Source organism: Leiobunum rupestre, chromosome 6 (genome assembly GCF_980474605.1).
Source record: "Leiobunum rupestre chromosome 6, qqLeiRupe1.1.hap1, whole genome shotgun sequence".
Classification (NCBI taxonomy): domain Eukaryota; kingdom Metazoa; phylum Arthropoda; class Arachnida; order Opiliones; family Sclerosomatidae; genus Leiobunum; species Leiobunum rupestre.
Window position 1 is genome coordinate 61,840,671 of NC_143389.1, and position 144,179 is coordinate 61,984,849.

Consider the following 144,179-nt stretch of genomic DNA (forward strand, 5'->3'; position numbering starts at 1 on the left):
AAAACAAGAAAACAATTACAATCACTAAACACATACTGAGCGCTACAGGTTACCAAGGTAACCAAACTAAATAATACACTTTTAACAATATGACACTTGTGAAGAATTCAATTTACATAACACCTGATGGTCACAGCCACCCTCCTTATTTCAAAATACTTATTTTTACGGTCCGGATCGGTGGTCAGTGTTGGTCGGAGTCCTTAACCGCACCTCTTGTTGTTCATGATCACGCACACATATACGCGGCAGCTTCCCCGTAATTTGGAACCGAGAACTTCTCTAGTTCCGCGAGACCGTAACGGTACCCGCGCTTCGCGGTTGAGAATCTCGCGGCTTCACTGATTCCTGCCACCGCAACCTCGCATTTTCAAAGGCCGTTCCCGGGACAACTAAGAGAGTCTTCGACCTTATCGAATAAAGGTGAGAACCAAGCCAGATCTGACCGAAAGGGCGCGAACACCCTGGTTTTGTTCGTGGCCAAAAACACGTGGCTCACGAGGCGCGCACATTCACTCCAATCAGAAGAGCCGAACCTTAAGTCGTGGCCGGACCCAACCAATCGCCAGAAAAGCGTTATCACGCTACTTTTAATTTTAAAGGTCAGCCGTAGCGTCCCCAATAAATCAAGGTTTGCAATTATGTCAAGCCTGGCGCCACCGAGACGCCAGGCATATATCACACATCACTTAAACCTATTTTTAAAAATATAACACAAAAAGGAGAAATACTCCGAATAAGATAATTGGCAACCCTCAATTCGGACTTGTTGTAAAAGAAACTACAGGGAAGAAGAGAAATGGTTTTAGGGTGTTCGCGGTGAATTGTTCATATAATAGGGGGACTCGCTAATCCCGAAGATGGATGTACGGAGAGAGATAAAATAACAAAGAGGGAATTTAGGCTACCTCTGGCCACAAGGTCACCTTTTACAACCCCCCTCACATAGTGACTGTCCGAAGAGCGGCGCGGTCACTTCAATGAGAACAGTCAAGGCTAAGAATAACTTCTCACGGGTCCCCCTGGTGGTGACGACCAGCATCCCCATCAGGTGGCCCAAAATTACCCAGCCCGTAAACTTTCTTGGAAACGACAAGGTTCTGAGTAACGTGGGAAAGAAAACATTATTACAGAATAAAAATTAAATCGGGCTTCTAAATTAACTAACATTAATACATTACTAAAATTGGTCGCTACACGCTATTGCTCATTTTCCCCCCACTAGGTGGCGATACGCTAGTGTCCGCGTTTTGGAAGAAAAAGTCATGCCTTTGATTTATCATTTATTATTATTATTATTTAACAAATAATTCCGTGTTAACAGACTAGATTACATTTCATTTCAAATTGGGCAGCGTAGAAAACTGAGCACGAATGTCGAAACTCCCTCTATAGTTATCTTGGTAGATCGTCAGCTTACTGGCCAAAAAAACCTTTAGATTAAACATTTTGACCACCTTGCCAGATTATCAGTGTCAAAATTTAATTGAAAAACATAGGAGATGTTCGTTCTAACTTTAGGCACCGTTGCCTTAGAAACCACCTCTGGAATACGAAACCAAAGTGCAGTTTGTAGGTAGAAAGTAATTGAAGAACGATGGGTATTAAAACTTTTCCAAAGAGACCTCGTAAAGTAACGCCCCTATCGTAGAAGATAATATTTTAATTTAATCTCCGAATATATGTCAATGTAACCGGCGAAGAAAATTTATCGTAATTCTTTTAAAAATCAATTAAATCTACCGCAATATTCTTTGATAAATTTAGTGAACTTATTTTTGTTCAATGTCTATTACATTTTTCGAAATGAAGTTGGACGCTAAGCTTCGGTCATCAGACGGCGAACGTGTAAAATTCGATAGACTACATCATTAAAGTGACTCCGCATGCCAAATATTTGGTTCACGTACGTAAGATTTGGAAATCCCAAGCAATCTGATACTTAATACACTAGGTTGAACGCGCTCGCGGAAACGACATCTATCGTACGATCTATGTTCTTCACTAGAGCCACCTTTCGCTTTACGGTCACTTCAATAACAGACGATTTGGAAATTTTTTTTCGTAGAAAAATCAGACAAGGATAATAGAAAATATAGGAAAAAAGGTGGAAGACGTGTTACCGCGAGTTTCTTCATTTCCAATTCCGAATCGCTGGCGGTGGGGTAATCAGCTTTCAAAGCTGACCAGTAGATATTATCTAGCCCGCCAGATACGGACTGACTAGGGCTTCCAATAGAGTAGGATATATATAAGGGACTTAACCGCGGTACTGGTCTTAACGTGGAAATGGGGCGTCCCATCGTCTTATATAGAAATGGAAGCGAGCGAGAGACAGAAGGCAGCGCGGCTATGACGGAAAATCGATGTCGCGCGAGAGAGCCGACTCCCCGGGGTGCTATAATTGTACCCGTTACATAAGGTCCCCTAAAAAGTCAAGGAAGGGAGCCGAAGACGCCTTAAAAAACGGGGGAAGACCCCGTCGTACTAGATAGAATAGAAAGAAGACGGTGTTGGATAGAATGAAGGGTAGTAAAGAGGAAATAGACCTTCAGTCTTCCGAGGATAGAGAAAAGTTGGCGATCGCGAACACCCCCGACACGTTCGGCCAACCGGAGTTATCTTCAGCCGTCATGTTGCCCTCGATTGAAAGGTGCCTTAGACAATGGCTCGAGACAAAACACTACTTACATATAGTCGAAGGAATACCCCGTCGGCTCTCCCTTACGTGTCGTACGCGCCAGGGTCCTCTTTTTAGCGTGGCGCTGGCGGGGGGTCCCTCCTTCCACGAGGCAACCAGCCATGAGTGGAAAAGAGAATCGCCGGAGAAAGACTATTATTATCCGCTGCTTCGGCGCGCGACTTGGGACCATTTTCTAGACGTAACGGGAGGAGAAAAGGAGCCTATAGTGAAAAAAACTATTCCTCCCCGTAGTAAAATTGTTTACCTTTTTCTTTACGGAAAACGTCGCGTAGAAAAATGAAGAGGAAGAATAGAAAAAGAAACGATTCACGTTTTCTTTATCTAAAGTGCCATTATGATATTTCGCTAAGAGAGGAAAAATCTCTCGTCGGTATATAAAAGAGGCCGTAATACATAAGGCCGCCATGGTAATACAATACTATTTGCCTGGCGCGAACGGAGGCATTTATTTTTTTATCAGCCGGAAATGTCGCCGTTGTCGCAAAGTGAGACGTATATACTTCAGCGTTTAACCTACGCGACACCCGCCAAAAGCGTACATTTCAATGCCGTTTCTCTTTTGACATTTACAATACTATAGACTGAATGGGCGATTAAAGATCCTTTATGGAATTGCGAAATCAATATAATTTCAAAACGTAAAACCAGATTACTGATAGTGTATCGCGAGTCGTAAACCCTGAGACAACGCGAATACTTTCTCAAAACCACTTAAGCCAAGCGCTCACTGCTCTGCGTAACGTCTCCGTATCCACAAGCCTTTGCTTCGTAACGGAGACAATGCCTTGTGGAGGGCAGGACGGATACGAAAGGGAGACCCAGTGGGCGCCTAGCCTTACTCGTGGCCCTTAACGTCTACGACGCGAGCGTAATCGAAGTCCCGCCGAGATTGAGTAAAACTGGAAATTATTTCAACAGAGCGCTACACGATGGCGCTACGAGGAAGGGAAATTTCCGAGGGCCGTATAGAACTACGGAAGGGCATCATTCGAAACGCGCACCGTCCCAATTTTATCACGAGACTCGGAGGCGCCACTGACGCGCGTTTCCGCAAAGCTCTCGAAACCAATAACTCGGAAACAATTAACTTAGGGCGACTCGACAATTACAGCGATATTTCATTGGGAACGCGCGAATTGTTTAATAAATAGACGGTGGCAACTCGGACACTGAATACGCGGCTTCGAGGGTACGGCGCCGATAGCAGGCTCGACAACGAGGGGCTGTAGGGTACACCGCTGACTAGAAGCTAGCTATAGTCGACTTGATTCATGACCGTTATCGCTAGTCGTTGGTATAGTCGGCCCGTCTTTCTCTCTCTCCTCGAATCGGGCTTATCCGCGACCGCCGAGGTCATCAAGCAAAATTTGTCATTAAAGCGAGTTTTGATGCCGCAGTGACGGGGGCGCTTCACTCTTCCCTCGCGGTAATAAATAGCCACGAGTGAATATTATAGCGGTCCATCGTCTCCCTCCCATCGGGAAAGGAGGGAACGCGCGCTCCCGCCGGACGAACTGGCTCGACGACCATTAAAACAGAACGAAGCCGGAGCTTTTATCTTTACGACGACATTAAAGCCGACTGGGATTATTGTAAACAGCCTTTTATTACGTCCGAGTATACGTCGAAGAGAGCGATTCTTACGCGCCAGTGCCGCGCTGAAAAATATCGGGCCGAGGGGAGAGGAAACCCCGCTTAGTCATTAAAGGCGTTGCCACCCTCCTTCACCCCTTTCGGATCTACGGGGACTTGGCCCGGAAAAATACTACGGATTAATTACGGCTTTTCTACGGAAAAAAAGTATGACGGAAACACCTATCGCCTAATTTGATTAGAATTTTGAACCTTGCCTCCCGCGGTGTCCTCTCGGGGGAACGAATATGACGATTCCCGGATCGCTTCAAAGCGTCTGCGAATTGAACGGGGGTGGGGGGGACCCTTAATTAATGAGACGGCGTTCTCTCTCTAGCTCGCGTCTTCGATATTCTAACGGACTTCCCAAAAAAAATACGTCTGCCCGAGGGTTAAAAAATGCTTTTAAGCGAGGAAGCGATTAATTGGAGATTTTAATAATGTTTTTACGGAAGAACAAAATGCTATTTTTGACAGTTTTACATCATACAAGCGGATGTATGTATTAAAATGACGCGATACGCTTGTTTGTAAATATCATTATCAGTTGCGAGCTTTGAAAGGAAAAAAGTATAATAACGAAATCGACTTTATTTAGATGAAATGAGATAACAGGAAGTGGAAATTTTAAACAGACAAATAATAAAATTCCGTAAATAAGTATTGATGATATAATACAATGTTGCATTCGAACGCGCCTAGTTTGTGACTCAACTGCTTTGCGAAACTTACGTCGTTAGTGTCAAAATAAACGAAATTTTAATTGCCATAATAAAATAAAATAAAGTTTCATTGTGGTCACTAATTTCAAGTTAACATTCATCGTTAAAAAACTTAAAACGAAAATGAATTTATGTTTAAATTTTAATCTTTAAAGGCCTAGTTTCAGATAATTTCATCCCCAAGTGTCGAAAAAGGGTTCAAACATCTTTTTGCTTTTCTCTTCGCTATCCCCGTATTGATAGCGACGGTCACATCGTCATTCGGACTTCGCGGTTCTCAAGGGCATTGTAACTGCTGACAATTTTGACAGCGCTAACAATGCCGGACGACTTAATCCTTCCACATGGGTTTCGAGGGGCAAGTAAAAAGAATGTTTGAACCCTTTTTTGGCAAAGAGGGGTGAACCTAGGCCTTTAACAGTAGGAAAAGAGCGAGGGGCAGGTCACTTCCTTGATTAACGACGCACCCCTCAAAAGATTAAATCCGATTTAATCGTAATTATTTTGATTAAATTCAATTTAATCACGATTAAGTTGATTAAATCACGTTTAATCATGATTAGAATAATGAAATCTGATTTAATCATGATTAAATGATTAAATCTGTTTAAAATGATGAAATCCTGATTAAAAAAATTATATCGTGATTAGTATGATTAAATCGTACTTTAGTTTTGATTTTAATGATAAATTCTCGATTCAACCGATTATATTGATTAAATCTAATTAAAATGATTAAATCTAATTAAAATGATTAAATCTAATTAAAATGATTAAATCTAATTAAAATGATTAAATCTAATTAAAATGATTAAATATAATTAAAATGATTAAATCTAATTAAAATGATTAAATCTAATTAAAATGATTAAATCTAATTAAAATGATTAAATCTAATTAAAATGATTAAATCTAATTAAAATGATTAAATATAATTAAAATGATTAAATATAATTAAAAAGATTAGATCATGATTAGAATGATTAAATCTCGTTTAAATGATTAAATCCTGATTAAAAAGATTAGATCATGATTAGAATGATTAAATCTCGTTTAAATCGTGATTAGATTTTCTAATCTTGATTAGATATTTTAATCTTGATTACCCTGATTTAATCACGAGTACCCTGATTTAATCATTTTACTATGATTAAGACGCACCCAAAATGGAAGTGACCTGCCCTTCGGAAAAGAGTTATACGCTTGAGTATTATGTGTATGGCCTTATGGCTAGATATAACATTGCACAGTGTTTCAAAGAGACCAAATTTTGGCCATAATTAAAAAAAATTGTAAAAAGGAAATAATGAAAATTCAAACTTTCTTTAACAAACAAGAATTATTTTTTTATTCGAAAAATTGGCAATATTCTCATTTGACGAAACTACAAAAATATTGGTTTGAGCCACGTCGTAAGAGTGTTTCACGCCGAAGTTGGTTTAATTTTCTCTTTTCAAAACACTTTTTCGGATTTTCCGTTGCCCTTTAGGCTCGGCCTCTTTGTCCGTGATAGATCCATCTCGATGAACCCAATTCCCCTTTTCCCGATAAGGCGCGTAGGTTGTGCCAGTAATAGTATTAGGTGGTGGTTGGTGGAGGAGTGAGGGGGTGTTAGTGACCAAACTGGACGCCCGACCCAGTTGTTATCTCGCTCCTACAAGCCACGAAAGATTGATAACTAAAGGTCAAAGTAGTCAAGAGTAACACCTACCCGCGACAGAAGGCGAACGAGCGAGAGGAAAGTATGGCCTCGGGCGGTGAGCTAGAATCTCAAACAACCTTTTTCCGGTTGAGCCCCGAGGCCGCTCTTTTCAATATTTCTCCGCGACCCACCAAACAGCCGAAGACGAGCCTCGAACGGGTGAAAGAACCGAAGGACAGTGTCTTCGATGGTAAAAGGCTAAACGCGAGTGGATAAAACGCGTGGGTGAAAGGAAAACAAGAGAATGTCCGGATACGCTTTGACATATATCGTTCACCCTTCTCGGAATTGAGTTCAGAGAAGAGACACACCGAAATAGAAATAAGTATAAGTATAATCCTGACCATTTTGTTGGTATATCCCATTTGGAATACTCCGCGCGGTGGATTTAATACCGAAAGTTTTGTTTTGGCTCGAGAGATCACGTGATTAAACGATTCACGGTTGGGTTGAAGTGGACCACACCTTGAGCCCACGACGATTTACAAACTCCAGCGTTTTAATGGTCAGAGGGCGTGGTCAAAGGGTGACGGTAACTATAACCAGAGGCGATTTCGGTCCGCGGAAATATACAATTTTCGTTTTTGGTAGTACGACTATGATGGAAACGGAAATGGGTTGTCGCTTAAGTACCAAAAAAATACCAATAATCCTCGACCGAATTAGACCGCGTAATTGTCAAACGCATTTGTCCGAAGAATAAAATTTACCGCGGTTTGTTGTCAAGACCTCGATTTAGGAGAAATAGGGTCGTTGCCTTCCGGAGGTCTAGGAAAATATTTCGACGTCAAAAGACGAGGGTTTCGAGAAAAACAACGCGAAAAAAGACAACGCGAGCAGGCGCCGCCAAAAGAAAGAAGCAAAACAGAAAGACATTAAAGAAGGGACCCCGAAGACCCTGCTGGTAAACAAGGTCCTCTTTGCACGACGCGACGCGCATTTGCCCAGCAGCGGAGCGAGGAAACTAGGCCTTGTCTCGCTTAGAAAAAGCGAAGAGAAAGAGCGGACAAACCCGAGCGAGCGATCAATACCGGGCAGGGGCATCCGTCGCGGATTGCGCCGCCAAAAGAAATTAAAACGATTTAAAAATTAAACTTTAAATAGTTCTTGTAAAAAAAGGTAAGAGAAGCTCTCTCGCTCGCGTAATAAATGAGTGTCTCTCATAAACAGTGCTTAGACAAAACCGAGAAGTAAAAGCGGCTCTCTTTCTCTCCGGCGGCGGCGGCGGCGGCGGCGGGCGAAGGTGACGTAGAAGGAGAAAAATCGGCCGTAGAGAGTCGCGGCTAGTTTCAGTTTCTCGCGAGCAGATGGCGTCGTCTAATGGAGAGCCTACCGCCATCGAGCAATCATACGTCACGTGACGATCCCACGTGAAGGGCCGGGAAAGGGGGGTCGCCAGGGATCGAAGGGGGAGAAAGGGGTCCGACGCGGGAAGTTTTCGGGAAGAGTGACTAGAGCGACGCTCTCCGTTCTAGCATCTCCCGCTCCCGTCTCCTCTTTTAAAACCAGCGCCGTCGCTCCGAAAACGCCGAATTGAGGACCTCTCCAGGAAAGCTCGCTTTCTTCCCGACCCATCCTCTCTTAGCGAGGATGAAATAATGATCCCGAAACGCGTAGGAAACGAACGGCTGATTTTGGAACGACAAAAACGATCGTCGTTGTAAAAGTGTCGCGCCGCGAAAACGAATGAAACTATCGTCGGTGAGTCGCGATAGGGTGAACGCCGATTTCCCGAACGTCGCTCCAGTTTTCGACTTTGAAACGGAAGATTTCGTCATTTCAATAATTCAAGAAGGATACGTATTCGTAACGGAAAACATTACTATCGAGCGCGCGTTTGACATTAACATCTTCGATAAAATGGGGTAGATACTCTTAAACGAGTATATTAGAACGTTAAATAAAAAGTGACCCTTTTCAATCACGCGTAATTATGACTTGACGAGTGAACGTAAACGCTAAAAGTTCGCGCGAAAGTGGATGGATAATCTCGCTAGAAGATACACCAGCATTTACGACATTCGGTGGAAAATCCGCGGAGAAGTGTTCGTCTCAATCTATCGAAGACGCCCCGATTCGAACGGTTTTAATTACTTCGAACGGTGATTTAGTGAAAGAAGTCGGATGACATTCCTCGCTAGTGGGCGCTAACCCTCTCCGGCGGGGAGAAAAATACAAGCCGAAAGAAATCAGAAAAACCAGAAGGGATAAAAAAATCAGCCGCACGATGCGTGAGATAGAACAAGTCGCCGTAGATAGATTGCTCGATAGCCGGAGATCGAGAAGAGATGGAGTACCGTCGTCGAGGTCGCCAGCCCCCGGGCAATCTTTCGCACCGTTACTTTACTGGATAACTTTGGGCATTATCGTGGATTGGATGACGCACGCGGGAATCTGGGCCTTAGGTGAGTTGCCCAATCAGGCGCGCATCATCTGATTTATATTACCGAGGTTCACTCTCTAGTCTACATACACACCGAGCGAACCAAGCGTAGCTCTACGCGGTTTGGCCGACATATCTCCCTCCGCGCGAGAAATCGAGAGATATATTCCTTTCCCTTCTTTTATACATACCGACCAATCTCCAAGAAAAATGAGGCGAAGGCGCTTTTTTGAAAGATTTTTCTCGGGGCCATTTCCATCGAAATGGGTTTTGAGATTTACCCCGCCCCCCTCCGACCAAAGAGAAAAAACCCCCGCACCTTATCGTCATAAATGATTGCGAGTGGAGACATATTTATCGCGTAGAAGCGTTTCGTATAATCTATATATTTGGAGGAAGTTTTTGGAAAAGGTATTTCCAAATAATTTGAAAGCGTATACGATTGCTTTAAATATATTGTTGGCCTTGGAAAATAGTAGCTAATCATACTTATTTTGTCTTGAGTTACTTGACAAAATATTAATCGGGAGAAAGGATTTAATCTATAAATAGCGTCTGTGGTAGAATATTTTGAAAAGTTTCTATTCCTTTCGCCTAACAAGGAGACATCCCGAGGTGTTCCTCCCTGATTTTTTTCAACCTCGGGGGTTAAGTAGACCTTCATGTACCTTGAAAGCTTTTAAAGGGAAAGGTTTCAATGGCCATTCGCTCTGGCATGGCAACCAAAAATGTTTTTTCACAAGTCAAGTCTAAACTTGAGTTGGGAAAAATTGGATTGAATTTTTTTGAAAAAAATCGGGGATAAACACCTCGGGATGTCTCCTTGTAAGTTCAGATCCCTCTTGAGCAATAAAATCTCATTATTACGAGCCATTCTAATATTCTTCTATCGCGAGTACTAGCGGGTCATTTCACGATGTAATATTTATCACGGCAACCGTTAGATTATTTGGTACAACGGAAGTAGTTAGCCCCTCGATTTACATTAAGAACATTTCTATACGAGATGATGTTGACTTTTGACAAATTGCGCTTTCCGACTACGTCGGTAATACCCTAACTAGCGGGCTCTCATGGTTATAGGTACTTAATAAACATCATTATACGGATTATGGTTTCCCGTCAGTCAGCCCACCTTGACGAAGTCGGGAAAGTCAAAACCAATAAATAATAAATATGGAGGGAAGCGTACATCGTGGAATTCGAAATTAGGTCGCTAGACGATTTGAGCCCTAAATATTATCCACGAATTAACTATGGAGAACGCGTAAAGCAATTTAAACTATTCCCATAATGAGCGAATAGCGGAAGGGACAGGATCCTAATATCGCTTTAATTACATTAGGCTCGCTAGTAAAACAACCAGTCTTGACCTTAGATAAGCCGGGAGAGAGGAAGAGAGAGAGAGAGCGACCAGTGGGGCCATATTTAAAGCCCAACTATTAAGATAGACCGTCTCAACAAAATTATGTCCGACGCACGAGCCAGACTCGAGACGCGCGGCTTATCTCCTGTCCTGAACGATAAGTTTCCGTCGCGTCGACGAAATCGGTCCATTATATAATATTGCCAAAGACACCATTACTCACAAACCGGAGCACACATCCTATTGAAAGTCATCTCCTCAACCCCACCAGATAAAAATATTTTAAGAATTTTTTTCGTTTTAAGGTAACATATCGCATATTTCCGTATAAACAAAAAGTATGTTAAAAACAAACATTCATTAGAGAGATAAAAAACCAAGGTTTAAGAGCTTTTCCGGCTCTTTTGAATGGTATCTGCCATATTTTGTAATTTTTTTTCCGAAAATTTTTCTTGCTTTGAAGTAGGCTGCGGCGTTTACTACAAATCTTCGAAAATGTTTTTTGGGATTAAAATGTTGGATCAATCATTGTATTGCATAATTAAATATAGGGCCTTAGTTCAGTACTAGGAATCGAGAAATTAGCTGCCCCTTACGAGAAAAATATTTTATTATATTTGCTTAACAAGAAAAGGAATGCAAAAATCACGATTGTTAAGAGAAAACCTATAGGGCACTATGAATTAAGAATAAGTGCTTTAATCTTGAAATTTGTTTTTTTAAAGACATTTCCAAATTTTTAGAAAATATTAAGTCACCTTAAACATATTTGCTTAAGAAAACAAACGTTTTTGAAAAGAACGCGTGGCTAGACATTTAAAACATGCTTTTAAAAAACTAACATACAAGTACGTATCATGAAAACCATTTATATCAACTTTAGGGCACAAGTACACAAAACGTTTTGCGGCAACAGATCAAACCAAATATCGAACGATGTTTTTTTTTACAAAAATATTAGCAACGCAATTTCACCCAGATGTTTAATAGCAGCTTAAAGTTAAGTTACAATTATTCCTCAAATCTACGCCGATCTTAACCAATTTTGCTAACGAATTTTCGAACTTCATATTGCGAAGAGCGAAAGATAATTTTTTATAAAGATATGATAAAAAATAACTTCGTTTTATCAAAACGAGTTTTATGATCCTCGTCTGTGACGAATTTAGGATGCTGCTAAATTATCGTTTCTCTATGCTGCCCTCTGATAATGTAACTTAATAGCTCTCGCGTAATCATATAGATTTTATACGGTCAGCTGAACAAACAAGTTATATTCTATATAAAACACTGCTCAATATAATAATCCGCTTGGCTAATACCCAAGGCCCCACCTTAGGCCTAAGTCATCAAGCGACTTTTGAAGCCTTTTAATTCAGGTGGCCGGGTGACAATGCGTAGGAGGGTGGTGGCAAGCCCTGCATGCCACGCGAGCCAACAGCTCCCTACACTAACTATTACCGTTAACCTCAACAAGTTCATCGGCTGGCCCGTTACTTTATGCCAATGAAACAATACTGAAAATCTGTATTTTTCCTCCTACATAAATTACCCACACTGACCATTAACTTTATCAAATTGATCAAATGAGGCACAGAACGACACTTTCATGATGAGGTCACGTAAGATATATCGTAAATTGATAAGAATTAGCTTGGCTAATAACCACCCAAGACAGCGAGCAACTAACTTCTATTATTTATTATATTATATTGCGTAGGAGGGCGTTTGAAAGCCTTGTAACCCAAGGCACCACCTTATGCCTAAGTCATCAAGCAACTTTTAAAGCATTAAATTCAGGTGGCCGGGTTGTGGCAAGCCCTTAATGCCATACGAACCAACAGCTCCCTACACTAACTATTACCTTTAACCTCAACATGTTTTTATGGAAGGCGAAACCGAAGCGCTCGGGGGAAAACCCCTTAAACCAGCGGGGAGAGAAATTTCAAACTCCAAGCAAAAGGAGTTGTTCCGAGTTTTCACCCAGTGCCATAAGCTGGAAACGAAACCGGCTCCTCTTTCTGCGAGGTGAAAGTGCTAACCACTCCGCCACCCTACCGTACTAATAGGACAAATCGAAAAACTGGGAGGTAAACCCCTTAAACCACTTTGATGATAACTTGCGAAAGGAATTGTTTCGAGTTTTCACTCACAAGGAGACGACCCGAGGTGTAACGCACCGATTTAGTTCGAACTCGGGGGTTTGGTAGACCTTCATATAACTTGAGAAACCCTAAAGGGAATTTATTCAATGGGCAACCGTTTTGCCATGGCAACTAAAAATGTTTTTAACAACACAAAATGGAAATTTTCCCTTGAAAATAACATCGGAATCTGACCAGTTTTAAGGGTACCCCCTTTAAAAATTTTAATTAATTTCGAACTATTTCATTATTTTCATATTTATATTTTCTATTTTAAGCATTTTCAAAAATTTAAATTTTAAAATTGGTCAGATTCCCATGCTATTTTCAATGGCAAAATTTCCATTTTGTGTTGTCAAAAACATTTATGGTTGCCATGGCAAAACGGTTGTCTATGGAGACATTTCCCTTTAGGATTTTTCAATATACATGAAGGTCTACTAAACCCCCGAGTTTGAACAAAATCCGTGCGTTACACCTCGGGTCGTCTCCTTGTCAGTGTCACAAGAAAGGATGGTACCCGTCTCCTCTCGCTGCGATGCAAAAATGCTAACCACTCCGCCAACCACTGAGCTGATAAACTTACTTTTCATAGAAAGCGAATTTTATCGCTACATTTCTAGATATTTCATCTCAATCGTTTGTCCCTTTAACCGTTGAAATAAGAAAAAAATTGAAGCCACGGTTTTCTTATACCCATAAGGTGTAAAGTAACGCGAAACATCATCGGGCCGGAACAACCAAGAAGAAGCGTAAAGGAAATTAAACTTCCGAGATTTTTCTTCAGGTAATAGAATTAAGGCGAGACCTTCAACCTGGTTCCGAAAAAACGTTCATTTCCTAACACAAACAAAGACAGGCCGCGTAAGAAACACCGAAATATAGGCATAGGCCAAAGACATTGGATGCGGAAAACTTTTGGCCCAAAATAAGGAAAGCCGGTTTCCGCGAGCGTTCGAGTGAGAGAGAGAGAGAACTCCGACGAAAAAATAAGGTTAAATCGGGGTAAGAGCTTGGACGTTAACGAAATCAATAGCAGCAGTTTCCAACGCGATTTTGGGTCTATCAGCTCTAATAAAAAGAAGTCCCATCGCGAAATAAGGGTTTTTCGAAGGCGGAACGGAAAACTGGGGGCTCCTAAAACTAAGCCGCGAGAAGGGAAAGGATAAGACAAAGAGAGAGAGAAAACAGCCTCAGCAGAAAGAATAGAAAAACAGTGAGATTCGATTTCCAGATTAAAAAGGACGCGAAAAATACAAAGACGGAAGAGTAAAACGAGAGCACCCGCTCCACTAAAAATATCGGTTTTCAGGCTTTGCGAAAAATATTAATATAAATTCTCTATTTTTTTTTGCTCCTCGTCTAACATCTTTCGAATCGGGTAAAAGAGAGAGAAAGGAACCGTTCTTGACATAACCAGGAGATGAAGGCCGCTCCTCCCACGATTTCAACTTCTTTGTTTTTAAAGATTTCCGAATGATTATATGATATATCTACAGCGGAATTGTTTGTTTTCCGACATTTTCTATTGTAAATTTTTATTACGGGGGTAGCCCCCTAGTTTAGCTTACGATACATGGGGTGCTCAAAATTCTAAGAAGGAATTCTTCTCTTGAGAAGAGTTCTTCGTGATTATTTTCCTCCCCGTGAGACAGGGTTGGCACAATTTAGCCAAGGGTGGAAAAAACTAGATTTTTCCGCGGTTTTTTCCACCTATTCTTTTCCTGTTAAAAACCATGTGGAAAATCGTACTTCCATGATTTTTTACACCTATTCTTTTCCTGTTAAAAACCGTGTGGAAAATCGTACTTCCATGTATTGTTCCACCTATTCTTTTCCTGTTAAAAACCGTGTGGAAAATCGTACTTCCATGGTTTTTTCCACCTATTCTTTTCCCGTTAAAAACCGTGTGGAAAATCGTACTTCCATGGTTTTTTCCACCTATTCTTTTCCCGTTAAAAACCGTGTGGAAAATCGTACTTCCAAGGTTTTTTCCACCTATTCTTTTCCCGTTAAAAACCGTGTGGAAAATCGTACTTCCATGTATTGTTCCACCTATTCTTTTCCTGTTAAAAACCGTGTGGAAAATCGTACTTCCATGGTTTTTTCCACCTATTCTTTTCCTGTTAAAAACCGTGTGGAAAATCGTACTTCCATGTATTGTTCCACCTATTCTTTTCCTGTTAAAAACCGTGTGGAAAATCGTACTTCCATGGTTTTTTCCACCTATTCTTTTCCCGTTAAAAACCGTGTGGAAAATCGTACTTCCATGTATTGTTCCACCTATTCTTTTCCTGTTAAAAACCGTGTGGAAAATCGTACTTCCATGGTTTTTTCCACCTATTCTTTTCCTGTTAAAAACCGTGTGGAAAATCGTACTTCCATGTATTGTTCCACCTATTCTTTTCCTGTTAAAAACCGTGTGGAAAATCGTACTTCCATGGTTTTTTCCACCTATTCTTTTCCCGTTAAAAACCGTGTGGAAAATCGTACTTCCATGGTTTTTTCCACCTATTCTTTTCCCGTTAAAAACCGTGTGGAAAATCGTACTTCCAAGGTTTTTTCCACCTATTCTTTTCCCGTTAAAAACCGTGTGGAAAATCGTACTTCCATGTATTGTTCCACCTATTCTTTTCCTGTTAAAAACCGTGTGGAAAATCGTACTTCCATGGTTTTTTCCACCTATTCTTTTCCTGTTAAAAACCGTGTGGAAAATCGTACTTCCATGTATTGTTCCACCTATTCTTTTCCTGTTAAAAACCGTGTGGAAAATCGTACTTCCATGGTTTTTTCCACCTATTCTTTTCCCGTTAAAAACCGTGTGGAAAATCGTACTTCCATGTATTGTTCCACCTATTCTTTTCCTGTTAAAAACCGTGTGGAAAATCGTACTTCCATGGTTTTTTCCACCTATTCTTTTCCTGTTAAAAACCGTGTGGAAAATCGTACTTCCATGTATTGTTCCACCTATTCTTTTCCTGTTAAAAACCGTGTGGAAAATCGTACTTCCATGGTTTTTTCCACCTATTCTTTTCCCGTTAAAAACCGTGTGGAAAATCGTACTTCCATGGTTTTTTCCACCTATTCTTTTCCTGTTAAAAACCGTGTGGAAAATCGTACTTCCGTGGTTTTATCCACCTATTCTTTTCCTATTAAAAACCGTGTGGAAAATCGTACTTCCATGGTTTTTTTCCACCTGTAGTGGCAAAATTCAATATAAAATAAAAAATAAAAGCAGTATATTCTTCTATTCTATTCACTCTTCTTCTGGCTTTTTTTCATCTCTCCTATTTGCAATAACTAAATTAGTCACTTAATAGATATATCAATGATTAATTAATTAATTCCGGTTTTTTCCATTTTTCCGGTTTTTACCAGTTTTTCCCACATGTCAGGTTTTTGCCGGGTTTTTGCCAACCCTGCCGTGAGAACTCGCTAAAAAGATTCTTCTAAAGGAGGCGGCTTACGAGAATGCTACGAACGTTGTAATCTAAGCCTTTGAAAATAAATATTATTTTAACACGATTTCTCGACAATATATGGAGGAAGAAAACATTATAATTTAAAAGGAAATATGTCGTTGGAAATTAACTTACCATTTGGTTTTCTCTTAAATTTATTTTCGTCCACAAAAATATCGTACTGTTTATTTTCTTCAGCCTCAAGTAAACTGAATAGTAGCTGCCATTTTTATTTATAATTTATAATGCTCGGAGGCATTCTCAATTTTCTCAAGAGAAATCGCGAGAAGAGATTACGTCACTTCCTGCGAGAAGGACCACGTCAAAATTTTGATAAGTGAGAATTATCATTATCAAGGGAAGAATTCTCAGAATTTTTACGCGCCCATAGCCTGTGTTTTTGACAACACTTTGAAATTAGGGGATTGTGGGAGTAAAAGGTTGGGATTTTGTTTTACTTTTATTGTAGTAAAACTGTTGAATTTTCATTTACAAGATTTTAAAGACTGCATCACGGTCTTCTGGCCAATTTGAAATGCGGAAATGAGGAAGATTTTTACTCCGACTAAACTGAAGATGGCGCAATATTAGGAGGCTCTCCCGCTTCTAATTAATAGCGCCGGTAATAGTGAGTGTAGGGAGCTGTTGGCTCGCGTGACAGGAAGAGTTTGCCACCACCCTTTAAAGGTCGCTTGATGACTTAGGCCTAAGGTGGTGCCTTGGGTATTAGCCTAGCTGATTATTATTTATTCTTATATAAAAATGGCGAAGTTGACTGCGGACGAGTTAGTAGAAGTTAGACCGAGGCTTAGTGTTCGTTATTAACATTGTGGCAATAATTGTGCCCTATTTAATTTTCTGTGATAAATTTCAACCACGACTAACTATTTCAAAACTATTTTCTTCAACAATTTCACTGTTAGCAATTTAATTTACTATTAAATATAAATGTTTTCGCTTTTTTCGGTTTTCTGCACCAGAAAGAAAATTTACCGCCATTTTCAAAAACACCAATGATTAAAAGCGTACGGTTTAACAAAATACCACCATTACTACGTCAGAATGAAGGCTCAGCGATTACAAATTTTGGTCGATTTGGTTCTCAGAAACGTTATAAAGGAATTAAAAGGATCAACATTGAATTTTTTATTAAATTGGATAGTTATATTGTTCCTGAGGGTGAATTTGTTTATACTTTTATGAATAATTTGGTTTCATAAACATAATTTGTTTATATTTAATTACCTTTTCTAATTTGAATTATATATAAAAAGAATTACAAAAAATGAAGACAAATTATTTAAATAATTTTTAGATTTCACAAAACTTGTTGGTTTTATAATAGCGTTTGTACTAAAACAAACGAAACATCATAACGATAATTACAAACGGTAACTTTTTGGTGTTTCAAAAATTTACAATTCTAAAAAAAGGACCTTTAAAACAATGTAATCCACCAAATTGTTCTTCAGCCTTCATAAAATATAACCGTTATCAGAATAGAGAAAGTTGATTTTGTAGTAAAAATGCAACGAAACAATCACTTCAAATCATTTTTCCAGTTTCCTACGCTTCCTATAAATTCGAAATAGACAACAAAAATATTGAAATGAAAAAATCTAGAAGAAATCCGAAATCTGCCATATCTAGGAATAATTTCCACTAGCCTATAGGGTCTATGGGCATTCACTTTATACATCAATTCTTGGGGACCCTTCTCCGTTATCTTGATTTAACGTATATTTTCTTCGTTTTGTTTATTTTTATCGCCAAGTTCCTCCCGGAGTTTCTAGTTTATCCCCGAATCGATGTCTGGTATTCTGGTAACTTAGCCTAGAGCCACCGTTGGGAGAGAGAGAGAGGAACCGTACGAGTCTCTCACGCCTGTCACTTTGATTTCAGTGGCCGATTTATCCCAGGCCCGAAAACTATGCCACGCGGCAGTTGCAGCCATTCTCCTCAATCATATTCTTCTCCGCTTAACACCAGAAAAGGCAGCCCCGTTCTCGCGCAAATAAGAAAAATTAAGAAATGGCGGAGAAGCGCGCGTATACAGCCATTCTTTTCGCTACCAAAGTCAGAATAAAGCGGTTATTTTCGGAAAACACCTCGTCTCCGACCCACTAAAAGGACTCTCTCAGAAGCGTCCCAAATTGAATTTCCCGCCGTCCAACGCGATTACGCATTATCCATAATTGGACGCGAGCGAGAGATAAATTAAACTAGGTCGTTTAAAAGAGAAAGGGACGCGATTCATTGTTTATTACCTCGCTTATACGGTACCTTTCCTCACCAAGAGACAAAATATATACGAAATGTTAGTTTCTACGGCTTTGGTGGGTAATTTCTATTTGGGTCAGAAGTGCCGCCTCCTACTGGCTAAATTTTAAATTAAATATCTGCTTCGTAAAACTTTTATTTGTGAAACAGTCGAAAACATTAAATTAGTTGAAAATTATTAAAGCGGATGACGCCAATTTTTCTACTAACGAACACTATAGAGACAAAACGTCTTTGTTAATTAGTAGTCTGTTGGTAAAGATTAAATTTGTCAAGGCTTAGATTTGAATTATTCAAAACAAAAGTTTTTAATGGGAGCTACATATGAAAATATTAAAATTTTAACAAAAATACATTTAGGAATCGATTGAAACAAAAGAATGAATGACACTTTCTTATTTGTATTGAAAAAGTACCAATTATTAAATTCGGGTCAATCAATGTGAAATCTTTGGTGGTAGGATTGGTGGTTTGACAACACTTCATACAGCGTTGCATGGATGTTTTTACTTCCAATTATAATGAAAATAATGATGATTCCTCAAACCTCTGTATTATCTCTGAAAAATTTGTCGATTTATGAAAATTTAGGCTCCTTGAGTGAAAAATTAATATTTTTTTTACCATAATCTATACTATTAAACATTGATAATTTTTTTTCTAAATTAGTACTCTTGATCTAAATAATTCGTTGTTCAAAGTCACTCCAAAAATTATAATTTCTGGAAATGACCAATTCTTCGAAACGGCCGTGGTATAATTTTGAAAGTGCCTTTTCCGAAAATACAGCAGCTACTTACTAATATAAATATCTTCTAAGTCTGATACATCATTACGTATTAACATGAATTTATTTAACCCGTGAATATTTATAATAATAATAATAATCAGCTAGGCTAATACCCAAGGCATCACCTTAGGCCTAAGTCGTCAAGCGACTTTTGAAGCCTTTAATTCAGGTGGCCGGGTTACAATGCGTAGGAGGATGGTGGCAAGCCCTGCATGCCACGCGATCGAGCCAACAGCTCCCTACACTAACTATTACCGTTAACCTCAACTCTGTCATTAGCCATAGTATATTGCGAGATAACTTGGGGTGGAGCGTGTTTTTAGAATAAAGGCCAAATGACTTGTCACGGACGGTTCACGTTATTTTGTTCAAAATAAGGTTTAAAGTTATAAATATTTCTAGAATAAATATAAAATATTGAGGAACGTAACTCCGATCTTTTGAATATATATAATTAAATAGATTAATGATAAATACTGCAAAAAGGAAACATAACCATAACGTGCCATTTTAGGAACTAACGCGTCGACTGCTTATAAATCGCTACCTGAGAGCAAACGTCAAAATAAGAATCCTTGAGTGTTTTTAAATTAAGGTGACTCAGTACAAAATTTTCAATATATATTTTCACTCTATTTTTATCAATTTTTATTATTAGATTATCGTTGTTATTATGCCAGAATTCGAACTTAAAACTGGTTTTTCTCAAATAGGGGTTTTCCGACTTGCTTGACTCTTGCTCTAAGGTAGCGAAGTAATAACCGAGTTCTACTTCAACTACGTCACTATATAAATTGACTCCGCCCCACGCACCGCCGGAGGTTACCTAGGGTATTCCAGTTGAATTTTCATGGGTTAAATAGATTCATGGTATTAAAGACGAATCGAAACTGAACTTTGAGTTACAGATCCTATTTATGTGGAAAGAAGAGGGGGTCGTCTGGAATCAAAATAAATCTTGAAGCTTCGTTATTTCAATGCTATTTCCAATTTATTATAGATAGTCTGGGTTTCAACAGGAAATTATAAACTTGGAATGTCTATGAAAGACTACGATGGCTTTGATGATTTTCATTGAAGGGCTTTACAGCCAGGGTTTTAACTGCTGGTGCCGTGCTCAAATCTAAGCCGGTTCGATATTCAGCGTTGTCTCAAATGGGAGTCAAAAATCTAAATAATTCATTTAACGCAGCACTAGTTTCGAGTAGAAAATTACAAATTATCCTACAATTTCTATGTAAGTGGTTCCTTATGTCTAATTCTTAAGTCCATTTTCCGAGTGAATACACTACAAAGGCCCGGTCAGACTATGAATTCGAAAATACACTCTACGTCTTAAATTTGACGTAGTTTAAGGGGGAATAATACAGTAAAAGCCTCTTTTTCGTTCAATCTGAACGTTTCTGCTTTAACAATTACATAATTGAATTATATTCTTCTTATTAAGCTGAACCTTCGTCTAGTGCTTAAAATAATTATGATAATTATTATATTAATCGTTAACTAGATATGAGGTCCTAACTAAAGGGTAGTTTGGGCGCTTTACCAACTTGTTTGGCTCTGGGGGTCCAAATTAAAACGTAATAACTTAATTATTTTAAAATTTAAAATTGTCAAAAATATTTTAATCACTAACCAAGAGGCTGCCTAACCACATAAATATTAATTATATAAGTTAGAATACAAAATTAAAAGCGTTCAGCTTGAAATAGCGCAAAAGTAGACAATGGCCACTGTAGTCTTCCCCCTTAAGCTCCATCCATTTATCCCGGTGCATTCGCAACACAGTGGCAATATTGATGCTTTGACATTACAATTGTATATATATAATATAAAATATATATATATAATATATATATAATGTATTTTAGCTAGGATTTTGAAACTTTCAGGACACACAGAACGTGCAGAGGGTCACTTGACAACGGAAATTACCATGACCTAGAACCTTGTCTTCAAGGTTATTTGAAATATATCTCGAGAACCATTAGAGATACAAAGTTGGTTTTCATTAGAAAAGTGTTCCCCTTCACATTTTAGGTGTAAATAATTTGTATCCTTCCTTATTTGACCAATAACCAGTCTAAATAATTTAGACAAAAACATGAAGGTCGTGATGAAAATAATGTACCAAGTTAAGGGGCTAATAACTCGAATAATTCTCATGCTAGAGTATTAAAATTTGCTAGAAATACACATCTGGAAGAGTGTCTTTTGAAATTGACAACTCGGATGACCTTTAACTAATGGTTCAAGGTCAGTCAAAGCTTATCTCGAGAACCATGAGTTGAATATCATCCGAGATTGCAAATTCTAAAGACTCCCTAGTAAATAAGTATGTCTAGGAAATTTTGATATCCTAGCATGAGTACTTTTTGAGTGAATAGCCCTTCAACCTGGTCTCTGATACATTATTTTCATAACGACCTTCCTTTTTTTGTTTAAATTCCCTAGACTTGTTATTGGTCAAATTCGGTGTTTCAAAGTTATTTACACCTAAAATGTGACGGGGAACAATATTCTAATTGAAACCAACTTTGTATCTCTAATGCTTCTCGAGATAACGTTTAAAGGACCTTAAAGACATGGTTCAAGGTCATGGAAATTTCCATTGTCAAGTGAACGTCTGCACGTTCTATGTGTCGTGAAAGTTTCAAATTCCTAGCTAAAGCACATTTTGATTTATTGGCCCTGTATCGTTATTTAGCTAACACCCTGTATAATTGCCTGGTTGTAGCGCTTTGCTCCGAGCTATTCTAATAGATAATTTTGGTGCGTTTGCCTGGGGCTCACATTGCCTAAACAAATGGGATTTTTTTTCGTTGTTTCGTTCGAAGTTATAATTAGTTTCAAAGTTAGGAAACTAATGCGGAAAATTATTAAACGTAACATAGAAGTAAAATGTAGTTAAAACAAACGTTAATCCCCAACATTTCTTCGTGAAGTTTCTCAGAACATTCTTTTTCGTTTTATATTTTAATTTCTGTTTTAAATATGCTTTAGCTAGGAATAGACCAAGGCTCCGAAAAACGAGTTATGTATTTTGATTTTATGAAATATTTTTAGTGCACTCCGCAACAAGCCAACGGTGAATTTATCTTTATATTCACGATTTATCAATACATTTTATATATTAAAAACTTTACTATCCCGCGCTGTATTAATTTCTACATTTCCCAAAATTATGTTAACAGTACTGTAAATAATAAATATTTCCTTTTATGGTTGTAAACCAATCAGTAGAAAATATATACATCAAGCCGAACAAAATGCAAAATAAACAACCGATCTCCAAAACGACTATGGAACCTTGGACAAATACACTAATCGACCCCGATCCTAAACCAAAATCCCAATCTTCAAATTGCATCGCTCGCGCTTCTACCGAGAGAATCGCGAAACTTTTCCACCCAAATAAACGAGCGAAGAAACGTTAGATGGCCAGCTAAAGATATGTGGTATAACGTTGTTGGCTAGTTATATTACGCGCGTGTATAATATGTCTGGAAAGTTTTGTAATACAATGACGATAAAAGTGGCCTTGCTGTGATAGAACCAGTTCCATAGTTTACTTGTGCAAAATGAAACCGAATAAAAGTTGAATAAAAATTTCATGAATTTACTACATGTAAATGAAATAAATTCGATGGTTCCAGTTTCGCGTATTAAGTAAATGATACGGGTAGTATATAATATATACAGTCTAGGCTGGCTTGTTTATTTTCGTTTGGAACTTTATATCGATGTTGGTTTTCTTTTCCCGAAACGCGCATATTTGGCCGGGGCGAACTGCGGGGCGCCCATTAAGAAAGAAGGGCTGCGGTAGAATTCTTCCATTTCGATTCGACGCAATAAAGAAGCCGAATGTAACTGGCCGAGGGCCAACTCTTTAAAATAAAGCAGCGAAATATCTTCTCTCTCGTTCGTCCTTTAGGCTATAAGTGACGGAATAAAATATTCCTACAAGAAGCTCTGGCCAACGGGGCAGCTGACTGTTTTCGGCGTACAACGGAAAAGAGGAAAAGAGGAAGCTTTAATATTTTATAATAAACAGAAGTTTATTTAATATTAAGGCGAAAGCTAGTAGCGAGGTACGAATATTATTAGAAAAGCCCGGGGGAGTCGTCGCGAAAACGACCTTAAATTTAGAGAGAAGGAGCGCGAAATGAAAATCCGTAATTTTGCGTAGCAGTCGGGGAATAAATCTTGTCGGTGATCATTTTCAACGAAACGAGAAGCGAAATAGAGAAGATAAACTTAAAAATAAAAGCCAAAAATAGCATCTAGAATAATTACCCGTTATAGGAATAAATGATGAGAAAAATATTACTTTTTTTGAATTCATCGTAAGTTCAAATAAGCGAAATAAGGTCAGCGAAGGCGGTGGAAAGAAGAGCTTGAAAAGCGTTAAAAAATGAGAGAAACTAGCGTTGGCTGCCGGGTTCGGTCAGGTATGGAAATAAATTTGGTCCTTTTAAAATGTACAGTCGTTAATTTCAGGTGCGCTTTTCGGAGGGGAGCGATATAAAACTGCTCCATTAAACAAGATCTCAATTTAGCACCGCCGCTTCCGCACTTTCGCCGGAACTTTAACCGAACCGCTCGTTCCCTATACGTACGAGGGTCTTTCGCCTAAACAGGGTAAAACGGAGTAAAAGGCGGTAAATGCCTCCACACCCTGCAATTTTGTTATCTTCAAAGTTGCTTGTTATCCCGGGTATTATTCCAGGCTAGCCCCCCCCCGCGTTAAATTGGCTTATTATTGTTGCCGAAATAACTTACGGCTTCTGTTTCGTTAAGAACGCCGTAGAACAGAACCGCGCGCTCGGAAAGGCACGAGCTAATCGTCCACGGCAAATCCACCGCGTCTTTTCCCTTAAGTGTCCTTTCGTACAACGAAACAACGAAGGTAAAGCGAGGCGGACGGTTACAATGTGGCGTTCCGGAGTTGCTTCGGCGGGACGCGACGCCTACTCGAACGTTAACGGAGCGTTACGCGTCAGGATAGCGGCTTAGACGTAGCTAGCCAGTGCGGGGATGTAACTGACTTATAACGCTAGATTGGTTGATAGAGATAGCCTCCCGCGCTTCCACGTGGCCGCCCTTTCACGCCCCTAAATCATGTTTTTACGGTCTCCTTTTTTCGGGTAATTGGTTAATTTCTGTTAATTTATATCGGTAGTTCTTTACGACGCCGGCCGCCCTGCCCCTTTTAATTTGGCCCACGTACGCTGCAGTAGACTAATTTTACGTCGGTAATTAAAGTTTACCTACGCCACCCACGGTTCACTCTCCCGTCTCTTCTCTATATTATACCGAGGGTTCCTCACTACACCACGAACTCTCTCTCTCTTTAGGGCTAATTTCCTTTCGTCCTCGTTCGTTTCTACGTCGTTGGTGCGGAAGAAAATTGGGGAGAGAAAGCAATTAAATGTAGGTCTTTTTCGTAATAGAGCCCCATAGTAGACTCGCCGTACCAAAAAATCCCGACGTAAAGCATTGCGTACAGTAATTAGAGACAAGAAAAAAGACAGAAGCAGTTTTAGTTTTCCGCAATCACCGTGTTCCACCGCTATAATATACATTTATATAGTATAGATATATATATAAATATATATGAGTGTGTGTACGGAGAAATTACGGAGATATCTTTTTGTTCACGGATATGAATTTTTTTCAACACGAGACGTTACTAAAAGTTGTCGTGCCGTTGGGCTCACGAATTTCCTGTCGAGTATGATCTACAAAAAAATCTATATACCTTTTTCCGGGTCGGATATGGCTTCGTTGAAAGGTAGGCAACCGTAATCGTTTTCGTTTCTGACGTTTTTAGTCACCGAGTCGTTTAACGTACAGTTCGCTCTAAATTATCGTTTGGGTAAAGTTTATATTTTGAAACCCCAAATTAAACGTATGCAAATACGAAAACATTTATTTTACTTGAGACGCTAGACGTGATATTTTAGTCAAAACCTATGGTAGCTTTGTAATTTCAAATTCCCACGGATAACTTGAGCAAAATAAAGTTTTTCAATGAGTTGTGAGCCCTTTTAAAATTGATAGTATTATCATGTTAATTAAAGAATTGAACATTTAAAAAAATAAAAATTTGACGTTTTGAGTCGAAATGTTTCTTTTCGAAGGCATTTATTATCTCAAAGTCCCACTAAAAGTTGAAATAATATTTTCGGTTCTATTCCATAAGATTCTCATGATCTCATCGACACCTTTTCTTTAGATCGCGCAGAGTTGGAAAATAGTAAATTTTTTTTAAATATTTGAAAACTGCCGCGATTGACAAATAAATAGCGATATTTTAGGAAAACGTTTGATAACGAAGATTCGCAACGTGGCTAGTTGACAATTCTTAGGAGTACAATTGATGACAGATTTGTCTACAAACTTTTTGCCGCAACCTGTCGAAAGAAGTGGTTAAAGAAAAATGGGCACTTAATATCGTCTGTTTACAAAAAGCGCCGAACGAATAGAAGCATCACGACGCGAAAAGGATCTCTCCGCGCTGTCATGACACCCTCGAGCGGCGACAAGAACGAAAGAAGTTGAACGGAGCCTGTATGGAAGTAATAAGGGTCTAAGCCTTATTACGAGTGCCTCGTATCTCGTATAAACCGCTTATTACGAGCGAGGTAGATCACTCTGATTGGCAAGTTGATAGCTATAGCGAAGAGCGGATAAGAGCGACCAATCGAGCGACTCTCCGGCTACGAATGAAATTGCCAGCTTATCTAGCGTCCGCTATAGCTACCGAACGGAAAGGGTTTTCGCTATTAAACAACCTGGAATAATAATAAGAAACGGCGCGCTTTTTTGCGCCACAAAAATCGAGCGTAGATTCTGGAAGAACCGGCGGAAGAAGCTAACGATCAGGCCGGGCCAAATGAGCGAGTGGGTCATTCGGCGGCGCTCTCATTCCCTGGTGGCTCTCAGCGAGGCCGGAGAGAAATCACCCCCGAGAAACGAAGCCGGTTGCCGAAAAGGAAGGCCACGGTGGGAGTTGGAACGAAGATTGGCAAACCGTCTTGACCACGTAGTTAAGCTTATTCAAGGGGAAGTAAACGATCCCCGCCTTCGGGTCACCTTCAGCGGCCATCTTTAGAGAGAGAGCGAGCGAAAGATGAGAGAGACGGAAGAGATGAGAGAGAAAGGCCAAAGTGGAAGAATCTTCCCCGCGAAGGGGGGCTGCCCGAGCTACATCATTGATTGTCAGTGATAGGATTTCTGCAGCTGTCAGTGCGTTTCCTTTTCCATATACGAGAGAAGGGAAAATTCCGTATCTTTACAGGTATTGATTGCCAAGCTGGGCATAAACGTCAAGGCCTTGGCCGGAAGATTGCTTTTAGGATGATTTCTACCCCATCTCTCCGCCTTCTCATCTTCTTCATGCCCGCGGAAAAAGGATGCCGAACCAGAGAGAGACGCCCACGACCAGATCTTCATCTCTGAAGCAAAAATAGATAAAGAGGAGATTCGAGAATGAGAGAGAGCGTTGACGCTTTAGTGGCTCAACACGAAAAGCGTTTTTTTAGATTCGACTTCTCGGGTCGGTATTTGACCTACAAGTCGAGAAAACATCCCCGCCGTTCGTCGATGGAATCAACCCTATTTATAAAGAAATATCCCGCGTAACACGCATTTTCTTTTCCGGTGCGAGAAGGCGGTGGGAATATAAGGGAGAAATCTTATTTAGACAGTGTTTTTAAGACGTTTGGACGTGTCTAGCTACTAAATTTTTTACTCTCTGCCAGCCTTTCTCCGTTTGTTCGGTGGGGTGATGGAATTTTACTTTCGACGAGATAGCTGACGTAAGCTAGATCGGGCCGGGATTCGAAAGCGGCTACAGCGAGAAACGTCCCCCATGGGCATGAAAAGTTTATTTCTAAGGGGAAAAAAGAGAAAAGAACGAGTGGGGAGCTTGAGATGGTCGTCGCGGCGCGGGTTGTTTTTTTCATGCTCGCGTTCGCCTTCCCTCCCTCCGCCTCCGTTTTTTAAGCGAGGTTTTGTAAAGAAAAAACGCCGAAAAGAAAGAAGAGACAAGAGATTGATTGCGCGCTATAGCTGATGGGACTGCGAAATAAGAAGATGCTGAAGAGCGGCTAAAGGTCCCTACTCTCTTCTCCGTCCTCCCCAGCCTCCACGCGTCTTCCGAACGTCGACGCTATCGCTGCCTCTACAAAATACGTACGTCGCTTCCTCCCCTTTTTAACAGAGCTTGTTTGCCGAAATTGCGAAAAACTAAAAAATATATATACAGAAGAGAAGGGGGAGGATGAGATGGAAAAAAATATTGTTTTTACGCGAAAATAGTTTTTCTTAGCAGGGGACGAGCGAAGCAGACATATGCTCGCCGTTTTTCCGGAGAGACGAATTTGACCGGGAATTATGATAGATGACGCTGAGAACCTTTTACCATAAAGCCAAATTATTTCAAAGCCATCAACAATGAAAAATATTGGAAAGCGTTACGGTAATATTAGCGATGAATTTCGAGAAAGGGTGGTGTAATATATTGGAAAGTCTTCGAAGACAATGGCTGAAAGGAAATCTCCAATTTCACTTACTTTTCACATTTTTTGTTATATTGATAATACGGTCTAAAATATAGTCGACCTAATTTTTGCTTTGGTTCCTAAATACCAAATATGTCGTATAATTCCTAATGTCTATTTTTTACGCGGGGTGAATTCGAGCTATTCGACTGCTTGAAAATGTACGCCTTCGGAAAGCCTCGATGGAGGAAAACGGGGGTTAAACCTGGTCGTATTCTTTATCTCCTTTACTTTATTTCGTATAGCAAAGCAAGAAAACAGATATTTTCGTAGATAAAACAACGTCTATAAATATCTATTGAAGATACGTAACAGGATTTCCGTAAAGACATCACGTCGAAAGAAAAGGTTTTCGCCGTGGTTGGTCGTATTTATGATAATATAACTTTTTTTGGCCGAAAAAGGGACACCAAACAACAAAAGCCAATAAATTTCAAAAACGCATCAAAAGTACTTTGTCGTTGTAGCGGCGTTCCCTTCACCCGGAGAAGGACACGGATATAGAATCGAGAAAAGAAATGATCAGAAATCATTCGGCAAAATGCGAAGGAATATACAGTAAGCGAAAGCTGGATCCTTTACTTTTTGCGCGCAAAAAGTTGCCATTAAGCGCCCTACATCGAGAGAGAAAGAGGGGGAGGCTAGTGACAAATGATGACATGACGCCGTTATCGCGATCGCTTTTCCCGCCGCCGCCGCCGCCTGCGAGACCAGAGAGCGAGAGATCAAGGAGGCCGACGACAATCTTGTAGAATTCATTCAAATTGAAAGAATTTCGGGGAACATTGAGCGAAGGATTGCCACCGACCAATTGAACCCATATCTTCGCAGTGACATTTAAGCTTCCCTCGTCGTCCCGCTAATGTTACCGAGGAGACACGCGGCGAGAGAGAGAGAGAGAGAGTGGCCGAGATAAGCAGTCGATCGAATCGATCCAAACTCGAACGATCAGCGATGGAAAGCGTTAACGATGTTGCAGCCAGATATCCACAATTTAACTTTTATCGGTATTTGACGGTAACTAATTCGGGTATGGGCCAAATGATAGACTTGGAGAGGGATAGACTCAATAAGAAACCCGCCAGATATTCCGTGGTACCACGAATGATTTTCGGCGCGCGCGAAGAAAATTAAGAATATAATAGCTTAATCTGGTCGGTCAGAAAGGAAAAGAGGGTAAAGTCGAGCCGGGAAAGATATCTAACACATCCTAGCTATTTCCCCTTTATTATTAAACGAGGCCCGATGCTTTTTTATATAAATTCCCGCCTCTTTTCTTTCGCGTTCTTAGCTTTAATCGGATAAGCGCCGGTTTGGGGCAAGTAGGGGCTGGGGGGAGAGAGTCGGTTTTGAAGCCCTTTGGAATTTTCCTATCTAATCAAGCCGTAAAAGACAATTCGAATTTTCGCGTTAGCGGGCGCTCTTTTGTTCTTAACGTCGAGAAAAGGCGAAGAGCTCCGGCCGGCCCGTTCCCTCCGTGGAATGCTCGCGTTCCAGACCTTTCTCCGTCCAACTACCAAACATTCCACCAACAGAGTAAGGAGACGACAGCGTCACCCTGATATTCGGCGCAAAGTCGCCGGCTAACTTTAGCCCATAACGGTTTTTCTAAGCGGCAAAACCACTATATCCCTTTTTTGTTCTTTCGCTTCTAGGCTTCGACTCCTCCCACTTCACTTTCCAACTTATATATAAGCGGCAAAGGGGGGACCACCACTGGCGAGATCCGCGGTATTTCGGATCCAGTCGGCCCTCCTCTCACTATATACCTTTTATATCTTGTCCGTGCTACCGAAATTCCTGGGCTTCTTTCCTTCGGCTCGACTGGCTTCAACCGACGGAAAATTCACTCTCTTTTAAAAGTCCGTCGGTGGTCGGCGGCGTCGCTCTAACTATCGAATGACCTCTTGATCAATACGTATAGCGATTGCTTTATAACAATGTCTACGCGCTTATAGCGGAGGGTGGTTGACTGGCTGTCGTCGGCGAGGCTTCTTAAACACGACCGCGTTAGTCAGCCTTCCGCCATCGGACGATCGAATATATATATACGAGCGATATACGGCGCAAGCAACGTCGTTGGTGGAATGGTCGAGCGGACAAGTGGGGCGCTGGGTCGGACTAAAGACTAGGCGAGACTACACCTCCCACTTTAGTATTTCCCAAAATAACCCTGTAGAAGGTTTTTCCTACACTTAACCGACTTCCACGTAAATTGACCGTGAAGGGAAATGGTCTCGACGACATTTCAGCTTTACCGCCACCAGCGAACCTCCTCCCTCCCGGCCGTACGTACTCGTATAGCGGCCACTGGCGGCCCAATGTTTTTCTTATAATACACCAACCGAGAGAGAAGCTTGGCGAAACCACTCCCGATATTCCTAGGATAGTCGTTAACGGCGATTCCCTAACCGATCACTCGTGGCTTCCGCCAGAATTTGTTCTCGTCCACGCCTGAAAGAACTTTTGGAAAGCTACACGGAATGGTTAAGGAATGGAGTTTACTGTTGGCTCTAGCAACTCCGGATAAAGGCGTTTGCAAGGGGACGCCCCCACGTGTGTTCTTCATATACCCCCGCAACCTCTCTCTCTCTCTCTCTCTCTCTCTCTCTCTCTCTCTCTCTCTCTCTCTCTCTCTCTCTCTCTCTCTCTCTCTCTCTCTCTCTCTCTCTCTCTCTCTCTCTCTCTCTCTCTCTCTCTCTCTCTCTCTCTCTCTCTCTTTACTTCTTAATAGGAGGACAAACTGAAACGAGGGAGATCATAACAAATACCTTTCTCAGTCGAAATCACGAAAGTCGCTAATGCAATAGTGTTTAGTATATTTGTGATCTTTTAAAATGATCATTACCATTTCGAGAAATTAACAACTAATGGCGAGATACATCATTGCTTCATTCATCTTCGAAATTTAATACCAAAGATTTTGTGCACTGACAGTTTTAAAAATAAATTAAACGTTACAAATTTATTGATTCAAAAGTTGTTTGAGAAGATTATTTCTACCTAGGATTCTCGCTAGCTCCTGATTGATTTCTTTTAATATTTAAAATTGCCGAATTTTATCTGATTCGTATCTTTTTGTCGAATAGTTTTGATAAATGTTTTAATTAATATTCCAATAAAAATTTATTTTAAATTAGTGCCAAAAAATTTTAGTACGATGGTTTCTTTATTTAACATAATGTATTTAAATCTAAACTTAAAAAGGGGAAAGGCCCAAATAGCCTATTTTCGTATATTCTGACTCCAAGCTATCGATTAAGCTAAAAGTGTAATATTTACAGCCTAATAAATCAGAGCTCTACGCACGTCGGCTATGTATTTCCGTATGCTATATTTACGCCCAATTTATAAAAAGCTAATACATAATATCGATAAAGCGAAAAATTCTTAAAAGTGAACCTCAACAAGTTTTAATCGCGGATGTTGCAAAATAATTTCTGGAAACCATTATAGCAATAGATTCCCGAATATCATTCATTACCCCCCAAAGAAAAAGGATTTAGGGCTTATTATTGATATTTATAATAGAAGAGGGAGCCACCGTAAGGGTTGTATACCGGGACCTATTCAGTTGCTAACGTGAACAATAAACGAGTACCAAAAAGAGACGTGGAAAGGAGAAGAAAGGAGGTGTACAACACAGAAAGAGTGGGATGCCGAAAGAGGCGGTGGCAGGGGAGGCCGCGGCGGGTATAAAGAGCTATTTTCCCGGTTACCGTAAATCATGAGGAGCACCTTCTAGAAAGAGAGAGAGATGGGGGAAAGGGCTCTAGCTTATATTGCACCCAATAGAGCCACCACTCTTCCATTTAATAAAGATTTACCGGAGCGAAAGCCTCCTAAATATTATCGGTCAGAATATCAGGGGCCTTAAGACGTACGCGCCACCTACCGATCGATCGATGCCGGATTACACACGCGTTTGACTATTCACCGCGATGAATGAGGCCGGACAGTAGAGAGCGACGAAACACGGATACTCTATAAACATTTCCAAAGATCACCACCAATACAGTTCTCAAAGTCCAAAAGCAAACTGCGAATTTGTCCTATTTGCCTTCTATTGCAAACAAAGAAATATAAATTATTCCTACCTTCCGTGCCCCTTGCTGGTGTCAGGCGGATTTATTTGATCGTCTGATATATCTATCCAAACTGACAAACCAAATCAGTAAATATAGTCGCGATTCTATGCAATTTACATTTCTTTTTTATTTTGTACAAAATTGAGAATACAAAATCCAAGCGAGCGCGGTTTGCGTAAACAACTTCCTTCTACCGTTGTCAAATTATTTTATAATTACAACGTTTATCGAATTTTTAGCTACAGTTTAGTATATTTTTTAATTTAAAATTTAAGTTACAATAATAAATTGGCAGTGGGCGGCTCTTCTGAATTAATATCTCAATGTTCTTTAACTTTATTTTATATAACTTAAGATTTAAAAATTTAAGGACACGCGTGCATTATCTTTTGAAAATGTGAAACTCGCTAGAAGATTTAGCATTTTTTAAAAAGCAGTCTAAAATAATATAGATCAAAGTAAAGAAAGCGAAGCGCGGTACAAGATCAATAAATATCCGCAATATACGAACATTAAATTAATCCGAAGAGAGAAAGCCCAAATAAATTTCGCGTAATAGTGAACGTACGAAAAATTGGGTTTCGTAAAGTTTCGAAATCGATCCTAAGACGATTTGTAAATTCCGACCGCGGTTGAAAATCGGCGCGTGAAATATATATATTAAATTAGGAAAGTCGAATTAATTATAAAATAACTCTCTCTCGTCGGAAGAGGGGGTTAATTGCGTAAATTCTTGACGAGCCTCCCGCGGATAAAATGAATTTTAGAGTATGTAAGCGAAATCTTCCAATTCCATTCGGGGTCAAAGGGCGGTGACGTAGAGGGCAAAGCAAAGGGAAAAGGATAAACAGAGCTTCGCAGCCTTGACTGAGCGAGATGAGTAGGAATGGGAGAAAGATTTCTCGGGAAAATATGAGAGAAAGGAAGATGTGGCGCGTACGCGGTCGTTAACCGACTTCCAACGAGAACGACAAAGGGAGAAGGCTCAAAATTTCAAAAGAGAATGTACTTTAAAACTATTCGTCACTTGTTCGGTCTCTCGGAAGCGGCGATCGTTAAATATAAAAAGCCCCGAAAATATATTCTCTCATTAGGCGTCGCAATGTCGATAAATGAAACGACATCATTGCTGGAGAAATCGCCTGATGCGTAGTTCTCATTTCAAATTTAAGATCGATACCAAACTTGCCGATATTAACTAAGCGTAATTACAGGTTTGATTAAAATGGTCCTCGTTAAAAGTTTCATCTCTTATTAGCTGGCGCCAGCATTTTCCTTTCAAGGCTTTTATTCTAACTTAATGGGACGATTTACACTCCCCTTTATGAGCTCATAGGTGATGATGTTAACAAACATTAAAACGCTAAAATCAAGTTTATTTCAAATTAATTTTGAAAACGGCGATCGATTAAGGATAATGCCAAGAGAGTCTTTCTGTTTCTCGTGAACGATAAATTTGATTAATATTTAATTGGAGTATTCCTTGATGATTTTCAAGGCTCTTTCTAACGAATTCAACTTTATTTCATCTTTCCTAGTTCCTTTAAACTTAGATAACTTTAGCTTAATTTAATTTTCCAACAAAAGAGGTTTTGTTGAGAAAATTTTGAATAATACGAATTTATACAAAAAGCTGATATCGAAATTTCCTGACGGAAAACTATAATAATTCTATTTTTAAATCGAACCTGGTGTGGGGGGTGTCTCTTTTTTAGGAACCAAAGTTTTTTCCAAAAGAAATTCGAATAAACATTTCGGCAAGTGACTCGTTAAAATTAGGATAAAATTGTCAAAATCAAGGTTTATCTCCCCCCCCCCCGAATTCGACGCCTTAGGTATATCCCCGCCTAATGTGAAATATCAAACTCTATTGTAAATCTCTATCTAGCACGAGCATCTTGACGTAATATAAAAGAATAAAAACAGCGAAATAAATGAAATCATACCCAAATACACACCTGGAATACCACCAACCAACACCGTTATTCCATTTTGAAGATTTTAGCCACGTTCACACTATCGCTTGAAACATGTTAACATAGCGATTCTCTCTTAATTTCATTAGTCAAAACTGGAATACAAACCTACTTAAACTGAGGATTAAGCTCTATTATGACCGTGGTTTTTAAAGTGTCTGGGGCCCACGAAACACGGTCTTATCATGAGGAACATTATTTTACGGAAATATATAGGAGGAATTATCTTTCAATGGGCCACCATGCAACACGACTATTTTATATATTTTAAACTATCTCATTACTTTGTAAACCATAATCGACTATTTTTTGTTGATTTACCATTTTCAGTAACAACAAAAACCACAATCGACGAAGGGTCTGAGTGGGCGGTGAAGAAAGGAGCGACTCTTAACCTGACTTGCGTCATTGCTCAAATGTCGGAACCACCGGACTTCGTCTTCTGGTATCACGAAACCCAGATGATGAACTACGATTACCCCCGGGGTGAAATCGCCACTCAAAAGTCGCTCGCCGACAACACAATCGTCAGTAGACTTTCCATCAAATTGGCGCAGAAGCAGGACGCGGGGAATTACACCTGCAGTCCGTCCAACGCCGAAAGCGCCAGTGTCTTCGTTCACGTTCTAGGTAAGACGCGTCCATTTTTGTGCCAAAAGCCAATAGAACGTAACTACTTAAAAGTCTCTCGATGACCTAGGGTTAAGGTGGTGCCTTGGGTATTAGCCTAGCTGATTATTGTTTTTATTTTAACTTCACTAGTACGCACCGCACTACGCGTAAACAACACCGAACTACCTCCCTGAATAAAGTAAGATTAAAATTAATAGGAAGATCGAAGCGCCATCCTTTGAAATTCAAATATCCGATTTTCCAAAAAGCCCTAGAAATCTAAGCCCAGGCATCTTCAAAGAATACCGAAAAGGGACTTAAAGCGAGAAAATGAAGAAGGGCACGCTCGCAAGTTTTTAAATTTTAATATTCATAAAGCTTTTATTAGGCTTCAAACTGGAGCTATAAAGCGCCATAAATGCAACGAGAAAGCAAAATATGAGCTCGGAGAGAAAAAAGCGTCGCTGGTTGAAGCTACTCGTAGCTCGGGTTCAGTTATGGCTCTAGCGTGTATAAAACGCGTATGACGATATTAGGAAAGCTTACGAAGCGAGCGAGTCAGTGAAGTCACAATGAAAAGTGGATAAGGCAAAGGATGAGTAGGAGAGGCTCTAGCGCGGGAGAAATTACTGGATATTCCTAAAACAACGGTGAATCAGGCTTCCCCGCTCGGCCTTCTTCGGGAACCCCTTGAAAAAGCATTGGCCCGTGAAATTAGATCTGGCACGCTTCACTGACGAAGAGTCCCTCCAAAAGAGATTCGTTTCTTTTCTCGCTTTAATGATCGGCTTAGGAAATGGGCGCAGTCCAAATACGCGATTTTGAGTTAGGGCTCTCCCGGAACTGCCCAACAACGCGCCAAACGTCGCAGTCAATGGAAAGTATAGGGTAAAACCTTCGCGCGCGAAGGTACCTCCCGACTATCGGGTAATGTCGCTATAAACGCTAGCCACGAGCGAGCCCATCCAACGCCTCTCCATCGCTGTCTCTCTCTCTCTCTCCTTAAAACATCTTACAGCCTTTTTCCCTTTTCGCAGCATCCCATCCGAGTGCTTCCTAAATTCTCTCCCTTCCTTTTGCTCGGATTTAGGAAAAATTTAAAATTTCGTTGGAAAGCTCTCTTATATATTATTTGCATTTCATTTGAAGCGTTTAATTTTTTCCATACGTCGTCTAGCGCGTTCGGAACATGGGGAGTTACTGAAAGAGGAGGGTAAGGCTGAAATAAGTTTAATTTCGTTAGAGCTGTCGATTTTTTTTTTGCTTGGGAGAAGAGGAGTCGACGATATCCTCTTCCTCGCCCCGTATTTGCCACCATCTAGGAATAAAGTTCGCGTCATTTAAGATTTGAAAAATTCTGGGGAGTTTAGGGAGGAGAATTAAAAGGGGAAATTTTTCTCTTAATAAAATGAAAATGGAATATTTAGTTTTCTTGTCCGCACTTTTTTTTGCAAAGCCGGCCCATCCTTTAAAGAGCTAAAGATGGAGCGGAATATGTTCTTACGAATTAAATAGTTCTTTATCGATCTAAAAAGGACTAAATTTATCCTTACGTTTGAGACTCTTTTGCTATTTATGTTTTATTGATGGCGTGCTAGAAAGAGAGAAGCACTTAGTTTAATTTCTGATAATTGAATCACTTTAAAAATTTGTCTCGTTCGTCTTATGGTTATTCTTTTATAGATCGAGTTAGTATTTAATCCCCCCTAATCCCCCAGGGGAGTTGTTGACTATCCAATACGACGGTGTGTTCCAAGTTTGACTACGTAAGACGTATAGCGAGAGAAATAGGTCAAATATAGACCCACGCCTGTAGAAGTGTTCAACCTGTAGTACACTGATGTTCAGGGAGAAGATAATATTACATTTTCTTCGCGTTGCGGAAAGGGCAAGAATTTGAAACGGAAACGATCGAGAAATGTGCTGGTAAAATATTAATTCAATATTTCCCAGAATTATATTTTACTTTTGTATTCTGTTTTTCCGCGCACAGGTCAGCTTCTTGGCTTTGCAGATATTTTTTCAAATAAATAAATAAATACAATTTATATCTTTCAATAAAATGTTAATTTTTACCAATTTATTTTTAGATAGTCAAACTTTTTATGGAGATTTTTATTGAATAAAGTTTAAATTTTACAAGTTTAGTTCTGAGAGGGGCCCGACCAGCTTGTAAGTGATAAAGCATTGCTGGCCATTTGAAGGGGACACGACCTAAAATCGAACCCAAGTTCCACGCGACCTTTTTTCCTTGTCGCTGGAAAACGTAAAAAGTGTCTTTTGGGGACGTTGCTCGCGAATACATTTTTCACAAGCGCTGAAATATTCGCGTGAAGCCTTTGCCAGGCATTTCCTAAGACATTTCCTGTTAGAAACCGGAAAACCTATATTTCAAAAGCTTTTAAGGAGATTTCCTGAAACTTGGTGGGCAGTGCCTTAACTCTTTTCTCTCTTTTTACTCCTTTGCCCCTTTACCATCTCTCTTTCCATCCGTCTCTAACTGCATTCGGGCCTCGGCCGGGTTGTACCCTTTCAATTCGGATGATGGCGACCGTTTCTGTGGCGCATTTTGGACCTCGCCGACAGATTTGGATACGGGCAACGAGAAGAAGTCGGAAGAGGAAAAGGGTAAAATGAGGACGGATACGACGTCCCCCAATCCGATGGCAGCCGTCCCGTGGAGCGCCGGACCCTACATCGTACCCTCTTTTGACAACGCCACGTCCAGAAACGTCACCTCTCAGCTAGGGCTCACCGCTTACCTTCACTGCATCGTCAGGAACTTGGGCGACAAAACGGTACGTTCCCTTTTTGACATTCCTCCGTATAACACGGATGATTTGAAACTGAAGTCTAATGTCCGCTTGACATTCCAAAGAGCGGAATTTGTAGCTATAGTTGCGTTTGAAATCACCATTGGCCCTCAGTCAATAGCGATTTCCAACACAGTTTGCGTATATACTTACATATTGTTATGATAAAAAATTTAAATCGGGACGATTTATGTTAAAAGGGGGGAAATGTTATGATTAAAAAGTTGTTTATATTTATTATCATAACATTTCCTCAATTTTATATATTTCATCATAACCCGTCTATTTATTAACTTAAATGATAGCTCCTGAATAAAATGTCATGTATTACAGTATACAGTTATTATCAGTTTCGCAGTTTGAATTTGGTTGGTTTGATTCGAACCACTGAGGTTGAAAAAATATTTAAAACCTATCTTGGTCAATAACGTAGTTCCTTCACTGTCTACAAAAACCAGAGACGCGCTGCCGGGTATTGTTTGTATTTTCTTTTTTGGTAGCACAGTCTCCAAAATGGGCTTTGATTTGTCAGTCATTGACGCGCCCATTAAGCTGTAAAAAATTAAATTTCTCAAAATATTAGGGTTTTGATCAAGTTAATTAGTGAATTATCAATTAATATGCAGCCATTTAATTAAGAAAACTTTTCGTGTGATGTAAAGATAGTTTTACACAAAAAATAATTAAATATTGATTTATCTGACCAATATCTTAATTCTAAAGCAGATCATATTGAATTATGTCAAGCGCAAAAAGGACCAAAATTAAAAAATTATCGAAACTTATCTGAAACTATGGAAACTGATTTAGCTCTATTTCGAGTCAATTTGTACAGTAATCCTGAAACTAACGAAATTTAATTCACAAATTTTTATCACAATAAACAACTATAAAATGATGGTACCATTAATAAAAATTCCATCTTTTAGGTTATAAAAAAATACTAAATCAATATAAATAACATTAACCTTCTTAGTAACAAAGTCGTTCCAATGGCGTAAACTGAGTAAACAGCGCTGTTATTAAAATGCCCCCGTCTAAGCTACAGCGTACGTGCCCTACTTACGCGCTTTAGTCCGCGTGGTAAGTTTATTACAAAAATAAAACCTTTATAGGAAACCCGGCGGTAGGTATAACTTTTAAAACAAGCATTTCTGTTTTCCTTTGAAGCGCGAATAAAATAGAGGCTCGCTCCAGTTCTTACGTTCCGTAAAGATAGCCCGCGCGCGAATGGTGGAAAAGTTGATTATCTAGCGGCATCCGCCCGGGAGAAGAAAGAGCGGGAAAAAAAGCAGTATAGCTCTCAACAAAAAATCAACAAAATTTACGCCTACAAACGAGGTCTCCGCGCAGCGAATCAAAGCGTCTATTGAGATGAAAAATAGACCTGGCCATAATACTAAGAAAATATCTAAAAATACATATATTCTCCGATAGCCATCAGGTAAGAAAGTTTCGTATCGGGCATCGACAAAGGCCGTAAAAATGGTGGAAAGGTGCGGGGAGGGGGAACAAAAATGGATATCACTTATTTTTATTACCCTTTTTCCTTGAATAATGCTCCGCGCCCCGGTAGCGGAGATACACTTCACACGGCCATAAAGGTGTCTTTCAATAAGGCCCCGTGAAGAGCGGCCGCTCAACAATGCACCCGAAGCGTCTTCTTCTGACGTAGCAACAACAACAAAAAAAAACGCCGATTGAATCAATTTATCGATTTTTTTCTACGTACAATAGATATTAAAATTCGTAGCGGGGGAAATGTGAGCTTATTGAAGGGCCACCGAAGAATATCCCCGGCTTAATAAATTTGTCGGGGATTTACTTCTTTAACGCCATCTCCCGCGCGTTGATTGTAATAATGTATTCAAAAATCGAGCCCTCTATATTCTTCTTACCTCCAGCGCATCACCATCCCCCATTTTGTCGCTAAGTACCGGTCATTAACAACGCGCCCGAGATAGAAGTGGTACGGGTACGAAGCTAAAAACTGTTTATTATAAATAACTCACACTCTCCGTCGCCGCTTTTCTTCTCTTCGCTAGGCGGCCTTCCTGATAAATTCCCACGAAAGAGGTTTTATATTAGACTGTCGCTCCCTATGTTCCAACCTCCCCGAAGTCATTAGCGAGTAAAACAAAGACACCCCCCCCCCCGCCCTCGTCTCTTAATGACGAGAGTTTATAGGTCTCGAGCTTCGTTATGACGCCTACTAAAATCTGAAAATCATTATTTATTTAGTCGTTAGTCGGAGGTGACCCGTCAGTTGAGACAACTGTGAAACGTCACGGTATGGCTTTCTTTTATGTGGGCTTAAGAGCGGAATTAATTAGAATTTAATTCAGAGGTAATCAACTTTTTAACGTGAACATTACTTCAATCCGATTTAAACTAATGTTTCGATGTCAAAATGCAATTCTTGACCAAACAGTTGCTGCTCCTGTACAGTGCCGTATTTCCGCCTAGGCCAACTATACGCCAACTATAGGCCATGGCCTAGGGGCCCATCCTTGGAAGGGGCCCTCCAGTGACCGTAAGAACTGTATTCAAAGACATAAATCTATAATATCAATCGTAATTTATATTGTAGAAATTCCTAGGTAGAAGACTTTGATTTAAAATTACCAAAATTTATGCCTGGCAGTTTACGGACGCAGCCTTAAATCGCAATGTTGCATAATTATCGCGTATTTAGTCGTAGATTGTTGGAAATTCAGGCACAGCCTAGCTGCCTAGTTCCAGGGATAAGAGTAAATGCAGCGCGTGAAAAGGGGACCCAAACTCCTTATCTGCCTATGGGCCCAGGATCCGGCCCTGCTCCTGTATAACGGAAAAACATTTTTTTAATTCTGGTAAATTAATCCTGGCGTTCAAAATGGTATCATCATATCGAAGGTTCAAATGTGGGTTTTATAATTAGTCACGACGAATCTGGAAAACCTACGGTACCTAATGATTTAAAAGTGTAATCTCAGCCAAAATTGAGCCCCCTAAAACGTAAACTTTTGTTGGTACTCATAAAGGGGTATGGTGCAATGAGAAATCTCTGCGGTGCACGGTAGTGCATCGTTCGTGCAATCGATTAGGCAGGTTTAAATTATCGAAATCAAAAGTGGGGGGGGGGCTGTCGTTAACTTAGCCCCCCACATGAATTATTTAAGATTTTTTTTAAATTTCCCGCATTTTTTGACGGTGCAATAAAAAAATTGCTGGTGCATGCTGGTGTATCATTGGTGCATTCGATTGGACTTGTTGTTTTTATCAATACCGAATATTAGATATTACGGTCATTTTATGTTTTTTTTAAATTTCACCCCTTTCTTGACGGTGCAATAAAATATGTTGGTGGTGCACGATAGTGCACTCTTGGTGCAATAGATTAGGTACTTTATTATTATCAAAATCGAATATGGGGGGCTGTCGTTAACTTAGCCCCCACTTTGATTTTTGAATTTCCCGCCTTTCCCCGATGGTGCATAAAATATTTTTGGTGGTGCACTACGGTGCATGATGGGTGCAATAAGGTGCACTAGCTAATTTTAAAATTGCTTACTTGGGGGGGCTAACTTAATGGAGCCGACCATGGGCCAAATAATGATAAATCCAGGACATGACTCTATGCGAAAAACCCGTCCAATAGCGCTAACACCCGACCACTATTACCCCCTATTGGGAAAAGCGCGCGATCGCGGACCTACGTCATTTTGGGGGCATATTTTTTAGGGGCAGTTTTCAAAAATAATACACGTGGTCGTCGTAGTAAATATCCCGGAATATTTATTTACAGTTATCATATATAGTGTGGTTATAAATGTAAGTAACTATTTTTATACGTACTAAGTTCATAATTAGTATAATATATATAAATATATAATACTTTCCTAGAATGGTTAAAATTAATCTAAAACTGAGAGGCCAATATGGCAGGATTTTTGAATAACAACCGCCACTTATTTCCGAGTTCCGACTTAAGCAACACTAGATGGCGTTCGGGAAACCGGAAATTTCTGCTTGATTTTGCTCCCAATTTTTTTTTATTTGCTCCTTTTCTCCACCTACTAAAATGGCCGCCTGTTACTTTTGGTGGACGACCGATTTAGTACGTGAGAAGGTACCAGAGTCATGTCCTGGATTTATCATTATTTGGCCCATGAGCCGACCTTATACAACCTGCCGAGTTTCTGATAAAATTACATCGGTACAGAAATTTAACTAACCTTAGTCAAAACAAGATTTTTACGCAATAAAAGTTGGCAGAGCTCTCAAACCACTCTGCATTTCCCTTTAAATATAATACAGGCGCTGCTTAACCTAATAAACATGATCCTACGGTTCTGTGAGATTTTCAGGAAAAAATTCTTATTTTAAAGCGAATACAATTCAATTGCCTTAATATGGAAAGTGTACAGACATTAAAATATCACAATTAAGTTTCCTAATGGATTCGTAAATTTGAGTACAACAGCAAACAAACAAGATCCCACTCCGTGAACAATGAATTCGAAATGTATAGCAAAATTAAAGCTGTCAAGCCTAGTCTATACAATAGTATGGACAAAGTTCAAGTCCCTAATAAGAGAATGTAAATTAGCTGTAGAAATTACCGTGACACTAATTTTGCCATCTTAAGACTGAAAGGTAAAACCCCCTTGTCATTTTCGATGGGAATATTTCCTTTATGCGAGACTTATTATAGACTGAAGACGTTAATATTTACAACTTAAATGTATAATGGATTTAATTTAGAGAACTCAACAAACGTATTTTGGTTGTCCTTTGCTATGACCAATGAATTTGTATTATGGAGTAAATAGTTAAGGGGCGTTCAGACTATAAAACTTTTAAAGGCCCACTTGTTTGGCCACCAAACATGACTATCTATCTAATTGGCAATGAATTAAGAAGTGTGAACAGCAAATGTTGGTTCACTTTTTGGTGTCTCAACACGCAACTTTTTTCGGTTAGGTGACAGATTTTTGCGTGCACAATTTGTTTGAGATATAAAACTACTTGTCATTCAAACAATGAAATACGTCAATGTCCCCGGAACATCGAAGTCTGCTTACCATATAATATTGCTTTTATGGTAGGGATGCACCGATATATCGGCCGATATATCGGCTAATTTTTCAAATATCGGTATCGGCCAATATCGGCTTAAGCGAGGCCGATATTAGCCGATACTTCTGGTATTAGAAAAATATTTTCAGGAAAAACTTTAAAAAAAGGCGATACTCAACTAACTAATTAATGGAAAACATTTATTGCCACAACCTTACATTTCCTTTTAAAAAGGCCAGTTGATCGCTGTTGTAGGAAATAATTATTCGCGTCCAAAACGGTCAGGAATCAAAAGTGGTTTTTAGACTCCAAAAGCCATAGATCATATCATTTTTTAACAGGTGGTTACGAGAGTAAACAAAAAAGCATAATATTGTGATAGGTAACTTTGTTAATATCGGCCGATATATCGGCTATCCTAGGCCGATAATATCGGCCGATATTATCGGCCACGATTAGCCGATATATCGGCCGGCCCATATATCGGCTGTACCCATATCGGTGCATCCCTATTTTATGGAAATAGTGGACATAAATAATTTTTATAGGTTATACCTTATTTCTAAATTTCATATAAGAAACATTACAGCAGATGACATTAAAAAATACGAATAATCCCATTGGAGAAAGCCAAATCGTTAGCCCTCATGTGAAAAATTATCGCGCTTTTGCGACCTACAAAAAGTGTGAGATGCGTAGGTTGACCAATTAATTAGTAAGGTCAATGGAAGAAAGTGTGATCAAAATATTTTTTGGGAGTTTACTTGAAATTAATCCTAAACTAAAAATTGCACCCTCTTAAGAATTGGTACCATAAATATGGCCACTTTATCCTACATAACTACGCAATTAAATATAATATCAAATAAATAGTTATTTAAATAATAATTATTTAATTTAACTCTGTTACTGATAACCCTTACCCCCCAAAAGCGGGGCAAGTATGATAGGGGGGTGGGGTAATTGTGATCACGTGGAATCCTTGACCAATCGGAATGAAATAGGCCTTTCTCTAAAGTAACATTGGCCTTCTTGTTTAGATGTATCGGGCGCATCACTCGTGACGTAGAAGTGACGTTTCACTAGGATAGCCAATTAAAATTCGACGAGTCGCCCTTTTTAGTTTCACATCGAGATATATATATCGAAGTGGGACTATTGCTATGGACGGAATGTCGTTAAGTGTTGTTTGTTGTTTGTTTGGCGTGGAAAGCAACAACACGGCAGATGGAGCTGCGAAAAATAATTTATTAATATAATTTGTATTAGTGGCCTAACCGAGACTCGAACACAGATAGCTGCGGGCCGCGTAATCTCCAAAAACCGATGCCTCTACCAACCGAGCCACACCGCTCTGTACAAACTTTTCTCGGAACTTGTAGTATTTCTTTGCAACGCGGGGGGGATTTGTCAAGTTAAGTTGTCGCAATTCCCGTTCCTTTTTCCGGGTTATTTTACGTATATTTACGGCGTTTTAGGGTCAAGTTAACCTCCACCTTCGCCTCCCCCCGCCCCAATTTCGACCCCCTTATCGATAACGTGTATGGTCAGAAGTAATAAATAAGTGTGGCACTTTCTTATCGAAACCGTGTATGGTCAGAAGTAACAAATAAGTGTGGCACTTTCTTATCGAAACCGTGTATGGTCAGAAGTAATAAATAAGTGTGGCACTTTCTTATCGAAACCGTGTATGGTCAGAGGCAATAAATAAGTGTGGCACTTTCTTATCGAACTCGTTTATACGTGGCACAAAATAATATTATCGCCTTCTTGGAGAACTTGTATAGTTTGTATAGTTGGTCCAGAGATTTGGTCTCTTTGACGCGCACGCAGTGCCGTTAATTTCCGCCCCTTCCGAACAACCCCCTTAAAGAGAAAGTGACCGAAAAAAACAAGTTGGTCTCATTCGATAGAGCTCTTTGACGCGCACGCAGTGCCGTTAAATTCCGCCCCCTCCGAACAGCCCCCTTAAAGGGAAAGTGACCGAAAAAAACAAGTTGGTCTCATTCGATAGAGCTCTTTGACGCGCACGCAGTACCGTTAATTTCCGCCCCCTCCGAACAACCCCCTTAAAGGGAAAGTGACCGAAAAAAACAAGTTGGTCTCATTCGATAGAGCTCTTTGACGCGCACGCAGTGCCGTTAATTTCCGCCCCCTCCGAACAACCCCCTTAAAGGGAAAGTGACCGAAAAAAACAAGTTGGTCTCATTCGATAGAGCTCTTTGACGCGCACGCAGTGCCGTTAATTTCCGCCCCCTCCGACCAACCCCCTTAAAGGGAGAGTGATCGAAAAAAACAATTTGGTCTCATAGAACAATAAAAGTAAAAGATTGGATCGTCTACGCTATCGTCTACTTGAAAGAGTGAGACCAAAAAATCCAAAGCAGTCGAACTTAGGGCGTGTTGCAAAAGTCTGCTTTGCTAGAATCAAACATGTTAAGTTCAATGGGCTAGCACTTTGGCTAGGGCTTTGGCAACAGGCCCTTAAGCTGAAAAGTATGCGACCATGGGGACAGAATCTCCGTCTTGCCATATTCTTAGTACATAAATACATTCTTGCAATAATATGATTTATGCAGTTGTTAATAATCCATATTAAATATCTGCTCTAAGAAAATACTAATTTAATCACCGAGATAATATAAAATCACATGGCCTGAACAGCTTTTGTATCAGTTTGCCCACCCACGTATCTTGAGGTTGGGCGGTGGCCACTCTTAAACATAGGATAGTAAATTATATATCAAAAGATAGGAAATCACATTGCCTCAACAGCTTTTGTATTGGTTTGCCCAGCCGCGTATCCTGAGGGTGGGCGGTGGCCACTCTTTAACATAGGATGGTAAATTATGTATCAAACGATAGGAAATCACATGGCCTCAACAGCTTTTGTATTGGTTTGCCCACCCGCGTATCTTGAGGGTTAGCGGTGGCCACTCTTAATCATAGGATGGTAAATTATATATCAAAAGATAGGAAATCACATTGCCTCAACAGCCTTTGTATTGGTTTGCCCAGCCGCGTATCCTGAGGGTGGGCGGTGGCCACTCTTTAACATAGGATGGTAAATTATGTATCAAACGATAGGAAATCACATGGCCTCAACAGCTTTTGTATTGGTTTGCCCACCCGCGTATCTTGAGGGTGGGCGGTGGCCACTCTTAAACATAGGATGGTAAATTATATATCAAAAGATAGGAAATCACATTGCCTCAACAGCCTTTGTATTGGTTTGCCCAGCCGCGTATCCTGAGGGTGGGCGGTGGCCACTCTTTAACATAGGATGGTAAATTATATATCAAACGATAGGAAATCACATGGCCTCAACAGCTTTTAAATTGGTTTGCCCACCCAGGTATCCTGAGGGTGGGCGGCACCCACTCTTTAACTTAGGATGGCAATTTATATATCAAACGATAAGAAATCACGTAGCCTCAACAGTTTTTGTATTAGTTTGCCTACCTGTGTCTACTAAGGGTGTATGGGTTTGCCCACTCGAATACACTGATGTGGAACTGATATTACGGCTGGGCCGACTTGTTATAAAGATCTAACCACCTAAACTGAACTGAACTCCTACGTATCTCGTGACGAAAGCGATACATTAAAACAAGTTCGGCAAGCGTAATGGCTTTATAGACAGGCCTATTACATACAGAGAATAAATATGGTGTCCTAATAAAGCTTAATTTTTTTCGTAGCTCTAAAATAATATACTTTTAAACTAAAGTACCCAAATGCTTAACCTTTCCTTTTTAGTAAGTTTATAACAAGAAAATTATAAAAAGTTGTCTTATAAACCATAAATTATTTTACCAAAATTTAACATTGATTAACTGATCACACTTACCCCCAATTTTGAAAACCTCAAATTATTCCCAGCAAGTAAAAAGATAAACAGACTACAAAATACCAAAATATGAAACCGGTTTGCCAGTTAGGAAAGACGTTACAGAACTTTCCTTTTGGTAGAAGAGTAACACGTTTTTCAACTAAAAGTTTTAAAAACTTAATTTAATTTAAATTAACACAAAATTTGTATAATTAAGTATATTTCATTATATATTCATCAAATATTTTATTATAATAATATTTGGGGAAATAATGGGGGCTGATCACACTTAACCCCTTTTCACACTTACCTCCATTGACCGTATATTGTAACCCGGCCACCTGTTTAAAGGCATTATAAGTCGCTAGATGCCTTGAGTATTAGCTTAGCTGATTAAATATAAATAAAGGCTGGTTTTACGCCACAATATTGAGAGTTCAGGAAGAAATCGTATTTAACCTGGTTTGAAATATCTCTGCTCCGGTGAGTGCCAACGTTTATTATTTTTATTAGAACTAAATAATTTTTCGTGTCGCCGCTTGCCGGTGCTGCAAATTGCCTTAGTGAAAACCAACATTTCGGTCTAACGGAATTTTATTGCGTTTTAGGCTATTTAGTAAAAACATAAGTAACATAATAACCATAAGTTAATGACAGTCTATCGTATAGTGATTGCGTAATCGGAAGTCGCGTAACCGGAAACGCACCCCTTCTTTATCTCTTTGCTGGCGAATTTTTGCCGAATAAGTTGAAAATAACACATATAATCGTAAATTCTATAGTCAGTTGCTTTGTCAGTCCTTAGCCACATAAGGATTTAAATTGTCATTGGTGAAACAGCCCATTATTAGAGAACTTAGCGTTGTGAGAATAAGAAGTGTCATATTTATGTCTACTATGTTACTTATGTTAAATTAAAAGTAGCCTACAAGAAAACTTAGTTGATTTGGTTTGACTTGAGTATAGATTGCAGTTGGCTTCTTCCGCTGCCAAGCTAATCAGGTAACCAAAAATATTTGGTCGTGAGCTACGAAAGGATTAGAAGCTTAAAGAGAGAGGATTTTATTCAAGCAACAAAAAAGTCTTCGAAGAACGCCCACTAATTATGATAAAAAAAGCGAATAAAAAGAAAAGTCCACAATGAAAAAGGATGAAAGAGCTAAACTCTAAAGAAATTTGAAGAATTTTAAAAACTTACAAATAGTTCGTACCAATAGATCTTCGAGTAAACAAAAAGACGCGAATCTCGGACCAAATAGATCTTCGAGTGAAAACTAAATTAAATAAAATTAAATAGCCCCGACATTCCTAAGGTAGACCGTATTAAAAAGCTATTTTTTTACCAATCCTACGCGAGCCCTAGCCCCCTGATTTACTTTGATCCTTATCAATCTTTTAAAAAGCTAATTTTTTTAACAATCCTACGCGAGCCCCAGCCCCTGATTTACTTTTACTTTTCTTGATCTTTATCAATCTTTTACTAAGCTCGATCCCTTTCAATCTCTCAAACAAAACTCCCGATTTTCATTAATTCAACCGACTTGTGGGGATTAAAGTGAATTTTTAAAGTAATTTTTGAAAATTTCCACTGATGTCAGAAAGGTATTTCTTCACATTAAAGAGCTGGTTTTTTCTTCATTTCGGCCGAAAAATGGCTAAAGGTGAGAGCACAAAGGTCCATCTTTGGCCCCTAAACGTTTATCTCTCTAGCACTTCCCCCACCATATCTACTTTCATCTGTCTCTCTGAACTCTCGGATCAGGTGATTCTCCGTCAACCGATTCCCCTCATATACGGCTGAAAGGAGAGTCTGCTTTAGAAACTTAACCGGAGATCATTGTTTAGGCCCTGCGACGGCGAAAAATAAACATTCGTTTTAAGTCATCTTAGCGTGCCGTGACGAAACTCTCCGACAGCTTAACCAGTATAGCGGCGCTAAGGGTGGGCTGAAGTGGGCTTTAGCCCCCCTGCATTTCTGAGAGGGGCCACATATTTATATTAAAAGGGCCACATATTCATAATTAAGATTCCACATATTTTAATTTATGAATTTTCATTATCTCTAGAAATTTGTTTTATTGCGAAGAAACGTTTTTCTGGAAAAAATCTTTCAAAATCAATTGGTTTACTCAAAAAGTTAGTAGACCATAAACATATAGATTCGGGAGGAAGGTAGCGGTAATTGAGAGAAAGTTGAAAAGAAAGGGGCTTATGGGAATTTAGGGTAATATCCCAGGAATGCACGTGTCCCCTCAAGGTCAGATACAAGGTCAGTAAAACGCGACGAGAGCCGCAACAATAAAACGACCTTGCTCTTCTCGCTTCCTGGAAAATTTTGGGTTTTTTCGATTTCACCACTTTTTCGAAATATGGTCAATACAAGGTTCCCGCTAAGGGTCACAAAATTCTTAGGGGCCACAAAATAATTAGCCCACCTGTGAAAAAACCTTAGCGCCGCTACTGAGCTTAACTCGACCCGTTATGACCCGGCGTTAGCCCGACGATGAATATTTGGGGTTGGGCCACTTTTATTTAATATGGTATTTCTGTCAACAAACGTTAAATAGATTTTCACGAGTGAAGAAATAATAAAATTGTTCCGTGTAGCGAAATTTTCATCTCTAAGCGGATGATGGCGTGAGCCCTAATCTCTCAGTGATCAAGACCTTCGGAAGTACCGTTACACTGTGATTGGTCTTTTCCACCCACGTTAGGTTTCTGGGAAGCTTTCGATTTAAAAATAACGATCGCCTTGATAATAAAGGCCGAAACCAGGTCGCCTAATTTAGCAAATTCCGGGAAAAAAAAAGAGTTTTTCAGACTTATAAAGTGGATAGGATGAAAATATATAAAATGGGAGACAGACCTTATCAAGCGGGCAAAAGCTTTCCCATTTTGGCCATTCAATTTTTTTAAACGGGGTCGTGCGCGGCCATTGCCATACTAGATACGACAAACATTTTCTTTCTCGACGCGGGGCTCTTACACGTAAATTTATAGGGCAATTTAAATTTCAAATCCAATTTTTGAGTTTCTTATCTTCATTCCTGGAAAGAACCGTTTTTTTCAATGTCCCTTTTTCGGCCCTGGTCTCTCCTTATAAACGAAGGCTGGACTTTAAAAAGGTCCAATACTGGTCCTCCCTTACCTTTGGGAGAAGCTCAAATATTTATGGGGGAAAAATTCATATATTAGAAAGGAGAATATATTCATGAATCATGTAAATAAGGTTAATGTGTCTTTACCCTCTTTTCTCTCCTTCTCTGTCGGATCGCGTATTACCGAGACTAATGACGAGTTTACCGTTTCACGAGGTCGTTCGTAATGGCGGGAAATCTATTCACTATAGGGTTAATTCGCGGGTGGCCCAGTTTTCTTAATGACCGGTGCTGTAGAAGCTGATATTTCAGAACGAAATTGTGGTGTACGTCAATGGTGTATTTAACAATCTGTCCTAGACTCTGTATTACATCATTAGATTTTAAATACAGTTAATACATAAAATCTTTAAATTTATTGAAACCCTCTTTTATATTGTCATAAAAATATTTATACCCATTTTAATACGTGCATTACCGGTATTTATTACATATTTATTTATAAACAACATTTTTACCCATTTAAATAATCTGCGAAAGAAACTATTAGTCACTGTTTAGTCTAATATGGCGATATTGTGACTACTTAAACAATTGGGGGTACTTTTACAGATGTTAAAAAATATGTAAATGCTATGTTCGTAGATCATTAAGGGTAAAATTAGCCACGCTAATTGCCACAAGTTGACTTCTAAATTCTAATTCTTGTGTCTACATTTTTTAAATTTTTGTCTGTGTTTAATTTTTTTCTCTTTTCTTTTCTTTTGGATAAAAATTATTAACAGTTGTTAAATTAATATATTTTTTAAGTTAAAAATCTTTTGAGTACATTTATTTGTAAAAGTGGGCTATAAGTCGCATGAAGACTAGGCCTTCGAATATCTCAAATCAATATTGACTTCACAATAAAATATTTGTATTTGAAATACTTTAAAAGTAAAATCCTAATATTTCAAACATAATTGTGTCCGAAATAAAGTGCAAGGCGTAAGTTACTTTAAATTTGTAATATCCGTGTGGCAAGTCAATTAAGCAATATATGGACATAAACCATTTATATATATCAGAAAGGAATTACTAATATAGTTGGTTCGTTTGACTTGTTTGTAATAAAATGTATCCGTAACAAATTTCGAAGTCTCACTATATTAAATAAAAATATATGAATTTATTACGGACAACTCATGAGATTGATTGTACTATTTAGAAAATACTTTAATAATTTTAAAACATTTTAAAAATAAACATACAAAATACGAAACGTGATGAAAAAAGACATCAGCGTTAAGACACAACGTTTCGGACTTAACGAAGTCCTTTGTCAAGTGTAGTGGGATTAATAAGAACACGGGTATTTATAAATATTATCAGTTGGTTAAATGACGTCATGTTTCTAGGTAAATTTGTATACAGAGTAGTGACATAAAGTATAAATCTAACAATATTTTTAACAAATAAATTTTTTTAGAATTACAACAATTAAGTTTATGAAGATGTAGTTGGAGAGACTACGTCAATATTATCGATATCCCAAATAGGAGATATATCACCGTCTTTATCTAAGTTTAAATTGAGTAATTTTTTAATCAAAATTTTTTCTACTAATTTACGTTTGAAATTATGTTTCTCGGTGTGTAAAATTGATTTGTTGTTGAAATTTATAATGTGACCGGAGTTTATTGTATGATGTGCTAGGCTATTGTGAGGGTCGCGGTTAATTATTGCGCGTTGATGTTCTTTAATTCGCGTTAGGACTGGTCGCATAGTCTCTCCAACATACTTATTGTACTTCATTTGTATAAAGTTGATCTTTAACATCATTTTGCTACATAGTTAGTTCACCTTTGACTCTATTCAATTAAGTTTCTAATTAGCGCGGTGCTATAATTAGAAGGTGGAAATTAGCCTTGGCAGCTAAACCTATTTTCGCAATCTCATTTTTGATATTCGTTTCTTGATATTCTTCTCCGGTGAAACGGCTAAAGAAACGAAAACCGTTCCAAAAGAGGAAACGGGCAAAACGTAACTGGACAGGCAGACCGACGAAAGAAAGCAGCGTCTGACGCATTCCAAATAAATGGTCGCGGAGCACGCGATGAACAGATTTCGAGATTTAACAGTCTAATGGTTAAAGAACATTCAAAAAGCTAGGCATTCCATTGAAATATAATGTCTAAATTAGCATTACTGGCAATAAAAACAAAACTCACGCACGAATGGCAATTCCCGAGAACACTCGTCGCGACGGTGGTTCTTTCTGTTTCGGAGATCATTCAAAATGGCGTGACCCGTTCTGATTAAAAGCGGCCAGAGAAAACGCCCGATCCCTTCGCCTGGACTTAATGCTATCGTTCCTACACAAAACGTATAATGTCGCTGACGTTTCTCGCTCCGCTAAATGAGAAATAACGCGTACCAAATTTAACGTTTTATCGCTGTCAGAGGGCGAGAGAGAGAGAGAGAGAGAGAGAGAGAGAGAGAGTTGGGGGTGAAGGGGAGAAGGTACAACTCTCGAGAGCGCGCGAGAAAAAAATAGCTTTGCTTATGGAGATTACACGCGATTTGGGAGAAAGTCCCATCTCGACGCTATTGGCCTGGAACACGCAATCTTGACTCGAGGACGCCAATAATATTCGGCGGCTCCGGTAATCTTCGGCCCGCGCGTGCTGGATCCCTAATGAATATACACCCTCCTCCACCTCTCCACAGTCTTTACCACTTCTATCAAATTCCCCGACCATCTCCCCGGGGTCCGCGCCAACCATTCCTCCCTTCTCCGAGGACGCGATAAAAGACTGTAGTGAACGAGAGCGAATGGAACACGCGGTTGTCCTCGTGGCTCGCATTTTCGTTTTTAATAAGGAGTCCTCCCGCGCACTTTCGTAAGAGTGTCCTCGTATTATTGTGTCCGCCGTCACTATATTTAAAGTCCGTCGCGGTGGCGGTGGAGGGGCAATCAACTTTTCAAAGCCAACTCACGTTTTGGGAGTCGCACTCTCAGCCTCTCTAATCAGATCGCCGTTCTCCGCGGCTAGTTTCAAACGAAATAGAATCAACGCTTTTGGCGGTAATAGGGAATGGCTGCAGTTTTATCTCGAATTCGCGCGAATTGATTTCTGTTCGTTTCTCTCTCTCTTCGTTCCACCATCACTCCATCTCCCGAGTCCTCACCCACTACTAACAAGATAAAGATCCTGGTTACACCCGTCTCTCCCCTCTTCCCTTTCTCTTGGAAAGGTGTATACAAACACCAGCTTCGCTTCTCGACTCGGGAGAGGACTATAGCCTATAGGGTAAAAGAGGGAAGGTGAGCGAAGTTTAACCAAAACTAGCATGCAGGTTCCTTCTCTTCGCGGCTGAGTTGGAAAGCCTAAAAATTATGTTTTGGGGGCCAACCGCTGTTACGTGCAAATCTGATCCGAAAATCTCTTCACCGTTCATATAGTTAAATGAGAGAGAAGGAGAACGATGCGCGAGATTTTATTTAAGCTTTAAAATGTAAAAGCGGGACTTGAGTGTAGTTAAAGTTTCGGCAATTAAACGTGGTTGTTATTTAAAATTTAAGGTTAATAAAAACCACCTATATACTAGAATGCAGTTAAATTACGCGAAAACGTAGAAACGTTCATAATGAAAAGAGGGCAAAACAAAGGTAAACCCTAACTTACGAAAAATTCTAACCAATAGGTGTTCGAGAATAAAATTAAAACACGTTTTGCAATTTTTTAGTTTAGCCTTAGCTTCTCTATTTGCTTTAGTCGCAAACCAGATTCCTTGAGCGGTACTAATGAGCTCCAACTAGGGCGAAACCTGTCTACCGCTGGAAATTCTGCCTATTTTAATTAAATTTTGGACTCTAAGACCTATTGGTCCGAGTATTTATTAAGTCTTATCATTACCTTAAATTTGTTAGGGTTTAGCTTTTTTACCCCTACGAGGGAACTATGTTCCCAATCACTGTGTCTGTTTGTTTGTAGTTCGCTGTACCGGGGCAAAGTGTAGAATATTGGAAAAGGGTTTATTTTTTTTAAATCGCCTAAATTCAAATTCGTGTTTATGATGCGATGAGTGTGAGTGTTGTGTTTGTGTTGTGTAAATTTATAAATTCCGTATTAGAAAATTTCAAAACGTAATAAAATATTTCGAATACGCATTTGAAACTATTATCTTCCAAAAAACTATTTCTGTTCACCTAAGGCGATAACTAAAGATATAGGTACAAATGCTTTTTAAGACTGCGAAGCGAAGTTCTTTTTTTGTTTAGTTTAAAGTTTAAGCAGCACGCTGTACGCCTTAAAAAAGCGTTAAGACCTATATTTTTGGCCAGAAATAAACCTGAAAATTCTTTCCCACATTAAAATTGGGATAACCTCTAAAAATGGATAATTTAGAAGCGGAAAAGATCTTTTTGAAAGAGATCGATGCACAAAGTAAAAATCCTAGAGCGGAAGCGGATTTCTGAGGTTTTTGGTAAGGCTACTAGGTAACGCGAGGATGGGGCTTGAGTAGAAAAGCACGAGTTTAAACGCGTGGTGTTTCAACTGCTCAATTATGTAAACGTTGCGTTCGACCTCACGAACTTTCCGTTGAAAGAGAGCTTATACGCCGAAACCACTTCATTTATTATTAATAAAGCGCTTGTTTGGCAAATTAAATCCTGAAGAGAATAGTTTATAGCGAAGTAATAACCTGCCCCTCCGCCAACTTCGCACAGGCTTCGAAGACGTAGGGCTTTCCCCATTGTGGTGGAATTAAAATATAAATGCGTCAAGCTGATCCACCATTTTAATTAAGAGCACCTCTACCCGCTCAATGTGGGAGAGTCACGTGCTCCCTATCTCGCGAATACGAACTTCTCTTACGTCGTCTGTTCCGTCATCTTCTTTCCCACTTTCCCAAGCTTAAGGAAAAACGACATTAGGATGCGACGTAAATGCGTCTTCGCGAGTTAGAGGAATCGAAATTTTCATCCACTGACTTTCTAAATGGATCTATTGTTAATTTTGAGTTTCGCGATTGAATGTCAGAATTAATGACATTTTTACGCAAACGTTTAAAGACGTGAAGTTTATAGCGTGTGAAGACTGGGAATTTTTGGCTCATGTTCGAACCATCTACGAGAGTCAAACTGTAAAATACTCTTTATAATAATTATATATTTACCAACTGGTCTCCTACATAATTGGCTGGGGAAAAAAGCCCGCCAACAAATCTTAGATGACTCACTGTGGTGCAATAGTAAGCGTCACCGGTAACTTTACACCGCTCTTATCCCTTCGGGTCAGAGGTCGCCACTTTCAGAAAATTGTTTTAAAACATTTTCAGGTCAATCGATTTTTGAAATCTGCCTGTGCAATTAGTTAAAGTAATCATACCGCCGCTTAAAAAATGTAGTCGAACTTGCCTTCGGCCAATACCCTTACCTCATTAATTAATGTTTATTTAATCTCCTAAAAAACGTATAAATAGCTGTTTATCTGGTCTTTGGAAGCAGGTTCGTTGGCACGAAAAGGCTTAGTATAGTCAACGTCATTTATTAGTCGTGGTCGCGCAATTGGAATCTCTCTTTTTTCCTCCGCGGTCAACTGCCGGCGACGCCACTCTCGCACTTACGGACAAAGGAGACTACGCTAAGATAATGAAATTTCCTCGCTTTATTAGTCCGGATATTTGATAACAGCGTGGGCTTGCCGGCCAACGCCTCCTTCTCTCTAGAGTAGAAAAGCGAAAAAATGCGCACCTTAGAAAATATGCAAAGACTGTCCACGGCTTTAATTATTTCGTCACCATGGAAATGAATGTCTTTCGTTTCTCCGGGGAATTTCGACACTTAAAAACGCGTTGAAAATGACCTCGTGAAGACAAATGATTATCCGCGTGGCTTCTAAGTTTCGTTTTAAGTGGGATTAGCTTCCGCGCTCACCCTCGACCGTAATCCGTTGCGTAAAACTGCCCCTGTCCTTAACTGAAATAAATGTGCCAACTGTTTGGAAGTTTAAATCCCCGCGCGCGTTAGCGAAATTTGGGAGCCCCCGGCGAGCAAAAAAAGTAGGTCAAACTATATCCGAAAGATGTCTAACTTTACCACTCTATAAACGTATATACGAATACGTTGCCAGAGAGACGTTGGAAAGTGGAAAGAAGCTTTCTAGACTTGACCTAGTTTCGAGGCTACTAAATTTAAAATAATTGCGCGAATTCTTAAGGAGCAACCTAAAGGCCACTGCGCAGTTGTAACTGGAAAAGTTCTGGCTTAAGGATAGACCTTTTCCGTATAAAAATACACTTCTTACAAACAGACCGAGTTTGGTCGTTTACATTTCAAAGTGAAGCCAAAGTCTTTGGCCAAATTAAGAAGCGTCAACCCAAATCGATTTAAAATCTTGTCCATGTATTCGAAGTGAAACAAATAGGTAGACGCGAGAGCCTTGAAACGTATTAAGCAGTTCTAAAAATAAACCGAATTTGAATTTGAAAAAGATTTTTATCAACCATCGTTATCCAATTGGCTTTCTTAAAAATGGCTATAATTTCGAACTTCGAAAAAATTGGACGTTGGAAATTATCAGTAAACAACATTCTTCCCTTCGATTACTAGAATTTGAAGAATTCAAAATAGTAAATAAGCGAATTATTCGAGACACTAGAGCATTCTTTAAAACATTCCTTCCCGAAAGGAGGGCGCAAATCGTTCTTAGGCGGGCCCCCAAGTCCACTTTAAAGCCGCGGTTTACGTATTATTAGATCGAGGAAAAGTCTTTTTCAAAGGCTCATTTCACGGCGGAGAGAAAGAGAGAGAGAGAGAATGGAAGGCGGGGCAGTGGCATCAGGGGCGGACTCGCTCTATTCGAATGCGTTTGTTAGACCGCGACCGAAAATTCCTCGCTTCAAATCGCCTTTACTTTCGACCGTTGTCGGGATCGACCGGCGCGCTTTTCCGCGAAAGCCATTCTATGCCGGGCCTCTCTTTTTGGTCCTCCTGCTCGGCGGCGGAGAAGTGGAGAGGAAGGCGAACGAGCGAGGGTGGCCCTCTCGAGAGTGTACCATAAAATTCCGACACGTCCTCCCCAATCGGAATCGGCGGCGAAAAATCGCCTATTATTTCACTCGGATAATCGAGCGGCAACCATTATAGAGATCGCGCTCGCTGTATAGACTTTATATCTCTATACGTAGACGCTCGCTTTCCAGCGCCCGGCGAGGATCGAAGCGGCGGCGGCGTTCGCCATTCTTTAAAAAAACCTTTTCTATCTTTTATCCCTTTCATTCCATCTCTATCCTCCTAATACAAAGACGATAAAGAAACGGTTCTAACCAGAGTTAAAGGAAAGAGAGGGGTCCCAGTCGGGTGCTCCGGGCGCGTGAAATGTGCAATCCTCCGTTCGAACGTAGACGCCTCTATATCTAGCCCGCTTCGGTCGCCTCTCATCCGTATCCCCCTTCTGAGAAGGCTAAGCCTTTCTACCCTATTCGACTGGGTAATATTCCCCTTCAACCTTTTTTCCTCTCTCTCACTCTGTCCGCTTCTTTCTTTTTCATTCTTATCCCAAAACTGGATCGTGGCCAAAGCCGAGATGCCTATTCGGAATACAATGTCTTCCATCCCTCCCTCGGACATTCTAGCCCGTGGCTTTCTCGTTCTCATTTTTTGCCTCGTATATACCGGAATGCCGGTTTCGCAGTTGCGCAAAAAGGTTTCGTCAATCTCCAAACTCCGTTCCCTCTTCTTAGCGAGGCTGCCGCGACTACGGCCCGTCTCTCCAGCCGTTCTCCTCCCAACCATTCCCCATTATAATCTATACAGGATCACAAACATCAATAGGAGTCGGAGAGTCGCGGCTTTATCGCTCTGCCATAGAGCGCGGCTAGATCCTCTCTTATACGCGTTTCGCTTAAGAATCGAGGATGGCCTATGAGAATTCCTTTCGAAGCGGGGAAGACGCTGGTATACGACGCCGATCTCTTTAGCTACACGCGTTTGCCAGTCTCGGGAGCTCTTAGGCGCGTTCTAACACGCGAACCTTTCGCCCTTTCCTCCGTATATACCAAATGGGGTCACCCGTAAAGTAACCCAAACCGTCGATTTAATTGGATTAGAGGATAGATCTTATTAGCCTAGTCCCTCGATCAGGCTCGTTATGGCTCTTTTAGGAAGAGATTCCTCCTCGCCCGCTATAAGACGCGCTCGTTATTCTCGTAAGAAGATCAGTTTGGACTCGGCCCACCCACTTTTATCTCCCTCGCGGAAGTCGATGAAGCGGAGCCCAACCATAAATACGGCCATTGTATCCGTTTGATATTTTAGAAAGCGGAGAAGGACGAGAGGCAGCGTTCGCCCGAGAAACGATTATCGGTCGCGGACTCGCGGAAGTTAATCAATAGAGTCGCGGGCCAGTCGAGACTCGCCCGGAGAAGGATGGATGCGTCCTGCACCCTGGAAGATCCCTCCCCCACACCCACTCCGTCAGTCCACCGTTCTCTTCGGTGAATTCCTTTTTGAAAACGAGCGATGAAGAATGATACTATCTTTCAGGGCAGATAAAACCTACTTAGTATCTACAACACACCGACGATACGGCGGAAGGAACTTAAAACAATTTCGTCGCCTAAACCCCGAACAAGGTCTTCGAAATCCCCCCGAGGAACTTATAAGGGTCTGGAAGCGTGTACCTCGTATATAAGCTACGTATACAGGCGGAAGAAAGACAAGGAGAGAAGGCAAGTTTTACGCTTCAGACGCGCGGGCTTCGAGGTCGTTATTCCGAGCGTATAATTAACCTTTTAAGGGGACTTCGGGAGGTGGCCGACGTATACCAGTCTATTCGCAAGAACTCCGGGACAGGCGCGTTAAGCCTAGTATCAATGCTAAGTCCGGGCGGAATTATAAAAGGGGACGCGCAAGGTGGAACGACTACGATAAGACGGAAGATTAGACGCATAGAGAGAGAGAGAGAGAGAGATAGGAGAAAGAGGTTTGTTGTTGTATACTGTAAGCTAACGGCCAAAGCGAAGAAAGGGCTACGAGAGATAGATTCGCGGCGATGTTGCAGACAAACCGTCTCGAAGGAATAGGGGTCACACGCCAGTGTCACTTTCACGTGGGGTGAGAGGGAATACTTGTCGAACCGCGGGCGTGCGTGTCCCCTCGGACATGGTTTAGGCCCTCGCGGACGGCCAACGATCATCCCCACCCTCGCGGACGCTCCATTCCGCGCGCTACCGACCGCTCCACGTGCTAATTATTAATGTAAAGAGTGAAAAGGCTTCGCTTTTGCCGTTCCGCAAACCGGCCTTATTTTTCCTCGCCGAGATCTTTTCCCGTAAAGCCTTCTCCGCGAAAGCAACCCCTTTGAAAAATAACACCCTAGCGAGATGAGGCGACGAGCCAACTATAAAAGCCCCGCTTACGAAACAATATAGCTTCGAGTCCGCTTATAACCCCCGAAATATATACTGAGAGTGTATATAACTTAGCGGATATTAAATTAAAACTCTCCCAAACGAAAAGATGGTGGATTGAAAATTTCCTAGATGTATAAGAGTTGATAAGGCAATTTGGCCGCTTGGGAGAAAAGGCGGCGAACAGGCCGGGGTGGAAGACTTTCATTAACGACGTCTCGCTGGAGGTCGTTCCCCTTTCCTTCAAAATTCCTGATTTCCTCCCGTTTCTCCTCCCTTCTTTACTTTCTTCTTTTTAATTTGACGAATTTTTCTTAATACGCGAGATCTAGGCCATATTTCAACCCCCGCTTCTGCCAATAAAGCCAACGAGCCCAATATATATACTCTCTTTCAGTTGAAAAATAATCAAAATTTAGCCACCACGTGAGCGGTGTAATCACGAATCTCATTTACGAAGATGGAACAGCGCCCTCTATCAACGAAAAATGATATCTTCCAGCCACTCCCTCAGCGCGTAAAAATGCCTTTTATTTTTATTTTTTGTAGACAAGCGGTTGTTAAATTACGTAATTAGAACAGGACGCTAATGTCCAGCTGGCCCTTTTTGCGAATAAATCAGAAGTATATTTCTCCGTAAAGTTTCGTAAATTCGCTTTTATTTTCTCGAAAACTAATAATAAAATCGCGGAAGGGGCCACTTTTCTACGTATGATAGCGAATTTAAGCACCGAGTCCGGTTTTATCCGCGAAGAAAAATCGATAAATTTTTAAGCAGTTTTTATTTTTATTTTTTTCCCGAGTCTGGACTGTCACTCGGTAATAGGCCTATAAATTTCGACTGGAAATAAAAATTAAACGAGAAAAAGGCCCTATGTTTTTAAACGAGAAATTACAGCCCGTGAAGGACAGAAATTAGTAGTAAAACCTTTAACCAATGACCGTTTTTACGACAATTTTTTTTATGCAAGTTGCAGTTTTCAAATAAAATTTGGCGCAAAAATATTAATAAAGCATTATTATAAAACTAAAGATAACTTAGGATTGCAATAAGAACATTTTGAAAATTTAAACAGAAGAAAATTTAATAATGCCTAAATGCCTACTAGCGCCTGTAGATGTGTTTCAGACGCAGTACACCGTTGTTCAGGGAAAAGCTAATTTACACGTTGTGAAACAAATAGGGATACGTTTGGCTTAGGAAGAAAAATTTTTCTGAGCTCTTCCCAGTCACCGTCAGTTTGGGTAAACCTGATCAGAACAGTGAAAAAACTCGTTCATGACCAGAAGTATGGGTTTTTATTAAGCCACGGCTCGCACCTTCGAAGAAACGCATAAAAAAGTGTAACACTAGAAATAAAAAAATGTTTTGCTATAAAGTAGAGAAGGACTATTAACCCTGTCAAGTTATATTTTGATGTTCAAAATCAAAAATTGTTATGATATTTCCAAACTTATACATATTTTTATAAATGTTCCAATATTGCATTTCAAAACGGTTTTTAGGGATGATAGCACCCGAGAAAATATAGAGCAAAAACCACATTTGTACCTTAGCATTTATGTATGAATAGCTTTTTATAACACTCGTTATAACACCTTGGATAACGCACGAAATGCCAAAGTAAACCCTAGTTACCACTAGCACGAGCAAAGCCCCATTTTCATGCTCACTTCCACTGCGAAAATTTTCATTTTCCTCACCGATCTGTTCCAAGCAGTTATTTTTAATGGAAAACCAGCTCAGTTTGTAATCGCCGAATTTTCCACATCGGTCTAGCTGAAGCGAATGTTGATTTTTTTTACCTGATTCCAGTAAAAGTGAAGCTTTATATTGTATTTTGATAATACGCGCATAAAGAACGGTTGTACGTACCAAAGTTGAATAACGCACTATAAAGTTACTAGCGTTACAAAATCCGTTTCAGGCGACATTTTCTAACGCGTGCTTGTAGCGAAAAACACGTTAAGATAATTAAAAAAACCGCTAGCCTGTGAAGAATTTGGGCCCGCAAAAAAATTAAGCTTTATCACAAAATGGCGAAAATTTTGAATAAATAACACAGAACCGCCAATATGGCTTTCAATGGAACGTCTATTTCTGAATGGATATTCACAGACCAAGAACGTAACTGACCAAGGAAAAATAAAAGTTGTCCGAGATAGAGACGAGAGAAGAGTGGGAGAGAGAGAGAGAGAATGGAAGAAAGTAAAAGAGAAAAATCCCGGCGTCCGTATAACGAAACTGGAATAATGAAGGGATTCCGTCTCCCACTCACTCGGGCCAGTTATCGACAGAGAGATCTTCGTGTCAATCCTTTGACCTCCTTTAGCGGCGGTGGCAACGGCCCAGCAGCCCATATATCTACTATATAGGGTTAGCTAGGAAATAAATTCATAGCCCAACGAGTTCATATAGTCGGCGGCGCAAAAAATGAAACTGTCTTATTGGTTTCATTCACTTCGATTCACTCGCGCCAAGACGCCCCCCCCCCCCCACAAGAGAGAGAGAGAGAGAGAGAGAGAGAGAGAGAGAGAGAGAGTAAAAATAAAGTAGAAAATAAAAGGGATGTGGAGGAGGGGGAATGCTGGGGAGACCAGAAAGAAGGGAAAATAATATAGGTCTTTATATATCTGGATGGGGGGATGAAAAGGGAAGGAAAATGATGGTGCGCGTTTTCAAAAAACTTTTAAGAGATCGAAATCATTCCAAGCGTGGATTTTTCTGTCGCTTTCTCTCCACTACCAATTTTACTCCCATCACTGTCCAATAAGAAATAAAAATTTCTGGCAGCTTCGTGAAGAGAAAAGGGAGAAAGAGAGAAAAGGGAGACTTAAAGGGGGAAAATGGGCAAAAGGTCCCCGTTATACCCCAGCGAACACTAGAAATCCCCGATGGAAGAAACACCCAATGATTTCCTTCCTTATTCAACTCGAGCCGAGAAAAAAAGAATTATATATAAGCACTATAATATCGGACATTGAAAAGGGAAAGAATTATCGGTTCTATTTTCCACAATTAAGGGGTGATACGACACTTTGAGTAGTTTTTTCCCCTTGGATGTACCGAACGGCTAAAGTCAGTGGAATTTATTAGTACGCATCGTCGCGATTATCAGACAAGCGTGCCGGAAACGCGACGTTATTCCAACGGATTCCGGCTGGCCGATTCGGGAGATCATAGTGACGCGAATTCTCCGCGATTGCGTCATCCGAGTAGACGTAATCAGCCTGCGGATGGACTAACATACACGGCGTTAGGCGATAATTCTGTTAAAGCACGGATAGTTCCCTAACGTAATTTACTTACAATCTTCTAATATCGTTGGCAATCGCGTATCAATACGCTACAATACGATGAAGTGACTTTTACCGGGAGGCCAATTGGACTTACTCAATCTTAGCAGTTGCTCACTATTGGATAAAGTTTTAATCATCTGATAAGTGGACAATATAGACGCTATCATAAGGGGTACAGGAATTAATATTTATTTCTTGTCGCGGGTTTTTAATTTCTCGCGTCGCGTGTTTTTATATTTAAAACATTCCGTTAGTTAATCTTAACTTGTAACTTCGCCTTGAAGGCCTATCCCCAAAGGTTGTTGGTCTTTTCTACCTCTTCGACGTTGTTCAATGTTATCTTTAGACTAACGGTGGTTCTCGTTATCTTAAGAGAGAGGCAGGCTGAAAGTCATGGACAATTTTTTGTATGTAAGTCCTTATGCTACACTTTTCCAAATATAACGAAACTATAAGAATACTAAAGGTCATAGTACTTGGTATGTATAGTTTCAGCATGGTTTCTCGAGATAAATTTACTGGTGACATCACTGACAATTAAGACCCCGCGGTGAAGCATCTATTTATTGCTAAAAACGAACAAGCATCGCTCCATTCTTAAATACAAAACCACCCGAAAACGAGCTTCTTCTTAGCATTTTCAACGGAAGAGCCGATGGCCAAAAATAAGTGGCTAAAAATTAGGGGTGAGAGAGGGAGAGAAGGTTAAGTAATATTTTGTCGTTGGCACGCATCCTCGCCCTTTGCAGGCAAAGGCCCCGTTTTTGGGGACGAATTGGTGGTTTTTATTTGTTAGTGAAGAGGCTTTAAGAGTCTTCCATATAACGTCGCTTCACGTTCTCCGCTGCGCCAAAAGAGAGGGGGACCTCTGCCGGAGAGCGGAAGAAGAAGCTCGGCGGAAGAAAAAAGGGGCGAAGTTGGCGGGGAATGTCAGGAAATGGATTTTCCGCCCCTCCCTCAGCCGCGTGGATTTGCGGCGGAAAAAAAGAATCCCCTTTCGTTGTAAGCTATACGGAGTGACAGGGTGGCGCGGGTGGAAAGCCATAGTCCGGCGGCCCGAATGGCGAAGGCGTCGTAGTTTGGCGCGGCGTCTTTCCGCATGCGGCTCCTTCGATCGATCGAGCAACCAGAGAGAAAACGCTACACGTTCGCGGAAATTCCCCGACTGGTCCCTCTCGGTTTCCTACGGCGTTGCTTCTCACTCGTTATGAAACCCTCGTTGAACGCTATTTGGGTACGTTCAGCGAGTCGCGGGGAACGGCTAGGCGAACCAACTTCGCTTCGAAGCTAGAGCAAGTTTCCCCTCCAGAAACGACGTCGTAGCCAGCCCCTTATCCCCCCCTCTCTCTAGCCAACTTCACTCTTCTCTCGTTGCCATCTTATAAATGTTAACTTAAAAAGAACCGGTTATTGGGTACCGTGAAACTCCATCCACTGACTCTTTCTAAACCTTAAAAACGACCTCTTTGGAGCCCGGGAGACTTTTTAATATACGAAGACAAATATTAACTTATGTACGTCGGAAGGGATCCAACATCTTATATAACGGCCAATAAATAAATAGCTAAATAAATAAGTCAGAATTTTCAGTTGTATTTTATCCGAAAGTCATAGGAAATGCCTTAAAAAAATTTCAAGAATATCCGTGTTACACCCGAGGGTAGAAAAAATATAAGCCATATAATAAGTTTTCTTTCGTGATATGATTACCAATTATAGTCTTTTCGTTGCCTTTTAAATGACGTGTCTTTTAGGTTTAAAGCAAAATACAGATTTAAACTGAATTTCAGGAAAATATTAAGACTCTAAGCCATTGTCTGTGGCTTTAAAGCACAGAGTTGCATTAGATTTTTGCATTGGCACTATTGGTTTAGAGCTAAGAAATATTTAAACATTTAAGTTGTTTCAAAATATGAAAATTAAGATACTCCTTTAAAACTTATTTAATAACCAGTGTTGGGCATTTTCGTCAAGGAACCGCTCAGCTCACTCACCGCTAGCACTCGCAAGCCAAATATCTGCTAACGCTCACTCTTTTTTGAGCGGTAAAACTTGCGCGCCTCTCTTTTCACTCTTTTAAGAGCGATAAGATAATCACTCCTCTCTTTTCACTCTTTTTGAGTGTTAAAACTGGCGCTCCTCTTTTCGCTCTTTTTGAGACAGAGAAATTAAACGCTCTTCTCTTTATTTGAGTGAGAAAATAAGCGCTCTTCTCTTTTCGCTATTTTTAGCGCTGAAATTGGCGCTCCTATCAGTTACGTTTCGCGCTCTTTTAAAAAAAAAACATTTTGCTGCTCAATTTCGCTTATAATAACAAAAGCGCTCACAATGACAGTAGCAGAGCCCATCACTGTCAATAATAGAAACAACCGTAATTTTCGTATTAAACCAATTTAAAAATATTTAAATAAGGCTATCTCAGTACATACCTGTGCAAAACGATCTGGTCTATATTTGACCTACTAACGCCTGTAGAAGTGTTCTAGCCGCATTCACGACCGCACTGCGGATGAGTCAACACTTGTCTTTCTATGTCGATACATTTTAATACTAAAATTGCTGTGACATGAAAATACCTTTAAAATAATAAAAATATAATGCTTAAAAACAGTAATATATTTAAAGCTTTTATAAACAAATGAATAAAAACAACTTACGCATTGAACGTCTTTTAAAGTCAATTAACTATAAAAAGCGTACTTCAATCCCCCGTCGACTAATTTCAACCCTTTTACATTTGGAAACGTTTATTATCGGCTTAAAAGACCCTAGAGAACGGGGAAAGGGCTTAAGCGTTTATGAGCTATACGCATTATGAGCCCAACACAAAGAGTATCTAAGAGTGAGGCACAGTCCAGTTTTTCGCCTACGCGGATAAACGTGTCATTAATAAAAGGTTGTAACTGGAAAAATTTCTACGTACCTTCGGGGATGGCTGGGGATAAAAGATGAAAAGGGTGCGCTTCAACTATTTATCCTTCCGTGGCAAAAGGGAGGGTGTAAGCCTCTAAAATATCATAATTTTCGCATTCACTATACATCTTTATATAAAAGCACAAAGAGCGCCAGATAGAGGGAAGAAGTTTAAGACGAGGGGCTTAAGCGTCTAAAATGATACACATTATACAACCTAGTTGGGAGAAACCCCGATTAATCTTCTTAATTTCTTTTCCACGGCAGGTCTCGCTACTTTGTCGAAATGTCTGAAAAATTCAGTCTCGCTCCTTTCACCTCCCCCGCTCCTTCTCTCCATCTCGCTAGCTTCAACGACGCGACGAGCAAACGAGTTCTAGAAGCCACGGTGAAAAATAAAATTTATATTTTTCTAAGACTCATCATTCAACGTATTAAAGTCGACTCGAGGTCCAATCATACACGATAGAGAGAGAGAGAGAGAGAGAGAGAGAGAGAGAGAGAGAGAGAGAGAGAGAGAGAGAGAGAGAGAGAGAGAGAGAGAGAGAGAGAGAGAGAGAGAGAGAGAGAGAGAGAGAGAGAGAGAGAGAGAGAGAGAGAGAGAGAGAGAGAGAGAGAGAGTTTTTTTGTTTTCAAAAATACTAGCTTTATTGCAGAGAATACAGCTTAATTAGAAATTAAAGTCGGTTTACAAAAAAACGCTACACATAAATCAAAAATCAAATTTTAAAGCACTATAAATATAATATAATATTTACAAAGATAGATAGAGATAGATATATTTACAGTTTGTACATTGCTACCAGTTAGGTTCATTAACGACACCCCACTGCTCTCGTAGACGATTTCGGTTCCCGGAAGTGGCAGCTGCCTGACTATTGGCCCTATATCTCGCAATTAGTCGATTTATTATTTGGCGATGGAGTCGGTGCACATACTCGTCGAAGGTGTTTGTGGCTAAAGATATCGTTTGAAGTTCCGAGTACAGCTCGGAAAGTACCACTTTGAGTAGTACAAACGCGAAGTTGCAAAGATGGTGGTTGCTGGTAGAATCACTCACTAACGTCCAGACGTCCGTCAGCGAGTGATTGTGGCCCGTGTAGCGTGAGACGCTTCGAACAACCTCCCTGCCAACACCCTCGGCGAGGGGGCATTCGAAATAACAATGTTTCACTGTCCCTTTAGTCGGGCAATAGGGACATGAGTTTGAGTCGAGACTTTCCACAATGTGGGAAAGCCTCGCGGGCGCAGGGAGAGCGAGATGAAGAGCTCTCCATTGAGCACAGAGTTCAGCGCGAGAGCTCAGTGGAGACAGCTTTTTTAGATTCCAGAAAGCGGCGGTATTTAAGGTGGGGTCATTCACTGGTAGAGATGGTGGTCTACCAGGAAAAGTCGTGTTAACTAGGCATTGCGTGATGTCGCGAGTTTGCGGGTTATCCGTTAGCAGGAAACGAGTGGCCCTTGGCCCTATCCGAGACTCGGCCGCGATGGAAATGTGGTCATCATTTCCGAAAGAGAAGTCTGGATTAACGCCAGAGTTATTAAATATCTCGGGAAAAGAGTGGATACAGGCGTTGACCACTCGTTTGTGCTGTTGTATGAATAGCCTAGAGGGGGGGCGGGAGACTAGTATCTCTTGCAGTGAGATCCAGCGACCACGATGGTTTAGTAGATCGCTCAGCCGGCTAATACCCTGAGAAGTTAGCGCGGAAGTTGCTTCGGCGTTGAGGCAAGAGCCATCGACGTTTCTTACAAAGGGAGAAGAAATGAAAGGGATCTTAAGGAACTGTTGCCGAGAGGTGAGTGTTGGTTGGAGTGTTAAGGGCATTCCGAACCAAGAAGATAGCGCTGATGAATAAAATGGAATTTTGGCGTGTTTGCTGGTTTGGTCAGTTAAAATTGCCTCCGGAGAGGAAAAGCGAGGAAAAAAAGTATTAAAGATGGCGTTAGTGCAGATTATATTTTGAGTTTCGCGTTCTGGGGATGACAAATATAGCGCGAGCGACTGTATTCTAAAGGCTCTAATTTTGAGTTCGATGTTGACGAGACTTAGACCGCCCGCTAGAGTGGAGGGATACAGGTAGTGTGCCGGCACCCAGTGAACTCCCGACCAAAGGAAATTTATCAGAGACGCCTGCCATTCACGAACGAATGAGATTGGCGGATTTAAGACTTTTAGTCTGTGCCATAAGGTAGAAGCGGCTAGCTGATTGATTAGTAATATTCGGCCTTTAAGAGAACATAGGTGTCTGTAATGAAACCAGCGTCCCAGCACCCTGGAAAGCCGCGTGGAGAGCTCTGGCCAATTTCGCTGCTCGTAAACGGGGGTATTTCCTAGGTATACACCAAGAAATTTTGCACCGTCGTTATTTGCGGGGTATGGTATGCGGATCGGTGGCGGGTTGGAGCGCCATTCACCACACCAAAGAACGAAAGACTTATCGTGATTTACGATAGCACCAGAAACTAGGGAAAAATCAGCGAGGCAACGGTCGAATACGGCAAATTCCGAGGGATCTCTAAGAAAACCGTTTAGATCATCGGCGAATGTAGCATTGACGATACTAAGGTGGGAGGTATCAAAGGGGCGTTTAATGGTCTTACGCAGTGAGTGTAAAAGAGGTTCAAAGGCTAGGACGTAAAGAAGCCCAGAAAGAGGACACCCTTGCCTAATACCACTCGCGAAAGGGATCTCGCGAGTGATTGTGTTGTTCACGCGTACGCGAAAAATCGGGTCCGTGTAGACAACGCGCAAGAAATTAAGAAAATCGGTCGGAATCCCGAAACGACTGAGTACATCATAAAGATAGACGTGGTCTACGCGATCAAATGCCTTGCAAAAGTCAATATTGACGATTGCCAGGGTTTCGCGTTTAGAGTTTGCGATGGTTATTAGGTCACGCAAAACGGAGAGCGAGTGGTAAATGCATCTCCCAGGAATCGAATAAGTCTGGGAAGGGTGAATAAGCGCGCCAATCACGCAGTTCAAGCGGTTGGCCAACACTCTCGAGTAAAGCTTGTAGTCGGAGTTCGTCAGGGAGATAGGACGCCAATTAGCCAAGTTAATTAAGTCCCCGGTTTTCGGAAGAAGAGACACGATCGAACAACAGAATTTCTTCCAGTACGCGGGGGAGGTCAAAAGGCCGTTAAAAGCGTCAACCAAAACAGGCCCAAGGATGTTCCAGAAAGCTAAATAAAATTCAACGGGTAAACCATCGAGGCCGCAGGCCCTACCGCGAGATAACCCTTTTAGCGCTGCCGTAGTTTCCGAGAGGTGAAAAAGACCAGAAACACGCGCCGCATTCTGGTTATCAAGTTTGGGAAGATCATCGGGCAAGAAATCGGAGATATTAGACTGGTTTATATTGGTGGATTTCGAGTATAGGTCGTTGTAGTAGTCAACTACCACTTCGCGAATGGAATCAGGGTCTGAGACGGTAACTCCTTGTGAGTCGTAAACCGCTGGAATGATGTTGGAGGCCACGGCCTTTTTTTCGAGCTTGTAAAAATCTCTCGACGGAGTGTCGACGCACTTATAAAACGATTCTCGCGCGCGAACGAGAGAGTCCACAGAGCGGTCGAGTAAAAGACTTTTAAGATTTTCGGCGTGCTGGTGGTGCTCGGGAGAACCAGGAGGGTGGGCAGTGACCATAGCTTCGTGATAGCTGATTGTAGCCGTGTCGCGGAAGTGACGACGGTGCCAAAAAATCATCGAGGAAGACTTTAATTCGGGTTTCATGACGTCAAACCACCAAGAGGTCCAAGTCCTCATTGGTGGCTTGGCGTCAATAAGGGTTTTGAGTAACTCGCGAGTTTCGGATAGAAACTGCTGATCATCAAGGCATCGAATGTTCATCCGCCAAAAGGGTGGAGAACGAGGGATCGGAAAAGTGTCGAAAAATTGGCACAGGACCGCGTCATGGTCTGAGAAACCCGATGAGATGTGCTGAACGGCTTTAAGGCGGAAAGAGGACCGAACGTAAAGTCGGTCTAACCGAGCGGATATAAGTTTTCCGTGGTTTCTAGCACGCCAAGTGAAACTCTGGGTGAGGGGGTTTAGCGTTCTGAACGCGTCCTGGAGGTCAAAAAGACCAACAAGAGCGTTCAAATTAGCGCAAACGGCGTTACGATATTCGGAGCAGTTCTTCCGATCAAGAGGGTTTAAACAACAATTAAAATCTCCGAATATTTTAACTGTATCAGACGGGTCGATTTTTTCTAAGATGGTCTTAATGTAAGTAAGAGTGTCAATAGCGGTAGCATCGCAAGAAGAGGAAATGTAGGTATTAAATAAATGTACCGGGTTCTGAGAGTTAAAAATACCCGCATTAAAACGTATATACAAGCAACGATCTTGAAAACAGTCAACAGAGTTGACGTGTTGGCGAAGAGAGGGGTGTATCGCTATTGACACGCCAGCGCTACGTGGCACGAGCGAGGGGGCGTGGTAAAACACATATGGCCATTGCGACCATATATAGGAATTAGAAAAGGCGGTGGAAACAAAAGTTTCTTGCAGACAGACTATATCTGGTTTAAGGCGACCTATAAAATCGCGAGCACGGATAGATGTTACGGCCTGGCTCATGCCGCGAACGTTCAAAGATAAAATTTTAAAAACCATAACAAGTATAAAACAGTTGGGAAATGGAAAAATAGTAAAAAAATAGTTCATTTCTCTTGAGAACTCTCGACGTCGGAAAGGTCAGGGAAAATGCGACGGATGGTTGATGATAGTCGGTAGTATTTGTTACGTTCATTTTTCCTGAGGCTGTCAGACGCGATGGCGATGATGGCTGGATCTGTGTAGGCGATAACGAGCACTTGGCGCGATAAGGAGTGGATGGTCGACGCGTCACTCGCGAATTCGCCACAGATGGTGCGAGCGATCTGTGCGGGTTGACCGAGAGCACGTTTCACGAATTTTTTAGCTTCATCATATGAGAAAACCGGCTTAAAAGAACCTTTAGGGTCGGCCCACGAGTCATTTAGAGGATCGTGACGGTACTTTACACCTGTAAAACGCTTCTTTGGTTGTTTCGCGGGTGGCCCCATAGGGGTTTTCCTTTTAGTGTTCTCGGGTGGCGACCTAGAGCGGCGCGACTTTTTGCGGTTGACGACTTGAACAGTAGGATCGTTGTCAAAGTCCATATTAGCGTCTTCGAAGTCGGCTTCGGACCCCGAGACCGATTGATATTGGTCAGTAGTCTTGGTTCCCGTAAGATCAAGGGGAGAGTCACGCAATTTGGGAGGTAGGTTTGATACCTCTACGGTAATCGGGACGGTTTCGATAACGTTCGAAGGCGTTTGTGAAGACTCTACTGCTTTCATGGTAGTTAAATCGGACGAGGAAGTCACCGCGGGGTTAGGCGTAGTCGAAGATTTGGTCGATTGGGTGGTCGGTTTTTGGGCGCGTTTACAGTTACGATTAATGTGGCCGGTCTCACCACAGGCGACGCAGCGAGTCGGATTGTTAACCGGTAAGACAAACATTTCCTGGTTAACAAAAACCGTGAAGAATTCCGGGAGGGAGCGAAACGCGTCGTCCGATTCAAAAAGAACCGAAACTTCTCGCCTCGCACTCTTAATGTGCTTGAATTCTGGTCGGGTCACGGCCGCGGGAATGCTACGCACTCCTCCCTGGACGACACCATAGCGAGAAAGAATGGACGTAATCATTGTGTCTTCTATAAGAGGACTTACGTTCGATAACAGAACTTTTTTCGGCGCAATGCCAACAGGAAGGCACTCGAGTAGTGTGTTCCGGAAATTGAGTCCATCAGCGATCAGCTGTCTGGCCCAAGAAACATCGGAGAAATAGATGTAAATGAAGCCATTCGCTCGGTAGCTATCGGTGATATTTTTTGAAGGGACGGTGAGTGCGACAGCTACTAAGTAGTCCTCCACGGTGGCGTTTCGATGCGTCGATCGGATCGCTACGCCCCGTTCATTAGGATTAGCAGCCACGCAGTTGCGAGTGAAGGAGTAAGTGTGAGGAAGATTTTGTCCGTAATGCGAAGAACCACTTGTTGACTTTGGGAAAGTAGAGGTATTTGGGCCACAAGCTACGGAAGCCCAGGAAGAGGTAGCCGACGATAGAGTGGTCGACGTAGTAGCCGATAGAGCGGTCGACGTAGCAGACGATTGAGCGGTCGACGTAGCGAGCGATTGAGCGGTCGACGTAGCGAGCGATTGAGCGGTCGACGTAGCAAGTGGTTGAGCGGTCGACGTAGCGAGCGATTGAGCGGTCGACGTAGCGAGCGATTGAGCGGTCGACGTAGCAAGTGGTTGAGCGGTCGACGTAGCGAGCGATTGAGCGGTCGACGTAGCAAGTGGTTGAGCGGTCGACGTAGTAAGCGATTGAGCGGTCGACGAGGTAGGCGAAAGAGCGGTCGACGAGGTAGGTGACTGAGCGGTCGACGATCCGGGTATTTCAAGGGACGACGTAGCAGGCGATGTATTAAAAACAAAAGTCTGGGAGGGTGTGGTTGAACAGTTGGTAGAAGTAGTTTTTTGAGAGATTTCATGTTGGTAATTAGCAATACTCTGCGCTTTAATAGCGAGGTAAGTGGGGTTCGTCGGGATATAGCTGCTTGAGGCAAAAGTTGTCGTCTTTCCGTTCAGATCCATACCTTGGTAGCCGTAATTGTGAGTAGTAGATGAAGAAACTCCGGGATAACCCGCATTCGGATCAAGAAGCGTAGCGAAGTACGGAGAATGCACCGTAGATGGCGCCGTCAGCGTTTGTGGCAGCGAAGAGACGGGAGGACCGCCGTAACATCGCGGATGCGGTGAAGGCGACGACGGTGCTAAGCCTTGGGACGCGAAAACTCCGGGCAGCGGAGGCCCGCCGTAGCAGCGCGGAGGCGGGTAGGACGCAAAAAATCCGGACGGCGAGAGCGTAGCGTTACCCGGCTGAAAGCCGGCGCGTACGCTATCTCCGCTATCCATAGTGACGCGACGCGAAAAATGGCGCCAAGGCCCGTTCGCGGCGCGATAATTCGAAAACGCAAAAACTTCAAATTAATAATTAAAAACGCACGAAATTAATAAAAATAAACACAGTACTTTCTACACGCAATGGTTAGACACTCGAAAAACAGGAAAACAGTGGCGGTACTGCTGGAAAAACTAGGAAACTCAACTAATTAAAGTGGAGTAAAAATTAGCGACATTAACTCAGACTCAGAGAGAGAGAGAGAGAGAGAGAGAGAGAGAGAGAGAGAGAGAGAGAGAGAGAGAGAGAGAGAGTTGTTTCAAAAATGGCCTTTATTGGCGGCGAAGAAAATACATTAAGTTACAGAGTGATTATGCAGATATTAAAATACTACATAATACTAGTATAAAAACGGAAAAACAATAGCCAAAATTGGGCTTAACAAACTAAAACATCTTTGGTACAGCCCAGAGGGAATTAAAAGACACTAAAGTGTCCGTGTAAATTGCGTATGCCTTTGCCGAGCGGTACCTGGCAACCACCCGAGTTTTACACCGGTTTTGCAACCATCGGGTGAAAAAGGAACAGTTGGCGGCATTAAAATTGATGGTAGAGAGGTTGTAGTAGCGATCTCTAAGAATGCACTTTAACATAACGAACGCAAGGTTGCAAAAACAGTGATTACCAGGGGTGGCTACCAGGTAAAACATTTCGATAGGGTGATGTTCGTGGCCGGTGTGGAAGCGTACCCACTCCAAAATACCGACGACGACCATACATACAATAGGGCACTCAAAATAGACGTGGTTAAAAGTACCAATGGCAGGGCAGAAGGGACAATGAGGAGTAGTGACCTCTGGAACGAAGTGGACGAGACGCGAAGGACTAGCCAGCGAACCATGAAGGGCGCGCCACTGAACGCAGTTCTCGAGTCGCGTTGTGAACGGTGAAATGTTCGAAATGGGCCACGAAGCAGTCGCTTCTTGAGGAGTGAAAGGAGCGACGGCAACGGGCCTTAAAAGCGAAAAAGTTTTTGAGACGAGAGCGTGGTATATTGATCTTGTGGTGACGGTGTTATCCAGAGAAACACGCGAAACTCCCCAGTAGGAGCGGATTTCAATGAAGAACCGGTGAACTGTTGAGGTACCGAAAGAGAAAGTACGGATGATACCAGAAGAGTCGAAGACACCCGGAAACGAATGTGCGGCCGCGGTGTGAATGGCCCGAAGGGCGAGCAACGTAGCGCGAGATGGGCGAGAGTCACGAAACAAAGTATGTGGCTGAATCCATGAGTGATTGCGATCGTCAAGAAAGTCGGCAAAGCGAACGCGTCCAACACGAATGAAAAACCCGTGGGAAGCGGTAGAGAGTGGTGTCCCTTGTACTGTCTTCAGGAACGGGGAATCAAACACTGGCAGCGCCTCGAGTGTTGCGCGAGTCACTGCGGAAGGAGAGTATGCCACGCTAACGGAGTGCCAGCTATTGTACAGCGACGAATAGTAGCTGTTCGCTAGCGGAAGCTGCGGACGACGGAGAAGCAAGTCGTCGAGCGAATGAAAGTCTTGCACGCATTCGCGCAGGATGGCGGTTGCAGTCAATGCGCGTGGCATCGCGGAACCAGGACCGGCGGAAATCGAGAGAGCTTCCGCGACGCGAAAAGCTTTGACTTTTGTGGCAATATCGACTAGGCCGAGGCCACCATCCCGTTTTTTCGGGTAAAGCTTAGAGGTAGGCACCCAGTGAATGCCGTCCCACAGAAAGTCGACCAGGAGCTTCTGAGCGGCTGTGATAAAGTCGGCGGGTGGGTGAAGCGTTTTCAGTCGATGCCACAAAACACTAGAAGCGAGCGTGTTGGCGATTAGAGTTCGTCCGTCGAGGGAGCACAGGTGACGATGTTTCATCCAGCGCCCTAAGACATTGCGTAAACGTGTGAGGAGTTCGGGCCAGTTCTGGGCGTCGAAGTTCTTGGAATTTCCCAAGAATGTGCCGAGAAACCGACCGCCATCCGAACGAGACGGGATGTCGAGGGGAGTGTCGGTTCGACCCTTCCACGAGCCCGACCAGAGAATGTACGACTTCTCGGTATTGACGACGGCACCCGAAGCGTCGCTGTACTGTGTAAGGCAACGTTGGAGAATGTTGAATTCCATATTGTCGCGTAAAAAGGAATTAAAATCATCAGCGAAAGTACCGTTAATAATTTTATAATGCGTTGGGCCAATGCGTGGGCCAATGCGGTGGCGAAGGAGGCACATTAATGGCTCAAGTGCCAAGGAGAAGAGTAAGCCGGAGAGAGGACAGCCTTGTCGTATGCCTCGATTAAAAGGGATGAGGTCCGTAAGGGCGTTGTTAAAACGCACGTGGAAGACCGAGTTGGTGTAGATTACGCGTAAAGAGTCAACGAATGTAACCGGAAAACCGAGACGCGATAGCACACGGAAAAGGTATTCGTGGCCAACCCGATCAAAGGCCTTCTCGAAGTCAATGTTGACGATGGCGAGCGGTTCGTCGAGACTATTGGCGAGAGCAATGAGGTCGCGAAGAACGGCTAGGGTGTCGTAGATTGTTCGATCCGGTAAAGCGTACGTTTGAGAGGCGTGAACTACGGAAGTAGCGGCTAGCTTCAAACGATTTGTGAGGAGCTTCGCGTAGACTTTGTAGTCGGCGTCAGAGACCGAGATTGGACGCCAATTTAGGAGATTGTAAAGGTCGCCTTTCTTGGGAATGAGCAACACGATGGATTCCGCGAACGCGGGGCCAAAGTGTGGATTTGCTTGAAGATCGCGATAGACGTCCAAGAGGATCGGCGCGAGAAGATCTTGATACATATTGTAAAAGTCAATGGGTAAACCGTCAATACCCGAGGCCTTGCCACGCGGTAGTGACGAAATCGAGTCGGCGATTTCAGTCGCTGTTATAGGGAAAGTCAAACTAGTCGCGTTGGTGTCACTTAGAGTCGGGAGATCCCGAGTTAGGTCCGCTTCTGAAGACTCGAAGGTGGGAGAGGAGACGGGAGACGAGTAGAGGTCGGTGTAAAAATTGACAACTACGTCGCGCATGGACTCGGCGTCACGAACGAGAACGCCTGAGGCGTCGTATAAACCTTGGACCACGGAGGAGGCGCGTACCTTTTTTTCCAGGCCGTAAAACTGTTTTGATGGGGTGTCAACAGCGCAAGCGAATTCGCTACGGGAGCGAGTCAGGCTGTCCCGCGCCTTCCCGAGAAGGTAAGAATTTAACTGTTCCCGACACGCGGTGTAAGCCGGAGAGTCGGGGGAATGAGCGGACAGTTCGACTTCGAGAGCAGTTCGATGAATAGCCTCATTGACTCGTAGTTCGTGAGATAGACGTATGAGGAAGGATTTAATGGTCGGTTTGAAAATGCGGAACCACCAGTAACTCCAGGTTACATACTTGGGGCGCGCGCGAATTAGGCTTAGAATCTCCGTTCGGACTTTGGTGGCAAAGCCAGTATCGAGAAGTAGCTCGGAAGATAAGCGCCAGAAAGGCGGACGGCGGGGAATCGTCGCGTCTTGAATAAAGGCGCAGAAGACAGCGTCGTGATCGGAGTAAAAGGTAGGAATATGGGATACGGATTTTAGCATGGCGGAGGAGGAATAGTATAAACGATCAAGACGAGCTGACCGCAAAACACCACTATTCCGCGAGCGCCAAGTAAAAGAACGACTTTGAGGGTATAATTGGCGGAATGCGTCATTAAGGTCGTACTGAAGAATCAGGTCCCCCAGAGCCTTGGCAACACGAACTCGGGGCTCGGCGCAGTTAGCGCGATCAATGGCGGGTGCAAGGGTGCAGTTAAGATCGCCGAAGAGGTAAACATTATCGACATCCCTAACCGCTGCGAGGTGTGAATTAATAAAGGCTAGCGTCGCGAGAGCCAGACAATCGTCAGAGGATGGGACATAGACCCCAAAGAGGTGGTCATGATAGGGGGCCGCCGTGGTACCGCGGGACAGCCTAACGTAGACACAGTGACCGGGAAATGTGTCATAAGAGACTACAGACTGGGCGAGCGTCGGTGAGATGCCTAAAGAGACGCCAGCGCCTCGGACGGAAACGGCGCAACTATGATAAAAACAGTAAGGCCAAGTGGTCCAAAGGTATGAATCGGTAAATGCGGGAGAGACATTTGTCTCTTGCATGCAAACAACCGTGGGATTGTGACGAACTATAAAGTCGCGAGTACGCATATTTGTGACACCGGTTCCAATGCCACGTACGTTAACGGATAGTACAGAAAACATAACAAAAAACAAACAAAAAGGTGGGAGGGGGGAGAGTGGAAAAAAAAACAAGGACAAAAACAATAAGGCGATTAGGAGGAGGGGGACGAGACCGGTGGCTGAAAGTCCGGAAATGCGCGCATAAGAGACTTGGAGAGATTGTAGTAATGGCGTTTCACGGCTTGCTTCTCAGCGCCCGGTGTAATGGCGTTAATGTCAGGATCGGTAGCGGTATATATACGGATTTGGCGAGCCATAGTGAAAGCTAGGTCGCCAGTGGGTGCGTAGGTGACGAGTTGCGCGCGCGCTTCGTCCATTTCGAGACCGTCAATTTTTGCGAGGAAGTCTTGAATTGTGCTTACGTCGAAGGCTGGTGAAAAGGTGCCTAAACGATCTCTCCATTCGTTGGATTCGGCGTTGTAGCTGTATTGGGAGGCAGATTTCAAACCACCACGTGGTGGTGGCATCATCTGGTCAGTGCTGACCCTCTTGCGGGAACGGCGCGACTTCTGAAAGCGAAAACCGTCAGCGGTGGAGTCAGTTTGCATGGCTTCATCAGCGTCGGTGTCGAGATCAGACCCGCTAGGAGGCTCCTTAGAGTGCAGCGGAGCCGGTGGCGTAGGCAGTGCGGAAAGTGAAACTGCGCGAGTGAACTGCGGCGTAGGGGGAGAAGGGGTTTTAGCGGAAGCGAGCTGAACCGGCTTCTTCGCCTTCTTTGACTGTGCGCGTTGGGCAGTGGGGCAGGACTGAACACTGTGCCCAGCAGCCCCACACTTAAAGCACGAGAGCGGAGCATTCACGTGAAGGGGATGCGAAATTCCGTTCAATTGAATTTCAACGGCATCTGGCAACGCGTCGTAGTCGGCCGGGGTCGCGAATGAGACGTAGGCCACGCGACGGAAGCTACGAATGTTACCATACGGCGCGATATTAGACACAGTGGCTGGCAGAGAGCGAATCGTACCGTGTACCGTACCGAATAAAGCGAAAACAGCGGAGATCACCGAGTCCGGTGTGAAAGTTGGGATACCAGAGAGAGTGACACGTTTCGGCGCGATACCGACCGGAAGTATGTCGAGTCGTTGGCCGCGAAACATTAAGCCATCAGCAATAAGCTTGAGGGCGGATTGTGAAGTCTTAAAGTACACCTGAACAGAGTCTCCAAGACGGGAGGCGTCCGTGATGGACGCGGCGGGGATACCGGTCGCGACAATGGCGTCTAAATAATCACGAACCGTAACGTTCTTGGCGTGAGCCAGAATCGAGATTCCACAATCCATCGGAGCAAGCCCAGCGTCCGGTGGGATGGTGTAGCTCAACGAGAAAGTTTTCTTCCCGTTAGCGTCAGTGTAGAAAATCGGTGGGCGGTTGGCGATAACCTGCGCCGCAGGGTTCGTCGAGCTAGCCGGCAGGAGTGCGTTAGCAGCCACTGTTGCGAAGGTTTGCGGAGGGTTGCATGGTGAAGGAAGAGGCGATGCGGCAGAGGGAAAAACCACGCCTGCGCTGATGGAGGCTGCAGTTGGCGAGCCGGCAGAGGCAGAGGGTGGAATCCCTGCAATTGTTGAGGGAAAAAATCCCATCGGAGAGGCGGAGTTCACCACCGAGGAAATGTCGGTGGAAGGGTCGGGAAGTACGCCGCTGGCAACTGGCCCGTTGAGATAAGTGTTGTCTGAAAAATTTGCCGACATTTCAGATCGTCGGGTGATCGGTTGCACCGATACCGTCGCCGAAACGACAAAAACGGGGCCAAGGCCCGAAACCCGCGTTGACAACCTCAGAAAGGTCGCAAAAACGCGAAAATTAAAGCGAAAAGATTAAAATAAAGTTTAAAACAATGATTACCAGTGACTTAGAGAGAGAGAGAGAGAGAGAGAGAGAGAGAGAGAGAGAGAGAGAGAGAGAGAGAGAGAGAGAGAGAGAGAGAGAGAGAGAGAGAGAGAGAGAGAGAGAGAGAGAGAGAGAGAGAGAGAGAGAGAGAGAGAGAGAGAGAGAGAGAGAGAGAGAGAGAGAGAGAGAGAGAGAGAGAGAGAGAGAGAGAGAGAGAGAGAGAGAGAGAGAGAGAGAGAGAGAGAGAGAGAGAGAGAGAGAGAGAGAGAGAGAGAGAGAGAGAGAGAGAGAGAGAGAGAGAGAGAGAGAGAGAGAGAGAGAGAGAGAGAGAGAGAGAGAGAGAGAGAGAGAGAGAGAGAGAGAGAGAGAGAGAGAGAGAGAGAGAGAGAGAGAGAGAGAGAGAGAGAGAGAGAGAGAGAGAGAGAGAGAGAGAGAGAGAGAGAGAGAGAGAGAGAGAGAGAGAGAGAGAGAGAGAGAGAGAGAGAGAGAGAGAGAGAGAGAGAGAGAGAGAGAGAGAGAGAGAGAGAGAGAGAGAGAGAGAGAGAGAGAGAGAGAGAGAGAGAGAGAGAGAGAGAGAGAGAGAGAGAGAGAGAGAGAGAGAGAGAGAGAGAGAGAGAGAGAGAGAGAGAGAGAGAGAGAGAGAGAGAGAGAGAGAGAGAGAGAGAGAGAGAGAGAGAGAGAGAGAGAGAGAGAGAGAGAGAGAGAGAGAGAGAGAGAGAGAGAGAGAGAGAGAGAGAGAGAGAGAGAGAGAGAGAGAGAGAGAGAGAGAGAGAGAGAGAGAGAGAGAGAGAGAGAGAGAGAGAGAGAGAGAGAGAGAGAGAGAGAGAGAGAGAGAGAGAGAGAGAGAGAGAGAGAGAGAGAGAGAGAGAGAGAGAGAGAGAGAGAGAGAGAGAGAGAGAGAGAGAGAGAGAGAGAGAGAGAGAGAGAGAGAGAGAGAGAGAGAGAGAGAGAGAGAGAGAGAGAGAGAGAGAGAGAGAGAGAGAGAGAGAGAGAGAGAGAGAGAGAGAGAGAGAGAGAGAGAGAGAGAGAGAGAGAGAGAGAGAGAGAGAGAGAGAGAGAGAGAGAGAGAGAGAGAGAGAGAGAGAGAGAGAGAGAGAGAGAGAGAGAGAGAGAGAGAGAGAGAGAGAGAGAGAGAGAGAGAGAGAGAGAGAGAGAGAGAGAGAGAGAGAGAGAGAGAGAGAGAGAGAGAGAGAGAGAGAGAGAGAGAGAGAGAGAGAGAGAGAGAGAGAGAGAGAGAGAGAGAGAGAGAGAGAGAGAGAGAGAGAGAGAGAGAGAGAGAGAGAGAGAGAGAGAGAGAGAGAGAGAGAGAGAGAGAGAGAGAGAGAGAGAGAGAGAGAGAGAGAGAGAGAGAGAGAGAGAGAGAGAGAGAGAGAGAGAGAGAGAGAGAGAGAGAGAGAGAGAGAGAGAGAGAGAGAGAGAGAGAGAGAGAGAGAGAGAGAGAGAGAGAGAGAGAGAGAGAGAGAGAGAGAGAGAGAGAGAGAGAGAGAGAGAGAGAGAGAGAGAGAGAGAGAGAGAGAGAGAGAGAGAGAGAGAGAGAGAGAGAGAGAGAGAGAGAGAGAGAGAGAGAGAGAGAGAGAGAGAGAGAGAGAGAGAGAGAGAGAGAGAGAGAGAGAGAGAGAGAGAGAGAGAGAGAGAGAGAGAGAGAGAGAGAGAGAGAGAGAGAGAGAGAGAGAGAGAGAGAGAGAGAGAGAGAGAGAGAGAGAGAGAGAGAGAGAGAGAGAGAGAGAGAGAGAGAGAGAGAGAGAGAGAGAGAGAGAGAGAGAGAGAGAGAGAGAGAGAGAGAGAGAGAGAGAGAGAGAGAGAGAGAGAGAGAGAGAGAGAGAGAGAGAGAGAGAGAGAGAGAGAGAGAGAGAGAGAGAGAGAGAGAGAGAGAGAGAGAGAGAGAGAGAGAGAGAGAGAGAGAGAGAGAGAGAGAGAGAGAGAGAGAGAGAGAGAGAGAGAGAGAGAGAGAGAGAGAGAGAGAGAGAGAGAGAGAGAGAGAGAGAGAGAGAGAGAGAGAGAGAGAGAGAGAGAGAGAGAGAGAGAGAGAGAGAGAGAGAGAGAGAGAGAGAGAGAGAGAGAGAGAGAGAGAGAGAGAGAGAGAGAGAGAGAGAGAGAGAGAGAGAGAGAGAGAGAGAGAGAGAGAGAGAGAGAGAGAGAGAGAGAGAGAGAGAGAGAGAGAGAGAGAGAGAGATTGTAAGAAGGTTGCGGAGAGGGAGAGAGAGCAAATGGTAATCCCTGAAATTCATTTTTTGGAAGCGTTTCCATCTACCACCCCAAATCTCCACTTTTAACGAGTGACTGGGTCCTCTGATATCGCCCCGGGAATCGATACACTCAAAGTCGGCGGTGTTTTCGAAAAGACACCGACAGACCCCTTCTCGGAAAAGAGTCGGGTTACGCTTCTGTCCCCCTCCCCAGTCTCACGCGGAATCGAGTCTACAGTCGCGCCCGCACGCCAATCCGCGAAATAAAGACTTACGACGTACAACGGCCGAAAGCGAAAACGGTGTCGAAAAACTTGGCTTTCATTAGAGCGGCAATATCAGGTAACTTAGCTCGTTTCCTAAAAATGGATTAACTTTTTAAAACGGGCAAACGTCATTGACCGCCGGTCGCGCCATCTTCCGAGCGTATAGGAGGAAAGAGACGCCATTTTACGACAACTTTCGCGTCGCGCGGGGAGGGTAGACATTCGGGACCCTGCAGAAATGGCGGCAATTTGTTATTTGGACAGCGCGCGCGTTTCGCAGTCGAAGCTTAACCGAATCATTCAATTAGGCGGCCATGACGGTCAACGATTGCCGCTCCACTAAGCGCCCGGCCGCGCTGTTTTCTCCTACTTTACTTTCTTATTCTTTTTTTATTATTTCTAGCTTAACCCCCCACCGACTTTCTTTTCTTACCGGCGGACCAGCGGATGAGGGAATCTCTAGCGTCGCATTCGTGTATATCGTAATAAATGACCGAAAACGATCCTTGTCTAAATGGTTGATATCTTCTTAAGAGTTATCGTCATTAGAGTTAGCGCTATTCGTCATTGAGGGCAGTAGCCAACCGAGAAACGGAGCGTTCTCTACCGACCAATATAAGAAAGAAAAGAGCCTCTTCCCGCCCCCCACCCCTTCCCCCTTTCCAACCGAGTTGCTAAGTCGGCGAGAAAATGGAACAAGGGATGATATTCTTTATCAAACGCCACCTAGTGGCCGAGAACCAGAAATGATTTAGGGCGGCCATTCGTATATTGCCTAATTGTCCGGACATTATCGGCCTTCAATAATTGAAAACGCAAAAATGGTCGGAAGAGAAAAGGGTGGAGGGTGGCGACCCATTTTATACGGCGCGTCGCATTTTTCACAAGAGCCGAGAGAGAGAACTGATATTGGAAAGATGTAAGACCAGGATGGAACGACGGGAAATGGGAAAACCAATTTTACACGTTTATAATCCAAATTAATCCTGCCGAACGACTCTAAAATTTGTCACCTGGCGAAGCTGAATTGATTCTTTTTGAACTCGGATTTAAAAAAAAATTAATGCTTTGCGGTTTCATATTATTCTTAGAACGATCAGATAAACATAAAAGATAATAGAGAAATTAAACGAAGCATGCAATGCCAATAATCATTTTCGACGGTAATCTTTTCGCTTTTAAACTTGGCAATCGAAAATTTGAAGATGACATATTTCTGTCGAGGTCATGCGATACGTCAAATATTATTTATGGTATAAATAAAAATATTTTATAGACAGAGTAATGGTAAGTTGCTCTTCTAGTAACACGCGTGCTAAGAAGCGTAAATATTGGTTTAAATTCAAATGGACCAAAGCCTTCTATAATTCAAGATAATTTGGAACACGGAGATATAATACGGGGAAGCAAGTTACACGAAAGCCACAGCTTGTGTATCGGAAATGCACACTGTGCGTATTAGTATCGCTTAAATTTAACTTGTAAACCTTTCCTTAAGTCGTCCAAGCGATTTTAGAGAATGTTTATTAGATAACGTCTAGGTACTGGTGACGTTGTGATTAAAAAGTCTAGAGCGCTTTGCTTAAACTCCATCATAAAAGTATTAGGTCAATCCCAAAAATATCGGTGGTCACAAGTATTTGAGCGCTTCTTTTTTCATTTTCAATGCCCATGAAATCGCTCAAGCAATAATCTACTAACATATGCGCCCAAAAAAATAACTCTTTTATACATGTATTTGTCGTAATTTTATTTCAGAATCACCTATTAAACCTTTTTAAACATTAAAAGTATTTAAGAGTGAAGATGGCCTTCTAGACCATCTACTACTTTAAAGTCTATTCGTAGCTTGCTCTTGGATGTGGCTTGTGTTCGTTCCATGGTTAAGCCTTTAGGTTTTCCATGACATTAAGACGCCAATGGTGGTCGTTGTGATTATTTCGCAGGTTCATGGGTCGTTTTTCCTCGTAATCTGTGACGTGAAATAATGTCATGGTGGCCGTTTTAAAGTGGGGCTTAGCTTAGACACTACGAGAAAGCACCAAAAAGCAAATACTCCCATTTCCGATTTGTATAGCGTCATCCACTTTCAAGAAAACGTATGTAATATGTTACGGAAACGTTCATGCAACTATAATAAAGGTTGAAATTAACTATTAAGCTAAAATTTTCAGTAGTTTCTCAATCATCAGACAGAAAATATTTTTAAAACAAGTTCCCAACAGATGACTTAGGTTGTACGTAAATGGGCCGACGTCTACGTTCTCAGTAACCTAAACGATCTCTCGACAGATCTATCAATATTTGTAAGATTTGAGGTTTAATTTGAAGCTCGCTTTAACTCGAGTAAAATATGGAGTGAAGTGATAAAACCGGGAGTATACGTATAGGGAGACTGTACGAGAAGCGAAGGGAATCTTATCTCCGTCTTCGAGGGAGAAAGGAAGATATATATTTTTATCCGTCATTTCTTACACCGCGCGACTCAGCGGAGCGTTAAATTTGATAGGAAAGGTGGTTCGAGCACTTTAAAATCATTCGCTGGCTCCTCTTAACGCTTCCGTAACCACGATGCGTCCGCTAATACGGGAGGAGAGACAGATTCAACCGCGCTATCCCACCTACGTGGCCGCTTTATACACTCTTTCTGAGAGGCGGAGAAGAGAGGTAGACAGATAGCGTTTGACCGTGGTTTCGAGATCGTTGAACTAGTGGAAATTTTCAACCTATCCTCGCGGGCGTGTTCCTAGACGGACTATTTAGTAACTAGCCGAAAATGTAATCGGATATTAACGTTCTTATTAAACGATGAACGCCGGTGATTATGTTCAGACACGGCTGCCCCTTCCCCCCTGGTTTCATAAATTAAATTACCCGGGCGCCCCTTTAAAGGGAAGCTTCAAGCGTTACGCGGTTAGACGGCGCCCGTAGCGGCAATTAGACCGTAGCCTATAGCTAAAAAGGACGCGAAAACGAAGAGAAAGGGCAACGCGCGCTTCGCGTGAAAACCGCCTGGCACCAACGGCGTCCGATGCTGTAGTCGGTCGAAAGAAAGGACTCCCCCCCCTTTTGCGCAGTAGCCGCGTGACCGCGGCGTCGCCCTCCTTCGCGTCCACCCTAAAGCTCGATTAACAGGATTAATCGGCGCGGGATTTTTAATCGCGAATCCCGCGTAGCGGAAAGTGCCGATATCAGCTTAGGACCATCAAAATTGATCGCGGGCCGTGTACCCCCGGCAGGACGGGACATCGCCACCCATCCCAACGAAGAGGCGAACGGAGGAGATTGGGGCGGGTTATAGATCGTGAGAGTGGCCCCGAATGTCCGAGAAATAAAAGAGCGGGGATACTAAAGGGAGGCCGTGTCGACCTTCGTACCTTGGGTGAATAATCCGCCTGTTAAGGCAGCGGGGAGGCGCCTCAACGACCTTAGTTAACAAGTAAATTCTTTCGCTTAACGTACGCGAGCTACTTCTACATTGAGGCGGCTATCTTTATTGGACTATTCACACACACAGAGAGAGACGGGGCTCGCGGCTTCCTTATCGACGTTAACGATTTTTTCGTTTCGCGCGAGTTAACGAGCCAGTTTTTGATACTAAAAACTCAACAGATCCTATAATGGATCCCCGCTATCGCTTCTGTCGCTTTCGCGAGCCAACAGAAGCGGTAGATAAGCCCGAAGCGACGAAAGGAGGCGGGAACGGGAGGCAAGAAGTGACATCTACTATCGATTCTCGAAAAGACGTTATTAGATTTCATCAGCGATTTCCCCCCCCCCCCAAACTCAACGCGGACGCGCGTGCTCCCGAAAAGCCGCGGGCGAGTTAGGAAATGATGCGAAAGAACGGTGGAAGGTTTCGAAGCTAGACTGTTAAAAATAAATACCTTCGAGCTTTCGGAAAACGAGGCTCCGTTGGCCAGGCGAAGCATACGTATTAAAGGTTCTTCTCTATTTCGCGGCTGCGATCCCTTAAGAGCTCTTATCCTATCTCGCGCCCTCCAAATGCGGCGCCAGATTCGAAAGAGAGAGCCGGAAATCACGGAGCGGATAATCCTATTAAATTCTCTAAATAATAGCCTAGATATTGTTTCGGGGCTAGCCGAGGCGTTGTTCTGGCATAAGCAAAATCCGTGGTTTTTAACGCTCTCGGGATACTTTGCGGAGGAGAATGGCGAGAAGAGAGTGGCGGGCTTATCGAATCCTCGAACCGCTTTCGCTTTTTATCCGCGCCCGCTTTGCACTCTCCGCCTCTTCCCCAAATGACCCGGTAATAAATCTTCATTAGAAGGGCAACAATAATATTGCGGTTCCGAATAGGCTCGCCTCTTTTCGGCTCTCTGTCTAGAGTCTCCGGTCGCTTCGGAGTAGAGGAGAAAGGCGCGACAAACGGTGAAAAAGGCGAGCGCGTAAAAAGAGGGCTTTTCATCCGAGGATTGTAGCTCCTTAGCGCGAGCCATCCGCCGACATTCAGATTATCGGGATTAAGGGCGGAAAATAAGAGAAAGACGACCATCGCCTGGAATGTAAAAAAGGTCGCGAGAGCGCTGGCTTTGTAATACCCCCGCGGGCAACCACGGTGAACCCCAGAGTCAGAAAGGCTGATAGTACCACGCGTATCCTATAAGGAATATATATATCGAAACGCGTAGACCGCATCAGGGTCGGGAGCTAAGAGGAAAGGGAGCGGATCGAAAAGGGGCTTTACTCGGACGCGAAGCGAAAGGGGCCCGAAGAGTCCCGAGACCAACTTTCCTCCTTCTCTCCGCAAATCCCAAGAGCTCCGACTTCCATTTGTTTCCGAGAGAGAGAAAGCCCCTTTCCTAAGATCCGAGCGCCAGTTACCCCGAGACCAACGCGCCACCAGCGCGGCGTCACGATCGACCAAAAACCTTTCTCCTTTTTTTGGCATCCTCCGCTATGGTCTCTACCGGCAGTATAGGCCGGCTCGATTCGCCTGTACGCTTTTGAATCAACCAAATGATCATTGAACCCATTAACATTAATTAGGAATCGGGCGGGACTTTGCGGGTAGGTTTCGCGGCGTTTTTAAGATTCTCCAAAAGCTACGAGAGGCCCTTTACCGAAGAAGGCGTAGAATTAGAGGAAAAACGATATGTATATAAACTGAAAGAAAGAACGAAGTTGCGGAGGGCTTTCACTCTTTCCCCTGCCACATGACAATTGCTTTTTTCGTCTGTTAATTAAACTTTTGTTTCATTCCCCGCGCTTTGTTTGGGCCTCCACGCGCTAGCCAAGTAATTTTCTTCAAAGTTGTTCTTCACCCTCTCGCTCAAGCCCCGGTCGTGTGTGTATATATATAGGAACCTGGCAGATGATCTATAGTAGAATGCAGGCACTACACCGTGGTAGTCCCTTAAGGGTGAATCGCCGCGCGTATATTCCTACACTTTCCCCCGCTCGTAGTTTTTTCCACAACGAGTTTTAGTATCGGCCCCAAAGGCGTTCGAAGCATATACTCTAGCTCTCTCTCTCTCTCTCTCTCTCTCTCTCTCTCTCTCTCTCTCTCTCTCTCTCTCTCTCTCTCTCTCTCTCTCTCTCTCTCTCTCTCTCTCTCTCTCTCTCTCTCTCTCTCTCTCTCTCTCTCTCTCTCTCTGGCTCAGTCGCAACCCTCTCCCTTTCCTTAGTTAGAGAGAAAAGAGAGGGTCATTAAGAAAGTTCCATTAAAATGTACCGGCTCACCAGAGAGCATTTCCTATACTTTGACATATTTGCGAGAGTCGGAGAAACCCGATGATTAGAAAAAAAAGTTGGAACTAGTAAATTAAAGCTTTTTCTATTTCAGTAGGAAATTCAATAGAGAATTGCACCGTTTGATTTTATATATATATATATTGAAAAACGAATATAAAATTCCACGATGTCTGGACGTAAACTGACGTCTTTCGAAGTGCTTTTTCCGCGTGAAAATACATTAAAGCGAGAGCGATATACGCTTAGAAAGGCGACAGGCGTTACGGCTTACGGAAGTTACCTATATATAATAGGCTAAGAGATTGATCCGTAAACAGCGGGAGAGAGAAACTTTTGAAAACTTTTTAAACAAACGAGACGACTTTTTTGTCGGTTGACGCTCGAAGGGTTATGGAGAACACCAGAAACGATATTAAAGAATATAGGCGAGTGCCTTCGCTCTAGAAGCATTTTTCCCTTTAAGAAAAGCTTACGCTAGTTACCCCCGTTATGACTGACACTTCCCAAATCCAAACAGCTCAAAACCTCGAAGTCAGCGCGAGGCTGCTGCCTCACTCTCTCCTCTCGTATGGAAATTACGCGTATCCCTATCGATTGCGTACAAAGGAAGGCGAGCTTGTAAGCCGTATAACGGGATCTCGGAACGAGTTGCGTTTCGCCAAAATACGCCGTTTTAAAAGATGGATCAATTCCATACACGCTGAATATAAAATGGTCTAACGCTTATACGCTACTTTCCTCCCGAAAGTCAATAATACGATGGAGCGGATGGATGTACGCGTTCCTTCAGAATTTCGAGGGAAATTTAAATAATCTTAAATTTTAAAATAGTTCCATTTCAATTTCGAAAAGTTGCCAAATTACTTCGAATTCTTTGATAGGTGAATACCATTCCACGACTACCAATTTAAATTGATTTAATTTATAAGAGAGATAGTTTGAAAGGTTAATAATTATTAGAGTACTCTTAAATATTCTCTCAAACTAACATTGGATATATTATACAATTTAAATCTCTAACTAGTTTATCTTTTGTTGACGGTTACATTAGTCAAAGAATCGATCTTGAGCTTTAAAATGTTTTTTTTTGAAAATATACTGAAGTCTTATTATAAAAAACTTTTGTAACCAGGGCAAATTTTTTAATTCGAAATTTGGGCAACCGTACCTAAGCAATTCAAACCTGCCGTTCACCCAAAAACGATTTAAAAAAGTAAATTAATGGTACTGGCGTTCTAATGGTATCATATATTACTGACTGTTAAAAAGAATACACCAATAAGTTTATATTAACAAATAATAATTAAAAACAACAGAGCACGATTAATTGTTGTAAAATAATACCGGTTTCGTAAAACAACATTTTCAGCTGTTGAATTTGAGTAGAAGGGGGACCATAGATAATTCTTAGTACAAGCTATATTTTAGGTGTGAAGCGGACGAAATTCCCACAGAAACGTCTAGACGTCTACAAAGCAATTTTAGGTTTTAGTTTAAGCTTCTACAAATTCTTCCTTAACCTCTCTACTATCGAAATGAGATTTAGACCAAGTTTCAACCGTATAATATTCTTGGTAAAACATTATTTCTAGGAATTTTTGGAATGGACAAAATTTAATGTAGTAGTAAACACGTACCGACATTGCATAAACGGGTCAAAGGGCCAAGCTAAAGAAAATTGTTTTTGAGAGCTTCTAAACCGTTTGTTACAGCGCGATAGGCTTCAAAAGACGATTCAACTAGTATTGTTTCCAGTGGCGCAAATAACGCCCTGCAGGCCTTGTGGCGCGGGGGGCATAGAAAAAGGGGCCAAAACCTTTCTCTAAAGAAGATGCTCCATATGATAAGAAGGAGCCCCAAAAACAAATTTAACAGGTGGGACCCAGAGAGCTTATTTACGACACTGTTTGTTTGACCTAGCAAAACATCATGAAATTAAGCGTATGCAAATATTATTAAATTTAAATATTTACATTTTGTTAAAATTCGTAACATATCTAAAGATAAACCACTTTTCAATCCGAACTGTTCTGATTCTGATATAGCGGTATAGTTTTCATTAAAAATGGGGCATAATGGGTTCATCAATAAATTCCGCTTTTTTTCCGTTTCTCCCCTACGCGTATGCGAGAGTCACTGAATAAAATAATAACGTGTTTATGTTAGTTTTATTTGTAAGGCTAAAGTTGGTAGGAGCCGCGTGTGAAATTAAACGAGCCCTTCTATATTGAAATATTAAGAAGCGCACGCTTTAAAATTTAACGTTTTTACAAGTATGTACTGACTTTATGTATTACTACCTCTAGGCAAATAGCTGAACAGGTTTTATTTAAACGTCTATTGGAAGATTGTAAATAGTTTTACTTACTTAAAAATTATCGTTAAATATATTTGGAATTACTTGTTTGTATTGTACAATTTAACTGATTGAAATCATAAAGATAATTATTATAATTGTATACTACAAATATGTCAAAAGGTCTAAGAACCCACTGCAGTTCTTTTTTACGCAAATTATTTAAATATTATCTTGTTCCCATATTAATTCGGTACTTAAATTTAATTCAGGCAATGTTTTTGAGGTTTTTAACTCAACGTTAATTTCACCAAATAAAAATAGGTTAAATGTTTTTTGCTCAACACCTAGCACAAAAATTAGAGATTAAAGGAAATAAAACACACTTTACTAAACCGGGTTCACAATAAAAAAAACCTACATGACAGCTTAGAAGATGACGCTTAAGGTCCACCTAGAATTACGTTCCAATAACAGTAAAACTTTTTAATAATTTATTACTTAAATTAATTAATTATAAAAATTCTAGTACATGGATTGAATTTTAGTAAATTTTTATTGACCATATATTTACTCATATTAGAAGGTTTTTATTTGTAATTTCAAATGACATATTAAGCCTAGCTCCAAGATTTACAGCCGTAATAACAATCTTCAAGTTGCGACAGATATAAATTATGCGAGTAAAATTAAGAAAACAACGATAGTGACGGCGTAATAACTCGACCGAAACTAGTCGGGCTTAAACTTTTAATAATAAAATATTTTTTGTGCACTTTTAACTATTGTTGTTTTCTTAATTTTACTCAGTATTTTTGCACAAGTAGCTAAATTTTAATTATAAATTATGTTTTTAAATAAAACTTTGTGAAACGCTAAATCAGTGTTGTAAGTCGGAAAATGTTCCGCGGAAAATGTCCCGCTCGGAAAATGACCGAGGCCTTTTCCAAAAAAAAAAAAGTTTTCATTCCATGATTAGTCTAGTATATTGTTTGCAAATTTAAATACAGCAGCATTTTCTCCTAATTTTTTCGAATCTGAAAGTAAAACTGAACCTTTAGACTAGTTTATATTAACTTATATTAGACATTTTATATCGATAAAAAGTTAAAAACATTAAAAACCCTTAAAAAGTAATTTTAGTTTCAATTTTGTAATTTTTCGGAAAATTTTTTCGCATTTTTTTTTCCGGAAATTAACAACACTACGCTAAATGAAAACGGTTGAATTCAGCCCTGTAAAACCGGCTTAGTAACTTTTCTCTAACACGCTCGTCCACCGTTGTTATGTTACGTTCAATATAAGTATTTTTAACGCTCGTATATTTCTGTTCGCAGGTGTCGTGGATTCGCCGAAAACCATTCCATATTTTAACGGTGGGCCTGGAGGTGTACTCGAGTGACGAGCGCTATCAGGCCATTCACATGGAACAAACCAGCGACTGGGCACTTCAGATCAAATACGTTCAACAAAAAGACGCCGGTATCTACGAGTGCCAAGTCAGCTCCGATCCCAAAATCAGCTACTTCGTCAACCTTACAGTCTTAGGTATTCCACCCAAAATCATTTCAATCATTTTCTTTTACGGTATTATCTTCGAAATTTTTCATTAATAAAAATTGAGAAGCGTTAACCTCGATTTCAACTGAGGAAAAAAATTTTTTGAGAACATTTCGTCACAGACTAAAGCTATCCCCACTTTGCTTACAAATGGGAGTTATAAGAACAAGATCCACCTAAGCAGGGTTGGCAAAAAACCGGATTTTTCTAGAAAAATCCTCTGGTATGGTTTTTTGCTAGTTAAAACCGGGTTTTATAGGCTTAATCCGGATTTTTCCGAAAATAATATTATATGCGTTTTTAACTTATTTCTAGCCCTTTTTCGCACGTAAAACTAGTGAAACGTCGTCTGCTTATAGTTCCTATCTCTAGACCGCGTGAGAGAACGTTTCGGGAATTTCCGCGCTTGTTTTACACTTTTAGACTTAGTTGAAATTAGGCTTAGCTCACTAGTTCTCTTGCAGAGATTTTAGTTCTCAGTATTTTATTAGTATACCAGTGACATCAAAAACAAGCTAGTAAATGAGGCAAATGAAAATTCAAACGAAATGGTGGAATTTTGTAACTTCGTTTCATCACAATGTCTTGTCCTGCAAGTTCAGCGGGAATTGAATTTTCTACATATGGATTAGTGTCGACGAATTTAAGAAACCAATTAGGGTTCGAAAAAGCTGAAAAACTGGTTAAAATAAACAGATTCTTGAATATGAGTTCAGAAAAATAAATAAAAGTTCGGTTCAAAGGTCGATTTCTTGTTTTTTTGAAATTTAGGTAAAATCCGGATTTTTGTGTGGATTTTTTAAGTGGATTAATCCGGTTTTAACAGGTGGATTAATACGGACTGGTATCCACTTTGCCAACCCTGCACCTAAGCAGCACACGCGCTAAGAAATATAGACTCGTTTCTCACAAACCCGACAAAATAAAGCATATAGAAAATTCAGTCGTCTGTTTGATAGTCTAGCGAAGAGAACAATTGCTCCTATCCCAAGTAGTACGCGACCGCAGCGATATTATACGGCATCGTAGGAAGACCGAACTGCACGCTCATCCCCGCAATTTCGAAGGCGAACGGCGAAGCGGAGAAATAAGCGAGAGAAAAGGGCTTTTCCCATTAATATGTATGGGCTGGAGGGTCGAAGGCGAAAGAGTGCCGAGTATTAAAATGAGCAAAAACTTGACCTTGCACGCCGGCGAATCGACTTCCAGGGAGCGAAAGTTAACACGCTACCCGCGACGCGGCCTCCGCAACTAGCTATTTCGGAGAAGCGCCCATCCAACACACACACACACGCGAGATCACTCTCTCCATAAAAAGTCCGAGTGGAAAATGCGCAATAATTCTCTTTCTTCTCAAAGTCAAAAATAGAAAGAAGTCCGCGTAGAAAGGAGAGGGGGCGCGTAGAATGAATAGGGTTGAGAAGGGCCGCTAGAAGCCGGGCCCTCCAAACGGAGAGCGCGGACCCTGGAAAAAGCGAGGGGCGACTAGTTTTCAAATTTAAATTGCAGAGAGAGCGAGAGAGCCCCCCGTTCATGAATAATTCAGACGCGAAGAACACGAACCAGTATCCAAATTCTCCGACTCCCTTTTCTTATCCGAAGCAAATTCGGATATTTTTTATCGGCCACGCTTTAAAGTCCTCCATCCTTCCATTCAGAGTCCCGAAAAAACCTTTCCATCAACTATCCCTTCTTCTCTCGCCTACAGTTTCATCACCGATGGAAACTACGCCGAAAATGAATTGATCCGGAGAAAAAATATCGCCAATAATCAGTGTCGAAAAATAAATTGACCTACTCGACCGAACCGTATCTCAAAAAATGGCGAAAAGCCTACAAAATATCCTATAGAAACTTTAGCGCCCGTGTTAAAATTATCTGAAACAATCGTTGGGACGAAATCTGATGAAATCGGCGGACGGGTAGGGAATTTCTCTTTTCATAGAGGGCGCCGCGTCGTTAAGAAAAATAAGCGCGCGTGTGAGACGTCTATTAGGCAGTGCCGAAGCATATGCACCAAGGCGAATCAATCCGCTATTTTTTTAATGCGTTGATAAATCGGAGAGAGAGAGAGAGAAAGAGAGAGAGAGAGAGAGAGAGCGTCGATAGAAAAACTCGTCGAGGAAAGGGCCGTCATCATTTTCAATTTCGAAGAAGAAAATTTATAGTCTAACGACTTCTTTCCCTAACTTACTACTCGAATCAGTCAAGAAAAGGGAAAAAAAACGCTTATACATTATACGTGTATATGTAGAAAGGAAGGGATGGAAGGGTGGATAGGAGGGCTGAAAGGCGAGGGGGGAAGCGAGGGGGGAGGCGAGTTCGACCGGAATTGAAAAACGATCGAAGGATTCCAATATAATTTCGCAGGCACCGAAAAATCAAATAAAGGGTTTTTATGTAAAAATATATGAAAGAGTAGCGAAGTTTTTCTCGAAAGACTTATTGAATTTCTTCCCATCGTTTCTGACCCCCCTCCCCCCGCCTCACGGCCTAGTCCCCGCCACCGCTTCAAAATATTTCGAAAGAAGGGAGGATTCTGGCCACGGGTTCGATATTTTTGGGGCACTGGAAATTTAAAAAAAATCTTGATGGAAAGATCTTTAAAAGCTCTTTTATCTCGTCTGATGGTCTGATAATCTTAGAACAGGCTGGACTGACCTCCATCGATGTCGACTTGTTCCGAGAAGGGAAATTTTAAAAGGTTGATGGGGCTTGTTTAAGTAACTAAGTAGTTTTATTAGGAAAATATTTATATAATTGGGGTAAAATGGCTAAGTCAACGAAAATTTTAGTAAAAATATTATCTACGGTTTGTTTAAAGTGCCCGATATTTTTGAAATATTTATTTTATCTATTGACGTATCGATGGGTTGAAAATTGCGGACATTTTAATCCTAAAAGTCTAAAGGCCTGTTTTCAAAAAAAGCAGTAACCCTTTCAAGTTTATATAAGTTTTTAATTTTCCGTGTTTTGAGTTTCCTTTTTATTATATTACATATATCGGTTTAACTTTTCACTACCGCGATTCTAAACCTTTTCCTTAGTTTAAAGAAAAAAACTATATTTACTCGCGTTATATTATTGATGTACAAATGAAATTAAGGAAGTATTTCTCTATTTTTCGCCAAATTTAGTTTATAAACATTACAACAGATGGAAATGTATTTCAAACGCTCTATAGTTATTAACTCAATAGCTGAAAACTATTCGCTTGCTCTAAGCTCTCCGAATCTATCAACGTTCTCACTTCCACAAAAGTGTAGCAAAAAGGACGTTTGGTTGAAAGTTTCTCGAGGGTAGGTCTTATCATTTACCAAAAACAAAAGGGGCTATCAGTTTTGCTTCAAAAAGTACAAATTAAAATGGGTATTTGGTAAATCAACCCAAATTTTAGTTAATTAGATTTCTGATCACATTGCGTTGAACAGAATTATGAAATCACTTAACTTCCGATGAAGGCTTCGCTTGGCGTATCAAAAAACTGAATCAAACTATAGGACTCAATCAGTACTCAAGTTCCCTTTTTCGATGACCAGGAATAGGCGAAACTAAAAAGTCGAGGGGGTTGGAAATATGGTAGTCACGTGATTTAGTGGAGAAAAGTAGCGCCATCTATCCTAAGAATTACGAACTATTATTTTATTTTGCTAATGGTGGTTGAAATTTTGATTTATCTAAATTATTTAATTATAATTATTATTTAAAACATCTTGTAATAGAAAGTGAATTAGTTGTTTGCTGTATCTGGAAGGAATTTTTTAACTTTACCGTTGCACGGCCAACTGTGAACACGAGTTACCGAATCGAGGTTGGCTGTGATATGGTAGTCACGTGATTTCGTTTTCCCATTTTAACAAGTTGGTAAAGACGAAATTTACTTTATAGTTTCGCCTATTCTACTTGCTGTTCTATTCGCTCGTCCAAAAAAGCAATTCGTTCAGCAACAGGGTGAAGAAGACCAAAACACGCGTTAAAAGTACCAAAATTATCAGTACCTTGGGCGTTAAACAAAATACCTTTGTATTATTCAAACTGGCTTATTGCGGATTTTTTTCGTGCCGCTAGTCTATGCCTTAATGGGGATGGCTATCAGCCGTACGCTTTTCCCCTGGCCAATAAAGCCAAATATTTACCCCATTTATAAATTGCCACGAGCGTCGACGCTTCGTCGGCTAATGCTTTTTTATGTCTTTTTTATATCTCAAACCAAAATTAAAAAAGAGGAAACGGAGTCAAAATTGGAGAGATTAAGCTCGTGCAGTTAAACGGGTAAGGAGAACACGTAGAAGGTTCCTTATATCATATGCCATTTTATTTTTACAACAAAGCGTATTAAAATTAACCAAACAACGAATCCTTATAACGAAATTTACTCGCTCAATATACGCATTTTATTGAAATGGTTTAATATAAACTGTCTATTAGCCAAAGTGTTTTCGATGTAGCCTTAGCGAAAAAAGCAAAAACAAGGTTAATTCCACCGCGACCTCGTAGCGGAGTTTTATCTCAAAGCCTATATTTATTCTGTAGGAACGGAGAAAGTTCGCGAGGGGGAGCCTTTGGCAATCGCGTTTTCTCGGTGGACGAACTTTGTCTTCTTTTCAAAGTCGGCGTACGAGCTCCTCTTATTTTACTAAGCTGAAGGATGATTTGTATACGTAAACATGGAATTTCTTCTCCGGCATCAGTGCGCTCTCCCCTATCCAGCCCCCCTTCCCGCTTTCGTCTCTACGTGACTTCAACCTTTTGTTGATATTTTTCTGGCTGGAAGATTATTTCCGGGAAGCTAGGAGCTGGAGAACTCTAGAGAGAAATGTTTCGGGCAACGACGAAGAGACAGAGAGAAGGTAACTTTGCTTGTCTTTCGCGATGCAAAAATTTGGTGGATGCTGCCACCTCTCGAGCCGACGGAAAACTTTTCCTTTTCTTTGTCAAAACTTTAACTACTTTCCCGGTTTTTACGCTCGTCTTAGTTAAATTAAACAAAGGCGAACGAGCTGGAAAGTTACGAGGCTGAATTTCACGCGACGCGTGTTTGTCATGGCGAAGAGGACTTCGGAATGTAACATCCGCTGTCCTTTCTCAAAGAACGAAACGAGAAGAAGAAACACTTATTTTGCACGTTTTTATAACAATCCATATTTACAAAAATTTTAAGAGCTAATAAAACCTGAAATTTGTACGGTATTATTTAAGCAAATGAAAGAATGAACGAGTACTTACTATTCGGGAAATTCAAATGGGTTTGGTAATAAAACAAAATCTATTCGAATTTTCCGATTCCTATGCAAATGGAAACAAATTTAAACACGGATGTGTTTTCGACAAATAGCTACCTCATTTTCCAAACAGAATCGAATCTACTTATGTTTTTGCTTTTTCGTTGTTTATCGAAAAGTTATCTAAAGTGCCTTCACACCGAAAATATTTAAAACACAAATAAGGTAACCCGAATTTTCATTATTTAACTCAAAACTAAACGTTAAAAAAAGAATCTTTTAACCAGAATTATTCGTAACATCTCAAATCAGTTTTGGACCGAAAAAGTAAAATTTCTCGAATGACGGGAAAGAAATTTTCCGCTAATAAAGCGGGGATCTTAGAGCCTGAATGGTAGTTTGAGTACCATACCACTGTCAGTTCCAGAGACCAAAAGCTTACCACTCATTCTCTCTATATTTTCATAAGAAGATGAGTTTAAAATGCAAAAATATTCGCGAGTGAGGAGAAGAAAGAAGGATCAATAGAATTAAGGAAGTAGAACAGAGCTAGTGAGAAAATGGGGATCGAGGGTACAGTGACGTCAACATAAGACGGAGGGAGGAGTGTAGTCGCGATTAGATTCTGCCCTTCCACCAAAGAGCGGGGCAACGTCATTTTTTATTCAAATTTTCTTTTCCACTTTCTCTCTATTTTTGTCGGATATAGTGGCAAAAGCGACGATCGACGAGGGTCCCGAATGGTACGTCAAAACGGGCAGCTCTATCAACCTGACTTGCGTCATTGCTCAAAGTCCAGAGCCGCCAGTCTTCGTCTTCTGGTACCACGATGACCGCATGATCAACTTCGACCCCAAAGGCGGAGAGTTCACCATCCAGAAAGCGGGCCCCGACATGTCCGTCAGCAGGCTTCACATCAAAAACGTGCAACCCAAGGACAGCGGGAACTACACGTGCGGACCTTCCAACGCTGAACCCGCCAGTATTACCGTGACAGTGCTAAATGGTAAGGGTGCCTTCGTTAATCGAACCAATTCACCACACTTCGACCCACTATAACGCAAATATTCCATAAGAATACGTTATTTATGGGGTCTCCAACTAAAAACAGCGTTATTAAGTATGGAGTAACTTAGGATCAATTTTCAAGGTAATTTACCGTGCCCGGCAAATGTTTCATATAGTTGACCAAAAACGATAGCATTGTTGGCAAATTCATATTATTTTTGTTTTAAATACCCCGAATATGGAGGTAGGAAGGAAGGGGAAACATTATTGGTCTACGCGCTTGCCGACTTGTTTTCACCATATTAATAATACTAATACTAATAATAATAAAAAAAGCTAGAATAATACCTTAGGAATATGAAACAAGGAAAGTGAATATCATACAAAGTTATATAAGAGGTTTTCGCAAATCATTTCGTTACAGGGTGTCCTAATAATCATGATTAAAAATTTAATCATGATTTAGTATATTTAATCTATGTACAGCCAAAGCTATAAATTTAATTTTAATCATGATTTAATCATACGAGGGTGTCCTAATTATCATTGGAGTGAGCTACCCCACGGTTTTCGCCGCAATATCATCATTCTAAAAATACAACTTATTAAATATATTTAATACAATGTCTCTACTCTACAAATTAGAAACTAGCTCTGAAATTAAATAATAGAACACAATCTTGGAAACTAGAGCAGCTTGGACGTTGTTAACTTAATGAGCTTTTTAATAACATCTCCGCCAGACGCAAACTTATTTCAAAGACGAGACAAAACGTAAAACATTTTTAGGTCCTTTGATTCCCTATTGTAACGTAAATTCCGAGTACTGTCTAAATCTCAGACGAAAGTACTTCTGTAAGAGTCGTCTAGAGTGCTCCGTACACCGTTCGTAATTAGGTGAAACCCTATATTAGAGCCGCGAAGGTTAGCTGACCAGCTGGACCAAGGGGCTGTGGCCCAATTTCATTCGGCCAGTATAGATGCTTTCTATATTTAATTTAAGTTTGAAAGCTGCGTTTCTTGCAGGCGCATTTGGCGGGGCTTCTTAAACTTATCCAAGCTTTTTCTCCAATTCGTTTTACACTTGACGAAAATATTCGTATTTGATATTTTCGTAATATACAGGGTTTTTCAAAAGGTTCTGCAAAAATATAAAAGAGTTGTAGCAGCAGGGAAATGCGAACATCAAGGTTTTGGATTTTGTGTGATAAGTAAAAAAGGATTTTGTAAACAAATCGAGGTAACCAACGTAAAAGGGTAACTTAAACAGTATTTAAAGTCGCTGCTGCTTGGTTTTGCGCTTGTTGGAGCCTTCTTCCAGGGGCTAGTAGGCCTCACTTTGAAGCTCTCTGGCGTTATTTTAACTTATCGTAGGATAATAAGAAAAAACAGGCATACTTCTCAACTCACCACCTACAACTCCTTAAAATGTTTGCAGAAGCTTTTGAAACACCCTGTATATTAAAAAATTATGAAAAACGTGAAATCTTTAAATATCAAATATCATTGGAAAAAGCATTTTATGGTATTCCTTTTACCATAAGCAACAGAGTAATAATAAGTATGACACTTTCTATTGTCTTAATGATAATTTTCATATTGAACCCTTTTTCGACATCGATACTCTCGCCTAGCTCCAACTTGATTACTAAGTTAAACGCGGAAAAGTGAGAGGAGATCAACATTTAGGGAAACAAGCGTAGTTTTTTGGCCTATAGGTCTTCTAGGCGAATAACGACAAAAACAATTTCAAAAGTTAAAATGTTTAAATAAAAGCGCGAGACGCGAGACATTAAAACGCGACGACAAAGAGACTATAAAATACTAGAACAGAAAATTTCCCAAACGTTTGACGAAGAATGAGACAGAAAATAGGGGTTAGTGCCATTTGCGGACAGAAATTAAAAATAACAAATTGTCATATATAAGAGGTGTCACTTGCGGACATATTATTTTTACCTAATATATCCAATGATTTTATTTGAAACGCGTTTTTTTATAATTCAATCCAGTAAGTTTTTTAAATTTCTTAAAGCTAGTTTATGTATATATATAAATTGCCTTCGCTTTCAATGTTTAGTTTAACCGTAGAAATAGTAGAGCCATCTAAAAAAAGCCCTCAACAATTCTAGATGGTTATCAGTATCGGTTAGCGGGAGTTGTATTAACGACCAAAGTCAAGGTTGTAACGGTCGTATGAAAACCACAGAACAGAAATTGTTAAAGGTTTCGCAGCACAAATGTAATTCAATAAATAAAGATTATCTTGGTTTTTAATAATAATTTTAATATTTGTTTTTGCCCGGAAATGGCACTTATCTCTAGTCCACCGTAAATTTGTCCGCAAAGGGCACTAAATTTGACTTGTCCGCAAATGGCAAACAAACATCAAATGCATGCAATATAAACTCTACCCGAAGACCCAAAAACCACTTACGCTCGAAAGAGACGTAAATAGATTAATGTCGAACGTGGGCGGGATTTGGGCTTGCAACGGAACGGAGTGGTTTATTATCGTCCTTGGGAATAATTTATTTAGCCATTCGCATATAGGGCTTTTGCTGAACAAAACCTTGATCATCACTTTGATAAAAATTGTCATACTTATTGGTATTATGTTACGTATGCTTTTACTGATGCTATAGAAACGTTTGAGGAAAGGCAATACTAATTGCCCAAATTAAAAATTCCGTTTTACATTGATATAACAGGCATAAACCTGCTTTTATACCCTAACATGGCGGCGTATTTTCACGCGTAAAATGAATTTTAAGATACACTAATTGGGAAAGGCCAAAGGGGATGACTCGTTATTATCTTGCCTTAGCTGTAAGCAAAGTATTACAGCTCATTAAGCCCAGCTTTGATTGAATCGTAGAAGAAACAATTACCAGTTCTAATAATAAACCAATAATAACTTAAAGCGTCAAATTAGGTTGATACAATGTATATAACTTTCAATTCCAACACCAACTAAGGAGATCAGTCTCGATCGTATATAGACACAATTGATTATTTCGTCTACGGATATTAGACATCAAATGGATGGTTCTATCTAAAAAAACACAATCCACCCATCCATCCTTCCGTCTATCGATTTGCCATTCCTCAAAACCATAATTAATAGATTTATCTTTCGGAATCACTTATATATGTCCCGGATTTTTCCGGTAAAATATAACTCTACTTTCCTCAGTGACGTTTTAAACTATATAACAACGGCGACTTTAACAATCATTCATCTTGATTCTTTTCTATTTTCTCTTTATCGACTAAATAAAAGCGAATAAAACTATACGCGAGAAAGGGCACGCCAGGGAGGACGGAATATTTTTCGGATAAAGAAGCGGAAAAAATCCGCATTCGAATGCGTTATAAAAATATCTTTCAGTCTGATCTTAAAGCCAAAAGAAAGTTGCCAACTTTTTTCGCTCGATTGAAAGAGAAAAATGGCGAGAAAAGTCGAATCCATGATCATGTACGGAATAATAATTCCGCAGCTCCACCGACGTTTCGTAGCCTCTCGCTGATCCCATCTATCGATCGAGGCGTTACGCGTCAACCGGAGCGTACAAAACGAGCAGACTTTACCCACGTCTTCGCTTTAATTCGAATTGTTCCGTCGTCAGAGCGTAGTTACAAATGTGTAGAGCGGTTGGAATTCGGCAACGCGATTATGATATGCAAATAGAAGAACAACCCCAGACACGAAGATATAAACAGGATGGCGTGGTATCCTCACACACACATACACAATCAGAATGAGGTGGAGAAAAAAAGAAATAAATATATGTAGGGTGGGGGGGGGAGGCTCGCGACCGCATTTCCCCTTTTGTAATACCGCGAAAACTTCTTTGGGGATCGGGCACGAACTTGCCTTGTTCCATTTATGAAGGAGGACTTTTCCCTTTTCTTTTTCTGTGTATGTCTCTCTCTGATCTCGACCCTGGAAAAAAATAAGAGCGAGTAGAAGGCGAAGAAGTTCGTTTTCGATTAACGAGCTGTAGCTATATGGTGGGCCGGGACTCTCGCGTCGCCCCACGCCCCTGTCCTATATCAAAGGAAATGAGGAAGCCCCTTGATATTTACCAACGACTTATCGCCTTCCCAAGATTGGCTCGCGCGTCGCGGTCGATTCTCGCACCTACACGGAAGATTGACTGTGTTGGATCGTCTTCTTCATGGCCAAATCGACTCTTACGCGAAGCTACGGAAAAGAAAAAGGATGTTTTTAAGGGCAGACTGCGTTAATTTTTTATAAACCCATTACTGAAGTGAGACAGAAATAAGTTTCGTTCTATATTAGGACCTTACAGCTTGTCATCAAGGTAATACAGTTCAAAAACCACGTATACCATCCGTTTTCGACAGGTAAAAAAACTTGGACAATCACAGTTTTGACGCAATTAAGTTAATTAAACGACCAAGTAAACCAACGGACCAAGAGTCCATTAAAATTAATATTTCATATAGTCTTGAGCTATTCCACCCCACTGAAATTTATTAAGTAAATTAGATTAACTTAGGAAGGTAGAAAAGGCAGCTACTTCCCGATTGGCATATTTTTGAAATTTCGGGCTTAGAAATAGGGCCGAGTTTGAGGTAAATTGATAGAAGGTCAACTGAGTGTGTCACGTACTAAGGCACGACCCAAAATCGTTCGTAGCGAGACCGCGTTCCGTAAGTCACTTTTTTGTCATATCAAGAGCCGCATATTTGTAGAAATCCGTAGAACCGTAGAAGATCGTGCCAGACAACCATTATTCGATGTAATGTCACGGGCCAATTTTATCCGCCTTTCCAACATAGTATACCCCCCACTCCTCCTCGCGGTACGCGTGTCAAGGCTACGAAGAAAGTCTCAGTTTTTATCATCCTCCCCTCTCACTGCGCGTGAGAGAAAATAGACTATTAGATATAGAAAAATCGATATTTTTCTCATCTTTATCGAATTTTTTCGGTATATTTCGATAATGGACAGCCTTTATAAGTTGCCGAGTTTTGGATCCGAGATACTGCCGAGTTTAGTGTGGAGAGGAGAGCGAGGAGGGAGGGGGGAAATAAGAATATTTTTATAGGGCATTATATGAGCCGTGCAAAGTTTTAAAGTGGATATTACCGGCTAGTAAAATATCGCGCCTTTTTATTTTTTATTTTTTTTCTGTATTGACCTTAAAGACGGATCTTTTAACGGGCTAAAAGATGGAAAAAGTCAGCGTGCAAAAATGCAATATAAAAGTCTCCACCCGCGCGACCTCTTTACTTTCGCGTAAAAGTGACTCAAAATATTTTCTTTAAAAAGGATGAAAAGAGAAGGGCTGGATAAAAATTTAAAATTTAAACAAAGTTAACCAGTTGGAACGTACGTGCCACCAAGCAGTTATTAAAAACTCAGATATTAGGTAATATATTTCGCCTACTTCTGACCGGGTGACGTAATCTTCTAATTTTTATCTTTTAATTTTTATCGTTTAGAAGTGCGCATTCTTTGAGCGAATTATTAAAAGCCCCAAAAATAAAACGGTCAGCAACGTTGAAAGAAGTTGAATTTCTCAGAATATTTCTTTACAACTTTAAGAATTGTTAAATAATGTGCGTAATGTTTATGTTTGTATAAATATCCTATTTAAAATCAACATTAAAATTTCGTTAATCATAAACCATTTAAAATGAAGTGTATAAATAAAATCTTAAGTTGTTAAATTAAGCTTAAACGAAAATAAAAACTTCTAAACCAAAATGTAAAATTGTAGTTTTTTAAAATATGATATTTTCGTTTAAGCTTAAGTTAACAATTCTAGATTTTATATATACACTTAATTTTAATTGGTTTTTGATTAACGAAATTTTAATGTTGATTTTACTTAGGATATTTATACAAAAATAAACATTACGCGCATTATTTAACAAGAATTGTAGCAAATTAATATACAAGGAATTCATAATATTAAATAAAGAAATAGTTCAACTCGTAGAAAGTTCTTGGTATTTCTAGAAAACGAATATCCCTATGAAATTAATATTTTGCTGCTATTTTAATAACAGATGTTTTACGAAATAAATTTTTTCCACCTCGCTTTATGAACTTCCTGTAAAATAATTAAGAATTTCGATAAATACCGCTATGTGATCTATTTTTGTATACACGCCTGCTCTAGTAAAAAAAAACGTTATATCCCATACTTACGAGTAGTTATTTTAAAGCAAGTGGCGTCTGTAGTGTAGTACCTTGATAGCTCAATAGCGAATGTGGTCGGCAGGTGAGACTGAGCTGTGTATAAGCTTCGATTGGTTAAGATTTACAAGGCTTACGTACGGGGGCTAAATAATTACGGTATATTTGCAACGGCGCCGGCGACGTCGCTTTAAAGTGTTTTCCTGGTTTTCTATATTTTCTAGTTTTACCGCCTTTTCCCGTGGTTCTGGCGCGAAGGAACACGACTGTACACACGGACAAAATTTGCCGGATTTTATCAAAGCGAGCGCTGCCGGGGAACGAGAAAACGGATAACTTTTTTTTTGAGGGGCGTTGGGCTCGACCAGTCAGGGAGCGTTATGCCGTCACGTGGTAGACGCAAAAATTCTTAAGCCTAATTTTAAAGACTTTCAAAATCGCTCCTTATATCACGTGACAGCGAAACGCTCGCTGATTAGTCGAACTCAAAGAGCTTCAAAAACCGGGAAAATGAAGTAGAGATATTTCAACATTTTTTTCTCCGTTTTCTCGTTTACCGGCAGCGCTGACGGCGGAAAAATCCGTTAAATTTTGTCCGTGTGTACAGTCGTTTTCCCGTGCGCCAGAACAACGGGAAAAGGTGGTAAAACGAGAAAATAGAGAAAATCAAGAAAACTCTGCCCGTGTGAACCAGCGTTAACACATTTTGCATCTTATACCCATAATTTTACTGGGAAATTTATAATACATGAATGAAATAAATAAAAGACCGTTCCTTGGAAAGCTAAACTGAGAAATTGTGGGATAACATTAAATATTAATTAAAATTATTTTAATTAATCCTAAAAATATTTAGGAGGTGATACCTTACGGGGCCTTTTTGTGGTATCCACTGGGTTATCTTTGTAGCCGCCATTTGCTTTAAATACCTCGTTTATCTGACACCCCTAATCAGTGATACATTTTGACCAAACGAATAAATTCTTGTGAACTTGACAGTTGGTTAAAGTTTCGCCGATGACCCCGTTATAACGTATCTTATTGAGAAAAAAATGTCGAGAAGGAGAGCAGGACAAAAGGAATTATTTATGGAGGCAATAGGCAACCAGGGACGAAGGGCCACTGATATATTTCAAAAGAGAGGGCGCAATAATTCTCTCGCGTAGTCTCGTACTGATTATCATCGTACAAGCCATATGCAAAATACGCCTCCAGGGAGCCAGAGAGAGAAGGGCTGACGAGGAGAACGGAATATATATCTATATTTCTAAGGTCTTCGATCAAGGACTCGTTGTTGGAAGTTATCAATGACAAGATAATATTACTCCGGCCTCGTGTCCGGTGACGGTTCATTAAGCGCGCGGTTTCATCCCGTGACAGGTTATTATCAATATACCGAGAACGCGCCTCTCACACTCTCCGAATAGATAGACATCACGTCGCTTCTCTCTCGATACGCTCTTCACTATATACATCTCAATCCACGCTTTGATCAATATATTTAACGTAGGACTTCAATAACAAACCGTTAACCTCCTTCAAATTAAACAATAATATTATACAGCTATAATCCACAATCCACATTATTATTCTTTACGGAAAGTTGCGCTAAAACGATTTAAATAGTTCCCATTTCGGTATTTATTTAGTAAACATCGAAAATTATAATTTCTTTTGAAATGAAACCATTAAACCAAACATCCTTTTAGTCGTTAAGTTGTTTGAAGTTCGTTAATTTTTTCAAACTACAATAGTACCGAGAATCGAGACCAAGGTATCGATAACTAAATGATTTCAAATATTGTCTGAGAATGAGTAGTTATGACGCCACTGTTATATCACTGTTGGCTTACCATTTTTATTTAAGGGAATCCCTAACTTACCGATTTTCTAACTTTTACCCCCGTAGAACCTTCTTTTCTAGCAGAACGAATAACTGCGGAACTCGTGTTACTTTTGGTAACAAATCTATTTTAATTGACGGATTTTGAAATGACGTTTTAGCGACCTGTCCGTAGAAAGATGGGAGAGGTTAATTTATTATATTAGGAAGACTGAAAAACCTCTGCTGTTTAATTTAGGCGTGGCTGGATTCCTATGAAAGAATAAGAGCAGTTTGAATAACGACATAAAATTATGGTTAATTGGTGATGAAAAAAGAAACTAGGGTTTACATAAAAAATTTAAAACTGTTACAAGAGTAACTGGATCGAAATATACGAAGGTTTAAATAGCTCTTTCTATAAAATAATATATACGGATACATGTATAAAAAGTGTTATTTTTTGGAGCGCGCGCTTTCCAATATTTCCGTGTAGAGGGTCTCGTGCGTTTTCGCGTGAGCTCAACAAAAACAAAAATTTGCGCGCGCTCTCTAACTTTAACTGCACGATGAATCTAACGTAATCACGTGACCTCTCGTATTTTATATAAAGAGCTATTAACTCATCGATGAAGAAAAAAAATGCCAAACTGAAGCTTCAATATAAATCCACTGGATTTTGATTTCTTCGCTTTTCTACTGAAATAGGAAAACTAAATAGCAGTTTTTTTTTGAAGCCCGGGTTCAATATATTTGAAAAATGTAACAAAGCCACAATATCTCGTGTTATAACGAAATATCCCAAACAATAATATTTTCACAAAAAAATGAATTCATGTGGTATGAACAAATTATAAAATTACAAATATAGTCACAATATGTTCGAATTTTAAGTGTCTAGTGTTTGTATTAGCCAAGAAAATGTTGAATCAGGATTAAATTAGGAACAATCTGAATTTTTGTATGTAAAAGACGTTAAGATTTTGAATAGTAACGATCGTTGACTTTGTCAGTACGTTTTCATTAACTCTCTCTTTGTTCTACTTCAGTGGGGTGTTGAATATGTCTTTTTAAACAAAACATTGCTCCCTTTTTACATCCCACGAATTTTGGGAAATACATTTGTTTCTTATTAAATACTGCAACTTCCAAATGTTCATTTGCAAATTTGCTTATGTACCTGGTCGCGTTCAAAGTTACAAAATAAAATACAAATGTAAAGAATAAACTTTACATGGACAATATCTAACTTATTTAAATTAATTAGACTTGCTGAGATTGGTTTAGAACGGACACGTGTACTAATATAGGTCATTGTTATTCTAAAACAATTTCCGTTGCTAAAGAGATAGACCTAACTATCAATTGTGAGTAATCAAAGAAAGCTCCTTGGTTTTAAGAAGGAAAATATTTTTATTTTGGTGTAGTTGAAAATCGTATGTTGTTTCTTTACATTTTATTTCCTGTAATTTTATCTGGGTTTTATTATAAAAAAACTCTCAACCCCATAGCTCAGATAAGCAGTCATTTCAACAAACAAATGGATTTCCTAAATTTTAAGGGCTGACATTGGAGGCAACGCTCGGAATAATGGGAAGATTTGGGGATTTTGTTTACTATTCATACACTATCATCTTACCAAAGAAATAGCTTCTACTTTTTATTATTTTTTCCCCTAGGCTATGCGCCTATTTCTGCCTTTTGACCAAGAAGATTTAATAATAAAAATATTTACGCTGTCATAAAGGAAAATAAAGTCAAAACCATTTCGAGAATTAAGTAAAAGTTTGTTAAGGTCAACGACACTTTTTAGTGTCTATGTTAAATATTTATGTATTTTTCATACAAGTATGCGTAAACTTGGATAATCTTTTCCTAATTCAAGCGTGTGTATAACAGAGTATATATCCAACTCAGATCTAAATCCGCATTATGCGTATTATATCCTCGGCCTACGTGGTGCTTAATGCTACAGGCTGAAGCTCCTATTCTCTAGCTTAAGGCCATAACACGCTATGTCAAATATTTTCCGATTTTAGATTAGGAAATGAATTTTATTATATGCAGAAAACTATCGCGTGACATGTCAGCTATTGAGGAAAAACGATTTTCAAATTAAGAAATTAGCATAACTTTACAAAATCGAATAGGTTTTTCCCTGTTTAGAAGTTTTGTATCAATTTGATACACATTACGTAATTTTCTTTATTGAAAAAGACGAAATTGTAGTTTTTTTATATTTTATTACCTCTGATTTCTTTTATTGAAGGGTTTACTGCAGGATATATTACTAAAGGTTAGATTATATCTGCCTACTCTAACCCAAACTTTAAACTACTTGTTTTAAAATTCCGCAAAATAATCAAAATATGTAGAGTGCTAGGTTACGTTTTCCAAAAATACTCAGGGTAAGTTCATGTACCTCCAAACGAAATTTTTGAAAAACGCCGTTTACGCACTTGGCACGTTTTGACGTTAAAGCTAGCCCAGTTAAGGCATTATCACCGATTCAATGCCAAATTTAAAATCTATTGAAGGCATTCGAAGGCGCTTGCAGAGCGAAAGCGCCTTTGAGAACGGAAATGCCGAAGGTGAAATTCATTGCGTTCACGTCCATAATATTTTATTCCAACTTTCTCATTATATGTCTGACATCAGGAGAGAAGCCCGCAGCAATGCAGCACGACGGGAGCTCCACCTCAAAAAGCTCCCGCAACGCACCACCACTACTACTACTACAGCAGCTACTGGCTAGCGTAGTGACGGTCGCCTTGACCGCGGCGATCGAGACATTCATTCTGAGGTGACCAGTTACGGCTAAGCCAATCGCGTAAACAAAATGGCGGAATTTAAGAGAAAAATGATCATCCGCGGTGCGGTTTTTTGCTAAGAAAAATAAATTCCTAAACCGTTAAAAAACGAATTTTTCAGCCCAGAAAAATTATAATAAAAAAATATTAATAAAAAATGACCGACGAAAATGAACAAATGAAGGTATTCTTTACTGTGTTATTTCCTCATCATCGCGACCGTCGCGAATATTTATATAAAATGTAAGTTTAAGAGCGTTTATTCTATTTCCGAGTACGCCCGTAAATGGAACGTGAGAATTTTAATATTCTAATCACACCGAGACCAAATGAAATATTTGTGAATTTACCGACATTTGACTATGAACTGGAAATAAGCGACTGAACTTAAATGTCGCTATTCGGCTATTTCGTCAACGGAACACTTTAAAATCGATGTTAAATTTATTTTTAGTTAAAAAAACGGAGACATTTGGGATATACGGTTTATTAAAGAATGAGAAATCTACTATAGAAGCGTGAATGATGTGTAAAAAACATGGTGACTTAAAAAAAAGACATTTGCGATGGCCGCAGGTTATATAAAAAATGAACGAGTGAAAATGAAAAAGCCTTTTTTTAATTTAGCATATATAAATGTAGTTTATCCGTTCTAAAAGTGTCAGGGCTGTAACCCGCGATCGTGAAATGCGAAAAAATAATTCTCGCTGAAATAAGAAAATATATATATCCCAAAGCAATTTCATTCTAAGAAAAATTGAGACATTTCGAAGTAAATATAAAGTATATATACATTATAGAAGGTGACATTCTTCTAAAATCGTTATATAAAAAGTTGGTTTTTGTTTTATTCATTCCTTCTGGGGAGAGGGAGCTGGAAAATATTCGGTTGAGTTACCCGCCCCTCTCTCAATCCGTGTTCTTCCGTGGAACGAGCTTAGCGCCACCTTTGTTCATTCTCTTTCACATTTTTTTATTCCTTCCCCGATGTCTACGGCATGTAAAAAGCGAAAAGGTTAGCGTCGATAAGATGGCGCCACGAAAATGCCAGACTTAGTGATTGTCTTCGCTGGAAACATAATATAAGATTGAGTTGAGACGAATTACGAGAACCAAGTATATACATCCCGAAAGAATGAATCGATTGACAACATTTATAAGCCGTTCCAACGAAAACACAAAATCTCGTTTCGTTTCGACATTTTTTAAGTTTTTGTAACTTGTAATAATCAAACTCGTTGTAACTATATATTTGTTGCATTTTTATTCTGTTAACCAAGAAGCTATTAATAAAAAAGAAAGTTTAGAGAAGCAGTGAATAATTATATTTTCTGAATTTACATCGTAGACTAAGCACATCGATATTGCTGATTATGGCATTGCTTCAGGCACAAAATTATGTTAATAGCAATATTTTTAGTTTACATTTTTGATAAGTTTGTATAAAATCCTATCGAATGTATTTTAATAGATACGATTTGAATAGAGTGTGTTTGTTCGTTGTACATTGATAATACTGCCTTTTTCTAGCATACTATTGTTTTTCCTTAACATTACTGGAAGCATCGAGGATAATTTAACATTCCAAGAAAGTAGAGTAACGATAAATAGGTATAAGAGCTCATCGACATTTGGTAAAATTCCCACAAAAATGTTGTTGCTAGAAATCGAATTTGAACACAATGAAATCTCTAAGATAGAAAAAAATATTTACCAACATAAATATATTTATGAAATTGTACAGTTATCACGTGCTGAGTAAAATAAATAATGGTTCTGAGATAGAAAAAAGTCACGTTGAAAGAGTAAACATCCTTCTTAAAACAATGGGACAAAGTTTTTCTCGTAACGCATACATCGTTTGCGTCTTAACAAGCCTCAACGAAATCAGGAAAGATTCTTCCAAAATGCGAAAACAATTGTGTTTTGTGTTCCTCCGTGTTTGCACGCTATTTATTCAACTGCAGGTTGAGTAAATAAACGATACAAAAGTTTAGCAAACGGAAGAGAAACATTTAACAAAACAATAGGTATATGAATGTTATCTACAACCGGCTATCTTGGTCCGGGAAATAATAGTGAGGGCAATTAGGATATTAAATCATTCCGATTTAAGTGGGAGATTCTTGGCAGAATGCCGCAAAAAGCCCCGTCGGAATTGTCAAGCACAATACGTATGAGCGTTGAAATCAAAAGATAAAGTTTGTAAAACAATTTAAAATGAAAATCTGGGCTGAAAAAATGGGCAAAGGCTTGATGTCCTATTATTAAGCCCAGTCTACGCAAAATAGGCTTAAATTAACATTTATCTATTAAATTATCAACACATTAAACAATATCTACAACACGTATGGGTCTCTTCACAAGCACTTAACTGAATAGTTATAAAGGTCGCCAAACTAACAAAGAAACACAGGTTAAATTATCCCTTTAAATATGCGGGAAATTTGATCAACGATTTGCAGGTTTTGCAATATATCTAGTCGATATAATGTAGCAACGAGAAACGTGCATAGACTCGCGTACTTAACAAAGTAACAAAGAAATTTTATGTATAAACCCAAGTACAATTATTAATTACCTCCCGCTTTTCCTCTAAGAAAATCACGTCAAAGTATTGAAAATAATTATGCCAAGTTCATTATCCTTTCAAGAAACATTCTTACGTTCAAAGAAAGACCTAGCAAAGTAAATATATACAGTTGTTTTTGGTAAAGAGATAATTCAAAATATTTTAATTCGTTGCATCGTTCTGCATTAATAAATCAAAACTAATTTCCAATTTCAAAAGTCCATTTTAATTTCCTCTTTAGATCAAGACCAAATGCGATATGCAAGATAACAAAATAGACCCACTTAAATTTTGAGCAAAGCAAAGCACTGACTAAATACGATACGTAACGTTGTCACGTCGTTATATCTTCATTTTTATTTTTGTTGATATATTTCTTGTATTGTTTCTCTTAAAATTATGAAATATTTATTTTTGCCTATAAGACTTCAACTTAATTTACTAAAATTATAACAAAATTCTCTTTAACAGAAATATTTACGTTAATTGCTGTCTCGATAATGAAAGATCAAACGTATGGAACAGCAGTTTCGTAATTCGTTTACTTCTAAGTAGTTCTACCTCGATGCGTCATTTTGACGACGCTGCTACGACGAAGGAAAATGTCTGATAAATTATGCACGACGATGTTAAAAATGGAATATCAGCTAACCAAGGAGCTAGCTAAGAAAACAGGCGCAGTTTGCGCTACGTACGCCTAGATCTCATTTCCTCTACTTTCATTAACTATCTCTAAAATCGCATTAATATTAAACAGGACTAGACTAGCGAAGGACTCTACCAAAATAAGTAAGTGTAATGCAATTTCTAGGAAGGCTAGAAAGCGCTTCAAAGGTAATTTTACTAGGGAGTTATTGCAGAATAAAATTTTACTTTTTTACACTTTCGAAGGTTCATTTTAAACTTCTATTACAGCGAAAATATTTCAAATAGTTCGTTTAAAATTTTGCGCGATACTATTTTGCCTCGAATAAACGACGCCTTAAATCGAGGGGAAATAACTTGAGTAATCTGCTGTACACTCGTTACGTTATCCCTCGGGTAATCCCAGGATAAAATAGTAATCCCAGGTAATTTGTGTAATCTCAAGTAATACTCGTAATGTTTTGGTAGCGGCTGACGAAGGACTCCGAATTATTTTAATCAAAATAAAACAAATTAAACTCCATGAAGTAGCAGGTCTTTTTTTCATAAATATTTTTAAAAATATTATTAATTCACCATGGAACAGAATTTAAAATTCAAGATAATACTCGTAATTCCAAAATAATCTCAAGTAATATCCGTAATTCCAAAATAATCTCAAGTAATATCCGTAATTCCAAAATAATCTCAAGTAATATCCGTAATCAAAAGTGGCACGTATTCCCAATATTTTGAAGGATTTTGAAGGAAATTGAAATATTGGGGGTAAAATAGGTACGTGACGACTCACAAAAAGAAACGAAATATCAGAAATATTAATGATTCTCGCGTAATATCAGTAATCTCGCGTAATCTCTAGTAATCTTCAGTAATCTCACGTAATCTCATAATAATCTCTAATAATATTATTTGGATTACTCGAAATAAGTTATCCCGCGTAATTTTTGGTAATCTGTAATTAATCTCTGGAAATATGTAATCTGGTGTACACATTTTCAGCGAGTTATTTCCCCCTCGCCTTAAATGCATTTGTTTTTGCGCATCATTTTTCAAACACTCAGACCAAAAGGGAGTCGATGTAAACAAACCGTGACGTAATATGTTCGAAAGCGTGTTTAGAAATTTTGAAAATAAGAATTAGTAACTGCGTGGTGCTTATGGACTATCAACCCGAAACTTAGTTGATTTAGGCTTTAAAATGCATTTATCTAGCAAAGTCTGCTAGAGCTCCAATGGGCTTCGTGCGTAGTTTAAATTTTGTTAATAAGTATCGCCGCCTACTGACCGAGTTTTAAATTGAATAGATGAAAGCCGTCTGCTCGTTCAAAGTTATCTCTGCGCAACAGCTGAAAGTTCAACCGAAAAACATGCTATTTCTTCACATATTTAGTTGACGGTCATTAAGGCAGATGGCGCTATATTTCCTAAGGTCGAAGTCTATTTGACCCCCGATTCCGTCATTTTGCTAGTTTACATCGACTCTGCTGTTCAGCAAGATAAAAATTTAAAGCGCGGTGATATTTTTGGAGAAATAAGGAGTAAGGTATTTACAGGGTTGACACAATTAATTTACCTGTCCCGGTAATGGGATGTCTCTACATGGCGTTATTCCTAAAATCGTTTTTTGAGAATGAAATGAAGAAAAAGATATTGACAAATCTGTTCTTCGTGTCTTTCGATATTATTACGTTCCCACGAAAACTTTCGGCACTCAATAGTTCTTTCTATAAATTCATTACGCTTACCCAACTTGTTTAACGCGGGTCCCCCTACCTCAGTGAAACGTCACTTAAAAACCCAAATATTAAATATAATTTTCTAGTTTGAAAAACGATTAAAATAAACGTTTGAAAGTCCAAACAGTTCTTACGAATAATTAATTACAGGGCTGGTAGAGTTGACTAAATTCGTAAGTCAAACCTGCCAGACCTGTAAAAATATACTGTTTAACGTCATGCTTTCTTCCTCCCTGCTTGTCTCCCCCTCCCCCCCCCCGAATATTACTTTTGGTTGGAATATGAAACGCTGATTTATTCGACTTGAGTTATTTAATTAGATCGACAAGTAAATTTTTTGAGAACGAGAAAGCGTGGCAATATTTTATCATCCTTTACAATGCAGTCCATAGGTGGTCCCTTTTAACTTAACATTGCGTATTTACTATTCTCCACCACTCTCCCCCTATTCGGCTTTCCGTTGCTACGCAACGCGAATGGAAATTTTTAATATTTAGGCTTAGTTTCCCTATTCGGTGTTATAGTCGAGAGCCAATTTTCCCGCACGGTACTGACGAGTCCCAAATAGGACGAAACCGGTCTACCGTTGGAATTTCTGGCTATTTTATTTAATTTAATTTAGTTTTTCACTCGAAGACCTATTTTGTCCGAGTTTCGCGTCTTTTTGTTTGCTCGAAAACCTGTCGCTACGAGCTATTAGTAAGTTTTTAAATTTATTCCAATTTGTTTAGGGTTTAGCTTTATTATCCCATAATGGACTAATCTACTTTTTCGCTAATTTCATCTTCCGATAAATTAGATTTTCTTTATATTTAGGAAGCGTAACTCGTTATTAAAATGGTTGAATGTGTAGCATCGCAGACGTATAGAGTTGGTTTTCGGATTTTAACTATTCGATATTTTAATCATTCTGCTTCTGACGTTTGATTTTTCGATTTAAAACACTTTACTCGCAATGAAGAAATAAAAAAACCATAATCGGATCGAAAACTCAATTGTTTCCTTAATGAACAGAACGGACTTTTGGATCATCGAGAAAGATGATAATGGTTTCAAATTGGGTTGAAATGCGCCAATGAAATGACGGAAATGTAAATGGGATAAAAAATGAAAACTGCTAGGTAAATGTTTTCGTTTTGGAATTGAGATTTCCAATTTCCGTTTCAAAATGAAAGGCCGTCTCCGATGTAAGGGACGTGTAATAGGAGACGAAAGTTGAATTATTTTCTAAATGTCAAATGCATAAGTCAAAATGAAATTTCAATTTGAGTTAAGGTAAAAAAAAACATATTTCTTAACTACATTTCACTTTATACCAGAAAAAGTCTGATTAATTATATGTTAATCCTTATTATACGGGATCTTTTATTTCAATTTCAATTTGAAATTACACGTTTTTGAATACGATAAAATATAATCGTGAAAAATGCCAAACATGTAGTCTGAGGTTTGCAAGTTTCAATTAACGTCTGCTGAGGCCATAACCAAATAATGCAATCTTAAAACTTTTATATGAACTCCCTCTTAGTTTTAATTAAAGTTCCAGTACTAAGGCTGATTAGAATTAGATAGAATTTTAAACAATTTTCAACGAAATTCATTCGGCCGTTATATTACGCTACATGTTCATTAAAATTTCTGTTGAACACATAGTTTCGCAGATAGGATGGAATGTGATGATATAAGAGGCCGTGACCAATGTCCAGTGGTGGTCAGAAACTACAACTCGGCGCGGGAGTAAAATAAAATAATAAAGAGCATAAGCCTACGGCCTATGAGGGGAAATGAACGAGACACAAGAAATTGGCACCGAAAAGAAGACGCGTCTATAACGAGAGAGATCATTTCCAAGAAGGAGAGAGCGCTCGTGTCGTCCGCTCTTTGGCCAAAGTAGATGAAATATGCCAGGAATCCATCCCTCTGGTCCAGCGGGAAGGCCACCGCGGCTCGCCTTATAGAGAAACATTCCAGCAGCAAGGAAAGGTAAGATAAATCAATGGAGAAAGGAAAAGCCGGAAGCCCTCGAAGTTAACGGGGGACAAGTTGCGTCGGAACACAATGAAATATTACCCTCGATTTAGCCAAAACCACGTTGCGATGGCTCCGGAACGAACAAATATTCCCCCTCAGCCGGCTCTAGTCCTCCCCTCCCACAGTGTATAAACAGCCTCATATCTATTTCGCTGTACGATGTTTATTTTACCGTGGTATATAGGAAACGTACCAATAACGGTTTTATCGAAAAAATACTTTTTTTGTTATATTTCAATCTTATTTCGTGTTTATATATTTTTTATTGAAATTGACAACGAATAGAACATTTCAGATATTTTTTTCTAACGCTTTGGAAGATTAAGGTTTAAGGGAACTAATTAAACCCTAGGCTTAATAAATTTTATAAATTGAAAGTGAGCCCGGTGCATTTGGGGCCACGCCAAAAATAATCTCAACATAGTGTTTCTCCCGACTGTAGAAATGAGTACATTCTTAATAAAATTATAAATAAACGTAAACTGATACTTCATGGTATCATGAAGCAACAGTTACTTTTACATGTAACTTATAATACATGTTTTAATTTATACTATTATACGAAAATAGGCCTACATTGTGTTGATATTTTATCTCGAAAGACTTGAAAGTATTCGCGACCGAAACTTTAACGAAATATATGAGCCAGTACTATCTTTCACGCTAAATCATTAAATACAATGTAGAAGTTCTAATCGTCCTTTTCGAAAGGTTTTTGCTTATCAGATATTTTGGGGTTGGGCGTCTTTGAATGTTTATATCTGTTAGTTGGAACTTTTTCGGTGGGGGAGTGGCCAATCCCTTAACCGTCGATCATCCAGTATGGTTAAGCGAGGTTCTTTCTAATATAGGGTTTCCCCCTCTCTTTGTTTCTTTAATAATCAATAGTTTCCCAACCGTTAAGAGGTTGCCGAGATATTTTTGGAATATGTATAATAGTAAAAGTGTAAATTTTGAGTGCAAATTATTTTATTGTTATCAAAATGCTTTGGTGTTGAAATATATTACGAGACAGAGTGCATTCATAGTAGAGTCGTAATGAAAACGGTTGGTGCTAATTTCGGAGATAGAAGCTCGAGTTTTTAAAAAGTGCGTGCTTGGTCACGAGAAAAATAAAAAAATAAAATCCTAACGGGTTCTTGAAAAAGGTTTAAAAAGATTTAAAAATCAGTTAAGATCGGGAGTTGGTTCGTAAAGGACACTTCCAAAAATCGGATACAGATATTATCGGTTCAACGGACTTTGGCCGTTAAGGTCTCATTTCATTTAACGTGTTAAGTTGACGAAAGACTCAGCATTTACACATGCCAGCGAATTGGCCATGGTTCAAGATTTAATCGATTCACGAATAGAAGCCTCGGTACCCAACGGCTCCATCAACAAAGTTGTTCACGATTCACCATTGTCTTCGACTTCCGAATCTGCGAAACCCTCGGTGGCATCACTCGGATTCGACTAGGTATATTTCATGATTCTTCCTGCTAGAAACGCCGTTTCCCGTAGTCTTTGTCTCCCATGTTATCGTCACCACTATTAGATGAACTGTCAGACTATGGTAGAATAACGAATGCACTCACTTTAGCCTTGAACAAGTATTGATTATTCCATATATGTCGCGAAAAGTGTTCTAGTTTTATGGTTTCTTAGCTATTTAGTATTTGGTTAGGTAGTTACCCCTGTAGCACAAAGAGTCGATTTAGGGTCGGGCTTTAGTCGAATAGTCGCTTTTCGGTCCTGGTCCAAATGCCGACTCTAAAAGTCTTAAACCTTTTTGAGATAATTTCGCGTAAGCACGCTTTTGATCCCTTTTAAGGTCGGTATGGTGACCAAATATTTTGGACTACTTACCGACTCAAAAACGACCTTACTAAGTTTAGTATTAATTTATAAGAGTAACGAAATTCAGATAGTAAATAAGAAACAAACTTTCTTATTATGCCCTGTAGCACATTTAATTCGGGCCAACGTCGGACAAAGCCCTCAAATGGCTAGGCTGGCCGACGGTCGGCCGACCTTTGGTCTTTCAGTCGAAATGCCCTAGGGAGTTATGGTCGGCCGTCCTTTAAAGCATGACTCTGTGCCGACTAAAAATGTACCTGTTTCTTACTCCAGAACGACGTTGGGCCACAGTCGGCCCAATTTCAAACCGTGACTCTATAACGACTATTAATGTGATGGTCGGGCCGACTGCCTAAAATTGCGTATTTCTATTGTGTATTGATTCTGATGCTAGAGGGTTTATACGAAAAACCAAGACACCGGAATCAATTCTAGTAGGATTGTCCGCCATCTTGGAAAATAGCCGCCAATGTTTAAAAGATTGTTACTCGAACCCAACCAACACGTAGAATAAAATATGAGTAGTCACTTTTATTCCACGTGTTTTGACAATCTTTGGTAAGTCTGTTAACCCTGTAACGCCGCGCCTTAATTACAGAGAGTTGATTTAGGCTCGGGCTTTGGTCGTAAAGTCGCTTTTCGGTCCTAGTCCAGATGCCGACTCTAAAAGTCGTAAGCGTTTTTGCGATAATTGCAGGTAAGTACGTTTTTTATAACTTTTAAAGTCGGTATGGTGACCTAATAGATTGGACCACTTACCAAAAATAAGTCTTATCAACGCAACTATTAATTAGAGTCCGAACGTGGACCTTAAATTGTAATTGAAACGTGACTTGAAAAAGCCATTGCACATTTATAACACGACTAATGGTCGACTTATATCCAACAGTTTATTTTTAAATCAATCGCGCAGAACTGTGAAAATTAGCGATTTAATAAAACAAATTAAAACAGTTTTTTAAATAATTTCTTTTCTTTACTCTATTTTGTCGAAAAAGATCATATATTCAGCCTGAAAATGTTTGCTTTTTTAAAAATCTCTTAACTCAAGTAGGTCATATTCGTGTAATTAAATATTTTAGGGAAATATATTGTTAATTCAAATCGAGGGAATGTTCTGCGAGCACTGCTAAAACATTTTCTGCCTCTTAAACTGCTTGGATTGAATTTGAAATAACGATAAATCGTTGATTCATGTTTACAAGCTTAAAAAAAGATGTTACCAACACAAACACAGCTAAATATTTTTTAGGAAATCAAATTGTTACTTGTTTTTGGTCGAGTCGGAAAAACGGTTAAATTGGTCGTCGGCCCAACGTCGTTTCGGAGTCGCTAAACTGTCTACTTGAAGTCGGCTCAGAGTTATTTCAGATTCGGCCAGTAGTCATTTAAGAGTCGGTTATATATCCATATTAAGTAAAATTTTCTAGTCGATCGACGGTCGGCCAACCATTATTCTACTAGGACAATATTTGTCGGCCCCATATGCGGCTACGACATTTCGACTACTAAAAAAAGGAAGGTCGGCCAACTGTCGGCCGACCATGCTGATCGACCTTTTTTGTCGACGTCGGCCCGACTTCAAATTGCTACATGGGATTACTTTTTTAAGTTGGCATACAGTCAAACGTTAAAGGTAGGCCGACCGTCAGCCGACCACAGATTTTGAATAATTCGTCGACGTCGGCCCGACTCTGAAACAATTCTTTTGTGCTGCAGGGGTAGGAGGTTTTTAATTAGTGTTTAAAATAAATAATATCAGTCTCTGGCAATCTCTAAACTGGTTATTAATACAATGTCTTATTAAAAGGTGAAACCTAAGCACTCGGGAAAACTCTTTCAATCAGTGAGGTGATAACTTGCAAACTCAACGCGGAAGGAGTGGTTCCGAGTTTTCACCCAGTGACACAAGCTGGGATCAAACCCGGCTCCTCTTGCTGCGAGGCGAAAGTGCTTACCACTCCGTCATCCCACAATTAATTATCTTATTCAACTCGTTAATATCTAATTTTTTTCATTAATATATTTTATTATTATATCGTATTAACCTTACTAATGTTTAATATAACTTCTAAAATTTTACTACAATCCCATCCTTTATGAAATTTAAAAATGTCCCAACTAACGACGACTCCATTTAGCTAAAAACTAATGAAATAAACCCAGTAATTGTTCGAGTGAGAGCAAACAAATGCCAACTAGAGCCACCTTGGATTATACGGATATTGACCGAGATAGGCTTTTACGAGACAACAAATAAATGCAATCGAAAAACTAGTCGTATTCGCGCGTAATTTGTGCTAATTTGATTTAGTTTTCTTATCATTATCGAATTCCTATATAAAGATGCCCTTACACTAGACAAAGATTAGAACTAATTGATTTCTGGGATTCAGTTCAGTGATCTGTATTCTCGAATGACTCGTATACGAATGCATTCTCGGTTCCCATTCGCATCAGCGCGACTATTTTAAACAACGAATAACGGCGCAATAATGTGGCAAATTGTCCATGAGATTAGCTGCGAGAGTAATTTCCTTCCTAATAAGGGCGTTCAAATGTAGCGGAAACATTTGACCGTGTCGCGCTGGAATTGGAGAGCGAAACACGACGGCCTTTCGCGTTCGAATTACCATTACGATTTTCAGCTAGACTCGAAATGGCCTACCGGATTTTACTACGGAAATGTACGACGGTATACGAGTTTAAAGGACCTTTTAAAAGCTTAAATGATTTCTAGTATTTCCTATACGGAGAATACCGTATGTTTCCACTCAGGAAATAAAATTGGTTCGAGACCAAATTCGTCGCTTCCGTTCCTCGAGATTTCTCTAAGGTACTTTATGAGCCCATAAAATTCAATAAATGTCCGTGTTAATCCCAAAGGCACGCTGCAAAAAATCTCGTTTATTCCGAAACAATTTCAAATAGTGGAACCAAAACATTATATATATATAGTTTTAGCAAATATAATCTATAAACACACAAAACAATGCTCTTCAAACAATATATAATCCCAAGACGTTTGTCTAGTGTATCCAAATATATTTCCAGCACCATATTTTTATATGAATCGATTAGAAAGTATTTTGGGAAAAAATAAAAAATACAGGTATTTTATCATAGGTCAAATACATTTTAACAATTAGCCACCTAAGCTATACTCGAGATTTATTCTTATTAAAAATATAAGAATTATAGTTTGAAGTGTTTCCTATTTTCCAATTTTGGAGAGCAGTTTACTTTTATTTAAGTGCTACATTTAATTTAATTTTATTCATATACCCTTTGAGGATTTGATTCTGAGACTCTGCTAGTATTATGTAGTACACCAGGTTGAAGGGCTAATAACTCGAAAAGTACTTATGCTAGAGTATTAAAATTTGATAGGCATACTTATCTGGTAGGGGTGTTATAATTTTCAAATTTGATTTAACTCATGGTTCAAGGTCATTCAAAGTTTATCTCGAAAACAAATTGATTTAGAGAAATGGCCCTAACCCGATGCAAAACAGCGTTATGAAAACCATTTGTAACCAACTTTGTATTTTTAATGGTTCTCAAGAAAAAATTTTAATGACATGGTTGAAGGTCAGGAAAATTTCCGTGGTACCACTGCACGTTTTGAGTTATTGGCCCTGTATCATTTTTTAGTTAACACCCGGTATATAGTACCAAATTGTACCATAATTTCCCTTTGATTAGTACAGGAATCCATATTCCATACCTCTATTTGGAATGCTAATCGTGGCAGATTTTCGTCCCGATGTGGCTGATGGTTTCGTTTGACGTCACTATGTTAACTTAACAAAGAACAACGTGAGAGGGGAGCGCGCGCAAAGGGGATTTTTTCTCTCGTAGGCGGGGCCAAAGCCGTCAGAGAGATCTTTCCATACGCAATACGTCAGGATAAGCATTCCAAGTAGAAGTATGGATTCCTGATTAGTATTAATGAAAAACAAATATTTTAGCAATAGAAATGAAATACTGCATGGAAACTGAAAACTTATTTATTTTAAGTTTTGCTTGTGTAAACCTGAAAAAGAAAGGAAAGTAGATATTTTGATACATTCCGAGTAAACAGGATTGAGATAGATAAATATTTATAAAACGCACTCCCAAATAGCTCAAAGCTATTGTCTCATAGTCCGAGACTTCCTTGCCCTATTTACTTTTGATTACATACGTTACCGTAATTTCATTTATTTTTTATACCGTTATTTATATTCAGCTGGTCTGCTCGAGCGTTTCTTTTTACCATAAATTCGATCAGCGGAGCAGCGAGAGAGAAAGAGAGTGAACAATATTCTTGAGAATAGATTGGCCTACTTTTAGGAAAGGGTAATATGAAAGCGGCTACGCAAGCTGGTCCCAAAGTGGGGAAACAGGTTTAGTCTATTCCTAAGAATCGAGTATATGCGGAAAGAAAGGGATGGGAGATGCGTACACTTCTGTTATTGAATTCCTTTGTTTTGCAGACAAATATAAAAGATGAGCCGTTTCTCGCAGCTGTATAGGCAGACCAATGGAGGCGTTACGATATTACTTTACGTATACTTCCGTACTTAGACGTTATTTTGGCTATGTTATTCCCAGATCCGAATTCAGCTAAACTGCCAATAAAATCGTTTTCTTATACGCGAAAGTATATACGTCTACATCATCGATAACCCTTCGCGCTAGTGCTCGTAGAAAAAAAATTAGGAAGCTATATATATATTTGTATTTCTAGGCTAAAATATACGACCAAATGTCCCTTTGGGAAATATTTATGCGCCATTAATATCAACCCAGGCCTATCATCTCATACACATTTATTTTTTTTTAATTTGGTACTTTTCCCCTTTAAGAAAAGTGAATATTTTAATATGTGTTGTCTGATTACTGGCACTACCATAAAGGTGACAAAAAATGCTTTAGAGGCTTTAATACACATATACAGGGTGTCCACTAAATAACGAAAAATGATATATAACTAAAATTGATTTTTTTTTATTTTCAAATTTATATGTAACATTCCTCATGCATGTGGAAATATACTAGTGTAAAATTGAATGACCTTGAACCATGTCTTCTAGGTCATTCAAAAACTATCTCGAGAACCGTTTTATTTACGGATTTGGTTCCAATTAGAAAGTTGTTGCTCGCCATATTATTAGTTTAAATAACTTTGATTTGGCTAAATTTGACCAATGAGAAGCAGATAAATTGAAGTTGAATGAATTCGGTGTTTGATAATAAAAAAATCTGATTAGATTTAATGTGACTAAATCAATAAATACTGCATAGTTAACTACGGTTCAACTATGCCACCGTTGGCTACGATACATGCTTGAGCTCGTTTAACGATGGAGTTCCATTATTCTAAAACTTGTTGTCCTGACAACCAATCTTACAGAAAACAGGTTCAATTACTTAACCTTCAATTTCTCGGCTTCTGATTGGTCAAATTTGGTCATATCAAAGTTATTTGAACTTATAATATGGCGAGAAAAAACTAAAAAAACAAATAAATAATAATAATTAATAAATACTCAGCTAGGCTAATACTCAAGGCACCACCTTAGGCGTAAGTCATCAAGCGACTTTTAAAGCCTTTAATTCAGGTGGCCGGGTTACAATGCGTAGGAGGGTGGTGGCAAACCCTTCATGCCACGAGAGTCCCCCTGCACGAGGAATGTTTCATAGAAATTTCAAATTTATCGATTTTCGTTTTTCAGTCGACACCCTGTATAAGAGAAAGTAGAGAAAAATTAGGACCTTCTATCGAAAGATCAAACTAAGCCTGGCACAGATACGTAAAAATGTCAAGGAAAAACATTCTGAAACGAATTCTTAAAGATCTTTACATAAAATAACAGGGTAAACACGACGGAAAAGTGAACTGAAAGGTTTTTAACTTTTTCTGCCGTAAAATATCCAACGTACACAGTCAACCAATAGGTAGTCTGGATTTTAGAGACACCTCAGCCATGTGCTTTTTAGACACGATTTTTATTTTTCGCCATTAAAATTATCTTGTTTTCAAACGGCAGAAGCTTGGAGTAGAGAAGTTGACTGGAGGGGAAAAGAGGGTGGGAAGTCTGTAAGCTCAACGTTACCCAGAATCCTTTGCTTCGCGGTAGGGGCGCCTTAGTGTCGCCCTCAATCGGGTTTTTATTGAAATAAAATTGTAAATATTCGCCATGCTTTAGTTTTGAAGCTTGGAGTAGTTTAGAATGAATTTTTAATTTCCGATTGTATTAGTTCTTTTTATAATGGCGTGTTTTAGTTTAAAGTTGGGATATCAACATAATCACACATATAGCAAATTTTCAAAAAATATTTAAAAAAATGAAGGTAAATTTTGTTATATTATCTAATATTATAACTATAAACCAAGGCCTAACAAGTGGTTTTTATCTTTTACAAATTAAAATTATTAATAGCTGACAAGGTTGAGAAAAAGTCGACTGCAACAAAAAGGAAATCATCAAACACAATCGCTTTTGCAATTTTTAAAACAGCAGTACTTTTTCATTATGAACAGTTCTAACTATGTCAATGGCTAAACTATATAATACCGTTTTTAAAACATGATTTTGACTGTTACAAATTTGCCATTCTAACCTCTAAGTTCAAACCTATAATGGATTGTTCGGCCTTGGTTCTATAAAATCAAGATCAAATATTCACAACACCCTTGCAAATAGCTCTCTTTTTCATAGCTAGAGTAAGGTAAAACGTAGACCCCTACCAAAAACGCAGTGCATGCTGGGAGGGCTTAGGCCGAATTGATGGGGGAAGAGACTACAGATATGGGAATTTACCCTCCAGTCAACTTCTCTACTCCAAGGCAGAAATATCTCGAAACATAAAACGTAAACTGAAAAGTAAAATACTTTTGTTTTTCGTGGACGGTTTCTGAATATGACTGGTTGAAAATTACAGCTTTATAAATTTTATTCATTAAATCGTATCATTGTAAAAGATTTAATGGAAAATCGCTACCTGAGAGCGAAGGTCAAGAAATTCAAGATTAGTGATTTTGAAAAGAAATTTGAAATTGAAAATTCTAATTTCAAATTCATTTTCAAATTCCCGTATCTTGAAAAAGAAGGGTAAAGTAACATAACAAATAAATAATGGGTTAGTCTCGATGATTCTAATTTAGAATTATCTAGAATCTTCGAGTATTTCTACATTGTACTCACCCATTACTCATTTTTAATATTACTTTACCCTTCTTTATAGTATATTTCAATTATTAGATTACTATTGCAATTTTTAAGAACAACGAATATATTGCCTACTAGTAAGACAAACTTACTTATGCTTGAAACGGAGCTCTCATCAACGACAAGATGATTTTCTGATGATAGGTCGAAGAATTCCCGAAAACGCAGCGTCAGTTTTAAACACATTTTCGCCGGGTTCCTCGTTACAGGAAGTTTTAATCTACCTTAATTTGATGTTCTGCTCTTGCAGAATATTTTGTCATAGTTCGAATAAAATTATATTTAATTAATATAATAAATATTTTAAAAAGAAAAAAATTGTCTAAGTTTAAAAACTTTATAATATTTGACCCGTGATTATCAGTGAAAATTGGTAATTTACGTAGCTGAAAATGACAATAACGTATTTTGTGAACCTTTTTGAAAGCTTAGGGCTATTAGTTTGAATTTATTAACAAATAAATATTAAAAAATTTAAAAGGATCCATGGAGATTAAAAAAATCTATTTTAATTGTTAACCACATTTAATTTTTAAAGTTCGTCTAAAAGGGAACGTTATTATGAACTAAAAAAGTCGCAGAAAAATTCATCTTACAAATATTGTCGCTAGAGGTCTCAAGCTTATGCAAGTTGGTCAATTAGATTAAAGAAAGAAAAACGCCCCACTCTCAATGATAATCAGCTCAAGCAGCATACGTATTGGATGGTTCTCAAGCAATAGTTCATATACAATAGTAATAGACTAGACGGTTCAATAAAATGATTTGGGTACATTTGTTCGAATTTCATTCGTCCGAACGGTGGTACAAATGCCCGAATGATCATTTGTCCGAATGCCGGAAAACAGGATATGTCCGAAAACGTATTTCATTTGCCCGAAAAATTTATCACAACTTTTGTTGGTGATTTAGTCGTTCAATTTTTGTTAACTTTACTGGCGAATTTCATTTGTTCGAATAATCGTTTGTCCGTTTTTTCGAACATTAGGAATTGGTTGTTTTTTTTAAATATCGTTAATGAAAATAGTAACATTAACGTGAACCAAACCTAACCTAAAATATCCACAACCTTCAACGCAATTCCCACTTACTAACAAACAACGACATTTACAATGTAGTTTTTTATTTTTAATTCTAGCGACAGAATTCGGACACGTGATGCTACCGATTCGGACGAATGAAACAAACAAATGGTCCAATTCGAAAAATTGAAACTTGTGTTATTTCGGCGGTTCGGACGAATGAAATTCGAACATTTGTTCCACCTTTCGGACGATTGAAATGCGAACAAATGTACCTACCCCAATAAAATTACCGTCAAAGTCAATTATAGAGTTTGTGACGTTAATTCTCTCTAAGCTGCCGAAGGTTAAAGTTTTTTCTTCAAAATTCTGGCAGCATATTCGCGAGGGATCGCGACAGTGTGGGATAACTTTATTGCAGCGTCAATTCCCTCTGACTTTGGAAAGTAACAATCGCCTACAGATACTAAAATTTCGCGAGTGCAACGAATAACACCCTTCTTTAGCGAAATGGCTGACCTAGTTCTTCCACAAATACTATTCCTTTCATCTAATTTCGCATCCAAAGTTATAGAATCAGCGCGTGTTACCCAAGTAAAATGGGTTCTTTACGAAGTTAAAAGGAGGCGAGACTAAAGCAACATCGCGTAGTAGAAAATAACTTTAAAAATATATTTTTGAGACGCACCAGTTCGACCTACTTTTTAACCCATTTTTACTGATGCTTAAGAAAAGAAAATGTCTCAAAATAAAAATAAGAAATAGAGGGTGTTTCCCTTTGCTTATTTTAAGGAAACACGCGGCTTAAGCTGAAGCGCGGTGAGGGGGAGAGAGAAAAGCGTAATATAAGGGCCATAAATTGCCCTATTACGAACGTATCATCGTCTCGTTTTTATTGCTCGTCAAAGAGGAACGCAAACCCCCCCCCCCCCGAAAAAACTAGATCTTGATTTACTTTTATATCATTTTCGAGAGATAAAGGAAACCAGGCGTAGACCCCAACAGCCCCTGTGCCAAAAATAAAGAAAGGGGGTGACACGTCCTCACCCGCTATTCGGGAAGACTAGTTCCGGGGTTGGGGACGCTGGGGGGGTTGGAGCTATATTTTTCGGGCGTCCTGGCAGCGTAGACGCGTTGAACGCTGACTGCTCGGGCACAATAGCGAGCAATTCCTCGAGTTAAGGAATGCCACAGACACGATCACAATAGCCACTTAGCCAAAAATAGTCGCTTTGGCACAGTCGCGCACTCGTCTATCTATAATTCTATATGATATAATTCCCTGTATTCATCCGCGTATATGAAGGAGAAGCAAGACGCGTCGTTGCTTTCTCGCGCGGATTTGGAAAGAGGAAAACAAGTTCGTGCCCATGGTGTCGCTCGTAGTCAAACCACCCCCTTCCTATTTGGCCGCGTGTAACAGGGGGAAGACGACAAAATGGAAAAAATAAGGAAAGGGGGGGGGGGGGTGTTGGGGGCGCCAGTTTTCATTGGAGCCCATCTATATTGGAGTCTTATAAGTCAGAGAGGTAATGTCCCGTTACGGTCAGCCTCTTCCACATATATTATTCTTGGCGTCGAGTTTAGCGACTAGGGCAGGGTATAGCCCGAGCCAAGAGCATTCGTTTTCATCTAAGGCGCGCGTCCCCTCTACCAAAAGGATGGAGGAGCGCCATTTTTACGAATGGACGGGGGAAAATATTCAATCGCCGCTCTGCCTTCTTTCTGATCAATCACCGAAGATATTCTTTCTTACCCCTTTCTGCATCCAGGCCACGCTCGATATTTTCCTTCTCGACCCCAGTTTACAATCAATTCGACAATTTTATTTACCTCGCGTTAACTCACTTTCGTGTATAAAATTTACCTTTATTCGTTCGTCTCTAAATATTTACCAAAAACATACAGATATGTTTTATTCGAGAACTGACTTTTATCACGGAAATTCACTGAAGACGAATTGCTTTTAGCGGTGAATAAACATGAAAAAATTAAATAGATAATCATAAAAAATTTCTTACAAGGAGACATCCCGAAGTGTAACCCACCGATTTTGTTCAAACTCGGGGGATTGGTAGACCTTCATGAATCATGAAAAATCCTAATGGGAATTTATTCAATGGGCAACCGTTTTGTCATGGCAAAGAAAAATGTTTTTGACAACCCAAAATATAAAATTTTTCCATTGAAAATAACATGGGATTTTGACCTCAAATTGATCAAAAGTTGATCAATTTTGATGTTTTTTTTTTGTAAATTTTTATCTTTTTTTTCTATTTTTGGCATTTTCGAAATTTTGAAATTTGTTAATATTTTTCACAGGGGAGGTCCTAGGAATCGGTCAGAATCCCATGTTATTTTCATTGGGAAAATTTCCATTTGTTGTTGTCAAAAACATTTTTTGTTGCCATGGCAAAACGGTTGCCCATTGAATAAATTCCCTTTAGGATTTTTCAAGTTAAATGAAGATCTACCAATCCCCGAGTTTGAACAAAATCGGTATGTTACACTTCGGTATGTCTCCTTGTTAGTGTATCTTCTATAGAGTAGATACATTTCTAAGGGTATTCGAAGATCGCGGCGACAGAGTATATACGTAAAAATATAAATGTAAACATTAAGGCTGGTATAAAAGATACTCAACCGGTAAGTCTAGTTCCCACTACACTTTTCAACGGTCGGTACATAATACATTTTCACACCCACGAGGGAAATGGTCGTTACGTAATAACTACAGATCGTGAATATTTTTTTCATGAATTAAACAGAAATGTATCAAATATCTCATACAAGAAAAGTAGGCCTTGAAACGAAACATGTTTCTTCGACCACATGCAAAAACACCTTAATTAGTACTACTATCAAAAGGTTGACGACCCTTGTATCTGTAAGCTTTTGAATTTGCGGAAAGTTTATTTCTGTCGAAGCATGACAGTCAACCGCTTCTTAGTCTTAAATTCCCCCAGGAGTATTACTACGATTTAAAATGTAAAAATTATATTCCTGGGCGATTTTTAGAGGGATTTTTCATCCCGAGAAATATGGTTTTATATAGAACAATATTTCTCGGATGAAATGGTCTTAGAAAGCCACGATGGGACGTATTCTACTTCGCCCTTTTTTCCTTCAGAAAACTCTCGTAAGAGGTACACTTAAGCCTTTTGGTTGCGCTCCTGTTCGCCTTAGAGACATAGTATAAACTAAATCGATCCACGATAAATAAGAAAGTCGTAATGAAGATTTGAAAAGGACGAAGAACGAATGAAAAGTAAACGACGTAGAAAAGTGAGAAACGAAGGCATTATTTCATAAAGGACGGTCGTTTGTTATAACGGCCGTTAGAGGCGCAAAATTGTTTCTCTAAATGCGGCCGGGAACGCGCTCGTAGTCTTTTTCTTTTCACGACACGTTATGAATAAGGTCAATAATGGAAGCGAAGGAATTTGGAGAGAGGCTACGAAGGAAGGGGAATCTCTACAGGCGGTAATTAGGCGCTCCTCTTGTTTATGTAAAGGTAGATTGAGAAGACGACGACCGAGAGACGCGAAATATATATTATACTAAATTATGGTGGAGGGGAATCTCCTAAAACCTAATTGAAAGCTAGAGGTCCTTGAAAGAGGAAATAATCCGTTGAACGGGGTATACCGCGCCTTCTAACAAGAAGCCCTTCGTAATGGAAGAGCGAGACCTATCTCCGGCGACATCTTCATTGTGTTTGTTCGCTCTTTATCAAGACGCCTCATATTGCCGCTTGTATATATAGTCTCCGAGCCTGAGCGCTAATTCGAGGGTCGCCTTAATACCTTCAATTAGCAAATTTAGAATCGACACGCGACATCTTTAAGCTTCCGGGAGGTGGGGTCGTACTGAGAAGCGTAGCCCACGGATTTTCGAAAGCTAAAATCAAGATGAACTTCTCGGGCTCCGGTATGAGTACGCGACTTGGATAATAAAATATTAAAATATGGCGGGGAAACTTTGGAAAGTTTCGGAGGTAAAATATAATTCGAAATAAAGCAAAAGCGGAAGCTGTCGTCTTCATTTATTCAAATTAATCCCTTTTAAGTTTCGTCACTAAATGTTTAAGCGACTGTCTTAACCGGATATCACGACGAAGAATCCAAGTTGAATTATTAAGGAGCGACCGAAAGGATCACGCCGCGAAACGCTAAGCCCGAGTATCAACGCTGTGCCGAAGTTACACCTGGCTTCGGAATTACCGCGAGAGTAAATAACGGTACAAGCTTATATCAATATTTGAAGAAATTTCGTTTAAAACCAAAAACTAACTGGAATATTTGTAGGTTGGTACTCGTGGTCGCGAAGGATTAACAAGATACGACTACGCGGTTAATTTCGGGGGATAAAATATAATATTTACTTTAACATCGAGTGAAAATTGTATGCATTTTTGCGGTTACATTTTACGTTTTCGCTGCGAATTTCGATTCATCTAAAAATATATTGAAACTAATCAGATATATCAGGTATTTCTTTGGCTTTATCAATTGTAGAAAGCGTTCCAGTAATTTATTTAAACTGGTCACTGGAGCTCAAATATTATTCGTTATTAAATAAAATATCATTTTAAATAAAATAATTTGTTCCGTTTGAGTGTCTAAGTCCAACGTTTCGGAGAAACTGTTTCTCTATCGGGGTTATTTACACATTAATCCAACGTTTTGGAAGAACTGTTCCTCTTTCTTTCTTTGGGGTTATTTACACGTCTAAATTCAACGTTTTGGAGGAACTGTTCCTCCTTCGGGAAAATTAACTTATCTGAATCCAACCTCTCAGAAGAACTTCTCCTCCCTGTTCGGGGATATTTACATGTCTAAATCCGAAGTTTCGGAAGAGCTACCCCTTCTTCTTTGGGAGCCCTTTTGGGAATGTTAAATTAAAATTAAATGTTTTTGAAAATAATAATTGCCTTTTATGGGTACTAAGTAAGCTCCATTTGGGTTGTATGTATTTGAATAATCCGTTAAGAGATTTAAATTTATATTTAAATTAAACCCTTACTGGTTTATTTCTAAACCATGATTAACGGACTCGTTTTTTGACAAAAATGAAAAAGCCATTAAAGGCTTAAGTGAAGTTAATTTATTTTTACTGTGTTTCTTCTTTGACGTCCTATTATAAACAATTTTCAACCACGCATCTGCATCTTATAAGTTTTCCTTAGGCTTGCCTATATGTGGGGCAATCGCATTCTATAACAAAATCGTGCCCTACTTTTTTCGCGGGGCAAGCTATAAAACAAGATGGTACAGGCTATAATAGCAGTCTCACCTCTGACCTATATTATCGTAATTGTGGCCTCAACATTTGCTTCAAGGGCCCAATGTTACGGGGCCTCAAGAGCCCAATCGGGTATTCTACCCTTAAAGGGATTTTTCTTATCCCATTCAAGGACGTATCGTTGATATTTATCAGTGGTCACTGGTAAATCAAGGGTCCAACAAGTGATCAACAACAAAGTTTCAGTACTGGTTTAGTTATAGAGGAAACTAATACTGATTGAAAGCTGCATCAATTAAATCGTTCGCACGCACCACCAAAGAGTTTTGTCCGTTTCGCGGGGACTTTTACGTAAATTTTTCATTCGTGGGGCTAAAAAACCCCTTTGATCAACAACAAAGGTTTGGTACTGGAATAGTTAGATAGAGAAAACTAGTATCGATCGAATGCCGCATCGTTTAAATCTTTATCAAACGCCGTTTATAAGATAGGGTTGTTTCACGATGGGGAGCCCAGTTGAGCTAGCGCCGCGGAGTATCCAGCATCGGGATCATACTCTTCACCACCACCATCACCAACATCACCATTGAAAATAACAGCCGCTTTTCTCTCCGGGGGTGAGGCTTAAAAGGGTAGCACCCTTTATGAGAGCAGAAGCCGGATGGTTAAAAAATAATTCGCGTCGAACGCCCGAGTTGCAATAGAGTCGCCAGTCGTGTGCCAACAAAGCAGCTTTGCCGGACCACGACCATCTACGTGCTGGAAGCGTCTAGTTTGGAAACCGTGAAAGGGCTACTATCAGGAAGTCAGCGATGGAGTGGTGACAATAACTGTGTCAGTGGAGAACCAGCCAAACATTTTCATAAAATACTTTTATATATCACGTAGTTTCAATGTCTAGTCCGGATTTAATTTTAAGTAAGCTGCCGATGCTGTTTCAGCCTGTTTGGTTTACGTACATTCAACTGATTTATTTCCAATGTTATTTTACCATTGAATAAATTATTACCCATTGGGAGTTTCATGTGTTTGTCTCTTTTATTTTAATATCTATTTCAAATTCATCCCCTGACAAATGAAGCATTATTTCCAACCCCTACAGAAGAACAGCCTCTTGTTTAGTGACTAAAATAATTTTGATAATTTTAAATTTAAAAGTAATTTAAGTTATCAGATTCAGACCCCCAGAGCTAAACAAGTTGGGCAAGCGCCCAAACTACCCTTTAGTTAGGGCCTTATATCTCGTTAACTATTAATATTAGAATTATCAAAATTATTTTAAGCACTAGAGGAAGGTCCAGCCTAATAAGAAAAATATAATTCAATTGTGTAATTGTTAAAACATAAACGTTTAGCTTGAACGAAAAAGAGGCTTTTACTGTATTCTTCCCCCTTAATAGAATAGGGTTAAAAAGTTTTCTTACCCTATCAGTTTCAGGGTATCAAACGTCCAATTTTATAGATTCCCGATTGTCTTAAATTGATATTGCTATCGAATTAGAGCACTGACATGGTTAGATAGAGGAAACTAATACCAATAGAACGACGTCTAAATTAAATTCTTATCAAGTGCCGGTGAAGAGCAAATGACGTTTCGCGGGGATGCCGCATTTTCATTGAGGGGAACGCCGCGCCCCCTCTGATTAATAATATGAATAATCGCGACGCGGCACTGCCAAAGTTAGATAGAGGGAATGAATCGAATGTCTTAATTAAACTTTTATCAAGTTCCGTTGTGGAGGAATTGACTTTTCGGAGCTAGCGCCGCTGTGTAGTATCCACCAACGACCACATCGGAAATAACAGCCCTTATTTAAAAGCGCCCATTAATTGTGGGAGATTAAAAGGACTCTTATTCAAATAAAAGTATCGCAATGCTACCAAAGATCTTTACCTAAATTAGTGTTGTAAGTCGGAAAATTTTCCGGAAAATTTTCCGTATTTTTCCGAAAAATATTAAAAACGTTTTCATTCCATGATTTGTCTAATATATTGTTTGCAAATTTAAATTAAGCGGCATTTTCACCTCATTGTTTCTAATCCAAAAGTAAAACTAAACCTATAGACTAGTTTAAACTGGTTGAAATGTAACACTATTAATGTTTGGTAGTATGTTTACTGATATTAGTCATTTTAAATCGATAAAAAGTTTAAAACATTAAAAACCCTTGAAAAGTAATTTATGTTTAAATTTTTTATTTTTCCGATTTGCGGAAAATTTTCCGGAACATTTTCTGGAAATTTTTCCGCATTTAATTTTTCCGGAAAATTAACAACCCTAACCTAAATATTTTCAAATGTAACGTTATATTTACGCGTAGTCGCTATTAGGTAACAACGCAATCAAGAAGACCCTAACTAATTGGGTCTTCAACCTTTCATCACGCTTGGAATAACCCTTAAAGGGTTTAGCCGTATATCGTAGTAGGCTAAACCGGCTGCGAGGAGAAGGTTTCGGCGGGAGATCTTCTCCATCTTCACCGCAGGAAATCAAACACGTTCCCTGGAATTATCAGAGAGTTTACGTTAATCACCGAATTCGGCAAATAGGGCGCCGAGGAAAGGTGCCTTCGCAGGCGGCTCGCCAAAGAGCGAGAGAGAGAGAGAGAGAATAGCCGCAAACGACTGGTACTGGGCGGACCACCATCGCGAGCTGCAGCACGCTTGCAACCCTTCTATAGAGTGCGTCAAAGAGGCCCGCTCGTAGCCATCGCCAAAGCGCCTTTCTCGTTAAATCGCAATCAATTGTTTCGTTTCCTATAAATCTAGAGAACGCTTCGGACACGCGCTGGAATACAAATGCGCCCAATAAGAGACCGCTCGCGGAATGCGCCGCCGCTACACGTTGGCTAAAGTAATGATTGCCCCTCCGAACAGGGAAATTGACCCAGTTTCCCGTTATGTAGATTGACGAGCTAGCCTTAACGATAATCATTTCCAACGTTTGCCCTTTCCCGCACTCAGCGCCGCCATTCGACGGCCCAAATAACACTCCACGACCGTGAAATTACGAAGAAATTCTCGTTCTCCCCGTTTCACCATCTTCCGACTAAGCTCTTAAATTTTTTTAGGCGCGCGGAAATAAAATATTAAAATGATCTCTTTTAATACGCGAAATTGATTCCAACGTTTCTTCTGAGCTCTACATACGTCTGTAAAAAATTAATTTACCTTATTCGTTTCGCGAAATATTTTAGTATTAAATAGATTACGGGTTTCATTATTGTACTTAATTAATTTTGCATACTTCTTTAAGTAATTGTTTCGACGGAAATAGTAACGAAATGGATACTAAACTTGCATTTTACCGGTACTTTTATTTAGTCGAAAATATTCTAAATTAATCGGGGGCTCTGGACACTTGTATTTCCAGACCATTTTGTTAATATTTAATTTTCTGTAGGCCTTCAAAAAGGGCCTATTTTATGCCACTATAAACGGACCATATATACATAAAACATATTTTTAAATTCGAAATAAAAACGGGTAGCTATGATATAATTGAAATTAATTCAATGCCTAATGCTTCTCTAATTTCCTTAAAAATTTTGCTTTTTTCATAATGTAAAGTTTTTTGTTAAAAAACAAACATGTGGTTTTGACCTTGAATTTAAATAATTACGACCAGTTATATAAACCTTTATTGAGCAGTCAATGTCAGAATCTTGTGTCATTTATTTTAAACTAAACGATATTAATCAACATATTATTTATTAGATAAGCACATTTACACATCATTCACATTGGAACAGATTCACTCACCTGGCGTGTGGAACAATACAATTCACTCACCTGGCGTGTGGAACAATACAATTCACTCATCCCCAGCTGACTAATATAGGTCGAGAGATATGTTAAGGCCACGCAATCGTAAGGAAGCATGGGGTCGAAACACCTGTGGCGGAAGTATGACATCCACCGATTTTGGGATAGGTGGTCGTTTTACAATTATCTGCCACCCAGACTCGTAGGATTACAGAAGCTCGCTACTATTTCAGCCCTATATTATTAATTCGTGATCAGACATCCACATTTCAAGCGTTTTACGAGCGGACGATGCTTTTGTTTAACGAACAGGGCTTGAAATAAGCGATGAATAGTTTGCGTTTCCAACTTTCTCACAAAGGGATCTCTTCAAGGTGAGTCAATGAAAAAGGAATTGGCCTACAAAAACAAATTTAACCGACGTTATATAAAACTAATGCACTACGATCTTATTATTTTTATTTAGTTTCAAGAAATAAAGGGATTTACGCCAAGGCCGCCTATGACATTTCTCTTAGTAATATATTATTTCTGTTAGTAATATATTATTTCTGTTAGTAATATATTATTTCTGTTAGTAATATATTACTTCTGTTAGTAATATATTATTTATGTTAGTAATATATTATTTCGGTTAGTAATATATTACTTCTGTTAGTAATATATTATTTCTGTTAGAAATATATTATTTCTGTTAGAAATATATTATTTCTGTTAGTAATATATTATTTCTGTTAGTAATATATTATTTCGGTTAGTAATATATTATTTATGTTAGTAATATAATATTTCTGAAAGCGTGACTGGATTTTGAAGCCAGTAGTCGGACAATTAGAAGCAAGTAGATGTTATTGAAAGCCCTTAGGCTGTCACTTCTAGTTTAAATAAAAAGGTCATTCGTTTGTAAATTAAAATAACTTTGGTGTTGTTCAAAATTACGTTATGCAAAATATCGAACTTTTCGATACCTCTTCCCCTGGTGACAAAGAGTTACATTTAGTAAGACTCCACCCCTTAAATTACGTAAAAAATACTTAACCCCCTTAGTTACAATAGCAATTTAAAATTAATAAATTGCAGTCCAAACTAAGCGATTTGTTTATTGTGTTATCTCTAGAAAACTAAACATATTATTTCTGCATATACGAAAACCAGATGTCACGAGAATTTAGGTATACACAATCCCCCGATGTATTTATATTAAATTTAAATTTGAAATTTTTTTCAATCATCTTGTACTTTAACTTAAAAAACCCAAGAGGAATATTATCGAAAAATGCATTTTTCAACTTACCTGGTTTTGGAAATAAGGTAGCGAAACGCGAACGAGTTAGATGGCACCTGTAACAATGGGTATGAAATTCAAATCAGACAATAGTGCGTGCGCGGGCTGTGGTGTCCCGCGAATTGGCCAGAAATCTCACCTAAAATTAAAATTTCTTAATGCGATCGAAAACTTAGTTCAGAATTGATCTGTACTAACTAAAAATGTAATTTTCAAAACAAGTTGGTCTCAATATAAAAACGTTATGCACATTTTTAGTGGAAAAGCTACTGAAATTATTAAGTGGGCAAATTACCAACTTGTGGGCCAACTAGTGGCAAAATGAATAATGAACTATTGGGGATTTGATTATTCCTACCGATTGACATATCAATGACCCTTCTAAATCTTACGGTTGAAGTGTTATGCCAGTTTCGGTGGCGGCATCGGCTGACAACACGGTACGTGATATTGGAACAAACAAAGCCCTTAAGATTGTGAATTACAATGTTAGTTATTGGCCCTCCTCAATCTTACTTCGCTTTGTCATTTTTCACTCAAAATGGTCTTACATGACACTCGAAAGTTCAAACTTCGGGATACACTATAAAATATTTAACCTACGTTAGTGCACGAATTGTGTTTCAATCGATCTTTTAAGTGTCCGGAATTACAAGGCACGGCCCTATTTCGTAGGGATAAATTTCCAAGGACTAATTTGGAGATGCGATCGTACTCTAAAGATTTTACGGAATCATCAGGGCGTATCTGAGAAACTAACGGCGGAAAGGCAAGTTTCAAAAGGGTTTTTGAAAGATTGACTTGCATTTACAATAATAATAATAAATATAAATAATTTTTCAAATCTTTAAGGTTTATGGCAATAGTGTCATTAAGTAATTTAAAAGAAGTAACTCATGGGTTGTCAATAAAATTTGATAAAAATACTCGGGTTAAGCTTTATTTAAAATACTTCAAATCCGCGTCTGTTTGTTTGTAACAGATAATTACCGCTTCCGCTTAAATGGAAAGCCGCTTTCTCCGCTATTTACTTGAAGGCCTATTATCACGATCGCTTGGGGCCTAAGCGGATTTTAATGGTTTTTACCCAACTCATTTTCTGATTTTCCGCGTTTCATTTCTCTTGCCTGGCCATTTCGCAACTGCAAAATATCCCGATTCACTGAAAATGCATTTCAACCCCTGCCTTTAATTTCTATTTCATAATTCGACCCATCTGCCTCGAAATTTCTTCGACTACGTCAATCAGTTAAAGTTAATAAGGACCACTATGGACTGTAATGCAATAATTGATAAAACACAGGAAAAGGAAATAATGAAAAGCGGCAAAAAAGTTAAAATCTTAAGCAAGTTTAGTTTAGGGCTTAGCTTTTTGTTACTAGCTTCTCCAGACAGTAATCTGGTCACAGAAAAAAAGTCTATCAGCGTAACAAAGTCGTATACTGTCGTGTACATTTCCGTTTACAGACACCCTGCACTAAGTATATTCTATAAAATACCCAATAAACGTATTTTTAAACCAGCATTACATTTTCGTAGCAGAGGGATAAACACTCGACGTTGTAAATGTAAACCTCTAAGCTTCTTTGTAAAGGTTTCCTTCGTCAAATTAGGCAGCATCGTCAAAGCATTGTGAAGTTTCAAATAAAACGTCTACCAGCTAAAATTGCTTAACCTCTCTAGGTATAAACATTTGCGTTAGACCCAATTCCCGCGAATTTGAGAGTAAATGATAATTACGGAACCCTTCGGTGTTTCTGAAAAATGATTTTTCAGGTCCGCAGTCTTTTAATGTTTATTTTCGTTCCGTTTACCAACGCTATATTATCCCGAAAAGGCCAGCGGAATGAATAAACAGAACGCGACGCAATTGGGTAAACATTGTTTTATAAACAAACAAACGAGAAGCGGCAGTCAACCTTCAAAATCAACGTAGATGAGCTATAATATCTCTCTTCCCCATCTCCTCCACACCTAAATTAATCCACGCTCTGGAGTTTAGGCATTCTTTTCGCTTCAAACCAATTGAAATTTTGTTCTCAAATTCTTTGACGACACGCGATTCCGCAATTCCGTTAAATCATTAAAAACTGAATCAACTCGAGAATCAACATCAATAAACGGCTTTGCTTTACCAATCCGCGTGTTTTTATTTTGGGAAGGAAAAACAAACTTTTCGGACGAAGGGTTTGTTTATACGCATACGCTATTAGATTAATTAAAAGAGAAATTAGCTAAGTTAGAGCCGCGTTGTGTTCCAATTTACCAGATAGAGAGACTGGATGGCCGGTCTAGTGATAATCTAGCGGTCCCGATGTTCGAAGCTAACATTTTTATCCTTATTTATCTCCTCTAGAGTTGGCACGGAGATAAAATTTAAAAAAGTTTTAATAGAATTAGATAAATGGAATTAACGACCGAGTTCGTCTTCTAATGCACCGGGATTTATTTATCAAAAACGCCACGAGAAAATTGAGACAAAACAGCGGTTTAATCCCTCGAAATCATCGTATCTAAAAGCTGGAATTAAACAAAACCCCCCGACAGCTGTCGGCCTGTTTTAACGGGTAACCGCGATTAAGTTGTAGAAATGAGATATTTTCAAGGTTTGCGGTTCAGTCTTAACTTGTTGAAATACGTATATGGTAATATAACCTTTTCTACACGGGCTATTTTCATTGGCCGCATTTGCTTATTAACAAGCGTGGCTAATTTGAAAGGCAAAGCAGCGTTAATCCCCTTTTTATAATTATAATAAAATAAAGGACGGGGAAATTTTCGACGGGAAAGTTGAAAATTACTTATTTTCCTTAATTAGGTCGCTCGTAAAAGAGGCCTTCGGGGTATATAAGTTCCTTGTTTAATATTTATGTTAATAATTACAATTAATTCGTAAATAAAGAATATTGTAATTTTTATTTAATTTTGGCTTTATATACGCCCCAGAATTTGAGCCTGGATTCTGATACGTGGAAATTAGGTGATAGCTAGCGTAAAAATAATTCGTAAACTTGTACCAAATACTCTAATAAGCTAAAGTGCCTGTATAAAAGGAGTTCAAATCAGGTTTTTTTTTAAACAATATCCTTATTTTTATAAATAATTCTCTAATTTTAAATTTCTATTGTTTAGTCTTTGTTCATTTAATATCGGAAAAGAAAAAATATTTGGAAAAAATCGGTTTCTTTAGCTACTTGACAACCCCCCGAAATATTCCAATAGTTTTAAAAGCTCCAGAGTAATATGTATTTTAGATTTAATTTATTAGTGAGAACGTTCGATTTTCCGAGTGAAGTGATGTCTATTACAATGGATTATTTTATCCCGCTTGTGTGATTATATAATTAATTTTCTAGGCGCTTTATTCATCCTTGGAAGAATCTAGAGATTTTAAACAAAGATCAACTGCTGTAGAGTGCTTTAGTGATATTCCGTAATGAAATTTTTGAAATGAAAGTATTTAGAGTAACCGCCTTTCTCTTGCATTTTCGAGGATCACAGTGAGTTGTTAAAACCGTTTCCCAGTAATGTGCAGGAACGCGAGACTCCCAAGAAATGTCGAACTAAATCCGAATTTTGGGCGCTTTAATTAATAAAGTTCCGCGCGCTCCCGTCTCAAAATAAAGTGCAGAGCCGTCGTGGAAACCGTTCGAACAGCGGCGGGGGTCGGCCGCGTGTCATAATGGCCAATTAGACGCCGCTCGTGTAGCAAACAAGATTGAGAATCCCTCCGTAGATGGTCTGGCAATTCGGCCCAATCAAGTTTCAATACCCGATATATCCGGGAAATTGTATCGACGGAATATCGTGACGTATAGACGCTAGAGCTTCGGTTAAGTAAGGACGACGAGTAGGACGGAGCGCCGGAGGTTAGACGCCGTAGAGCGCCAAGAGGACGTTATTGCAATAATTCCAAAACGCATTTTATTCGCGCTACGCGGGGAGGCAGTCACTTTTGAACCGGAAATTAATTAGATTAATTAATCCGAAACCTAATCGATAGCTTTCGCAGTAGCGCGAAGAGGCTCGTCTTGTTAAGCGGGGGAAGAGAAGGTTTTGATCAAGGAGCGTTGGACGCTGGCCACCGCGCCGACTTAGAGAGAGAAGCGACGTTCTACATGGCGGGCGCCACCATTCATTACCCGAGAAGTTTCCCGCTAATTGGAAAGAGAGACGCGTCTCAAAAAGAGAGATAACCTAAGAGAGGATGCTTTCTCCTCCCATCCCACTACCGCCAGCGTCGTATCAGCCCCCGGCCTCCCCAGCTGCCTACCATCCACGCATTTTCATCCTTATCGCGTCTTCCGTCTTCTCTCTCTCCCCGACTTTCTGACTCTCGTTCTTTTTTTTTCATTTTTTTATCCATCTCCGTTTTTACGACTGATTAAAGTCCTCCTAGAAGGAGAAAAATGTTTCCGGCCGCTACCATTGTTTGCGCAGATAGTAAAATATTCTTCACCAGTTTCTTTTTTCCCCGTCTCTCCTACTTCATTTTGACGCCACCGCTACCGCCCTTGAACGACCCCGCGCTCTTCTTCGGTTGCTGTATACACTCGAGGAATATCGAATCACGACAAATGAAGAACTCTTTCGTGGGTTGAAAGAGGGACACGGAGTAATTGGGAAGGATTAAAGAAGTTCATTCGGTCGGAAAAAAACACTTTCTCTCACCACATACTGCAGCCGCGGTACTCTCTTCCAAACCACCGCCCAAACTTCTCAATTTCTTGTGGTAGCGTTATTACAAACTATGGGAGATAGGACTGTTAAGGCTTAACTTACGTGGCTAAGTTTATTTAAGAAATATTTAATTCGAGTATTTGTAAACTTTTAATCTTATTCTCGAAGATATCATTTGCAAAAATTTATCAAAAATATTGAAGATATTGTTTGTCCTTTTATTTATTTATTTATTTGTATGTCATGTCAATAAAAACTCTAGAACGGTTAGCTCTAGAGCTTTGCAATTTTAACTCAATAATCAGGGCCTGATTTCTAACTAAGCATTAAACTTTAGCCGTGAGTTTTCCTACGGTTCGCGTTGCTATAATGATTTTTAAACTATGCTTAATCATGGTGTTTGATTTTTCGGGCTTTTACTCTATCACGGCAGTGTCCTAAAGTTTTCAGTAGTGGGTATTTTTTGAAATTTCACATCAATGTCTATATGCAATTTGCTGAAACGATATTCCACTCAAAAGGAAGATTTTTTTTTCGAGGAAAGTATAATTTCTTATTCAAAAGGTAAATAAAATATTTCCTAGTGCATAGATAAATGTAGAGAACTGCACCTTTGAAGAGTTCATTGAACTATTTAGGAAAAAACATCATTCACGTAATTTCTGACGTCGTTGAGTCAACATTTATCTTCACTTAGAACGAGTGGGATTTTGAGACAGTGAAAATCTCGTAAATTCAAAGCATGTCTCTCGTTAGGGCCTATACACAACTATGTCCAAATGCCGGGAGAGGAAGTAAATTACACGTTTAAAAAAAGAAATGGCCCAAATCATCGATTTTGCTTTTCAATGGTTCGATTGGGTTGCCCCTTTTATATACCTCTACAACGATGAATAGAGAGTCATTATCCGGAGAATGAAGCCTTTAGAAAACGTCGCGGCAGAAAAATAAAGAAAGTAAAACTGGACAGAGAAGGAAGAGCAACGTAGCCCAAAACCGAAAAAAAAAAACCCTCAGTCAGCCACCGCCTACCGCGTATATACGCTTTGACAGAATAATTTAATTCCCCGAATTCGGCTTAACTAAATTACTCTTTAACAGGGGAAATACTAAGGTCTCAATACTGGATCATTAGCGAAATCAGCCGGCGCTATGGATACGTCTATTGAAACAATTTTTTTTTAATTATAAAACATTTAAAGAAACCGTTGAGAGGTAAAGTAAATTAACTCCACTTTTTGCGTTTAGTTTAAATAAATGGCAAGTTGATAGGTGGAATGTTTTTTCGACTCTGTCATCTCTATTGGAAGAACGAATATGAATCGGAGAAATTTTGGGTGGTTGGCAGAAATGCCAAGGAGTTTTACACAAGGAGGGATCCGTCCCAAGAAATGGAGATTGCGAAAAACGAAAACGATAGATATAGATAGATAGATCGAAAGAAAAAAGTTTAAAGAGAGAGAAGGATCTTTAAAATGGAGACGATGTCGTCGACACACGAGCCTCCGAAGAATCGAAGAAGAAGCCAGATTTCGGCCTCTCACTCTCTCTTTATGCATTTCTTGTCATTCCCTCAAGATTCGAGAAAGACAGATTTAATCGAAAAAGAACTCGCAGTGTCAGATAGAGAGAAACGAAATACTTTCAGGGAAAGGAAGAGTCTGAATATATATATAGGTATATATATATACGCTTGTGCTGACATCTAACGTCCGAGAGAGAAGGTTTTATTGCCTGCCCTTCTTTTTTTTCTTTCTTAATATTCAGAAGACAGAATTTCAAGGGAAATAAAGAAAAAAGGATCTTTCAATAAGGGTCTTAAGAAAATTAAACATTTTGTTGTCCGTTACTTCCGTTTGACGTCTTTCAAAACATTCCTACTATAATACTGCTTTAGCTGCTTGACGATTTTAATTAAGAACCATTCCCATATACGAATTCTAAACGGATTTTTTTTGGAATTGTGTGCGCACTGCAAAATGAATAGAGGAAACATGCAGAATATTGTTTTCAAATAATACCAAACCTATCCTTTGTAAAAATTCACTTCTATTTATTAGACTTTAAATTCTGAAACAACTTTCCCGTTTTTCTTGAAGCTACTATTTTCAAAAAAAGGATACCTCTAATAGTTATGTACCAATATTTCTATATAGTCATTTTCCACGAACAATTAAATTAATTTAATCTTATAACAAAGAAATCGTGAAAGTATCGAAGGTTATGAAAGGTTAGATCGTAGCTTCAGGAATCCAAGTAATACGTTACGTTTACTTGGTGGTGATTCTTTAGCAAATTAAAATGTTTGTGTCAATTTTTTCAGCTCAGCCCGAGCTATTCTGGAAAAAAAAAGGTGAACTTAGGCAGGGTAAGTCTTTAATGCAAATAAAAATAATTTCCAAGTTCAAAATGTTTTGCAACATGCATTCCCGACTACGTAAGTTTTTTTATGTCCAACTAATTTATTTACTTTATTTTAATGCAGTAGAACCTCTAACTGTTATTTCATTTATCAATTTTAGCTTTAGTCATGTTATATATGTTCTTAAAAATATTGGTTTTTGACCAAAGGAATTTTAAAATAAGCGACTTCGAGAGTACCCCACTACTAACAATGATTTTCTAATTTAGACTATTAACATTCTGGATATTGGAGTTAAAATAATATTTTTAACAACTTATATTGCTATTTAAAGAAAATAAGGCATCTAAAATTAAAATTGGAGAAAATCAAGCCTGGATTTGTTTAAAAATAAATTAAAAAAAGCGCAAATTCATCATATCAATATCGCGTAATCTCAACAAAGGAGTTTTATCCAATTTATTTTTAAGTAAAAAAATATATTATACTTACAAAAGCTGCCCACTTTTTTCTACCCAATGGAATGGTAAACCGGAAATGCTTTTTCGCTTTTAAAGAATATATGGTATGGTACGTATAGGATGCCTAGAAATGGTACTCGCGTAACTGGAAATATTAGATACTCCCGCGACGCAGGATGGCCAAAGGGAGATGTCCCGCTCGGCGAAATTGGTCCTCCAGAGACATGTCCGTCCATCACTCGGCGTGTCCCAGTCATCCACCCGCTGTCGTCTTTCGACGGGGTCTCGACGCCAGCAAAGAAGGCCAACTTTCAAGACTCTCTCTGGGCGTCCCTGTTCAGCCAACTCCCCGGTTCACTCGTGCAGCAAATGTCATTGTGCTTCAAGAAGGAGACGGACGACGAGAATGGCTGGCTGCTAACAAAACGTGAGACGAAGTTATTGACTAGGCAGACTACCATTACTTTATATTTTTCCTTCTAAAATAAATATATTATATTTCTTCAAAACGTCAAACCTAAATGACAAAAGGCACTATTTACATATCTTTACAAATTTGAATAAAATTTTCAAAGAAATCCTTTGTTTAAGATATTAAAGTTTATGAGAGTTAACCGGGATGCCAATCACATATTAAATTATATACTGTAAATAAATATTCCAACCAGGAACAATGGATGTTTATAAATAAAAGAACAATTAACCAAAATATTGTATCTTTTAGCAAAGAATACTTATCATCGTCTATTCAAATTCTATCAACACAAAGACTTTTAAGATAAATCTACTTAAATCAAGAACTAACGCTCAAAAATCGAATATTTACATTATGCATAATGGACTTAAGGGGAAATTCAGTAAAGATGCAGTTTCTTAGGATTTAAAACAGTTAAGTAAGCTCTGTCAAGAGTAAAATGTTTTAAGTGTTATGTTTCACATTTTGTCCTCTCTAAATAATTGAAATTTTAGAAAATGCAATTAAAAGAGAGTATATTTTACAACTAATTAACATTTTCAGTTACTTTATCAATTAAAGTAGGATAATTTTACGATTTATCCCATTCAAAATCTCTGTTCAGAGAAAATGTTCTTATTTCAAGAATTAACTAATAAAACATACTGTAATTATATATTTCCTAATCAAAATAATTGAAATGTGGAAAAAAACTAGTTAAGATCAAGTCTTTTCAAAATATAAATTAAATATTTTATTCCAACCTAAATCTTTACATTGTGCATTTTTTAAATAAAACTTTGACATTTTAAAAATGTGAAGTTTCATAGGACAATATATTTCTCAGTCACCCAATCATATCTTAAAAGAAAAAGTGTTTGTTTTAGATATAAAATAACATTTGTCATCTAATCTAACCAACTGTAATAAACTGTAGTTCAATCACTTAATCAAGAATCAACCAAATATTACATAGTATTTCTATTTTGTTCAAACAAAATTAAATTTATTTATTGTTTTAGGTTGAAGAAGTTTTTCAGTTAGTTATCATATATTTCTATAGCTAAAGCAAAAGTTTAGTCTAAATAAAAATGCTATACACATGGGGGTTATCATTAAAGAAAATTATTAGCAATTTTAAAAAGTTATTACATGAGCACGGCACTAACAAAGTAACCTATGTCAAATAAACTTTCTTGTTTCTTGTAAAAATCGCCAAATTCAAAATTGTATTCTTAAAAACTAAAAAACGAAAAACGAGGTTATAAATAACTGACACGACTGTAAACGGGTTTCACCCCTGATGACGGTCCAATAACGCGACCGAAACTAGTCGGGTTTAATTTTATAATTTTTTTAAATACATTTTCTGTACACTTTTAATCTTCGTTGTCTACTCTTAATTAGTTTGTCTTGCACAAGTAGTTAGAAATATTAGAAATTATGTATCCTTCAACGAGGCAACTAGCTTCGTGTTCGTTTACAACGTAACCTATGTCAATTAAACTTTCTCGTTTCTTGTAAAAATCGCCAACTTAAAAAATTGTTATCTTAAAAACTAAAAACGAGGTTATAAATAAATGATACCCCTGATGACGGTCCAATAACGCGACCGAAACTAGTCGGGTATAATTTTTTTAAATAAACATTTTTGTGCACTTTTAATCTTCGTTGTCCACGTAGTTAGTTAGAATGCAAATCGAATCTAGTCACTGGAAATTAAAAATTAATTTACTTAAGTTTACAAAGCTTTCGGCGGGAAAAGAACCGTTAGTTATTTATTCATTATTAAGATGCTTACTAAAAGTTACATTACAAATAAATACCAATCAGCTCTTATGGAAAATATCAATAATAGAAAAATGTAAATATACTTTAAATTTTCTCTCAAACCCATTTACTTAAATAAATATTATTTGGAAACGAAGATAGTTTAATCAAAGAGAGCACAATGA

At 39.7% G+C, this 144,179-nt stretch overlaps 1 protein-coding gene across 2 annotated transcripts; it reads left to right on the plus strand.

Annotated features, from left to right (window-relative positions):
- The first annotated feature begins 8,874 nt into the window (after window positions 1-8,874).
- LOC149942918 (basement membrane-specific heparan sulfate proteoglycan core protein-like) lies at window positions 8,875-108,185 on the plus strand. Of its 2 annotated transcripts, none has more exons than XM_090177250.1 (6): window positions 8,875-9,165; window positions 34,146-34,445; window positions 37,014-37,225; window positions 89,652-89,862; window positions 95,806-96,102; window positions 106,760-108,185. In XM_090177250.1, the coding sequence occupies exons 1-6, from the start codon at window positions 8,988-8,990 to the stop codon at window positions 106,906-106,908; spliced, it is 1,347 nt and encodes a 448-aa protein (XP_090033376.1). In that variant the 5' UTR covers window positions 8,875-8,987; the 3' UTR covers window positions 106,909-108,185. The 2 variants fall into 2 exon arrangements, with proteins under 2 accessions (XP_090033376.1, XP_090033375.1); XM_090177249.1 differs by having other exon boundaries at window positions 8,876-9,165; window positions 106,748-108,185.
- The last annotated feature ends 35,994 nt before the right edge of the window (window positions 108,186-144,179 follow it).

What these genes read in the sequence shown, in the direction of transcription:
- LOC149942918 (XM_090177249.1), top strand. Translation starts at nt 8,988, where the DNA reads ATGCGTGAGATAGAACAAGTCGCCGTAGATAGATTGCTCGATAGCCGG. An exon ending in TGTCTTCGTTCACGTTCTAG is followed by an intron (nt 34,446 to 37,013) that starts GTAAGACGCGTC and finishes CCTCGCCGACAG; the next exon opens with ATTTGGATACGGGCAACGAG. An exon ending in GGAACTTGGGCGACAAAACG is followed by an intron (nt 37,226 to 89,651) that starts GTACGTTCCCTT and finishes TTCTGTTCGCAG; the next exon opens with GTGTCGTGGATTCGCCGAAA.